This window comes from Falco cherrug, unplaced genomic scaffold, assembly GCF_023634085.1.
Source record: "Falco cherrug isolate bFalChe1 unplaced genomic scaffold, bFalChe1.pri scaffold_101, whole genome shotgun sequence".
Lineage (NCBI taxonomy): Eukaryota > Metazoa > Chordata > Aves > Falconiformes > Falconidae > Falco > Falco cherrug.
The window spans coordinates 76,580-191,143 of NW_026599294.1; the positions used below are offsets into that span (position 1 = coordinate 76,580).

At 53.3% G+C, this 114,564-nt stretch overlaps 1 protein-coding gene across 1 annotated transcript; it reads right to left on the reverse strand.

Annotated features, from left to right (window-relative positions):
- Positions 1-4,850: 4,850 nt before the first annotated feature.
- LOC129735005 (hydrocephalus-inducing protein homolog) lies at positions 4,851-102,453 on the reverse strand. The gene is made up of 64 exons (XM_055700393.1): positions 102,448-102,453; positions 101,410-101,535; positions 99,661-99,780; positions 96,163-96,297; positions 89,293-89,492; positions 83,732-83,856; positions 80,942-81,143; positions 77,552-77,735; positions 72,810-72,909; positions 71,162-71,280; positions 68,886-69,109; positions 68,560-68,627; positions 66,365-66,600; positions 65,484-65,584; positions 64,101-64,236; positions 63,454-63,618; positions 59,998-60,150; positions 51,513-51,751; positions 48,895-49,150; positions 47,647-47,790; positions 45,751-45,894; positions 44,610-44,923; positions 38,606-38,798; positions 36,555-36,659; positions 35,677-35,886; positions 34,667-34,804; positions 32,811-32,988; positions 32,160-32,290; positions 31,308-31,441; positions 30,168-30,304; positions 29,201-29,328; positions 28,927-29,115; positions 28,376-28,525; positions 27,062-27,301; positions 26,602-26,786; positions 25,919-26,109; positions 25,298-25,465; positions 24,500-24,673; positions 23,142-23,350; positions 22,569-22,721; positions 22,069-22,252; positions 21,440-21,581; positions 20,415-20,574; positions 19,035-19,664; positions 18,373-18,543; positions 17,845-18,047; positions 17,484-17,666; positions 17,120-17,239; positions 15,618-15,777; positions 15,341-15,513; positions 14,630-14,828; positions 13,667-13,766; positions 12,694-12,793; positions 12,029-12,197; positions 11,511-11,749; positions 11,074-11,188; positions 10,165-10,369; positions 9,573-9,808; positions 8,812-8,963; positions 7,661-7,853; positions 7,013-7,121; positions 6,164-6,427; positions 5,437-5,579; positions 4,851-5,099 (listed from the first exon to the last, which is right to left on the reverse strand). The coding sequence occupies exons 1-64, from the start codon at positions 102,451-102,453 to the stop codon at positions 4,851-4,853; spliced, it is 11,109 nt and encodes a 3,702-aa protein (XP_055556368.1).
- Between the last annotated feature and the right edge of the window lie 12,111 nt (positions 102,454-114,564).

Consider the following 114,564-nt stretch of genomic DNA (forward strand, 5'->3'; position numbering starts at 1 on the left):
TGCTTGTGTCTCCACAGAAAAAGGACCCAGATGGATCCCAGCAAAGAATGTACGACCTTTCCGTGAACCTTTACCGCAGACAACTGATACCGACACCGACCCTACAGAATGAAATAAAAACTGCGTGAGGATTTCTGTTTTGCATTAATGTCAGGTAACCAAATTCAGGATATAGCATCTAGATTTCGCTTTTTACAGCGCTTGGAACGGACAATATCACCCTGGATTAAACCACTTAACAAAGGTAATACATTTGGACCAGACCAGATCCCCAGCGCACTGACGGCACCACTAGCAGATATTATCTCCCCTTACATCGACTTTCAACGACACCGTCATGAACCAGATTGGACAGCGTCTCGATTTCTACAGTTATGTTGCTATGAACACGGACCATCTTGTCGACCGTGGATCAAGATCCATTGTGAACTCTGTGATCACGATCGCTGGCGAGTTGTAAGACTAAGGGACAGATGGGGTCATTGGATGTGTTCTGAGTGTAATAATCAAATATTAAGGTTTAATCAGATACAGTGGGCTGAATGTTTTATGGGAAAACCTCTTTTGGAATTAGAGGGAGTTACAGGGTTAGGTTCTGAGATTTTGCCAAACTTAGTTTTTGCAAATTTTTTATCATTGATTGAAAGCCTAGAAGTACGGGCTATTGCACGGTTGTTGTTTCAATATATTGCATTAACAAGCAGAATTTATATTATTAACAAGAACATTATTGTAGGATTAGAGTGTGGACAATCAATTGCAGTGCCTCGGTCGTGGACAGTACGACCAGAAGAATGGCTGGTTGTAAAACGACAATGGAAAAAGAAAAAGAGAAACAAGCATTGTCAGTAATATGGATAATGATGTTCATACCTGGACCTTGGCCTATTGAAGGTAGCTCTTATCCCCCTTTTCTACCAAAGGTAAATGTTTGGGTCACGTTGGCGAACTTGACTGGACAGGATACTCTGTGTCTTGCTATGGCCTCTCCGGATCAGCCTTTTTCCACCTGTCTTGTGGGCTTACCATTAGATGAATGGCCTATACTAGGGACCTTCAAAGTCTTTTTCCACCCAAAAACGTATCAAAAAATGTGACAGACAATTAGGATGTATGGATACCCCATCTCCCACTGGCCACTTTGGAACCACAAGAAATTGAACTCCTTGGTTCTGTAAAAATGGATTTTTGCATAAAATTTAACTACATGGGAAAGAATCAATCTAGGGAATGGGACGTTTCCTCTATTCATCCTGTTTTTAGAAATGCAAGTATCTGGTGTAATTACACTGCTAACAACTTGTCTAAATCTAGCAATGCTCCGCTCTTACTACCTACTGGAGTATTTTTTACTTGTGGTGATCGAGCATGGCCTGTCATTCCTTCTCATATAAAAGGAGGTCCGTGTAGCTTAGGGTGACTTTCCGTCCTGACTCCTAACACATCTATGATTTTACAACATCGCTACTCTCGAAGGACAAAGCGTGGCGTTCGTGCATTTGCCTCCGATTGTGATGATAACATGCAATTTTGGTCCTTTGGCCAACGCTTTATTGCATCTCTTCTGTTGCCTGGAGCTGCTGCAGGAAAGGCTCTAGCGACATTAGATAAGCTTGGCTGTTGGCTTGCCAAACAAACTAATGCCACAAGCAGTGCCCTGTCTGGTCTTTTATTAGATGTTGATAGTGTTCGCCACGCGACATTACAAAATAGAGCTGCAACAGATTTTTTGCTTCTGGCACAAGGTCACGGTTGTGAAGAGTTTGAAGGGATGTGTTGCATGAACCTTTCAGATCATTCGGAATCAATTCATGCAAGCATCCAAAGATTGAAGGATGGAGTTTCTCATCTTCAACAAAGTGATACTGGGGATTGGTTAGATATTAGTGGTTGGGGCATTTCAGAATGGTTAAGTTTAGTGAAGATGATTATATATGCTTTAGTTGCTTTTTTGTTTGTTTTATTACTTACACCTTGTCTTTTACAATGCTTACAAAAATTAATAACTCATTCGATTTCAGGGTTCTTTTTGTGCAACAGGAAGGGGGAGATGTAGGACAAGGCCTCAAGGACAAGAGTCCAAGTACTGATAGCCTGATGAGTAGAGACTTGTTAGAACTTGCAGGGCACAAGCCCTGGGAACCAAGGAACAAGCTAACTGCAGACCCCTGAGCCGTCACAGTTGAGGAGGCAACCAGACGGACAGAGAAACAAGTAGCCAGATAAGGGAACGGATGGCGCCGATATGTAACTTTGTTAATCAAGAAAGCCGCGTAGAAAGAAACCCCCTAATTTGGGAATAGAAATTGTTGCTATGTCAAGGTAAACTAATAAGTTCCTATTGTTCTAACGGTGTGCCTTAAATATCAACCCATCAGTGTTTTTACGCTTAAGATTTAACCAATCAGTGTGTAATATGTAGAAGGTAAAAACATATGTTATTGTAAGAAAATCACTAATAAATGGACAACTTGCTTGCATCAAGCTGTGTCCCGTCTCTTCATTTGCTGCAGCACCTTACCATCCAGACTGGGTGGAAGCAGCTCCCCAGTGTGGCTCAGTGCCCTTTCGTCCTCCACAGCCGCCATCCGGTTGTATTCCAGGGCCACATTGCCCGTGTTGGACAGCATGGAACTGAAAAGCAAGAAGGAGGAGTGAAAAGACAATGACCAATAAATACAAAGCAAGTAGAAAAGTAACACTGTATGGTGAGCTTCTGGTACCCCTTCCTTGATGCTCAGGAGTATCTTTGTCCCCAGGCAACTCTGCCACGTCTAGACCACTGCCCTGGGCTGCCCCGAGACAAAGTGTTTCAAAGTTTGGAGGTTAAAGAGGAAAGGGCAGGCATGGTGCCCAGGAGACTTAATCCAAGGGTCTTATTCTGGTCTTTACATCTCAGTTTGACATTATTTTGACTGCAAACTTGTCCTCGAGCAGATGAGGACAGGCAACATGCAATGGAAGCAAACCCATGGTTGTTGTCAGCAGAAAGGCATGGCAGAATCGAACCTTTCCTGGCACGTCTTGGCAGGATGGTGGCCACCATCTCCTGCTTGGCTTTACGTGCAGATACGCAGGCCCCAGCACCCTGCCAGGACTTGGACAGGATGAAACAATACATGACTTGTTTAAAGAGAAGAACAGCAGGTGAGACTGAACACAAAGCCCTAGAAGGGACTCGAGTCCACATGTGAGGCATCTCCAGGCGCCCAGGATGTGTGGAAGCTGAAACCTCAGAACCAGCAGGCAGCAGCACACACACCCCTGCCCCCACCCCCCGCCAGGCCTAATCACCCAGTTAGAAATTAGAAGAGGTTTATTAAGTGGCCAAGCAATAAACACGTCAGTGGGGGTTTTTTTGCCTTTATTGGCACTTTATTGCCTTTATTTTCGCCAGACCACGAGTAGAAGGAGAAGCAGAGGCCACCAGAGAGCACGGCACGGCTCCGGCGAAGCAGGCACCAGGTCAGCCCTGGGCAAAGGCAGCTCCCACGCACGGGTCCCTGCCTGGCCTCTGGCTCTCACGTGAATGTCCTCATCTGGAAGAGCAAGGTCTCCTTGAACTTCCTTGAATCGTGTCCGTATCCAGCTTGAGCTCAGCGTAGTCGACAACAGCACTGAGGCAAAGCTCCACCTCACGGCTGCTCTCCTCCAGGACAGTGTGAGCTGGTTCTGGGTCTGTCTCAATCACCTCCAAACAGGAAAGGGAAGAATCACTGAGCAGAGCCTAGAAAGCCCGGCTGAGCAAGAGGAGGCTTTTGGCCTCCAAGATCAGCCACGTACAGGGGCTAGAAAGGACCATTCCCATTTATTTCCCCGGGAAGGTGATAAAATTTAACCCTTCCATTACAGTGTTTGTTTCTACCGACTGAACACCATAATCACCACCACGACTGAGAGTACACCCATGGGGACAATGACCGGGTCATAGGTACCTCTCCCTGTGTTTCAACCCTGTAGAGTGTCAGACCTTTTTCATGGCCCGCTACAGATCCAGCAGGCCTCTAAATTAGGATTAAGTTCCCCTGTGGGAGGTCTGTGGATGGAGAACCCCAAGACTGAACAAAACCAGAAAGCACCTTTTCCCTCTTGTCTTAGCGGGAGGTGCTTTCCAGACACCATGTGTGGGGCAACAGCCACGCTGGTGAGGGCTGGGGACGGGCATTTTGGAATGGGGACGAACTCACTAGGAAAGCCTCCGAGTGCTGCTGCTGACGGGGAAGAAGTGTGGTTTACAGGTCTTAAAAAGGCTCAGAAACTAGGGAGGAACCGTCACTCCAGGTACGTGTGTGTGGCAGTTTCTGGAGCGATGCTTCTCCAGACTGCTGCACGACTGCCACGCAGCGCCCGGGCTGCTCCACAATGAGACATCCCACACAACATGGGCACCACCACCAAAATCTCTGCTATCGGTGTAGACAGAGCTGACAGCTCACCCACCATGTGCCGGTGGGCTGGCCAGCGCACACACAAGAGCACTAGTGTGGCTCTCCACTCCAAAACAAGAGTCAGAGTGCAGCGCCTTAAACTCCCTGTTGGTGAAAAGGCACTGAATTTGATGAAGAAATTTTAACACCACAAAACGTGATAAAATCGTAAAATGTGCCCTCCCGTTCAAACAGGTTGCAACACTTCAGCTTTTGGCAGAGACCGGTAGTTTGCATGTGGCTAAACGTGTCTTGTCAAAAGACCTCCCCATTTTGTGTTGGTGTCACAGGTCACTGCATCTGCCTCTCCCCCAAAACGCACTGCGGGTGAACCTCACGGATGGATTAAATGTCAGGAGGATGCAGGAGCTGCTCAGCCAGCAGAGATGGTGGCCTGCCAGGGGTTTTTTTGTAGCAGCTCCGTTAACTTTTCCTGTTTGCATTTCTTACCTTCTTCTTCACAGGCCACGTGGCTCCTGGGCCCCTCATGGTGGTATCCACCCACTTGATGGTGCGCAGGCAGTCATCCCAGTCTTTAATCTGCTCCGGCGGCAGCGCGAAGGTGATCCTAGCCACCTTGCACTTCACAGGGTGCATTTTGAAGGTGACCGCGACATCCGATTTCAAGGTCACTGTGATGGCCTTAGCACAGCCAGCATGGAGGTGTCCCACCTAGGGAGAACCAGAGAGCCAAGACCTAACTGGAATCACTAGCAAGGGCAGGACTGACAGCAAAGAGATCGATGTGGTGAGCAGCTGTGCCAGGAATCTGCCTCTTACCGTGTATTCATCTGAGGTTTGACAGAGGAAAATACAAAAGATGCCACCTCCCGTAACACTGAGCCTTTTCTGTGGGGTTGACAGCCCCGCGCCAGCTAAGCCAGGGATTGCAGCTCCTTTGTGGCACTGAAACAGGCTCTCACCAGTACGTGGTGACTCCCTGCCAGCTCCTGGGAACCCGCCGGGCAGGGCTGGAGCAATGGGAAAAGGCAGAGCCATCCAAACTCACCTTGGGGGAGAAGTGAAATGGGGTGTCTGCCAGCCACTCAAACCGCATCGCCTCCGTCCTGCTGCGGTTGGTGATGGTGAAGGTCACGCTGTAGGGTTTCCCAATGTGACAGTCCCCAAACGGGATGTGATTCACTCTGGCAGCTGCTAGGAATGAGAGCAGGAGGTCTCAGTGTGCCTGAGGTCCATCCACCCCCCTCACATCCACAGAGACAGGCGTGGCCAACTCTTCCTTGCTCCGAGCCTTCCTCCCTGGGGAGACGCAGTTCCCCATCCTCCCGCTTCCATGGAAGCGCCCTGCCACATGCCTAAACCCGTGGCTGTGGCTGTGCAGAGCCACGCAGCACAGCATGCACTGCCCCTCTGCACAGAGCCAGCACGCTCCCAGACCGCCAGGTCAGGGGGTGACAGCACAGGCTGCGTATATCGAGGGCACAAATCATTAGGCACAGGCTTCATCTCCATAGCATACCATGGGCTGGCAGCCCTCCTTTTGGAGATACCCAGCTGAACGTGGGTATCTCTGACCCTTCCCTGCTAGCCTGCAAGCTTCTCCCTTGACAGAAGATCTTCTCTTCTGCTCTCAAGCTGCCTCTTAAGCCTCTGCAGGCTACAAAAGGCAGCAGGATCTGGCTGCTGAAGCTGGACCGCAGGTGCGCGGCACAGGGTGAGCAGAAACGTCTGTTTTCCTGTTCCTTGATCCACCTGGGCAGCCTTTCCTCTCTTACCCTCAATTACGTCTTCCTCTAGATTGCCCTCAGCATTCTCCTCCTCCTCACTGTCTGCCACCAGTCCGTGGATGTTATCTAGCGTGAAGTCATCCTCGTAGCCTTCGCCCACCAGCTGAATGTCGGTCTCCTCATACGGGTTGTTCACCACTGACAGGTGGATCCTGCCTTCCACACGTTGGGCCAGGGTGGGTTTGAAAAGCACGTCAAACTCTGCTAATTCCCCACGGAGCAGGACCAGGAGAGCGGTGTGAGGCTTTCTCTCTGCACAGCAATGGAATCAGCGACAAGTGATACAGCTGTACCGCTGAAATATTTCCGTGGGGCGTAAGGGGCTGAAACCCAGCTGCCTCCAAGCACAGGTTCTCCCACCAATGGTGCCAGACCCTCCTCCTATGTTCACAAGGCTACGACAGCACCACGCGTATCACTGCTGAAGTGTCTTAAACACAGGTTAACACCCAGCGCTCACTCAAACTGCAGTCAGTCAGCTCCTGGCACACGTAAAGCTGAGCCAAAGAATGGGTTTGGCTTCTGTTGGCTGGCTGTGGGCTCAGGGGCTGCCTCCATTCAGGCTGCTACTCTCACACGCAGCAAAGACCTCAGATAGTCCGCTGAAGTGGTGATAGCCCCCCGCAACTCAACCCACCATGTCCAGAGGAACAGAAAAAACTTCCAACCACTTTCTAGGAGGAAGCCCTGCGCAGAGTCCACATGAGAAGCTGGGGGTACAGAGAGCCCCAGCAAAGAAACAACATCTAACATTTGGCGGCTGCTTGGCCAAGCCAAGAGCAGGGCACACATTTCTCCCCTGTGTGGATGACCGCGCTTCACGCTTACTGGATTTACGTCCTGCAGGAGAGTCCTCCTTCACGCCCCCAGCTTGGTAGACGCACTGTGTGGTGGGCCTGGCTTTCAAGAAGAAAACTCCCGCTTCATCCAACAGGTCTATCGTCAACTGAGAAAAAGGAACACAGAGCACAACCACACTGGTGTGGGTACAGGGTGACAGGTGGGTTGGCACCGTACTGGTGCTGGTCCAGCACGGGGCATCCAGCATGCTTCTCCGCTTCAAACACAGCTCGTAGCTAAACTTACAAAGTTCAAGTAAAACTAGACAGAAAAAAGAAGTGTTCAGAGGCGCTGGGATACAAAAGTAATGAACAGAATTTTTCATTAAAGTGTAGTAAAATGGGATCAAATACAATCTAATGCAACTAGGACATCACACGTGCCCACCCGAGAATCAAAGCGTGAGAAGAGAGATGGGGGGAAAACACCCCACCAACTTTCTTGCGTTGCATTTAACTGAAAAGGATAGGCTAGTCAGAAAAATCGCATTTCCAAGAGGAACTCTCTTCCTGGAAATTACAAGTCATTCATTTGCTTAAAAAGAATTTGAGAGCTGTTTCCAGGTCTGCCATGCTTCCTGGGACCTCTTCTCCACGAGACAAGCACTTGTTCCCAGACCAGAGCATTTCCTGAGCAGGTCCTCACCTGGACAGGTAGGGTGCCACCATTACGAAGGACCAGAGGGAGTTTTTGTGAATCACCCAGCAACAGCTTCTTAAAGACCAGCAGAGGGTTCCCTCTCTTACTGTGAAGTACCGGGCGCAGGACTGTCACCCGAGGCAGAGTCCCATCTCCACTGACACGGAAGGTCAGGCTTTGCGCTTTAATTGCTGCAGGGCTGCAGGAAAGGCAGAGGAGAAATCATGACGGCTGGCACTAACCAATTTCCCACCTGGCAAGCAACAAAGCAGGGGCCACCCACTGCATTTCCCCTGGCTGGTGCTCCTGTACCCCACGACACAGGTCTCCTCCACCCCCCTCCTCCCAGTCCGATCAGGGCCATTCACAAGAGCTCTGAAGAGCCAGAGCCTTCCAGAGTAGCAGTTAAAGAACATGTCACTGAATCGAATCGTGCAGCACAGCAGGTAAATAATGAGGCGACAGGTGAGACATGGCAAATTCACTGGCTGCGATGATATGAGACACATGCAAAAAGCACGAGCGCAGCATGGAAATAGTATAAAAGCAAGAAGGGAAAAATAAATAGCACCATCAGTAATGATTATTTCCAAGGACGCTAAAAAAGGAATTGCGTACTAGAGCAGAAAGCTGACTTGTCCTGACTCAGCCACTAAACGGCTGGGGAAGAGCCGGTCAGGGCCCTGGTACACACGTCCCAGGACAGGGGAACTGGGCTCCTCTTTTAGAAGGGCTCCAGTCGCTCCTTTGACAGAGAATAGCTTAACATACCCCAGGTAATCACATACAATCATCTCATTTTAACAGAAACAAGGAGGAAATAACGCACGCTGGCTGGCTGGCACAGAAACGGCTTCATCTAAACCTTTGTCCTTGGAAAGCCCCAGCTCAACTGTTGCACATCTCCATTTCTTTCGGATTCACTAACTCCCAGTTGGCTGCCAAATGCTGCACTGTCTTCACAGTCACTCGAGGCTAAGCTATAACCCCTTCTCCTTCTACTCTGTCTAGTAGTTACCGCCTCCTCTATTCTCTAATGCTAAGCACTCTGCCTAAGGCTACTGAGAGCATCAGGGTTAACAAGAGGTCGGGGTCCTCCCAGAGGAGGGGCAGCCATCAGGCAGGTCCCCCCGCCCAGATTTCACAGGGGGAGTTACCTCGCCAGGACATCGAGGGAAGCCTCAAAAGTGCACTGGTAGCTCCGCATCATCTGTGGAGTGAAGGTCACCGTAGCAAAGGCGTGGGAGCAGCTGGGCACGCACATCCGAACGGGATCCACCTTGAAAATGTCCCTGATGGGGCTGTGAAACTTGGGGGAACCCACAGAGCCCTGTTAGGAGGAAACATCCTTCGGTGTTTCTTACGCAGTCTTATTCTTATATGCGTCACCGGGAACAGCCCCAGACAGCGTGTCTCCCTTCCTGCTTGCCCTGGGCAGGCTCCTTCCATCGCAGGGGGTGACTCCAAAGCGGTGCTGACCTTGCACAGGGAGCCCAGGAGCGCAAAAGCTGGCTTTGAGCACTGGGCAGCCACCCCAGCACACAAGGGAGGGGGGCACTGCACGGAAACCCCGCGACTAACCTCAAACTGGCCTTTAAAGAGAAGGAAAAGGCCAGGGAGCCTGAGGGAATGGTCTGCTTTGAGCCCAGGCACGTCAGGCCAGTAAAGGCCCCCTCCGAGCGGGCTTCCAAGAGATGTGCAGAAGGGTTTGGGTCTCCCACCAAAGACCCAGAGCGGCGAGCCAAAGCCTTGCTCGAGACGTGCCAAATTCAGAACTGCCACCCTGGCACTGCTGCTCCCCCCTGCAGCCTGACCTGCACGGAGCTGGACTAGTGCGGGCAAGAGGAAGCAGCGAGTCTGGAGAACAAGGCAGCGCAGCCTGTAAAGAGCAACGGTCACCCTGGCCTCTTGTTCTTACCTCACCGGCGATGGGTTTGATGGAAAGGACCACATTGCAGGGGACTTTGTTGACATTGTGGATCTTGAAGCGAGCTGTGGCCCGGTGCCCAACCCGAACATCGGTGAAGATAAACTTGTTCTCATCTCTGACATACACACCCTTGTCTCGCACCGTCTGCGGGGTCTGGCAGAGGTTGACGTTGCTGCAGATTCGGTGCTCCTCAAAGATGGACTCGATGTCATCAACCACAAATGCTGCGAGCAGAGCAGAGGGAGGGCTGAATGCTGAATTCCTGATGAATTTCTCGGGACCCTGCTGGCCTCTCGGAAGGCTTGATAAACCCTTTTTGCCCAGGTCACTGCAAAACCCAGCCTTGGGCAGGGAGTCGGCTGCGAGGATGGAGCTCAGTCCCAGTCAAGGAGTATTGCTTTCCTTTTATCCTTCCATGCATCCCTCCCAGCCTCTCCCCGCTGGCTGACTTGAAAAGAACTGGAACCTCTGAGGATTTTAGGGTTTAGCTTCAAGGTCAGGGCGCCTCTCTAACCAAGCAGTAAGTTCAGGTGCTGACCAGCAGCAGGTCTGGCTGCGGGAACCTGTGGACGGGGCGTACCTGGGAGGCAGGACTCAGCCAGCAGGGTATAGGGGATGCCGAGGGGATTGTCCTGGGGGTCTCTGTCACTGATATCGATGCGCAGGTGCTCCTCGCACGTCCCCAGTGATTCCGCAGAGCAATCCACCGTGATCATCTGCTGGCCCCCAGGAGGGATGGAACCAAAGCCAGGGTACACCGTGAACATGCCTAGAGTGATGCGAGCCTGCAGAAAGAGTCCCAGGAGAAGGCTGATGTCCAGCAGCCCAGCCTTGAGCATCCCCAGCAAGGAGTACGCCACTCCTCAACCTCCAGCCAGGCCGAGCCCCCAGTCCCAGGGCAGGGAGGGATGACTCCACGGCCCAGAGGCAGCCCCAGGACGAGAGGGACAAGCCAGGAGGAGAGGAACAAGCAAGCCAGGAGGAGAGGGACAAGCCAGGAGGAGAGGGACAAGCCAGGAGGAGCTGCAGGCCTGTCCTGGCTGGCACACAGGAAGGAGTTTGGGTGTAAAAGGTGAAGGTGCTAGCTGGGATCCTCCAGCCTCAGGGGTAAAACAGGAGAGCAGAAATAACTGTGAGAAGTGACGGGAGGGAAGAGAGGGGACTGGGAAGACGAAAACACAAGGTCAGCTGGTATCTATGGAGTGGGACTTCAAACAGGAACGTGCCCACATCTGTGGTATTCACAGACCTATTTTGGCTAGCAGCCACCAAACACGGGACCTGCTCCTCTCTCTTGACCCCACAACTCCAAGTCTGAGCCGGAGCACGGGACTGTCAGTGCAACTGAACAGCTCCTGCCTCTGCTTGTGGCTGGGAGATGACGGACCTCCATCGTGCAGACCATGTCCCATCCCACGGTGATGAGTCCCCATCAGCGTCCTCCCACAGCACCCGCAGCAGTGTGTCTTGGGGAGCGGGAGCCACCCACCTGCATGAAGGGGCTGGCAACCTTCTGCAGCGAGCGCTTGCTTTTCTTGGCTGAGGAAGTCCTTTGGTGTAAGTTCTCACTCTTGCCAGAGTGGGCAGATTTCATTTGACATCCACTAAGAGGAGAAAGCAGAAACGTCCATCATGCTGAGCCCCCACCCCGTCTTCTCTGAAGCCAAAGCTGACCTTCCCCTCCCCACCGAGGAAAGCCTCCCTGCCCCTCGCAGCCCCCGGCGGCACCTCCTGCAGCTTACGGACAGCTCAGCTGTATTACCAGCTTTGCCCGACACACGGGGACACTGAGGCATTTTTCCACTCCCTGTTCACAAGCAGGTGACGTGAACTGGACAATAACCCAGGTGTCTGGGCTGCCTGTCACACACCAGCCATGCTGTCGTGCCTCCTCAGGCAGGGCAGGTGGTGCAGGTCTTCTCTCACCTTTTCTCTTGCAATCGGGATGCGTCCTGGTCTGCTCGGTAGATGAGGAATTTAAAGTCAAGGCTGCCTTTGTTCTCCAGCATGAAGGTGCAGGTTTTCCTGCTGCCCTTCACCATGGCACCGAAGTTGATGAGCGAGGCGGGGTGAATGCTGTACTTGCTGAACACAGCTTTCGCCGACACCCTCACTGGGATGACGGCGACGGTCTCGCCTCCTCCGCAGATGCTGGGCTCCATCACCTGCAGCCAGAGGAGGGCTTGGTAAAACCAGCAAAGAGGCCAGCCTCTGACTCTGTTCCCTGATCCCACCCCAGGTCCCCACCAGCTCATCCTCCCTGTTTCAACGCCTCCTCCGGAGCCAGACTTTCAGCTCCGCTTAGGAAGCATCACAAATGTTTTCTGAGACATTGCTGTCACCTACGAGAATTACCCAGCTAAAGCCCTCCTTCCAGAAGGCACCTGTCCTGCTCACGCTCCCAAGACGTGCTGTGCCACCACTGCCTGGCTGGGGCAGCTCACCTGGTAGTGCAGGATGGGTTTGTCCTCGATATTCACTTCCGTCTTGGGGTGGAAGAACACCTGGACCTGCACAGGGCGCCCGGAGGCAGCCAGCAGGCCCTTCTGCGGCTGGATAGTGAAGTGGCTTGCCAGGTCTGGTATGGTGGTGCCTGCAGCTTTCAGCTGGAAACTGGGGAGAAAGGGAAGGAACAAAGACCTCTGCAGTTAAAAGTACAAGTGCCACCAGCACAGCCAGGACTTGACATAAGACCATAAAAAAATTAAAAGGGAATGAGTCCAGCTCTGCTTGGGGAATCTCAGATCTTGACAGAGTGCAGACCATCATGAGTGTTGCAAACTAACCTCGACACCCAATTTTCTCATCCCCTCCTTTAAAGAGTCATAAAGAGAAAGGAGCTGCCCCTCAGAGGAAGGCAATGGATCTCAGCAGTGAGTGGCTTCAATTTCAGGGTCTCTCCTTCTGGTTCCTGCTCAGCTGTGAAGGACTGCTGGTGTGGGGCTGCATTCTCCCTTAAAGTCTTTGAGATTAGGGAGCCCGGGCTTTTTATTTAACCAGACCACGAGGCAGCCAGCACGGGAAGCGGTTCTAGCCATGGGCAGGAGGAGAAGGCAGGCCTGGGCAGATGGTGGCACCACGCGTTCACAGACCAGGCAGCTGGACCCACCTGTACGCAATCTCGTACTTCCCCTTGTTCCTCAGAGTCAGCACTTGCTTTGCATCATCCAGGACTTTCAGGACTCCAAAATCCACGGTGCCACCTGCACCTGCAGAAAACCCGCAGAGCCAGGCAAGAAACGGGGAGTATTAGTGAGCTGCTACAGACCACACCAAGTGACAAGACAGATATTTCAACACTTCCAGGCCAATTTCAATTGGCCTCTCAATACTGAAATGGGGCTTATAAGAAAGGTGGGGACAGGTGTTTCCGGGGGGGCTGTAGTGACAGGACAGGGGGCAATGGCTTTGAACTGGAGGGGAGAATTACATTAGCTGTTGGGAAGAAATTCTTCACTGTGAGGGTGGCGAGGCACTGGCAGAGGCTGCCCGAGCAGCTGTGGCTGCCCCATTCAAGGCCAGGTTGGACGGGGCTTGGGGCAACCTGGACTAGTGGAAGGTGTTCCTGCCCATGGCAGGGGGGTTGGGACAAGACAATCTTTGAGGTCCTTTCCAACCCAAACTGTTCTATGACACCTGGAGTTCTCAGGCAGCCCAAAACCCTTCTCAGCAAGTCTCCATTCTTGGAAATTTTCTTTAGCTACTTTGCTGCCCTTGCTCTTCTTACTCGGAGGGTATCTGCAGGGTTTAGCAGGTGAGGAGCTGCGTTTCTGTCTTCTTGCTTCCAAGCACTGATCCGACAACTTTGTGTGCCCTGCTGAGCCCTCAGGAGCTGCCAATTGCTCGCTCACATCGCTGTTGTTTCTAAGCCCCCAGACCAACCTGCACACTGCAAAGCTCAGGGGCGAGAGACTCGAGGCTGGCTGTGCCCTGACAGCCCTTCACTCCACTCAACTTGCAGGATACGCGCTTTATGTGACTGGGCCACGCTTGCATGCTACCCCATCCCAAGCGCTTTGGTTGCTCACCTGCCAAGGCAAGGCAACACACCCAGACTGCTTTGTTTTGGGGCATCCACTGACCTTTAGGAATGCTGATGATTGGAGCAACATCATAGCCCTCTGCAGAAATGAGGATATTTTCAGTCTGGACAATCCCCAGGATGTTTTCTGCATCTGAAACCTGAGGCAGCGAGAAACGAACACTGCTTAGACCGTTCTCTTAAATTCTTTTGGTAGACAACGTACGAGTCCTTGTCTCTGCTGGCTGCTTCCACCATGGCCTCCCCTGCTTGACAAGCACTTGTGGATTCCCAAACTCTCCCAACCTGCTCATCTCACGGGCTGACCCAGCGAGATGCTGCTGCAGTAAGAAGCCCTACCAGCCCAGCTCGGCACTCCTTCAGCAGGGAGTGCTGCCGCGGAAGCACCCGGGGAGACACAGCGATGGAAAAACAACCTCAAGAATTGTGAGGTGTCCCAGAGCAGGTGGCATTGACCGTCAACCCTCTCCTCTTCAATCACCCAGCATCCTCACTGAAGTGCAGCCCCCAAACCACGGGGAACAAAACCCCAGGGTGACAGCTTGTTGCTCTCCGTTAAGAGCTCCGGACAGGCTCCAGCATGGGCGCAGGGAGCACGCCGAGGTCTGGACAACCAAACAACAGCATTCAACCACGCACAGCGGCAAGGTGGCTGTAACGTGCGCTCAGGACACAGCGCCTGGTTGTCTGGGCTGACGCAGATGCTCAGGGATGCACCATGTGCTCTGGTGAACCCAGGCTGAGGCAGCAGAAGTTGGGGTCACAGCAGCCTTGTGTCCCTCAGGTGCAGCTCTTCCTGGCCCAGCAGCACACATGCCCCCTGAAGCTCAGCTATAAGAGCAAGTTCCTTGCTGCTAAGGGCCTGCCCCCCCGGCGATGCGGGTAGAAAGGAACCTCAGGAAGGCTCATCCTTTGTCCCCCTCTTTGCAGGGAACCCTTCAAGCACAGCCTCCACCCCGAAGATCTCGTTGCCCTGCCAGGGAGGGCACAGTCCCCCCCTCACCTCCAGTCGGATCTTCTTCTCAATGTTGAGAGCCTTTGTGGGCTTGAAATACAGATGCACGTCAAACTCCGTGCACGGAGCCACGATGCCCTCGCGTTGTGACACGGAGAAGTCCTCGCCCAGGTTTTCCAGCCCACAGAGCTGCCAGGCCACAGGCAGCAGGGTGCTGTTTTGCAGGACCAGGGTCTTGCTGTCCTCCCTGCAGAGGCAGAAAGACACCCTGCACCAGCTGCTCGATGGTCAGGATAGGCCTTGCAACTGAATGCATCTTGGAGCAGCCCTATGCATTAGTTTATATATCTATCTTTATCTATACACATCCAGTATTTATAGTATCCATAACATTAGTTAAATGTTTTCTCTGTGTCACAAGTCTCAGAGGTGAGGTCCTGGGGAAGGGCTGGGTGCTAACGGTGTATCCAACAGAAGGGACATAAGGAGGAGCAACTGCACTGCTCTCCGAACCAGCAGACGAGATACAAATGAATCAAGATGCCCATTGCACCACATTGCTGGGGGCTACAGAGCTTGCGGCTGTCCTGGGAGAACCAAGCCAGCAAGGAACGGTGAGCAAGAGACCAGGAACTGCTGGCAGAAAGAGGGACGCCAGCCCAACATCCAGCCTGAAGGGCCATGCAGCCAGCCAGAGAGGCTGAAGGGGAGCTCACCGACAGCACCCGTCCCCAGCAGAGGGGCCGTGAGATGACTGACCTGTGCAGAAGCAGCCTGTTGAAATGCACGTGCTTGGGGCTGACCCTCAGCTCCACCTTCACCCCCTGGCAGCACAGGGGGAAGACCACCGGCTCTGGGTTCTCCTTAACGCGGCAGACGAGCTTGTCTTCCACCAGACCAGCTGAAGTGGGGTACGCCCAAATGCTCAGCTTCTAGCCCCGTCCCCGAAACAAGAAATACAGAAGAGCACTCAGTGAGCAGGAGGAATGGCTCCTGGGCACTTACACCAGTGCCTGCCCTACCTGCTGTCCCCTACCTGCTTCTCGTTCGGTTTCAGCCTCAGGCTGGGAGGTTCTACAAGGAACGTGTCCGCCTTGAGATCGCGCTCAAAGGAGAAACGCGCCTCTACTTCCAAGGGGGTGACGTTGAGGATGGTTATCGTCTCACAGTTGCTGGGACAGTCCAGTGCCTTGTACCTGTCCACAAAAGGGGAAAAGGCTGCAGAGGAGACCGTCGCCTTCATCCCACACCAAGGAAAGCGCCATGTCCTGGCAGCGGGAGGCTGCACTGCAAGACCATGTACCAACAAGCAGGCCAAGAAAAAGCATCATTTTCAGGGGCACACTGGATGCTATGTGTGTCCATCCTTGCGTTACTTTGATGTCCACCCCTGTACTTGGTGCCTCCAGCCCAGACGCGTGATGATGCACAGGCCACTTAAAGAGCATTTTACAAATTAGAAATTCAAAGATGCCTGGAAAAACAGAGGTACTGCAGGCACGTGGGTTCTCCCCCTTTCTTTGTTGGGTTTCCTTCCCTGCAGGGTACAAAGAAATGCTCTTGGAAAGAGCTTTTAAAAATAGTTTAGCTTTTGTCTTCCAAAACAGTCACGAGATTACCTTGTATTTCACAGGTTAGCTCAAAGTCTGAGGGAAGGAAATAGAGAGGATTCATTCCCAAGAGGAATGCTGAATTTAAAAAACGTCCCTTCCCTCGGGTATGGAGCAGATTTGGGAGTTAAAGGGTTAAAAAGCACAAACAGAAACCCAAGGCCATGCAGCAGCCTGGCTAAAGATCCTCTTTTGGGTTTTGAACTGTTTTGATTTCATTTGCTTGGGTTGTCAAAATACCACTGGCTCTCCAGAGCTCCCATGAAGAGGAGAACTTAATTTCTAATATTTAAAAAAAAAGCTAAGTTAAAAATAGAAATGCGCCAGCAGCTACAATGGCAACTTTTTCCGGCAGACTTTGTCCAGCATTGAGGACGGGGAAACAGAATTTCCATTTTCATTCCTCTGCAGATCCCCCACGCCCCCATATCGGCAGGTCGAATCATAAGGCCTTACTAATATTACAAACGGATGAATGTTTTATAAAACCATCAGCAAAATAATTGCTTGTTCAGTCCACCTGTAGAGCTCAAAGCACTTTTAAAAAACACCATAAAGTTCATTTCTTAGGTGGCGAAGCTGAGATGTGGCGGGGAGACACAAGCTGCTCCAAGTGACCTTCAGGCTGGAAGCAGCACATGGCTCTGGCCACCAAGGCACCCACCGGGGAGGAAGATCAGCTCCGTCTCTCCCCTGCTCCTCCAGGACTCACTTGCCCATCATCTGCTCAAGTTCACACATCTGTGGCCCTTCAGCCCCCTGCATCTCCCAGGCAGGTCTCCACCTGGGCCTGCCCTGAATTGTGCCTCTGGGACGGCTCGTCCCCAGACGTGTCCGTGGCAGCACGAGGCCCTGGAGGTGCCATCCCAACGTCCCATGCTGCGCAGGCAGCGCATCAGGATGCTCGCTCAGGGCGGGGAGCACGTACCAGTCTCTTGACTTCCCACACAGCAGCGGTCCAAAGTGGAAGACACCCATCTCCGTGACATACTGCTTGAAGACAATGTCGTCGTCTGCCTTGCTCTTCCTTCGGTGGGGAAACACCAGCCTGGGCAGAGAAAACAGGGAATGAAGAGCTGTGAGATGCTCCAAGTAGAAAACCTGGTCAGAAAGCCGTAACCCTTACTGGTGGCTGCGGTACCAGTACTCCCAGCTCCAGGCATGGGACAAGATGCTGGGCGGCTCAGGCAGCACGCTCTGCCCGAGCCAGAAGGTCACCGGGGTACAAGGGGCAGCCCTGGCTCTGAGCCCAGGGGGGAGCAGCGTGGGAGGCTCCCAGGGGCAAGCCTTACCGTGGGTCTTGGCTGATGGTGGGGTACAGGCAGGTGCCCCTGCAGGGCAGCTGGTACAGTCGCTTTGTCCCCAGGATCTCGAAACGCAGCGTCTGCTCAAACTGGCCCAGCACCGTGGAGCTGAAGTGGACCTTCAGTTCCACCTCACCGCGGGCAGGCACTATCCACCGGCAGCTGCTCAGCCTGGCAGTTAAAGAGAGGGCTTCAGACACGGCTAATGAGCAAACAAGACGAGGAGGAGGGCTGTGGACTCGCCATCCCACGGAGGCACCAACAGAGCGGCCCTGAGGAGCTGGGGATGACAGACCTCACTTGACAGGGTGGCCATGAAGCAGAGCGATCTCCTCAGCCCTCAGCTCACCTGACATGTCTCGGCGGGGATGGGACCATGTCCTCGCCGCTTTGGTGCGCCCCAGGAGAAGATACGGGTGCTTCCCTGTCCAGCCCCTGGAGACATCTCCTGCCCTGACCGGAGCTCTGCTTCTCCCTCGCAGCCTCCCAGCTGCCCGCAGCTTTCTCCTCACTCGACTGGCTCCTCACAGGGGCGACCTGCTCCTCTGGGGTCTGAGCCACAAGGGGAGGGAGAAAACAGAGAGGTGAGACCTGCCCCGAGACATCCCCCTCCTGGAAAGCAAGCTGTGGGTTTGTTAACAATTAGGGGAAGCACTAAATAAACAACCACATCTGCCCAGGGACTTGGTCTTCCTCATCAGGTCTAGTTTTGCCTACAACACTCTCCTTGCCCAGGACCTCAAGGCAAGGCGAGGGTTTGAGGTGTTTTTTTAAACCGTTATTCTCATCTTACAGACATCACAGTGATCCTTCCCCACCCACCCCCCTGCCCTGGCACCTTCACTTCGGGCACAACGGGGGCATCCACGAGACTTACGGCAGCATTCTTGTCTTCTTCTGCAGTGGCGCCTTCTGGCACAACAAAGACAAAGTGCTTGAGGGCTTCTGCTGCAGGGGCCATCCGCTCTGCCGGGTAGTGGATCACGGAGTAGAAAGCAGTAGGGGGGATGGGAAGCCCGGAGGGACCCAGTCCAAGGCTATCCAGGACCTAAAGCGTAAGAGAAAACCCTGTTTGTACTCCTGTCACCTTCATCCTCACACTCACTCCTTAAAGGCACGGAGCTTTCGGCAATGTGGTGGGGGTTTATTTATATCGGGCACCGTGCTTCTTCATGCCCAGCGGAGTGGGCAGGCTCCAGAGCAGTGCCAGGACCTACAAGTGGGACCTAGAGAGAAACCTCTCCCTGCAGTGACTCAGCTGAAGGAAACCTGAGCTGCCCTGCCCTGGGACCATTTGCAATGATTTCCAGGCTGGGAAATTCTCTCAACAGACGGGATGCTTGTACAGAGAGCACTCCTGATTCCCACCCACCTGAGGGATGGTGAGAACCTCCCGCAGCCATGGGGCTGCTGCGGAGCCATTGTAGAACATCATCGGTGGCCCGGACAAGGCTCTGTGCCATTGTCACCTGGTGGGACATGATGTACCGGGGCCCAGGAGCACAGCAGGCTCAGCCTCCGAGCCTCACAGGGCTTTACCTGCTCTGCCGCTGGCAGCTCGCTGCTCTCCAGGATCTTCCTAGTCACATCTTCTGAGCCCAGCACCTGGATGTCCAAGCAGGGCACTCCGACACCCTGGCCTCTGGCTGACCCTTTTGCACCTTCCCCTTCCAGCTGAGGTATTCTGGCATCCTCAAGAGCCTTCAGTTCTGCCAGATGCTCTTTCTCCAGCCTCCCCTGATGCTCCTTCTCTCTGTCCCTCCGGCTCCTGGGGCTGGATGTGTGCTGGGGCTGCTCTTCTGCTGGGTGCCGTGCGTCCTCGTGGTTCAGGGGGAACAGCAGGATACCCTGAACCCTGTCCCAGGATGACAAAATATGCGCAACATCCTTCTGCGACGTCTCGTAGATATTAAACCTCAGGGCTAAGTTCTCGCTGTCACTCTGGGCCTCATTTTTGGTTTCCCCCTCTTCCAGGTCTGTGGGGTGTGCAGCCGCTGCCAGGTGGGCATCCATCAGGGTGACCTTGCTCTGCTTTTGCTCATCTTCCTTTGTGCAACGTGCAACAGAGCCCGGGTGCTTCCTTACAGATCGTGTCTTGACCACCCCCTTGGCGACCTCCGACCTCCGGCTGTTGGATGTGTTGGTGTTGCTGGTGGGACTGTTCATGCCCTGGGCAGGAAGAGCAAAAAAAGCAGTGAGCATTTCAAAGCACTGACTCAGGTGCTGTAGGGCAGCAATGATCTTTACAATAGCACCCCAAACCTCGCTCGAGACCTGTGCTAGGCACCCTACAAATCCCAGTTCAGAACATAGCTGGTACCCAGTTTAGCTCAACAAACCAAACTCTTCAGTGTCAGACTGATGAGGAGTCCTGCAAACCAGCTGAGGAACAGAACAGGTTCCCAACCCAAGCAGAGAACTTAAGACACCTCCTTACTCCCGTGCAGTCCTCTGGGTTCATTTCTGGTGCGCTGAGCATCCCTGTGGCTGGCTGATCCTTTGCAAAGTCTGCCTGCTAATGAATACCTAAGGCCTGGGGGCATCTCCTGCCAGACATGTAGGAAAAGACCCCACATCCCAGACAGATCATGGCTCACAGGTGTAAGTCACAGGCAGAGTGGGAAGAAACGCTGGACTAAAACTACCTAGGGCTTCAGTAGTCAGTATGTGGAGTTACATGAAGCCAGGACTCAAAGGCGGCATGATCTTAGTAGAGCAGCTCTAGCAGCAAACCCATGGGAAGACACCCCGGTGCAGCAGCAGCACGATCAGACCCCGGTGGTTGTTTCCCAGCACAGCCCCACATGTTGCTCCTGCCAGGTGCTCGTCCCCAGCACTGCGTGGGGCTCCCTGGGGCACGGCGCAGCTCCGTAGGAAGGTCCCCAGGGCTTTCAGTCATTTCTGTAAACAACCACGCACCTGCTTGCCACCAGGCCGGCTTTTCCTCCTCAAAGCATTCTCTTGGTCTTTTCCAGCCTTTCTCTTCCCCTGCTCAGAATTCTTCAGCTCTTCCTCCTTCAAGCGTTCCAGCTCCTGCCGACGCTTTTCCTCCAGCTCTCGAGCTAGCTGCTCCATCTCCCTTCAGCAAGCCAAACAGAAAACATGCCCGAGAGTCACCACCAGAAGCCTGGGCTTGCCGCCATCCCAGCTGGTCCTGCACTTCGTTCCCTGACCCTGAGGCCAGGCAGAACCGTTAGGCCATCTCTGTGGACCTCCCTCAGCCTGGGGAGGCTGGGAATATCCCATGTGAGGAGAGGTGGGAGGGGACCTCCAGGGCCAGCCAAACCTCAGCCTTGCTTCGTAAGGTCAGCCTGGGCTGAACGAAGTGCGGAAACACACGCTCGCTTTAAACAGGTCCCCCTCCCAGTTTCAGACTTAGCCTGTGCATCCTCCTCAACCCCTGCGGCCTCCCCTCCTGGGCTGCTTTGCTGGATCAGAGCTTCTCCCAGGCTGACCTGCTGCTGCAGCTGAGGGTGAGCCCAAGAGCCACCGGCTTCTATGGCCAGTGTCGCTCAGGAAGGAAAAACCTAGGAGATCAGCAAGGACTTCCCCTACGGCAGGACTGGCATCTAAACCAAGCCAGCACAGCTGCGCCTCACACCAAGCCACACCACAACCCCTCTGGTGTGGGGAAGAAGGGGGGTGAAGATGAGAACCAACGTAATTAACTTAGAGACACTTCTAAGAGCAGCGGTCAGGCAAGCCCAGAGCCCAGGTCCCGGCAGCCACCGTCTAAACCCGCGGGCTCTCCGCTCAGCTGGAGAGAAGATGTTCTCTCCCGGGAGGAAGGGCCTTCCTCTGCTGGGAACCTGGGGGGTGGAACTGCCCGCTTGGAACAGACACTTTCGGGCCTTCGCCCCGTGACCCCTCTGAGCTCAACCGAGGTCTCCGGAGCAGGAAAACCCTGCAGGGGCACCCTCCTGGGGAGTTACAGGCGCACAGACCTCTGCCTCCTCTCGCGCTGGACTTGGCGTATCTTGTTATGAAGCTGAATTTTCTGCTCCGCACTGAGGGCATCATACTCATCCTCGTCCATCTCCCAGAGACGTTCTCTCTCCCTGCGGGCAGCTTCTTCCTGCTCCCGCCCTTCAGCCAAGGCCAGAGGAGAAACCATTAGCAGAGCTTGCTGTTGGGGGTGAGCTGCCAGGATTCACAGCTGTGTCCCGAGCCAGCCGATCATCCTGCCAGGAGATGCTGGGGAGCTCACAGCCCTGCTCCAAAATTCAGATCAGCCCCTGAACTGTCAACAGTTCACAGCGAGTTCCCGCGCCTTGCCTGGCTCCTGCGCACCAGCGTGGCAGGCAGCTGCTGCTGCTGCTTCGGTACTGAGCCACAACAGCTGGCACTTGTGCCCAGGCTTTCACGGTAGAGACCAAGGGAAGTCTTCCCAGCCTCAGCTCTGCTCTGCTGCATTTTAAGCGACTGTGAGCTGAGCGCTGGCTACACCCAGGCAGAAGGTGGAAGGATTAATAAGACCACTTCTTACAAGCTCTGCTGGTAACCCAGATACACACAGATAAGGCTGAGTGCTTGACAGGGAAGATTTGAGAGGTGCGGAGATGAAAAGTCTCACCTTCCTGCTCTTTTGCAGCTGTCTCCCTGGCTTTAAAGGACACATAATCCTGGAACAGGTTCACGACGTAGATGTGAGGCCGATTTCCAACAGCTTTGAGCAGGCAGAGGAGAGCAGATGCCATGTTGTGCGCAAAGAGGGTTTCCAGGCCATCAAACACCACGCCCTGGTAGCAGTCACTCAGCTGCGAATAAAGTTGAAAAGGAACAGCTTTTCTAGTCAGCTGTGGCACACACGGGGCTCTCAGCCAGTCAGTAAATGTCCACTGTCAGCAGATGTCAAAGGACACCAGCCATCGTTGTGTCCAGCGCATCAGCCCAGACGAGCTCTGATCTTTCCCCACGTTCTGCCACCTTGGGGCATCTGCAGCTTCCCCCAAGGATCCCTGCGTGCAGCTCGGGGCTCCTCTGAGAGCAGATACAGACCTCCTCTCCAAACTGCCTCGCTGCCTGTCTCTCTGGAGCAGGAACGCAGCATCTGCCCCCACCCCACCCACGTACCTGGAGCCTTTCGGAGAGGATGGCCACCAGCAAGTCCTCGGGCAGCACGCAGCTCAGACAGCCCAGCCCTCCCTCTGTGCTGCCACCGATGCTCAGCCGTTGCTGCGCAGGGACGCAGGGAAGGGGAGGGTGGAGATGAGAAATGGAGGAGCCCTGCAATGTTGAACGCCACAAGAAAAGTAAACCACTTGGGTAACCCCTGAACAGTTCCAACTGCTGGGCTTGCAGCCAGGGTTTTCCACTAGCGGGAGGCTCGAACCAACCCTGCAGGCCAGCAGCTCCAGGGGACAACCCTGGAGGACACATCCCGTGGCTTGCAAGCCCCCAGCGCAGCATCCCGCAGCTTTGCCCACTGCCTGCGGCCACATTAGCCAGGACTGCACTTTGCCAACAAACTGTTGAGGCCCAGTCGAGATTTCTGCCAGAGCACAGGGGTTTGTTCCCACCCCAAGCATGCCCAGCTGGCGCTCTGCACCACACACCCACACACCAGCCCCCACTCTAAGCAGCCCCTTCGCTTCTCAGAGGCAACAGAAAGGACCCAGGCATTAACCAGCGCAGATCACGCTTCACCTGGCAGCTTGTCGAATCCCTTCGATGCTGTTCCCGGGATTGGGATGCACGGCCATCCGCCTTCCTCTTGCTTGCTGCAGTGCTCACCGGCCTTTGGGAACTCGGGGACTGCAGGCTGCCGTCCTCCCCAGAGCTGGACTGGCGCAGCACTGAGCTGTGCCCGGCCTTGGCGTGGCACTGCACGCTGAGAGAGACATCTGCATTGTGACCTGCAGAGGGGACAGATGGCTCAGCGGGGCTGGCGATGGGTGCTGCGGGGAGCAAGCGGGCACCTTCCACCCCTGGCAGGGACACAGCACTTGTCCCCCAGCCTGCTGGGCACTAGCAGCGCTGCTCTCCAGAAGCAGCTCCTGCCCTGCTTCCCTTACTAGCACGATAAAGCTGAGAGAGGACGGAAAAGCCAGAGAGTTTGTCGTGCACAGCCCCGTGTCCCTCCTTAATAAACATGCACACAGGTGACACTTTGCACAGCAGCTCCCCTATGGATCAAGCCAAAGATTCGTCCCCCAGCACCATCATTTTCCTACCTTGCACCCATCCTGCCTTCTCCCGTGGAGACTGTAACAGGCAGCCCTGCCCCAGCGGCATCACCCATCTCCACGGAAGCTAAACCCTCTGCCTGGGATAACCCCACCCGGCACCCAGAGCCTTTTCCCTTCCACCAGCTCCCAACCACCCAGGTTCAAAGCTGAGCAATGTAAAACGTCCCCCGCCAAGGCCAGCGTCTGGCCTCACCCTGCAGAGCTCAGGGCAACAACTGCCCAAGAAAGTTTCCCCAAAGTCTCCAGTCTCACATGGAGCACAGCACAGCACGCGCCAGCTCCGCAACCTGGCAGTGTCAGTATAGGGGGAAAAAAAATACATTTCCAGAGAAAAAGAGCTCATCTGCAGTGAGTCTCATCCAAAATTCCTCCAGGAGGTTATTCTTCCCTTCCTCTCATGTCTGTGAAGCTACACTCACAGTCAGTCACCTAGAGCTTAATGAGCCACTTCAGAGGGTTATTCCTTGTTCAAGTGGGCAGCAGTTCTGCCTGATGGCCACAGGGAGCAAGCTGGATTCAGCTCTGAGAAAATGTTTTTATAAAGCTCTGAGAAAGGTACGGGTGTGCTTCACCACTCCCAGAAAAAGGGACGTGTGTCAACAAGCCCAGAGGCAGTAAAAATGCCTTTGTCTGACCCCTCAAAACAGAGCTGCTTAATCACCCGAGCTGTGTTATGAAATGGCTCTGCATTTCTACACGCTTGCACCCGTGCTCCCCAAGAGACCCAAGGGCTGCCAAACTCCTCTGGAGCAAGCAGAAGCAGGTGGCCGTGGTGGGTTTCCAAAGCGCCGCTCTGCGCCCAGTGTTCCTCCTTACCCTCATCCTCTGTCTCCTTGTGGCTCTGCTCAGCGGCAGCCCTGACGCACAGCTCCCGGGCACGGAGCCCTGCCGCGCTGCTCCCGTCAGAGATGGCTTCTGTCACCACGGCGTCGATGGACAAGCAGGCAGCGCCGTAATATTTGGACAGGGCGACCGCTGCCGCTGTCTTTCCTTGAGAGAGAGAGGAAGGCGGCTTGGTGACATTTGCAGGTGAAGCATTCTCAGGGACAGGCTCTGGAAAGCCCCCCCAGAGGCTTTGCAGGTTTCAAGGACAGTCAGAAAGCACATGTCCCTTTAGGGGACACCACGAGGGAGGCAGCTTCAGCACGGTCAGAAGCGCTGAACTCCAGAGGCAGGTGGATCGCCTCCACCTCCGGTTCAGCCCAGGACTCTGTCCCTTCTGGTGTGACCTCAGCCCTGGGCCAGGACATTGTTTCGAGCCCTGTCCCACCACCACCGTTCGCTACCCTGTGCTGGTGGGTGCCAGCTGGGCACAGTCTGGGGGTCAGCACGGGCTAGGGGCTGCTCCCATGAGGAAACACGGGCACTAGGCAATGTGGTCCCATGCAGCAAGAGGGACATGGCCACCCCGTCTGGGGGGACAAGAGCCTAGCTATATGGACACAAGATGAGCCACACCACTAGCACCAGCTAGGCAAAGGCCTGGGACTGCTTCACGGACCAGCAGAGCTGTGGCTTGCCTTGCTTCGCTTCAACTGGCCGACCAAGCACCACGGCCCACCAGGATAAGTCTCTCCTGCTTCCCGCTCTCCTTGCAGCCAACAGCTCACGTGCCTGTCCGAGGTGCCCCATGGACGATGATGACGATCCCTCTGCGGTTTCCGCCTGTGCGCCCTTCTGCAGGGATATCGATGCCCAGGTGGCGGGCGATGGCCCTATGGACAGGGCTGTCGGCCAGCTCTCCCGCAGCCTCCTTGCTGCTGCTGGTGCTCTGCTGGTGCTCTGCTGTGTAGAACCAGGTAGAAAAGTCAGCCTCCTGCCTCCCTGTGACCCTGATCGCCCTCCCCATCCCCTCAGATCCTGCGAGAGGAGACTGCTGAAACCAATGTCACAGCCCAGATCTCATCGTGCCTGTCCTCGAGGCTCGCGCAGATCCAGCTGCTGGTGAAGGGGCCTGTTCAGAGCACAGTAAGTGGGGTGGCAGGAGGAGGAAAGAGCATCTGGCAACACCCAAGAGGCCCGGGCCACATCTTCCATGAACCCTCCCCACGGTCCTCATGGGAGTTTGGTCCCGGGTCCTGGTGCCTAAGGGGGGTGACAGGTGCAACTGGGCATTGGGAACAGTCCCGAGGGAGATGGCACCAGGCTGCAGTGAAGCAATGGAGGTGGCACTGAAGTCCACCGCTGGGGCTCTTTTGCTACAATGGACAAAATAGGTGAAGAGCTTCGGGTTACCAGCCGTCCCGCGTCTTTCCTTAACACCTTCCTCCTCCTCTTCCCCACATTCGGATTCTGAATTCACCCTGTTGGACTGGCTTTCATCGAAAAGGGAGGGGGGAACGACCGAGCTACGGGGTGAGGTGCTGCAAACAACCCCAGCGGAGTGCTTTCTGCCCCCATCTGACAGGTGCCAGGCACCTTCAGAGCTGGCCGAGGAGGAAGAACGTGGGGAAGGAATGGCAACCTGCTCTTGGCCATTCCCACTTTGCAGGGCCACAAGCAAAAGCAAAAATCTCCTAAGGAGGGAGACTCCCAAGGCACCGAGGAGCCTGTCCAGGGGTATTCTGAGCTTGTGCTTGTGTTGCCGCGACGGAACAAATCTAAACCAGCTCGTTATATTAGACTTGGTCCTACAGGCTGAAGAACTCATCTGAGCCTGCTCTTTGCGGCTGAGGGACACAAGGGGACACCCTGATGATTTCCCCAGTGTGTGGCAGTAAGATATGAGCTTGCTTTAGCTGCACTCAGGGCTGCGAGAGGATGCGTCTCACAAGCCACAGGTTTTCACCTGGCAATTCCTCCACCAAGCTGGGGAACAGGCGGCTGCTAAAAGCACGGGCTTTCCGTGGAGAATGAGGTCATGGAGAACTCAGGGTACGCAGCCTGGACTCCCTGCTGTGTCCACACTCAGGACAGACCATGCCAAACCCTCACCCTTGTCCTGGTCCGCTGGGTCCCCGGTCTTGGGCTTTGCTTGATCATCCTGCAGCCTCTTCTGGTCTTGAGAGTACTCCAGCACCTCTGGGGGCAGCTTCTCACCCGGGCCACGCAGAGGCAGCAACAAGGTGTTGCGGCTGTCGTAGTCCTTCAGCATGCGCAGGACCTGTGCGCGGAGGGAAGAGAAACCACGTACAGGAGGGGTTTCTTGACCACACGAACACACTGCCCAGCCAACCAGTCTTCTCCCTCATGCCTTCCTCCCAACACGGACTACCCAAGCACCCCCCTCAGCCTGCCAGCAGAGCTGGCTGCCCCTCAAGTGCCGCCAGGCTGTGCCCTGGGGACTGCCTCCATCTCCCTGGCGCAAGCCCGGGAATGCCACCACAGCGCTGTGAAGCTACGGCAGCACGCACACGGGGACCAGACCTTCCCGCTCACCTGCTCCTCCTCAAGGTACTGCTGGTCAAACTCCAGCGAGTAAAACTCGATGGGAAACTCGCACGGGTTCTTCACCACCACTGTCCCCTCCGCCCCACGGCTGTATGGCAGCACCGGTCCCAGCTCAAGCACTGGGGGGCTGAACTCCAGCTGCGGCTCCAGACCTTGTCCCGAGACCTGCAGCTGGAGGTGCTGGCTGCTCTGGCAAATGTTAATCTTCAGCCTCCTTCTGTAGGACTTCTGAAAAGAGAGAAGCACAGAAAGGTCCTGCACTAAGTCCCAGGTGACAAGGGCCTGGAATTCAACCCTTGCCCCAAGGTCAGCGGTGTCATCAGTACCTCTAAGGTGAATGGAAAACAGGTATTTAATTATAGCAGAGGCTGCAGCACCTGCATGCTGGCTCCGGGTAACTGGGATGGATCCTGGGTGAGGTGTAACTGGCTGTTTGGTGTCAGATCTGAAACAGTCTGTCACACGTTTTCACCCAGTCACGAGGGAGCGCAGTGCTCGTGAGAAAGGTCCTCGGGGTTACGCTGCCCAGACACAGCTGCGGCACTGCTGCATCAGGCAAACACCAGCCACGCAAGAGGCAGATGAGCTCCCGCTGGCTAGAAATAAGGGTCATCTTCTCTGCTCAGCGTTTGGCTCTGGCCAAAGCCCAACACAAGCTGGTTGCATCCCTACTAGCAATTCTACCGTCCCTGGGACTGTTCCCAGGCATGGAAGCACTTGTGTCCATGCTGTCACACACTGCCAGCTTCCAAGTCACTGTGGCCACATGCAAACTGCCTTTGGGAATGCTCCATCGCTTAAGCTGACTCCCAGACCGCGTGGGAACACGCAGGCAGGTTGGGCCAGAGCCACAGGGACTGCTGGCAGCGTACCGCTACAGGTGACAGTCCCGCCGTGCCCAGGAAGGTGTCTGGCGGCTGTTTTGTCTGCTGGTACCGGCAGCAGGATTAGCCCAGGTTGGCCCTTCCAGGGTTGTCCCCTGCGAGCATGCCAGCTGCTCTGCGCCGGGGCGTTGCAGCCTGCAGATATGCCCACACCAGGTGGAAGATGAGGGGAAACAGGTGGATCTCCTCCACGTGCCGAGAGGGAGCCACACCGCCGAGCCTGGATGCTCCCTGTGCAACTCCCCGTGGGGATTCCAAAGCGCTTCTCAGAAGTGCGCGCTACAGGGGAAACTGGGGCACAGTGGGTACGGGGCTGGCAGAAAGCTCCATGCGGAGGCCAGACCTCATCCCCTGCGCTGGGCTCTCATTTCCACACTGCCCTGCCAGACCTCCGCGGGGTGACACCTGCCAATCTCACCTCTTCCACGGGTGAAAACCTGACTCGCATGTTGCATCGCTGTCCGGGAGCGAGGGTTCCGGCCGAGGGCAGTGCCTCAAAGACACGGGGCTTGGCTTCCAACTCCTGCAGCAGCTTCCGACGCATGCTCGCTGACAAGCATTTGTCCACCTGGGCACAGAAACCAGGCGTGTGAGGTGGCCTTTGTGGGGACAGACTCTTGGTTCCTGCCGTGCTCTGAGATACTGTTACGGTGCGGAGAGCACCCACGTCCAAACCAGACGTGGCCACCATAACCTGGTGGCACCATAAATGGGAGCAAAGATGTGTAGGCAGGGCAGGCAGATGGGGAGGCACTGTCCTCAGAGGAGGAGGAATGGGTGAAGATGGCAGAGAAGTGAAGCATCAGCTAACGAACAGGTCCAGGCGAAGCAGCCTTGCTCCGTACCCTCAGAAGCTTCCTCAGCCCAGCTGTAGCCCAAGCGCCCAGGCAGCCACGGGGGCAGAAAGGGCAAGAGAGGCAAAGAAAACCCAACCAAGAAGTTACGTGTCACACGTTGTCTGTGCTTTACCTTAACAGGCTCGTGCACAGTGACGAACCATTGACAGGGGACCTGGAGCTGATTGTGGAGCTGGACAGTTTCTTCCCGGCACTGCCCACACTGGACAGCGGAGAACTCCAGCCTGTCCCTGGAGAGGCAGAGGGACGGCACAGTCACGTCGGCACGGAGGCGGACATGGAACGTGGGGCCACCTGCTACCTAGTGAAGGACAGAACATCCAGCTGAGAGACCAGGTGACATCTGCGGCTGTGTCCAGCCTGCTGCCTGCCCCAAAAGGTGGTACCTTGATGGGCAGGAGCACATCCACCTCTCCCAGTGGCAGGTTGGCGCTTTGTGGGTCAAAGCGCACTCTGAATGTCTTAGTCCTGCAGCAGGGCAGGCACTTCACATGGTCCAGATCCACGCTGAAACCTTGAACAGATGAAAATAAAGCAGCTGAGATACATCTCATGCCGCTTGTGTGTCACAAGCACGTTAAGGCCACGCGGGTGTCCTGGCTGGCAGCTCTGCGAAAGACCCCCTTGTATCCCCGGAGAAGCCTGCTGCTCTTTCTCCCTTGTCACCGCCCAAGGAGAAAGCGTTTTTGCAGCCAGAATCCAAGGTCCACATGGTAAAAATGAAACCCATCAGCTGAGCTTCAGCAATTCCTTCCTTGGGCATCTCAGGGAAGGAGGCACAGACCTCCCCAAAGGAGAATTTCCAACGAAGGTTCCCCCATGCTGCGGTGTTCCCTGGACAACAACTTAGAGAAGACACCTGACCACCCCTCAGACACAGCAAGTCACCGTTTGATGGGACACAGCCTTGCCTCAGGGCCTGTCGTGGAAGCCTGTTTTGATACACCAGAGGATCTCACAGGCTCTTTTCTCAATAAAGGCTCAACTGAAGGGCTATGACATCATGAAGTCTAAACAAAGCACTTCCAAACCACAAAGGGTCCCGTCCGTTTGCAACACGAGCCCACAGAGAGCACAAAACCTTGGCTGTCACTCATGGTAGCCAAGAGCAGAAGATGATGAGAGGTGACCAAGGTGATCAGCCCACCTAGTCCCTGAAATGAGGTGTCAGGGCAGTCCCAGGCAGACCAGGTCTCTGGGCACTGCTGGCCAGGAGAATTCAGGCTATAAAGCACCGAGCAGGGGGCAGTCAGGAAGAAAAAAGCTGTACAAACAGGCACTCAACCCCCCCACACACCCAGTGACTTAAGCTCATCTGTCAAGCCCACGGGAAGTCCCTCCAGCACTGGTTACCTGTGCCACACAAGACACGTCTATCGGCGAGGAAGGACACAGGCAACCGCCCGGGGTTGGTGATCTTCACAAGGTGTGTGCGGACGGTACCAGGAATGACACAGCCAAAGTCCAGGATGTACTCAGGCAGCTGAACTCTGAAAGGAATAGAGACATTCCTTAAACCACAGCTCGGCTACATTTCCAGGTGGACAGAAGACACAAATAAAGTGGGTATTTGCTGCTGTAAAAACCCAGCTCAAGCCTGTGAAAGCCAAGGCCTGACCACCTGGTAGTAACACTTTGGTAAGTCACGGAGGGTGCAGGTCCTAGGTTTTATCAGCTACCAACGGGACCTCAACATAAAATTGTGTTTAACTGGTCGCAGCTCCTCGGCTACAAAGAGCCACTGTGGCTAAGTCCACCAGACCTCCACTGGCCTCAGTGGAACTGCTAACCTGGTGTACAGCCCAAGCCTGAAATCGCTTCAGGACCTTGCAATGAGATTTGCCTGCACAGGCAATCTTCCCTGCTCTGCAGCCAGGTCTGTCCCCAGAGCAGCCCCGGGAAAGGCAGGAATCGACACCTACAGCGTTCAAGGGCAGCTCCTTTTCCAGAGCAATCCCACTCGGGAAAGCGCATAAGTGGTCTGTTTTGCAGAGCATTTTCTTCCTGAACCGGAGCCTACCGTGCCCCTGCCTCATCAGGAAGGAGCAGAGGGAAGGACCAAGGCACCCAGGCAAGCCCTACGGTCCCACCAGCATCTACACCCCCTGCTTTAGGGTTTCTCAGCCCGTGCGATTCCCTGCTGGCTTTGCTTAGCGTGGCCTGTCAGTTGGAACAAAGATGCCAGCTTTGAGCTGCCTCTTTCAGAGCTGGTCAGCAGGGACGGTGTCTGTGCTGTCTGGAGGGGCTGGATGGTCTGCACTGCACCCCCTCAGCACTAAGAGCAGAACCCAGCATCTGTGGGGAGCTGAGCACCCCAGGGTGGCACTATGAAGTGAGGACACTCGGCTGCTCACAGGGAGCACGTCAGAGCTACCAGGGTCAGACCCTTTCTGCAGTGCCCAGCTACTGCCAGCTCTGCAGACACCAGGAGCTCTCGGGAGCAGGGGTGCACTGCTGGGTGTCACCCTTGGGGCACCTGGAGTCTCTACTAACTTGAGAAGCCTCCGACGAGCACGCTGGTCAAAGGCCGCTTCCTCTGGGGGACCGGAGCTGAGAGCTTTCTGCTGCTCCAGGGCATGTTCCTCTATCAGCAACTGCTCCATCTGCAGCTGCAGCTGCGTGTCCCACTGAGGAAAGGAAAGAGAGCGGCTGGTTAGCAAAGGTCCTGCCCAAGGCACAGGCTTGTCTCTGAGAGAGGATCCCACCCTGATCTTGTTGAGAGGGGCGATGGAGTCCCTCTGCCTCGCTGCTCAGCGTCTGTGACACCTCCTGCTCCCTTAGTCAAGACCTGATCTCAAGGGAAACGAACTCCAGCACCTTCGCCTGCCCAGTCACTGTCACAAAAGCTGATCTGGCCAGACAGCCAGCCAGACAAGCCAGGAACCTTCCAGAGCTCCGAGTATTTGCCTGCCCCCAACCAGTGCCAGAGCAGCTTGGACAGCAGCTCTCTTGGAAAGGGAACCACGAGAAAGCTGACGCCTCTTGGAGATGACCGCTGACAGCGCAGCCCCAGGGCGCAGTCAGGCTGCTGCTGGTAAGCTGGGTCGTGAGCAACAAACCCCTCAGCCACGACCCGCAGCTCCTTCAAAGTGCCAGGAACTCAGTCACTTGAGCACGGCCTTCAGGAGCTCTCCCTGAGGCAGTCGGGGAGCTGGTGCATCTGCTGGAGGGACAACAGCCAGAGCTGGGCAGCCCCTGGGGCAACGCTGAGCTGACACATGGTCGTGGCCAGGTGCGGGCAGGGAGGTCCCAAGTGCCAGCAGGGCCCCAGGAAGCCTGCTGCGGGGTGCCCAGGGCTCGAGTGACACAGGGGCAGGGTGGCACATGCCAAATGGGGCTTCTCACCGCGGTGTCCGCATCGTCCCTGGGTGGCTCCGCGGCCGCAGCCTCCCCCAAAGCAACTGCTTCAGCTCGCTGGCTGTCCTTTGCCATCTTTTCTTTGGCCTCTTTGAGGACCTTCTCATATTTTGCATTTCCTGGAGGAAGAAGAGATCCACAAATAGAAGCGTGGACGCCGTGCCAATCCCACTTAAGCTGGGAAGCCCCACTCCCCTGATGCTGGCCTCTCCCAGAAACAAACTCCTTGAGCAATCTATGGGAAGTGGATGCTGCTGCTCCTCTCTGAATCCTGACGTTCACTACCACCCACCTTCCCCTCTACAGAGGAGCATCCCATCCCCTGCAACGCCATGGCAAATCCAACCCTGCCAACATCCCTGCCAGCCCGCGTTACAGCTTCCCCAAGCTTTTCTGCCCAGCCGCCACCTTCCCAGGCCTCCGACAGATATGCTGGCAAGCTCTGCAGGGTGGTTCCTGGGGCAAAGCCCACATGGGCTCACCTACTAGAGACTCAGGAAGCAACCCGAGGGTTGAGTGTTGCTCTGACAGCCCTGAAACCTCCAGGCTCAGTGGGGGTGGGGGTGAGCTGCCCTGTGGGCATATGACATGGGGAAAAAGCCAGGGGACCTTCCTGCGGAGCAGAGAGGCAGTGCTCACCGCTGATGTTCCTGGGCAGGTCCAAGCAGATCCTGGGAAGGGTCCCTTCTCCTCTCAGGGTGATGCTTGCTGGTTCCAGGTGACCCACTTGAATCTGCAAAGCCCTGCAGAAGACTCCAGGCACTCCTGGCAGGTAACAGACTTTGAGCACTTGCTCCTTGCCAGGTCCAATGTAACCCTGCAGGGCACGGGAGACAAGAGAGGGAATGCACCAAAGAGCGTTTGGTGGGGGGACGGCTCAGGCGACAGACACACTGAGAAGAGAAAACAGCTTCTCCTATGGAAGAAAACGTCAGACAACATGGCCTTCTGGCTTTCTCGTATCCTAAAAGCTCGAGTCTCCTACACCAGGGTGCAGTACGTCCTTCAGAGGGCTCGCAAGGCTGCATTCCCACAGCACAGACCGCCCTTTGCTCAGCAGGAGCGCAGCTCTGCTGCTCACAGCGCTTACCCTCTGCTAGCAAGAGCCAGACTGAATAAAGAAAAGCTCTTTTACCAGCTGCTGTGGAAGACGAGCTAAAGCCCATGCCCTCAGCAGGGCCAGCAGCTCCTCACACTGCACGTCAGTGGTTCCCAGGCTGCTGCTGAAGGGCCTGACTCATTCATCATCCCAACCAAACATCTCCTGCCTGCGTGGTTACACCAGGGGTGCGTGAGCCCATCCAGACTCACAGCGACCTGCAAACATACATCTCTGGAAATGCAGGAGCAGACTAGGACAAATTCTAGGGAAGAAGGTGTTGCTGGGAAGGACATCTCCTCTCTGGGCTTCCAGAAAGGCTCTCCAAGCCTCAGGCTGGGCTCACGCCAGCCACATCGAGAGCAAATGGAAGCAGACAGCAGCATGGCTCTGGGTGACCGGGCACAGACGCAGACGCCTTTGGCTCGCCCTCTGCACGCTGGGCTGGACCCTCGGCTCCCCTTCACGCTGCAGGGGAAGCCGCTGAGTGGGACAGCTCCTGCCACTTGGTCCCCTGAGCCCGTACTCCAGCGCACAGCGCAGCTGCAGCAAAGGTGAGCCCTGCCAAGCTGCCAGCACCCACGCTGCTGCTGCAGCAGCTGGCTGCACGGGTCCAAGCAGAGCTGCGTCTTCGGCAGCCCGCGGGAAGAGGGCATCAGTGTGTCATCCCTTGTAGGAGACGGGCACGAAAACAATGTGAAAGCCATTTGGCTTCCTCTTCCCCTTGCAAAAAGAGACAAAGGTAAGAACGCTGCTTCAGCTCAAAGACATCCACGCGGGACTAAGAAGCTGGGGTGCCGGGATGCTGCAAACTCCTCTCCTGGCTGTTCCAGCCCCGATCCTCCCTGACCCCCTCGCTGCCCCACAAAACTGCTGCAAAGCAGCAAAGCTGGAGGAGGGACCAATACAGGGGCTGCTAAAATTTCTGGCAAAGCAGCTTCATGCCCAGGCAAGACAGTATTTCAGTCCTGCTTAGTGCTGGCAGGGGGCAGGTGGGGTTTCTTACAGGCAGGGACAGGGAGTACGCCCTGCTTGACCACACAACCTGGGGAAGGTGACCCTCACAAGAGCCTGCACCATCTGGCTCCAGTGTCGGCACAACCACAGAGCTCAGCACTCGGGGTCCAAAGAGCTACCGAAGCCCTCGTGCCTCCCGCCGGCGGCTGCTGCAGGATGCCAGAGCCACCCACCAGCAAAGGCCATGAAGGGGCTCTAGTAGGACCGCGCTTGCTCGACCTTCTCTGCCACCCAGCAGCAGCTGCTTACAGCCCTGGCTCTCCGTGCTGGTTTTGTGGCTCTGTCTTCCTTTTCTTTTTTTCCACCCACCCCACCACCTTTTTTCCCTATAACCCTCTCCTGGGCAGCCTGGCCAGGGTGAATCACTCGTGCTACTCACCGTGCTGGGCACGGCCAGGGGCACGCCGAGCGGAGGGCTGTCCGCAGCGGCTGCGCTGGAGCCGAGCACCACGTAGGTGAATCCCATCTTCCCTCTGTTCTGCAGGGTGACCTCCGCTTCCCTGACTTTGTTAAACAGCTGGAGAGAAGACAGAGGAGCGGGAAGTTACAGACGCAGGTCTGCTGCTGGGAGTCTCCTTCCCTTTTCCCTGGCTTGAAAGCACATGAACACAGCGCAGAAGCAGGGAGCGCAGAGGAGGTACAGGCACTGCGGTGTCCTGGGTTAACCTGGGCAACCCCCAGCCACAGGGTACCTCTTAGCCCTACGCAGGAACACTATCGACGGCAGCACGTAGAGGTGCAGTAATAAATAAACCAGGGGATACAAGCCCTCTGCTCTTTAAGGTGTCACCTAACAGCCAGCTGAAACAAAAGAGGAGGCATCGAGGCATTTCAGAACAAGAGGCACCTGCATACAAGTATTTGCAGGCAAAACAGAAGCAAAAGTAGAGACAGACAGGGCAACAGCCAAACAGGGCCAACAGCTGGAAGGGTCTGTGGGGATTTTAACTGAAAAGGAGTGCCAACTGTTCTGGGACATTCTCTCCAGCTGCAGTGACTGGAAGCCCAAGTTAACTTCCTCCCTGGTTTATTTTGTTGATTAATCAAGAGCATTAAAAGAAAGCATCTCCTTGGACCTCAGGCTTTAGGAACGGATGGGCGGATGAGGGTCCTGGGGACATGTCCCTTTGGAGATCACCACGGGGTCCCTGCCTGTCCCGGGAGGCAGCGCTCGTTACCTTGAAGAGGAGGAAATCCCAAATATGGGGGGGTAGAGATGGCCATTAAAAAACAACTCTGATGCAGAATGTATCACCCAAAGGCAGTACTTCCAAGCGACAGAGCCAACAGAGTAGCTGGGAAGGGAAGAGCGCCCTAGACCTCGGTGGGCAGCAACGCGCCGGCGACAGTTCCAAGACAAGGACCTCTGCCAAGAGAAGCGTGCGGTACCTGCAGCCCGCAGTCGATCTCCGTCACGTCAAGGAAGTAGTTGATGAGCGAAGCCTCCCCACTCAGCGCAATCTCGTAGGTCGGGCCTCCCTCCACACTGCACAGCGCCGTGACACGGGCAGCAATGTTTGTGCGGCCAACGAAGGTGAATGTGACGCGCTGGCTCTTGCCCGGCGGCAGCACGCCGTACAGTGGCAGGACATCAAAAACCTGGAGGCAGGGGAGGAGAGACAGAGATGTCGAGCGTGGAAATTGATGCAGAAGAGCAGCCGTGGCTTGGAGCAAAGTACAGATGTGGCTGGAGGGGCCTCTTCATCACAAGCGAGATCACCCTAATCTCATTCTGCATCCATTCCACTTACCGGTGGGAGAGACCCTGGGAAAAATCTTCTCCCATACTAATTAATGTATTAATACACTAAATTAATTTGGGATGTCTCCTGGCAGCAAGACATTCTCTCAGCTGAAGAACTTGCCTTTAAAAACACTTTTTACTGCCTTCAGAAACACACGAGACTTGGAGATGAGAGCCCTTGGAGCTGGGGGTGGACTCCAGCCCAGCTTGTCTGATTCCTGACACTTTTCACTCTCTCTCCGACCCACACACTGCTCTCGCAAAAGCTACTGCAAAAGCTACTGCAAAAATTTCCTACCGAGCACCTGATGAGCAACAAGACGAACAACACCCTCCACAGGCGCTGCACAGGCAGGACCCTCGGTCAGCCCTACATGGCCGGTTGCTTCAGCAGCGCTGCGCAACGTGCTGGGAGGGATGCGAGGCCACTCCGTGAGCAGCACCGAGGGCCACCAGTGGCAGCAGGGGCTACGTAACTGTTTGCCACGCTGGGAACGGGGAAGTGAGACAGATGCCCACTTACCTCCTCCGCTCCCGAGGGGAGGGGCTCCACCTCCACAAACCGCATCCTTTCCTGGGTCCTCACCGGCCTCCGACTTTCCAGATCCACAGCAGCGGACGGCAGCAGCTGGAAAACAAGCACCATGGGCTACAGGAGGCAGCTGGCTGGGCTGAGGGGGATCACTGTGCTGCAGGCTCCACCGCCTCATCGAGCCAAGAGCAGCTAAGATGGGACACAGGCACACACCAAGTACGGGGACGCCTGTGCCATTAGCCGAGTGTGGGTCCAAGACCCGTGCGGATGAGACACGAGGTGCAGGTGGAGCCCGTGTCACACCGGCAGGTGGGCTCGGACCCACCGGCTTGCACGAGGAAGCGGGGTGCTCCCAGCACCCTGTCCTGGCAGGGACCTCGAGGGCACGTTGCACCCTCATGACACCCCAGCTTTGCTCACTCCTGCCCAAGAAACGCACCAAACACCCCACCCCTGGACAGCTCAGGCTCTCCATGACAACAATAGGAATGCAGCTGCAAGCGAGAAGTGTCAAAAAGGGGAAATAAGGACTTCAGAAGTCCTTGGCACAGCTGTCCCATTTCAGGTGGTGCTTAGCTTTCCCCTTGTGCACTCGTCAGTGCCGGAGGGCTGAGGATCGCCATTTCTCTTGAATAACACCATCCTGGAAAAGGCAGCTGAGATGTTTTTCTGCCTTGCAGCAGCTGAGGGCTGGTGTTTAACCTCAGAGGTGCCATCCTTTAAATGGAACCTCGTCCCTGGGCTTCTGACCCCTATTTATAAGCAAGGGCTTTGTGATTGCTCTTGAAGTTTAAGAATACCTGCTGCTTCGGTAACATGAAGGAGGGCTTTGCGCTGGGGCTCTGACATGGGCAGGGTATGTACAGCACATCCTCAGGCCTAACCAGAGGCTACATCTCTCCAAGGAGATATAAAGCACTGGGGAGGCTGAGCCTTCTCACATCTCAGTGCTCTTTCTGTTGTCTCCACATCTTCCAGCCTGCAAAGCTTTGCCAAGGGCATATTCCCAAAGACGCTAACCCACATCTTTCCCAGGCTTATGGTCTCCCACCTCCCCAGGAAGGCTACATGGACATTGCCTTGATACAGTGACACAAGCAGAAGACAACGCTGCAACCCAGATGTATCCTTTGAAGCAATTTTGGATCCTACCTAGCCATATCCCCTTGAATTTCCCTGCTTTATCTGCGCATACATGGCAACAAAGCAGGGCACAAAAATGATTTCATGCTTCTATCTGAAAACATTCAGCCGCGCTGTTCTTTATGCCTACCAGGTATCCTTTTTCCTGATTCAGAAAACACGTGCAGAGCTACAACATTAAAACCACTGATATTTAGATGTCAGCAGGTGCGACCCCCCTCCTTGAACCTGACACCAACTCCGGCACTTTCAGAACCTCCTGTGCTCTCCTATATCCTTTTTTATTGCCCCAGGAGCAGCCTCTGTCCCACGCGAAGCAAAAGGTGCCATCAGCTCCCACTAGCACCGAGGCCAAGCCCCAAAGCACCGAGGCTCACCAGGAAGGTCAGCAGACCAAAGGCTGTTTCCCATACTAAGAGGAAAAGACAGCAACTTTGTCAAGTCTCCATTTATAAAAAGGCAGCTCTGTGGCCATCGCTGCAATACCGGGGCTCGGGCGAAGGCAGAGACGTGACAACGGGTGGCTCTAGCTGGGGCTGAGAAGGTGGTACATGGAGACCAGTACTGGGCAGGGCTTGACAGAGGAAGGGAACTGGAAGCCTCCACATCACGGTGCAGGTAAAACCCCTCCTTTCACAGTGCAAAAAAAACCCAGCCAAAAAACCCCAACCTCACCACAGGTCAGGAGGACCTGAATGGGCTTCTCCAAACAACACTACCCTACTTGTCCCTCCCCATAAGCCCCGTGTCCAGCTGCTGGCCCTGCTGCCCAGCCCACTCTCAGGGCACATGGCAGCAGGGCAGCAAAAAAGGGACGCTACGCTGGCACCAGCACGGCTTTTTGGTGGCAAGCTGGGGGAGGCAACGCAAAACAGTGAGCGTACAAGAAAATCTACCTTTGCTTCCAGGGAGTCCTCTGCATCTGCTGGCTCTTGGGCAGGATCCCCCACTGCTCCCAGGGCTTCAGCTGGCTCCTCTACGCATCCATCACTGACACTGCTCTCTGCAGATGCCGAGTGCTCCGAGCAGGCTCCCTCCTCCTTCGGTGGCTGGGGTTTGATGAACAGTTTAGGTGCTGGAGGGCTGAACCTGGAAGAAACCGTAACTTCCATCATGAAGCTGCAGTAGGAGGGAGGAAGACCTGGACAAGCAGCTCCTTGGCAGGACGTGGCCCCTGGGTGGGCACTGGTGCCGCCAGCCCAGGAATGGATCCGACCTGGCAGCTCCAGAACCAGGATGCAGCAGGTCAATGCTGGGGGCTGCCCAGGGACAACGCTGGTCCAGCAGTGGCAACTGCTTGCCATGAGGAACTGCAGATATCAGAGGTGAACACCTTGCAGGGAGACAAAAGGACAAACTGCACAAAAAGGTGGGACTGAGACACAAAGGGGCAGATCTGGATGGCGATGCGCCAGCACAGACCCAGCGCCGCAAGGAGGTTTTCAGCTCTTCTAGGTATTTACCCTGAATTCTCCCCTGGGCGGTTACGCACAGCTGCGGGTCAGGACCAGCAGCGGCGATGGCAGGAGCAGGGACGGAGCCCGCCGCCTGCTGTGCCTGAACCCCGACAGAGCCAGCACGAGCCCAGCACGGGACACCTTCGCACACGCAAGGAACACGGGAAGACACGTCAAGCGGCTCCAGGCAGAGACTCACAATTAAACAGCCCATTGATCCCCGATGAGCACCAAAGCAGCCGCGATTAGTACTTTGGGGAAGGAAACGCTGGTCATTTTTAATCAATCTATTCCAATCGCGACACCGAGATTCAGCTCCCTGCCGTGCCACAGGTACTCCTTGGCTGCAAAACAGCAGCTCGAACCGCACCTCGCGCCACAAAGGCTGCAGCTCTGCTGAAACGAGCTTATAACCGGTGTGGCACGTCCTGATGCCATCATTACCTCCCCAGCAGTTTCTAAACACAAACTGTTGGAGGACAAATTTGGCAAATGGTTCAGCAAAGCAGTTCAACCGCTCGTTTTGCAAACAGAGCCGAGTTTACCCTTTGAGCAACAGCAGCCAGTAAAAAGCATATGAGTTAACGTTTTCAGAATTCCCAAGTGACTCTGACTATGGTCCCTGTATGAAATTGCAGCAGGTGCTCACAGTAGCTCTGCTTGGATTTCCAACGCCACGTGGAGGGACGCGCTCAGGCCATGCCTACCTGCCGCTGTGCCTAGTCGTAAGCGTTCCCCCCGCCGTCAAACACGGCACATTTTTTACAGCTGGGAATTCAGTGCCTTGAACCACGGGCTCCAAACAAAGATTTGTCTTTAGTATCTAAGGCTGGTTTTCATTTCTGGATTACAGGCTCTGCTCTTCATAACCCGGAAGAGATCCCGCCTGACTTGCCCTCCCTACAGCGACATGCAAGAACACGGCTTGGCCCAGGTGAGCCCCTGACAGCCCTCCCTCCGCCTGCTGCTGGGACGCCACGGGGACCCCGAGCAACAGCTCGGCACCGTCCGTGGGGAAGAACAAACCAGGGCTGGAGGGGATGAAGGTGCTCGCTCAGCCCTGCAGCGCATCGCCCACCTACGGTCCCACCCACGCAACCTCTGCTCCTCTCAGCCCAGGCACCCGGGTGCATGTTGGGGGGCCCTGATGGGCGACCAAACTGCCCGACACCTCCAGCGGCCGCTGACTTGGGCAGCTCTGTAAGGATGAGATAAATCCAGCTCAGCTGGGACAGTGGTGCTTTTGGGCAGCCTGCAGCTGCACGCTACCTTTCCCTGGTGGCAGGGGAGATGCCCACAGTGTCAGGCCACCAAGAGGAGCACCTCAACACCCTCCAGCCACGCACCAGCCCACGCACCCGTTGGGCGCCTGGGTCCGGCCGTCATCGCAGCAGCTGTCCCAGAACCGCTCGCTACGATGCACATGGTGAGGAAATGAAACCGCAGCTCTTAGAGTGGCTCGTGATAAATACTGCGGCTGAGTAACAGCTCCCGAGGAGAGGGAAACCCCCGAGATGGAAAATCCATAATCATTTATTAAGGTACCTCTAGTTCTACAGAACGGTTTGAGGCAACTTCACCAGACCGTGGTGCCTAGACAACAACAGTATTTTTCCCTCTAAAGTAGAAGCCCTCTGGGACCCAGCGCTGGGAGATGATGCGATTAGCAAGTCCTGCTGCGGCGAAGCGTGAAGCAGCACAGCCAGGGACTCTTTCCAGTGGGGGAAAGTCAAAACGAACAACAATGAGCATCACATGAAAAGGAAGGGAGTGAGGAACCCGAGGTGTCAACAGAAAGCTGATCTCTATGACACGACATCTTCCTGGCACTGAAGGAAAGGGGGTTGGTCCTGGGAAAGAAGGGCAAGATGATGAGATGTTTGGCATCAGCCCAGGCTTGAGGTAACCCTTTCTCAGAATCAGGACCTTCTGGGCAGCCTCCAGCACTTTCAGAGCAAGGCTGTGAACGCAGGGATGAAGGCAAGGAGCAGAGAGCGGCTCCTCCACCTGCAGAAGGGACCAGCCCCAAAGCAGAGGGGCCAGAGGGCTGCGGAAGTGCCTCCACCAGCACGCTGGAGCAGAGATGAGGAGCCTCCTGACATAAGCAGGTCAGCCTGGGGCTGGAGGGGCTGACAGCAAGGTGTTAACCCCCCTGTGTCCATCTCACCCAACCTGACCACCCGTCAGATGAGACAAAATGGATACAGGTATTAACAGGGGGGATTCAATGGCAGCACAGGCACACTGACAGCAGGGAGAGAAGAGTCCTTCCTGCTAGGGCCAGGACAGCCTTGTGCCACCCACCATCCGAACCGCTGAGACATTAGGAAAAAAATCATCTCAGCCTGTCTCTTGGTTTCTGAGCCTCCTAAGGACACAGCTTCACACCACTTCCCACACCCACCTCCCAAAATAGAGGAGCTAGAAATCACACCGCTTCTGCAAACTGCGCGTGAAGATTCAGGCAGGATGACGTGACCTTGCCAGCTCAGGCTGTGTGAGAGCCACCACCAGCAGGACAGACACCCCAGAACGGTGATCTGAAGACCCGAGGTCCCTGCAGGTCCTGCCAGCACCAAGGACACGTGCCAGGAGCCACCACCCCTTTGCATTAAATGCAGGAGTTTTAACAGCGCTGAGGCTGCTGCCCTGGTGCGTGGCACCCACACGCCCGGCATCCTTGCCCAGGCCCCCAGGGACCACACGCTGGTGCATCCCTTCGGCACAGCCAAAGCACCGGGGGAAAACAAGCCCCCCAACAAAGCCCGAGCTCTGTCACAGGGCAAAGCACCAGAGACCACGCGCCCCTGAGGCATCTAAACAGGCTTACGGACCCCGACGATGCACTTTGATTTGTCCTGCAGGCCAACAGACGCAGATTAAAAAGGGACTTTGGAACAAGCAAGACAGCTCAAGGGTGTTTGCAACTGAAAACAAAACAATGTGATACAGAAGTAAACTCAAAACCTGCCCAGTGCACCCTGTGGGAACACGCGGCTTGAGCTGGGCCACATGGCCAGCAGCTGGGGAAGGTGGTGGTGATGGTCTGCCCTCGCCAAGAGCAAAAACTAGAAACTGCATTTTGTCCCAATGCCCTGATGACTATTTCTTTGCTAGGATAAATTCCTCTGCTGAGCTAACATTTGTGCATTTACTGAGCCACCCGTTGACATATAGACCAGGCAGCGCGGAGACAGAGAAGCAACATCACTACAGTGAGATCCGACAGCTCCAACTGTCACTGTGCGCGCCCTGGAAATGACTAACCGCACAGCAATGGCTGGACTGTGTTGCTGATACGATTGCTCAAAGTAGCAGCAGTGACTAAAGAGTAAGGAGGAAAAAATGGGTTGAACAATTAGAAGAAACAAAAAAACCAAACCCACTTTAAGCACAAATAGTCTTGTCCAGGCAGAGAAACAACATTTTTCTCTCCTGGCCAAAATAAATGTGTGTGTCTGATTGATGCTGGGAGTCTCTGGCGATCAGCTCCAGCAAGGTTAGAAGTGTGGACGCTTCAATTCTATCGATCTCGCCTTCACGAGACCCGATGTTTGATTCCCTTGATGTCAGACCAAGTTAGTTTGATCTGATAATTTAGAATAGCAACAGTGCTTAATGTAGACCAGAAATAATATCTGACATGCTGCCCTTCTGCTGGGCTCTTAATGAGCCATCTGAGGTGTTAATAGCCTGGAGACCATCTTCATTTCCAGCCCTGACATGGAGAATCACATGGTGTCTGCCGAGGGACCCAGAGCGAGCACATTACTGCTGAATTAACATGCAGAGCAGAAAAGGGAGCTGTCCTAACGTCCACAGCACTAACGAGCCAGCAAAGGGGCTATGCCAAACCCTCTGGAGCAGGGGCTGCTATCCTGCCAGATGCTCAGCTATCCTGCCAGATGCTCAGGACCCTCAGCTGCTACCAACTCAGAGCTGGGTAACTCAGCGTCTGCCGGAAGAACCTGCAGGCTCAGGTCCAGCAAAGCTAGTTTAAGTGGAGATGGGGGAATTAAAAGCTGAAAACTGATTCAGCAGTCACATTTCCAAAACCCTAAAAAAAAAAAAACAAACCAAAAACCAAACCAAACAGGCAACTGGCCAATAAGTGGCCCCAGAGGAAATTAATTCCACACAGGCTTTGCTCCAATGTGTGTGTTTCTCTGTTATCATAAAATATATGCATTGTTCTACCATCAACATTAGATTTTTCCCTTAGCTTGTAATTAAACCCTAATCTAATTTACCAGGAGATGACAGGGGCTTCCGAGCAAAGCTTACAGCCCTGTTACTCTTTCCCTGTCCACCTCCTTGCACCTGCTTTTGCAGACTTTCCCCTGCATTTTAGGGTCTGTTCTTGAAGGTGCCGCGCATGAAGGGCCACACCAGACTGGCCGTTCCCTGGTAAGACCCCGCTGTGAACGGGCTACCCCAGTGTCCACAGCTTCTCCCCCAAGCCCTCCTCACCGCCATAGCTAATGCCAGTGCCCAGTCTCCTCTAAGCCAAATTCCAACTCCCTAAACAAAACTGATCTCTGTTATTTGCAATAGCAGCACTTCAACGCGCAGTGGTTAACTTTGCTTGGTTTCCCAGGGCATTATGGAAAAACCAGTTGCTACTGCCATTAAAACCGCCCAGACTAGACTTCTGTACTACGCAGAGAGGCCACAGCGGGAGGAACTGCTAGAAATGTGTTTATAGACGTGCTGCAGCACCACTGCAAGAGTGCTCTTGGGCTTGGAAACCACTGACCAGGGCTGGATGCCCTGCCTCCCAGGGATGCTCAGACAAGCGCTCCCACTGACACCTGCAGCTGGACCTACAGCCCCAGCAGAACCTGCCGTTTTGGTGAAAAATGCTGAATCAACTGCACATCGCATTCACAAAACAGCTAACAGACAAAAACTCCCTTCTCCAGGGTGGTGTTTGCCTCAGGCCACCAGGGTCTGCGAGCACAGCTCTCCACAGCAGCTTTCCTTCCCGGGGAACCAGTACGGGGGCTACAGCAAAGCAGCAGCAAGGGACCGGGGCAGCAGCAGGTCCTTCTGGTGGCAGCGCCTATGTAGGCTCTTAGGATGAAATGACAACGTACAGGGTCGGCAGGGATGGAAAACCGGTGATGTTACCGTCCACGTGCCTAAGCGTGGCTTTGTAGCTCCAGAGGCACAGCAGGACTCCAGGGTATGGGCTAAGCAAAAAGCGTTAGTAGTGTCATACAGCCCCAGCTTGGCTGGAGAACATGGTCTCCCCTGCAGCGTCCAACCGGCAGAGATCACCTTTTCCCTGAGCACTAGCCTGACCACGGCTGGCAGGTGTTATTCCCACCAGGGAGAGTTGAAAGCTGCTTGCCAGATCCCAGGCAAACAGCCTGGGTCTTTGCCAGGTACAGACAGGACACTAGGAAGAGGAGCTTCAAGGAGAGGGCAACGGTGCACATACCTCAGCTGGCTCGCGTGGCCGCCCGTCAGGAATGACCAGTGGTACCGGACGAGAAGCGGGCTGCAGTTGGTCATCTCAATGTAACGCTCCACCTCAGTGTCATTCAAGATGCACCCAAAGTCCACGGCCATGGTCTGGAACTGGAGATTTGGGAAGAAGACTTCTCCCCGAACAGTGACCTGCTCCTCGTGAGGATGCTCGAGCAGCTGTATCTTCAGAGCCTTCTCTGCCACCCAGCTATTCAGACGCTCCTCGTGAGCAGGGTTAAATCCGATGAAGAAATGACGTTCCTCCCCTACCTCCAGCTTCATTGGCTGCAAGGAGATTAAAAAGATCAAACACCAGCGTAATGAAGTCCAAGGCTGGATAGCATGGAACACGTCAATGTCTTAAAGCATGACCTCAGCGTGGGCTTCTCAGCCCACCCTGCACGTTCTTTACAGCGAGTGCCTGACTGCAAGCACCACGCTCTCGTCAGACTATTGCAGGCTCACGTTTCTGCGCTTTGCATCGATACCAGGGGGAAATAAATATTGTCCTACTGAATTCTGGACCCACAGAGGCTCTGTGCTAAACACACAGCCGAACCAGCACTCCGGCAAGCCAGGGCTGCTGCCCTGACTCCAGAGAAACTCCTTTATCCTCACAGCACAAGTGCACCGGCACGGCAGCCTCAGCCTCGCAGGGGCCAGTCACCGGCGCGGCACAGGAACGGTGCCCGCACCTCCACCAGCGCGTGTCCAGCAGAGCCCATGTCCAGCGCCTTCCACCACCGACAGGGCAGGTGCCAGGCGACAGTGGGAGGAGCATCCTCAGCCTTCCCGAAGGCAGAGCTGCCCTCACAGAGAGCAAGCTGCTCTTGAGGTTGGCTGAGGACGGCTGCTGCAAGTCCCAGGAGATACCTCTACTCCATGGCTTGCCCAGCCCTAGGTGCCTGCTCCCTTCTCCTCATGGCTTTGAGCCACGAAGTATCTTCCCAACTCGGGTATTTTTGTTTCTTCCAGCAGCTCGCTTCAGATCTGATTGAGTTGGGGCCAGGCTACTGCTGACTCTACAGGAGACCCTGCCAGAGGACCTCCCAACAGGAACGCACCGCCACATCCCTCCTCCTCAAAGCCCACCGCGGGAAGGTCCTGCTCACCTGGACATCTGCAGGGAGGGGCTGCCGGGCCGCATCACAGACTCGGAAGGGTTGGTCTAAGGCCAGGACGACGCCCAGCGGCAGGGAGGACATGTTTTTTAAAGAAAGAGGCTTATGCTGTAGGCTGAGGACGTCACTGGGTAGCTACAGAAAGAGGAGACAAGAAAAAAACAACCTGAAGTGGCCACGCACCTCCCTTCCCTTCCGACGCATTTCAGAGTTTTCAACCCCAAAATTGCACACATCTCTTATTCACTGTCTGTATTAGTTTCTACCCTTCTACAAGGTTTTTCTTTCAGAACGTCAGGTGCTTTTCACGTTTAGAAACCACAGCATCCCCCAGGGGGCCGGGAAACAGTCTCACATACAGACGAGGGAACAGCACCTCGAGAGGAGGCAGCTGCTTGACCAAGGTCAAAAGCAGAAAGTGAACGCAGAGCGCTTGTCTCCAGTTTACCCTCTCTTGGGCAGAATGGCACAAGACGATTTTCACCCCCAGTCATTTCGTACAGCCTTAGTGGCTCCAGGAGCCTCATAAAAGCAGGGATGGCTAGTCAGAAGAGAAAAGCAAGCAGGATTTGGCCTGGAGGAGAGAGCCTGCAGTAGCCTAAGGTTAGCTTGGAACATTTACACGCACAAACAGCCAGCTAGAAACCTCAACGGTCTGGTTGCAACGTGTGTCCTGCTGTCCCTGCTCCAGTGACAAAGTGTCTGTAGCCTCACAGTCAAGCTCAGCCTAAGCTATTTCTTCCTGCTTATGCATCGCTCTGGCCTTCCTGCAGGGTTCACATCAACTAGGCAGCGGTTGGGAAACTAGTTCTGGATGTATCGATATCCAACAGCTGCAGTGTCATAGCACTCGATAAACCAGAGCACGGGGCATCAAGCAGAACACAGGCAGACATCAGGAACAGCTGAAAAGCTTCTCATTAAGTGAACCGCCCGCTCACAGGATTTTGTGCTTCTCTGGAAGCCTGGGAACCAGAGGAGAGGCCTGAAAATACAGAAACTAAATAATGGACAATCTTCTCTGTTTCAGACACCGCATTGGAGAGGGAAAGATGATGGAGGAGTCAGGACCCAGAGACTAAAGGGCTCCTGTTTTGCATCGGTGTTGTCATCACTGCAGCTGAGGGATGACTGCAGGTCCTTTGAAGGAGGTGAGGCTGAGGGAAACGCAAAGAGCATCCATGCCAAGAGCAGGGAAGGCAGAGAGAGACAAAAGATGACAGTTTTCCTTCACCAGCCTGAGGAATTGGCAGGAAGCTCCATTTTTCTCAGCTTCCCTGCAGGATCGGCGTTCAGACATCCCCATGCCTTGGAGGAGCCTCAAAAACCTCCCTTCATCTTGACTACACAAATGCGTGTCTCTCTACAAGTGGCTACGATCCCCCCTCAGCGCAGCAGCTGCAATCTCAGCTTTACTTTGCTGAAGTCAGAAAACCATCTCATCACTAAGAATACCCTCACTTACTTCACAAAGCACCTCAGGAAGGGTGAGGAGGGGTTTAGCATCGCTCAGCTGCAGCGATCGGCTCTTCCCCCAGCAGCCCCAGCGCACAAGGCAGCTGTGCAACGGCCACGCTGCGCTCGCGGGTCCCACTGCCTCACCTGTGCCCTTGGCGCAGCAGCTCGATCCTGCCTCCACCTCGAGAAGGGCAGAGCTGTGACTGTCCCCGACCCCAGGGCAGCAAAATCACCATCTCTGTGGTAGAACCATCTCGTGGTAACGGCCAAAGCTTGCTCTGGCTCGAATCGATAGCCGAAGCCCCGTGGACCTGGGGAAGCGGTTTAACAATCCCCGTCCCCCCCCCGTGTTTAACAGGCACACACACCCTGCAGGCTTTCGGCCATCAGCCACGCTCTTCAATGCCAGGATGCAATCCTGAGACTTACCTTCTCCACCCGGAATGCGATTTCTCTGGTAGACACTTGCAGAACGGGATCAACGAACTCACACGTGACGTCCATCTGCATTATCTGTGCCTTCCCCGCCTTGCTCCCCACCACGGCGTGACACAGCAGCCGCTCCTTCACCACCTGCATGCAAGAGTCACGCGTCACCCAAGCAGGTGCTGGCAGGGCATCCACAAAACACGCTGCAGTTGCTAGCCACCCAACCACGGACCCTATTCCTGCCGCAACTTACAGCCACTGCTCTCCTCAATAGCCCCCTCCTCTTGTTATGCTGCATCCTATTTATGAGGGCACTCAGCTAGGCGAGCAATCAAGCCTTCTGCAAGCTGCCACTGAGGCAACCCTTGCAAGCACCTTTCAGATCATTAGGAACAGCAGGAGCTTCATGAAGATTCATTCCACATTTGCTTAAACACCTGGGCCCAGCGGTCCCAGAGCCAAGGAATGTACACCAGGGTTAGCTGGCAGCTCCTCTGCAGAGTTGGATTTCCCCTGGCCTGGAAAGAAGGGCCCGGGGGGGAAGAACACCCCGTGACCCTGCTGAGCTGCCACCCAAGGGTGCTGCCAGACCCGGCTGCCCTTGGGACACCAAGGCTGGCTGAGAGTCTGGGGTGAGCTGGTATGGAAATACCGACAACAAGTCAAGCTGTCAATTATAACGGTCCCTGGGAACACTTTCCCACGTGGATGAACGTCACTCTGACCATCAGGGCTGGCACACACTGTTTTTTCTCCTCCAGGACTCGGCGCTAGACAAGCCTCTGCCCATGTTTGTCTACAGAGGAAAAATGATGCTGCTCTCAGACTCTCCCTCTCTTCACAGGTTTGGTGCTTGGGTTTTTTTAACTCACTCTTTTCACCAGATCTATGACCTCACATGTTTTCATTTATTTACAGCCTCTGCTCCTAGCCTAAGCGTAACTTATTTTCTCCGCCCTTCCTTTCTGCCTCAGCACACGACACCCTGTAACCTGCCCTCTGCTTCTGAAGCAGCAACATTCCCTTCAGCCCGCATTTTGGTACCAGCGAGCTGGGTTTATGGTGGCTATGGAAACACTGATGGCGGCCAGCAAGGAAAGCAGCCGGTGCTGCCATGGCAACTTGTGGCATTAAAACAGTTTCTGGAAAGCGCTTGCTCCTCTTCCCAAGGCAAATGTCAAGGGGTCGGAAGAAGCCCCAGCGGAGGTGACCTGGTGGGGAGGGCGCAGCCCTCGTGGGGCACCTCACCTGGGGAGTGCTGGAGGAGCCTTCCAGCACCATCTCCACAGTCTTGCCCGGCATCAGCTCTGTCCTCAGCGGTTGAAGCTTAAACACAGGGCAGGCAGGTTTGGGGCTCTGGGAGGAATCTGTGCCCTTGGTGTTACTGATGGCACGGAGACGGTCACGATGGCTGAACGTGGGGAAGCCTTCTGTTGACCAATACAGCTGGTGGGTGCGTCGTCCTCTGTTTGTCATCTTGAAACGGTAACAGCAGCGATCAAAGCTAGAAGACAAGCAGAGATGGAAAACGTTATGGGAGCTGCTATTTCCCAGCGGTCACCCAGCTTCAGCACCCCGATGGCGTTATCTGACCACACGCCCAGCAACAAAACCACCTCTGAAAAGGCTGACCTAGCTCAAAGCTTCAGCCAAAGCCAGACCTCGGCTGGCCCGAAGTTCAGCATCCAGCAGCTGGTCAGTTTGTGTACAGCAAGGAAAAGCTTCGCAAAGATCCATCACCTCAGGTACTCGCGAGCAGAGCATCACCCTTTGGTGCTCAGCACTCAGAGGGTTTTCCCAAGGTGCGTCCTGCAGGTCTCCCTGCACCAGGCACGAAGCTGGTCTGCCCTGGCTGCAGGTGGGTGGACGAACAGCTCTGCTGCCATTTCACCTGCCCCTGGGGAGCTGCTGCCTCAGGTGGCTTCCTCTGAAGATGCTACTGGGGAGCTGGCAGGGTGCAGAGACTCATCTGGAGATCTGGGCACCAGTTATCCCACCGTCGGGGCCCATCTTACCCCCCTCACTCCCCCATCTCTTAGGGAGCATCCAACTCTCCCTGCCCCCAACGCATCAGCTGAACAGGGCAGATGGTTTTGTGTCTTCGGAAGGTAAACGCACTGTGAGAACGCAGGATCAGCATAAGCTTCGCCCAAGACAAACACAGCAACAAGACCCGGTCTACCAGCTGAGGGAATGGAGTGACAACAAGAGATTGACCACTACAGCTAGATATAAACCAAAACGAATATTCCATGGAAATTGGTTCCATTATGTAAAGAAACACTAACTGCAGGCCAGCGTGGAATAATTATTCTACCCTCTATAAATCTGAGCACCACCAGGAACAGAATTGTTCCTACAACAGTTATTGGGTTTTTGAAAGGTACAGAACACGTGGCTTGCAAAATGCACGTCTGCCACAAGCAGCTAAACACCAACACAGAAGTGACAGATTAGAACAAACGAGTCTTTGAAACACACTTTACAAATGATGTGTACAAGGCTTAGTATGAACCGGTTTTCTGTTGTGGACAGCGGCAGATGAAGGCTAGGGGAAGCTCTGGGTAGATGCCTGATTTGTGGCTCTGGGAAAGCCCACCTCATCTGGGATGTCACCTGGGTCCCCCCAGCTCACCTGGTGGCAGCTCTGCACCCGCTGCCAACGGCGGCTCCCAACTAGCTTGCGGGCAAAGACACGAAGGGGGGCAGAGGACGATGACAGCAATCCCACCCACACTCTCCCCTCCGCTGTGCAGCCCATCTGTGGCTGCACAGAGCACAGGGCACGCTGGCCAAGTGCCAATCTCCCTGTAATGTCCCTGCTTACCTGGGGGGCTTGTGGGTGCACATTTAACACACCCCAACACCCCACCCCACCCCACTAATCTAGCCTAAATGCTTAAGGCAGCATCAACCTCCTCTTTCTAGCCCAAAATTTAGGTATCAGAGCACTGTGGAGCCTCTTTGCAGCCAGCAAAAGGAACAGGCACTTGGAGAAGAGTATTATTCTCGTCTCAAGAGGACTCCGACAGCAACAGCGCTTTGAAAAGGCTTATTTTCTCTCCCATTTATAAGAATGTAGCCAGTTTCAGACACACGCACTAGGATCCGCGAATGCCCCCTCCCGAGCTAAGCTCTTTCAGGTAGCACACGCAATTTATCCCACCCAACCTCAGCCAACCTCTCCTCCTCTCCCGCTCAGAGCTGCTCCTGCAGGCACCCTCGCTCGCTTCTGCCTCGGGCTGCCGCCGCCGCAGTGCTGGCAGACCGCAAGGAAAGCGGGCGGGGGAAACGAGGGAAGAGCAAGCGCCTCTAAAGAGCGGCCCAGCCGGGGAACCGGGGAAGACGAGCAAACTGATGGATGATACAGGGCAAAGAAACTCGGCAGCTCCTGCAGGACTCCCAGGCAGAAGGGAAATAAACCAGCACCATTAATTCAGTCGAGGAGTTGCTAACAAGCTACCACCAAGGTTTTCCACTCTTGCGAGAGAATAGACCATAGCGACTGGAAAGGTAAGCAACGTTACTGCAAACAGAAATATGTTTATACTTGTAATGTAGCATTTTCCAGCAGGAGGCTTCTGGGACCTGCTGTTTTCCTCCAGCTCATTCTTTGATAAAGTATGGAAATAAACATATTCCAACTAAAGACAAGTCAGGGACAACCTAGCAACTGGTTTCCATTTTGGTAGCTTCTGAGGGTATCTAACGACTTTGAAATGGCCATAGAACATTCCTAAAGGAGTTCCTGTGGCTTCGGTGAAGCAGAGCCAGGACCTCGAGCACTGAAGAACAACTAGCCTGAAGGACTACAGCAAAACTCCTTGCCGAGCCCATGTGGGAAGTGGGAGCCGAGAGATCCCTACCTGAAGCGGAGGCCCAAGTTGAGCTCCGGAGCAATGGGTTTGTCGGTGACAATCGTTGTGCCCGTGCCGACAGCCTGGACGGGGATGACGTAGGTGTGGCTGTTCTCTATGGACACCTTCACCTCATCCTCAAATCTCTCGGTGTCGTCCAAGTTTGCTATGATGGCCACAGACACCTCGCTCTCGGGGGGGATCACTCCTTTACTGGGTTCAATCCTCCAGCGCGAGCGTTTGCCAGCCTGTAAGATGAGCCAAACAGTAACTTAGGATGGAAACCATGGACCCTGGTCTCCTGCGGGATGCAGAAAAGGATTAAAGACATGAGGGTAAAAACCATGAAGGCTTCGTTTCCCCAACTCTGAGCTACAGTGCCTGGAAACAGCACCCGTGCAGGAGCTCATACAACCTCTGTTTTACCCTCCCTTAACAGACTCACTTTGTTAACCCAGCTTTGTCTGACCCAAGGGATGCTCACCCTCAGGAGAATGCTACTGTCCCTCCAGCCTCCCTCTTGGAGGGCACACCCAGGGAAGCCACTTGATATCTCCTGGCTTCCCGACAACGGTGGCCAGCTCTGCCATAAAGGCTCCAGGCCAGAGGAAGCCAGGACTGCTCCAGTCCCCCCGCCGCAGCCACACGGCTGGGGGATACTGCTGAGACCCCAAAGAATAACTTTGCAAAAGCGGTTGATGAAACCCCAAAGTCTTCTTTCCCAAGAGTCAGGCTTCTCAACAGCCCCTCAAGGGCTGCAGCCCTCTGTTCCCATGAATCATCACCTGCAGTGAGGTGCCCCAAGGCCCTCTGCTTTGGCAAAGTCAGCTCTAAGTGTTTATAGCAGGGCAGCGAAACAAGAAGCAGAAAGAAAACCACAAGACATGTGCCCTGTGGGCATGGCCTGGGCTTCCCAAGCACTCTTTTCCTCTGGGTCCTCACGGGCCTCCCTCTACGGATGGGGCAACAGAGGCGCTGGACCCCTCCAGCCCACCTAAAGCCACATTCACAAGGAGCAAGCTCGCAGAAGAGAAATGCACGCAGTGCTCCCGGGCCAGCAGGAAATGCACTGGGATGCAGACACGTGGCTTTCAAGTGTCCGTCACAGCATCAGTGCTACATGCATCACAGTTCAGCGCTGTGTTTGGGATGACAGGCACCACTCATCCAAAACTCTACAGTATTGTCGAGGAGAGGGTTACTTTCCTTTTCTTTTTTTTTTTTTTTTCCTTTAAATAGAAAACAACGGTGTGCTCAGAGGCCTGACATGATAAAAGCAAGTGCTCGATCCAGGTGAAGTTAGCTCGAGTTTCTGTCCGGCGGGCTGGCAGCTCTGAGCTCTAACAGGACACCAGCCAGCCCAAGGGAGAAGAGCAGCAGAAAACCAAGCAGCACTTTGAAGTCACAGAAACATTTAAAATAACACCCCAAAATGACCTCTGCTGACAAGGTGAAGGCTAGCTGGAGGCCAGGGAAGCGGTAACTTGCTGAGCATTCAGGGTCCCAGCAGCAAGCGTAGGTGCTCCCGCTACGCTAACTCCTTAGGCTGGCTGTGCCCTCCACGTAGAGCAGGTCAGGGCTGCATGCCTGCATCCCATAACGGAGCGTGCCAAAGGCATCAAAACGATTCCAGGCACCAGCAACATTTATACACTCAGCTCCATTTAATTTGTCCTCTAGGGCTTCAAAAAAAGAGTCTTGAAAAAAATTTTTAAAAAAGCAAGACGAGACTGGGATGGAGGCAGGTGGCTGCCACGGGGTAAACACTGGGACCTCACTGACCACGGAGGATTCCCACCAACCCTCCCCTGTGGTCCCTGCAGCTGGTCGCCGGCCTCGGAGGCATCGGCTGCGCTGCCGCCAGCCAAGGGCTACCCAGCCAGCTCATTCACACCGAGCCAGTGGGCGTTAGGTTTTCACTGACGTTAATGTACAACTTCTCCTCCGATTCACGCTGACACCGAGCAGCTTGCTTGAAAAGGAGACCCGATAGCTCTGCTCCAGAGGTGAATCTGCAAGTCTGCTATCTGACAAAGCTCATTTATCACAGCTTGGCAACAAGCCGCGCAGTAAGTTGTACCCAAGGAACTATTACTGAGGAACAATGACAGGCTGTCTCGATGGAGCCAGACTCGCAGTGTCCCAGGGTGACCCAGCGCAGACCCACCGTGCCCTGCCAGGCCAACAGCCCACTCCGGAGGAGCACGATTTGCATCGCATCCTCATCCTTTCCGTTAGCATCTGGTGTGGGTCCCAGGGGCAGCACAGTGCACCGCTGAACAGGAGACCTGCCAGGACCAAAAGGCTCTGCCGGACCAGCTCCGCTCAGGTTTTTAGGTCAGCTTCTGCCTACACCGGTCCAGGTTGTGTCCCAGAGACAAGAAATCCCTTGGGAACACGCTAAAAGCATCCATCCCCCTGCTCTGAAGGCAAAAATCTAACTTCTGACAAGATCCCTGCTCCTTGCTTAGGCGTGAATGCTCCAGGACACGATGCAATAGCTGCACGTGCTGGGCAGACAAAGACAGCAGCTATTTCTGTCCCTGCAGGAGCCTGCACCACTGGACGCCAGAGTCAGAGTGCCAGGCAAGGGCTGGCATCAACCGCTTCGAGAAGCTCAGCGCTGAGATCGTTAGCTTCTCCTGGGACAGATTTCATTGGGAATAAGAGCTGCCAACGTTTGCTTCTAGCGGGCATCAGCGCGCATCAGAGATGGACGGCTGGATGGCTGCCCCAAGGGATGGCCGAGGACCCACCACGCTGCCCTCTGCAAGTTACTTTGAGCCCGTTAATTGAAGCCATCTGGTCATTCCAGCCTTGCACGAGTGGAAGAAGCAGCAGAACTCAACACGAAAAATGCAGCTGTACTTTACCAAGCCATAGCTCTGGCGAGAGAGCGCTCACACCTCGTCAGGCGGATCCACCGCCCCCAGTGGGGGTCACGCACGAAGGGGAAATAACCCCCCACCACATCAGCTGCGCACGGAGCCTTGTCCCAGGGGCTTTAGCTGTCCTAAGGGGCGGGAGCCTGTGCTCTTCATAGCAGAGTGACTCCTCACCCGCACAAACTGCCAGTGGCAGAAAGAGCCCAGAAGCACCCTAAGGCCCACAGGGTGGGGATCAGAGCACAAGGCTGGCCGGATGCTCCCACCAGCCACCAGCCTCCTCCTGGCACCTCGGCACCAGCATCTCCTCGGCAAAAGCAGGGGGACCGCTTTGGTTGAGCCTCTGCCCCAGAGCACCAGCAAGGAGAAGTTTTGTGAAATCGAGGCAGAGCTTCTAAAGCCAGTGGAAAAAAAAAAAAGAAAAGAAAAAAGAATTAAAGTGTGGCACTCACTGCCACCGACAACGGAGCCCAATTTGTCACACTTGCTTCAGCTAACAGCAGCTGCTGAGTGAGCCAGCAAAGCTTGTCTCCATTTGTGTCCCCTGGCCATTGCTCAGCCCTCCAGGTCCCATCTGCCCTCCCCGCTGGGCTGGGGAGACCAGTGCCACCACTCTGCACATTGGGGCTCTCCAGCCAGGACATGGACACGGCTTGGCCAGCTGCTGCCAAGCACAGGATTGAACAACCAAAATCCTCCGGCTTTTCCCTTGGGAAGAGAGCTCAGCTGAGTCACTCTGGCCTGTAGCAGCGTAACTGCCTTGAAGACTTCTACCCTTCTTGAACCCTGTTGGCCAGCGGGTGCAGCACAATGCGACAAGTTCCCTTCTCCTAGATGAGCAGAGTAACAATTTCTTCCATTACTGAAACACAGCAATTTTGAAAGACCATGAACCCATAGAAGATAGCGGATGCCATAAAATCCAAACTCTTCCCTGAGGCCAGGTTTCAGGCACCTTTTCCAAGGTCTCCTCCAAACCTTTGCTCCCCCTTTTAAGGCCCACGTGCCCTGGACCTAAGCCTGAGTGACACTGGGAGGGAAACAGCCTTCTACCTTCCTCAGCTTTTGGTACAACCCCTCACCAGCATGAGACTGGACGCTCCTGGCCACGAGCCCTGTTCACAACTGATGCTGTGTGTTTCCAGGCCCTGTCAGCTACAACAAAGGGCTCCGGCAAAACCAAACTGGGTGGAAATGCACAAACTGGTACCGCTGTGTATAAGCAAAACACAGCCTTTAAAGCCAAACCAAGGGTTTCACTCTAAAGGTGAGCTTTTGGAGCACCATGAGGCTCTGGTGGGACAGCTCAGGAAAGAGTTAAGCCTATCCATCTTCAAAACTTCTGCTCACCTTGGAAGAGGCCACATATGCAGGGCTAGTGCTGCCCGTACCCTGGAAAGTTAATTTAACCCTAATTTCTAAACAGCACTGCAGATATCATGAGAAGGGCGCAGCACTGTCTGCCTCTGTCTCACTATGAGCAAACACTGACAGGCTGGCCAATTATTCAGCTGCTTTGGGGGCAGGGGGAGTGATTTACAGTAGATTTGAAAACCATCCTCTTGCTGATTGAAGTCTGCTCCGACTTCAGCGAGAGTAGCTGGGGAGAACTGCAGACAATGCTGATGTGCTCTTCAAAGCCTTCACTGCCCGCAACCTGCACGGTTTGCTCAGAGAGCAACAGAATCGCCCGTCAGCCAGACCCAGAAACAGAGTCACTAAAGCAGCATCAGCACTGTTTGGAAGTTTATCTCCGTGTTTTGCAGTCTTTCCATATGGCCATTTCATTAATAAAAGCAATGTCATCAAAAGCTTGAGGGAATAAGCAATGAAATTAGTAAATGAAACAAATCCTGCACTACAGGGGAGCAGAGAGTATGGGAACTGCGTGTTCTGCCCTTGCTTACACCGCACCTGACCAAGAGCCTTTATACGCTGCCTGAAAAATCCATGGAGTTATCCACAGCGAATCCCAGTGACAAGATAACCAGGTACAGCTTCTTTTTTTTTTTTTTTTTTTAAAAAAAAACCAACCAACCAACGAAATCTTGGTCTATGCTGCAAGGTCAGCTCCAGTTGAATGTGGCAGCAGCTCATCCCCGGGAACGCAGACGGGGATCTGCACTGAGCCACCAGGCACCCTCCTGAAGACAACCCAGCTGGCTGTACAAGCACTGCTGGAAACCAGGCAGCAGCGAGCTTCACCTGGAGCACAGGGCTCTGGATCCGGGAGCTCAGGGCTCAGGCTGAAGGAGACAGGACCCCGCATTACGACTGTCATGAGAAGAGGAAACCCCAAGGAAGCTTTTCTGTCTCCTCCTCGTTACAAGGCACTGGGAAACCATTTGCCACCCTGCGGTAGCACATAACAGACCCAGCACGGGGGTTATGCAGGCAGAAGAAAGCTGCCACTGATTAAGAAAAATTACACCCTAGGCCTGTCTTTTCTTTCCTGATCACAGAGACGTGATACGCAGCTGCCTTCTGTGATGCCAAGAGATGTCAACCTTAGCAGTCACACAAAAGATCCCTGAGAAGACAGCATGACAAAGAACAAGTAGGAAATGATCTAAGAACGATGCTTTTTCCTTTCTGCAGGGAGAGCAAACACTTCCATCAATCCATAACAAGCCTTTGGCACTTGTCAATATGGCAAAAATCAGGCACTTAGGGAGGCAGGAAAAGAAGATGACAGCGGAGCAAGGAGGAGAAACAGCCACTTTTATCAGCAGGTTACATCAGCCCCCAGCTAAGCTGCAACAGCTCCTTCATGTTGACCCATTGCTCCAGTCTTTTTTTACCCAAGACAGACACAAATCCCCCCCTCGCTGGATCCAGAGGATTCCCTAGCAGGCTGGGCTGCCTGGCAGCTGGGAAAGCAATCTGACAGGGAAAAGCACACCCGACAGACACAGGATTCACTGGGTGAGCACAGGATGACACACTGGTCCCAAGGGTCGCAGATCTGCAGACACCCTGGCAAGCAGGGATAAGCCAACCGAGGACGCAGGTATGCAGTCCCTACAACCCTCTTCCCACCCAAAAAGCCCCATCTCAACACACAGATTTGGCGGGGGTTTATTTATTTTCTTCTGGTGGCAGAGATGCTCCCTGCTGCTCCCTGCAACTGAGAACAGAACAGACACAACTCACCCAGCAGAGAGGAGAGGGGTACAGGGAAGCTGGTGCCTGAGGGGAACTGCAAGTAATTCCTGAAGTCACTGTCCCAAAGTGAAGTTCACCACAAATCATCCTGGCTTGCTCAGGTAATGATCTTGTCTCCCCCAAAGCGAGCAGCAAGCTTGCCTTAACAGGAAGAGCAATTATCACTCGACGGTTAAGAGTACCATCGGGGTGGCAGCACGGCCATCTGCATTACAGCATCTTCCTTTTCTGTTTCAAACAAGACACCAGCCTTTCGTTTGCCCTGTTGCTGCCCCTCAAATTAACCTCATTCAGTTCGTCAAGCTGCCGGTCAGTGCGCATAACATTCCCGATGCAACGCTCCTGTGAAAATTTCAGTCAATAACTCGCTCTTTCAAGTGGAGACCATGATCTCTGAGCCTCACAGCCACCGTTTGCAGATTGGCCAACAAATGGGAGACAGGGAAATCACGGCTCACCCCCCTGCAGCAACCTCCAAGCAGGAATCAAAGCAGTGGCTTTGACGCTTTACAGGACACAAGGCTTGGGTTCAGGGACACGGGGGAATGAAGGATGCCCGTGTCACCCATCAGCTGGGCTAAGGCACAGCCCAGCCTGCTCCGCTCTCAGGTGGACACGTGCGCGTCACCCTGACGCCCGACTGCATCCCAGGCTTTATCTCCACAATTATTCAGTCCCCTCTGCTTCCCGTCAAGGAGCTGCCAGGCAGCGTAAGGCAGCCAAGGGCAAAACCTCAACTGGGGCAGCAAAAGAGCAGCAGAGCAGGCAGCTGCTGAGGGCCAGGGCGCAGCTCGGGCACATCTCGCCCACGCCCGCGCTGCTCCCATCAGGCAGCCTCAGCAGCACCGTGCCCGGAGTCTGTCTGAAGAGCCCTTGGTGAAGCGGCTGATGGAGCAGGTTCCCAGGACCTGCCTCCTGGCACGTCTCCATGAGAGCAGCAGCTGCCCTGAAAAGCAGAGATGCTCACCATGGGGGAACTCGGCCCCGTGGAGTCAGCAGGGGGGATCATCACACACACAGAGTCACAGCGCGGCTGGGGCTGGCGAGACCTCTGGAGATCATCTGGTCCAAGCCACTGCTCAAGCAGAGCCCGTCTTTATTGCAGGGAAAGAAACCGTCCCTGAGCCGCCTCGTATTACTGCTCTAGTGACTGATCAGCCCCAGGACTGGCAGAGACGGCGGTGAAGCATGACAGGCTTTATTGCCCAGTCCCATGGGTTAGGGCCCTGAGGCAACGGAGGGGCAGATGTACCCTGCAAGCCCCCCGGCTACACCGCGAGCTGCCCGGGGAGGAGGGAGGCATTGCACCGGGGCAGCAGGACCCGAACAGCTCTGCGGGTCACTGCCTGCGACAGGCATGCAAACCCATCATTTCAACACCAGTACCAGCCATCCCTGGTGGCTTGCTCTCACCACAGATGGAAAGTGGGTTTTCATGGTGGATTCAAAGAAAGCTGCCCTGGGAATCCCTCCCCCACTTGGAGGTTACCTTTGTCCCCCAAACAGCTGGAAAAGCAGCAAGGAGGAAATTCGTCCCCCTCCTCCTTGGCCCAGGAGGCTGAGCCTGGCCTCTCGCACGCTGCCTGATGCTTTACCCGCAGACCCAACCAAGCCCACAGAGCCAGGCCTGGGTGAACCAGCTCCACAAATCCAACCCACCTAGCGTGGAGCAGAACAAACCTCCCCCCAACCCTGTTTTTAAGCCCCTCACAGATCCCACCTCCAGTGAGCGGCACATCCCACCCAGCCTCCACACGGAGCCCTCCCTGGCTGCACCAGCCCTGCCCCCCCCGCCAGGGCAGCAACCCAACCGCCTCCTGCCACCTGCCACGCAGCTTGTCAGCTGCGGCCTCCATCAGTTCAACGGCCTTTCCCTGCGGCTGGCCCCTGGAGATGCTCTGCAACGCGACAGAGCCCACAGACCCTGTAGCTACACAACCCTTACCGTTACATGTTTGTGCAACACCACAGCTGGTTGGGCCCCCAGCAGGTGTGAAACTCACCTCACCACAAGCAGGCTGAGGACAAACTTCACACCCCAGACTCTGTCACAAACAGCAGTCTGACACAAAGCAAACGCAGACCTAATGGGGAAAGTGTCGGGAAATCCATGCCCTTCCAGGAGCAAAGGGCCACAGGGGCCTCTTGATCTCAGAGTTCCAAAGACACGACTCTCCGTTAAATACCCTCCAGAAAACAAAGGGAAAACTTGTAAAGATGATCCAGACTCCTTTCTGCACAAGCGTCTATGCAAGCTGTCTACTTTACTGAGGGGTGCCCCAGCTAAAACTGCCCCCAGAGCCAGGCTTCTCTCGCTGCGTTGGGACGGAATGCCTTGCTTTCTCTCCGAGACAGCAATATGGAAACGGTGCATGTAAAAATCAAGCCACAGGCTGCTACAGACCAGTCAATTTTCATTGGGAAACAGCCCCACAGATACTTACCATCTCTACACAGAAGGATGCAGGGATGACAGCCTGATTGGAGAGGTGGAGACTTTTGGACGCATCTTGTAGAACTTGAATACTGCCGAAATTTATCTCCCTCGGATGCACATAGACAACCGGTCCTTCTCCAACGCTCACTAAAGACACATTCTGCTCCAGGAAGCAGGTAGGAAAGAAAAAAGAAAAGCAGGGGAAGTTAAAAAATATGAGACAGCTCTAAGGTTCCTCCTCGACGGGGCGATAAGTATGGCTGTTGGAAGTTTTCAGTGTTGCAAGGCTGAAACAGAAGGCCTGGGGCAAGTGCAGGCTCGGGAGCGATCCCATCTGAAAGCCACAAGCTCCCGTTCTCAGGGGACAGAGAAACCCTGGGTCCCACGCTCTCCTTTCCAGACCTCCTCCACAGTTAGCTCTCCTTTCTCTGCCTTGTGCCTGCTCCCGCTCCTTCTGCTGCTCAGCCGAGCCCCAAACCTCCCTGACCACTGCTGCTGTACAGTGACACTTGGACGGTTACTTCTTTGACATTCCCAAAAATGCACCTCTGAAAACCAGCACAAGCCAGAAGCGAAGCAGGCTCTTCAGAGCAGAGATCGTGCAAGTTACTTGCCTCTGATGTGTGCCTAGGTGCATTGCCGGTATGACATGAATAACAGGCATTAATTATTCATTACATCGTTCAAGCGGTGTTTTTCCTCTTGACAGTCAGACCCAAAAAGCTTTCTCCTTGCAGAACTGGCACAGACTACTGGAGGAGGAACACGGATCCCTTTGCTAAACCACCTTCCCACATCATTAAAAACAAGGAGAATTTGTCCAGTCTTGCTGTGGATTTTACTGGTTCCAAACACCTCAACACTTCAACAGGATCTGAATGCATAAAACTCCCAATGCTGACCAGATGCTGTATGATTCACTGGAGGGCACAGAGTACGATTTAACCGAAAAAGAAACCAGCCTCCACCGTGTACAACCTTAAATGATGTCTGGCTCAAGGAAGTGGCATTGACAGCTGTCAGAATCACCAGCCCAACTCAGCCAGAAGCAGCAGCATCCAGAAATGCTCATCCCTTGACAGGCCACTGATGCATGCAACTAAGCACCAAAAAAAATCACCTACCAAGGCTGGGGCCTCAAAAATAAGGAACTGAAGCCACGCACGACGATGCATGTCTGGGTGATGCTGCCCAAAGCTCCCAGGAAGGAGGAGCTGCAGGGAAGAGCTGCGCCTCGCCAGCCAGCTCAGCTTCCTGGTGACAGCAGGACAGCAGCAGCAAAGGCAGGGCAGAGCTCTTTGGGAATGAGCAGAACAACATCTGGAGGATGCCCAGGCAAGCTGGCTTCTGTCAGCCTGTGTACTAACACGACGCATCCTCACCACCAAGGAGAGGGCTTCAAAAACCCCAACCCCTTCGTCTACAGGGTTCTTAAAAGGGACAAGAAAAATGCCATGCAACAGCGTTACAGGCAACATGGCACAGGGAAAGGCAGCAAGAAGAGATGGCAGCTCTGCCATCAGCAATATTGCCACAGCTACAGAAACAGCCACCAGCCACCGCCCCACCCCACTCCACCCCCCAGCACCTCTGGCTTTGTCAACAGGTAGGTCATGTCACATTTGATCACTTAGGAACGAAGAGCATCTGACCCTGGCGGACAGCTGTGCTCGAGTGCCCGCTTATTCCGACAGCAGCCAGCTGCCAAACCCCCTGCCCGCGGCACACGAGGCTGCCTTGCCACCAGTAACGCCAGGGCTGGGATTTACCAGCTCCTTCATGCAGATGACACACACCAGACTGAAGCTGGCACGCGGTCACCTGCAAACAAAATACCCGACAACAGAGCTGTGGAGGGACTCTGCACAACCTGGATGAAAGATCTGTACCACGTTCCGCCTGAAATGGCGGTAAAGACCAGGCATCGACACTGGGCACCCCAGCCGAAGGCAAGAACAAGCTTTGAAGTTCTATTGGAACACGCTGCAGCGATTCCCAAGGTCAGACTTGCAGCCGTACGGGTAGGATCTGCCACCAGCGCAGGACATGTAACAAGACAGCCAGCTCTTCTGCCAGCCCAGAAAGCTTTGGGTGCGTCAGCTACCAGGGAACTACTGGAACTGCACTGCAACCAGAAGACAGACCTATAGAAAACGCAATGCATCTAGTCCTTTCTTTAGGGACAGCTACGATTCTCCAGCTGAAATGCTCGCCCTTTGGGCAAAACATCGACACGTTCACGGCCAAATAGAAAAGATTAAGGTAAGGTCAACTTTCAATTTATAAATTGTTAGCCCAAGGGTAAAAGCTTTTCAAGGGACCTGCAGCTCAAAAACCAGGTGACATTTAAACAACTGGCTATTCCAGTGGGGAGAAACCCTCCTCTTCCAGGGAAGCATGCCTTCTGTTTGCAAGCAACTGTTTTGTCAAACGTGAGACTTCCCTGCAAAGCCTGCATTGCCTGGCCTTGCTGTTGACTGGTTTACATGCACATCCCCAGCAGCCGGGGTTGAGATGATCAGTGGCATCCAGGGGATTTGGCATCATCGTTTCAATTCATTTTATAAAAAGTTTATAGCCCTGCATTTGCTTTCAAAATGCCAGCCTTCCTTTCCGTTACAGAAAGCTTCAGGTTCTCAGGAATCCTCTGATATCCCCTTCTGTGCTCAGAGAGAGGACAAGACATTTTAAAACAGCTGCTTCAAAAGTTAATCTCCTTTTAAATTAAAAAGGTTCTAAAATTAAATTATTAACTAAATTTGTTCTCTGTTTCAGCCAGTGGAAGCCAGGACACCACATACAACATTCTCTTGCCTACACTTTGTTGTTGCTGCTGTACATGCCTGAATGCCAATGTCTTGTAGGAGGCTTTAGTCAAGGAATGCTTTGCCTCACCCCTTTCCAAGCTTGGTAGGGAAAAAAAAAACCAAACACACAACAGTCTGTGCTCCAGATGCAAGCAGCGTGGAGTCTCATGCATCTTTGGATGGGGCTTTTGGCAAAGAGATATGATGGGTATTTCTCAGGCGGGATGGACCTGACTTTCACGAAAGCTTAAATCCAGCTTTACAGAAATCATCATTTCAGCACGGCCTCCTACACCGCCCTTGCTTTAGCGGCATGCAGCAATGTCCCTGTGTGCTCCTGAACAAAAGTTCTAATGAAGCAGCAGTTGCTGCTCATCTAATAATGCAGGAGAGCGAGAGACCCAGGAATTGTTCTGGGTTTCAGGCTGGGCTTGTTATCCCGCTTCACACGCCCATAATTAAACACCATCTCAGACGCCTACGAGGACACCACCCTTCTCTAGGCATTAGCTGTTACTTATGCCACGAATCCCTTCTTTCCTTGTCCACACCAGCCACATATTATGACCTTCTCCTTTTCCCTGGCAGAACCCCAGTACACTTTATGCCCCACCAAGATGAGTCACACAAAGGCACGCATCTCGCCTAGCACTCACCAGCGGGGATCTTTCATTCCCAAACACTGAGACACTAGCAATAGTGTCCTGCCTTCCCATCGCCTGGGCTTCCAGCGTAAACGGGATCTCCACCGAGCTGTGAGGCTGGATAATCCCACACGGCACAGGGCTGGAGTACCACACAGCAGCATCCTCCTTGTGCTCCTATAAGGGACAGAATCAAAGACAACAATTGTCAGAATTTGACAGAACCTCAGAGTCTGAGGAAACTTCAAGCTCCTTAACATCTACCACAACAGCAATTCACCCACATTTTTAAAAATCCCTAGGAGAAAGCAGAAAAGCGCAACACAAGGTGCAAGATTTATATGGGGCTAAGTAGCATCCTCACAGGGTCCAAAAGCTGCTGCACCCACAAACACCCACTCCAGTGCTGGCGGCCTCCTTGCAGCTGCTTTTCACAACCCTCAAAGTTCTCCTGCATGAAAGCACCCCAAAGACTAGAACCAAAACTGCTTCCTAAAGAGTTCAAACCGCTCCTGAAGTTCATATTCAGGTAGCTTCCCGTTCTCTGCAAAACTTTAGGTTTGAACACTAAACAGCAAGGTCTTCTCCAAACCCCCTTTTTTCCTAATAAACCCCTCGATAACGACGTTGGAGGGCAGGAGGCGAACGCAATGCCAAACCTGAGGAAGGACTCCATAGCAGCCTGGAAGATCACTGTCATTCACAAGGGTCAGTGTCCGCTCGTAAGGGAATTTCAGAAAGCACCGTCCGAATCTCAGAACAGGGCTGAGCACGTGCAGCGGAGGAACCACACATCTGGGTGAAGAGATGACCAAAAGGAATTAGAGACACAGAGAATGTAGAAGTTGTTCACTCCCCAAACAGCATGAAATAGACACAAGGCATTTGTCTCTGCCAGATAGACGTTTCCTACCTCTACAGCAATCACTCACCTCTAACTTCTTTTTTATCAACAGACTCTTGTAAAGGAGGGGCAGCCCCAGACTCCCGTGGCAGAGGCTGCCCAGTGCCCTGCCCCAGTGCTCTCTCATCAAGCTTTGCCCCTCCTTTGCCCCAGGAGGCCGGCAAGGACCCTCCCACAGTCCCAGCAAGGCACGAGCTCTGCGGGAGCCTTCCCGCTGAGGACCAGCGCTCCCCAAAGCTCAAGAAAAACAAGACTCCAGCATCTCAGTAAAAGCAACTCCCTCCTCTCCCGTACCGCTCTCGCCCTGCCTGAAACCTCAGCCGCTTGCCCCCGCGATGGAGGGCACCAGCACCGCCTGCCTCTCGCAGTGGGTGACCAGCCTCTCCCAGCTCCTGCAGCTGCCTGGGTCCTCCACACACCAGCCCACACACTGACTTTTCCCATTCCCACTCGTTTTACAAAATTGCAGCCCAGGCACCGCCTGGCTGACTGCCTGGGAGAGGGAACAGCACCAGAGAACTGCGTCCCTCTCGTCATTAAACTGGCACCCGCTGCGGCGCAACGCCATTGAGCGTGGCTGCAGCAAGAGCAGCTTTTGGCTTAAGTCTGGGAACGTTCATGCTCAAGAGAACCAGAGAGAGCTGAGCTCACCTGCCACACCAAGGACGAGTTTCCCCTTTAGTTTCCCCCCACCAGTCCTGCCGTAAGCCCCTTTCCCATTTGCACACGCCTTCATTAACTGAGCCAGACCCCAGCTTTCAGCAGGCTGCTCGCCGCCTTCCAAACAAATGCTGCATTTTGGGCCAACCCAACACAAGCCCACCGCTTGCAGGGAGAAGCAGGGGCAGCCCTTTGCAGATTCGTTACTCCTCAAGTCCCAGACGATGGGCCAACAAGGAATATAAGCACTGTTGCCTTCAAAACAGAACAAGAAAGGCATGGCCCTGAGCACGGAGCACAGGTGCTTCTCAACAGGGCCGCTGGCAAAGCACGGCTGTGCTCACAGCGAGCTGGGCAGAACCAGCTCATGAAGCACCATTTCTCCTTTGGGGCGGCAGCCAGCACACCACACGCCAGGCAGCGTGCTGGGCCTGGCTACGCGGGGAAAGGTGGCCAGCTGCAAGGAAAGCGCCGGTACCTGGCTGTGAGAGGCAGCGCCAACACCTCCTCGCCAACACCATCCACGTCCAGCACCAGCGCCAGCTCGTATTGCCTCACCGTGTTGGAACACAGGGTGACCTGGTAGAGGAGAAGAGCGGCGTCAAATACTTCAGCACTCCCAGAAGCCATCAGCCACGCACGTGTGGTGTCCTGCCCTTCTCCTTCCACGCTAAGGAAAGGGAGTGTTTTGCCTTGCTTCTGCTGCTGCTCCACGTGTGGACCACTGCCTTTCCCAGTAACAAAACTCTGCTGACAAACCCCACCTGTGAAATACACCTTGCACACCAGGGCACGTGTAAGCTAAATCAAAGCACAACTCATGGTCTACTCACCACTGTATTAAGGGACCAATTTTTCATCTCAACTACAATAGCGGGAACCCAGGGGAGATCTGTTGACTTTCCCAGAACGAGTTCAGCTTTACACTGGGAAGCTGAGGGCAAAACGTGGCCCAGCAAAAGCTGTGCAGTTTGTTCATGGCTGCTGGAGCTTTCTCAGCCCCCGCTGCAGTGAATGCAACTCATCCTGCTCAACAGGAGAGGAAAAATAAGACCGGGAAGAAAAGCAAACTGCTTTAGGCAATGGCATCTCTCTTTTCAACAGCCACCTTCCGTCCTCACCCTTCCTCGGCCCCCTTCAAATCAAACAAATCGCTCTAAGCAGCTCAGAAACACACGCACGGCTTCTGTGCTTGACCACACGATACGTGATCCTTGGCTTACGACTCTGGAAACAAAACGCTGCTCCATCCCAGAGTCCCCCAGCTAACAAAAGCCCATCTCTTACTCGGTTATGCCCAAAGCCAGCAGCGCTGCAGCTCCACCTGTTGAAGCACGTATGGCCGGGCTCATCCCATACCTGGATATCCAGGGCTCCTTGGGAGCGGATGGTGCCTTTGCAAGGCATTATGGTAAATTCCATTGGCTCGACGCGATGTTGGGCTCCCTTCCTCCAGGACAGGCAAGCGTTGTCTGAAATCTGAGTAAAACTGGTGATGCTGCGCTGTCCTGAGCCATCGCCAGGAATGCGAAGGTTGAAAGTCACAGGCACCAAGGAGGTGTTAGTGAGGCGACACGACAGGGTGTGAGGAAAGCCTGGAAAGGTGAGACAAATACCAGTTAAGTCCCCAGTTACGCTGCGATTCCTGCTGCGACTCTCCTGTTAGGATAAAACCCTGCTTGGAGTTGAGCTCTTGTCAATGTGCACGGCAGGTAACTGAGAAGCTCGGGGAGGAGCGAGTTGTGACTGAAGTTGCCTTTTCTCTCGACGGCCGAGCTTGCTTCCTTGGCAATGGGCAGCGGTGTTGGTGCTGAAGAGCAGAAGTCTCCCTCTAACTGTGAGGAGCCCTCTCACCTGCCCCCAAACCAGCCCCAACTCTTTCTCACTGACGAGCGTGCATCCAGACAGACCATTTATCCTGAAAATTCAGCCTGTAAAATTCCCCATTAACTCCATGAACATTCCCCTGGTTTTCAATATATGAAAGTAGCAGATTTTCCTTACTGTAGCTTCTCTTCAATAACAAGGAAGGACGAAACTGGGCACTACAACATGATGCACAGCACTCTGATGCAGCTTCCCTAGGCAGGATCCCTAAGGCAGCTCCCGTTTCGGGGCAACCAGACTGAGCACAGGACGACTGAGCACAGGACAACTCAGCCCACCCCACTGCAGGAAACCTGACGCTTCCTTAGAAACGAGCAGGAACGTGTCTCGCCTTACCTAACAAATGGGGACATCACATCCTCGCTGCCTTTGATTACTGCCCGCAACACCTGACATCACTTTAGCTCTGACACTTGCTTTCCCTAATGGAAAACCAGTGATACAACCACACTGGGTGGCAGGGGATGTGCTGCAGAGGCAGGACACCAGCCCGCAGCTTGCTCTGGAGCGGACACCAGCTCTGCCAGAAGGAGACACCTCCCATGCCCTGCTTACCAAGCGCTATTTGCATACAGACAGGGAGGAAAACCACCTGCAGGCACAGCAGATGTTTCTCCGTGTCCATCAGCAGTGAGCATTGCCCACCGTCAGCAATTACTCCGGCCGGGGGGTGGGGGGGGCACAGAAAGGACACACACAGACTGCACAGCCCCAAATGGGACCGAAGTCGCCAGAGGCAGACAACAGTCAGCAGCACAGTTACAAGAAGCAAAAATACAATAGCTGCCTTCAGCTGAAAAGGCCTTGTTAACGAAATCAGATTAAGTAGGATGAATCTCCTATTACACAACCGTATTCCTGCCTGGTGCGTTTCTTGTGGGTTTATTTATTCAAAAGGTAACACAGCAGTGGCAGAGCGGTGATGCAGGGAGAGGGGGAAGCGGCTCGGGGAAGGTAATGAGTTTACTTTAAAAAGCCCACAAACATCATGAAAACACAGAGGCATCCAGGGTGCAGAATGGTAATGGCCCTTCAATCAATCCACAATTGATTTCACATTTAAACTTTAGATCATCTCAGTAAAAAGCCTTTTGTGAGGAGAATCAGAATCTGCATTTCAATGGAGACACTGGGGCTCAGCCACCCGCTCCGTCAGCGCTTCAGCTGGGGAAGGAGAAGGAGCCCACATCTCTGGGGACATCAGTGCCCAACACAGAGCTACTGCCTGGGCTTAGATAACCAGGAGCCCTCATGGCACAAATCAACATCTCACACTAAAGGTCAAGTGGGTAAGTGGTGTCCTCGCCTTGCAGCAGGAGCGTTCGCCCTGAGCAGCCACAGGCTAGCGTGTGGCTCCAACGCCCTTCTCCTGCAGCCCCAACCCCTGGGCCCTTCTGGGACAAAGGCTTTCACCATCATTCTGTCGCCAAGGTATGGGAGGCTGGGGCTGAGCAGGCTCTGAGGGCACCAGAAAAATACTGGCTTGCTATTCCTTTGGCCCTGTTTGCTCTCACGACAGTAAAACACCACCTGAGCAAGCGGCAGCCCTGCTTTTAACACCCTGAAGGCTGCTGTGGAGGAACACAAGCGACAGACGCTCTTCAAGTGCTTCATTTCAGTAAGGCACAGACCTCCCGACCTGCGGTCCAAGCCCAGGGCACACTCACCAAAGGAGACATCACCGAAGTGGAGGGAAGGTACATTGAAATGGAGAGTTGGTCCAATGACACAGCCCCTGTAAGGACAAAGGCAGAGGAGGAACTGGCTTGGTTAAAAAGAACTGCAAAGCATTCAGCTTTTGTTACCACCGGGACAGGGAAAAGCTGGTCTCAGCACCACAGTGGGTTTCAAACCAACCCGTCACCCTCGTGCTCGACTAAGACATTAGACGACACCCTTTTTTCTCTGCTCCATCACCAAATGAGGTAGGTGGGAGATGATTACCCAGAGATGGCTACAGATGTGCCCACCAGGCTCCTAGAACCCTCCTCACCTGACAGTCAAGGTCACAGGCTCAGGGGACCCACCCACACTGAACCGGAATTCTTCTGTGAATGGCCCCAGGATGGTGGAACTGAAGGAGATCCGGAGCATTTGGAGGCCATCTGGTGAAATGATGCCCTCCTGGGGGTGGAAGGAGAAGCAGGAGCCCAGAGCCGTCCCTGGAGGGACCAAGCTGAAGGGGGCATCGATGACTCCTTTGTTAAACAGGATCGCCTGCAGCAGCAAGAAATCAAAATGGAAATACATGAGGAATCTTCCTTCCTTACAGAAGGCTGATTTCTTCTCTAATTAGACATCTATAAAAGGCAGAAGATGCCACGTGTTGCTGCTTGGCTGAAGCTAAAGAACACACAACGGGACAGGTTCTGCCTTTGGGCTTTTGCATGCAGAACAGCGATAACTTCACAGAAACTGAGTCACCCTGGGCTTATTCCACTGACACAGAGCAGTCCGCTTGGACTTGCATCACCAAGGCGATGCAGACCTGCCCCAAAGAGCAGCAAAGGGCGGTCACAGCATTACTAGCGCATCGCCACCTAACTGCTTCTGCTCCAGACGAGCCCAGTCCCGCCAAGGGCAAACACATTCAGCTCCCATTGCCGCCAACAAGCTCATCTGATGTGGAAAATACCTCGGGACAGCCCTATAACCAGCTTCAGCAGCACTCCCCGACTCTGCTAGGGTATGTCAGTGAGGCTCATTTTATTCTTTTCTTTCATCCGAGAGTCTCTCTGTCTTTGCTCAACCAGACACGTCAAGAAAGGGCGAGAGTGAGGTGCATAGCAGCTCCTCCTAGTCTAAAGAATTTCTCTTTCACAAATATTCACAGCCATCATCTGCTAATTTACCATTATTTACTGTTCCAACAAGCGACGCAATCCTGCGGCGCTTGGTGAGATTCAGCTCTCTTCACGTTCAGCAAGGAGCGCCCACACCTGCCTGTGAGTACCAGCACGCTGTTGGTCACCAGACCTACCCAAAAGCAAAGCTCTACAGTTTCCGATGGCTGCAGGTGACATCCTGCCATTTCTGCGCTCCCAACTACCTGCTCTGGAGGTTTTTTCCCTAATTTCTGTCCCCGCAAAACCTGTCAGAAAAACTGAGACAGAAGCAGACATACAGCCCTTATTTTCCAGTTTTGCAGCTGCTGTTGAAAACATTCACCTATTCCAACTCTGCACTGGTAACTGGAAAACTACTCATGTGTTTTACACCTTAGTTACAAATTGCACTTAGGGATCCTGCGCTGAGGTTCACCTCCAGTCTGGCTGCTCAATACAGCACCTACAGTATCATCTACTCATTCACATTTTCTCAAGTAATGAAAAAAAATAATTTATATAAATAGACTCCATAAAGTATCAGCATTAAAAATGCATAGAGCGCACAAGATTTTGGTAAGAAAACCCCTTAACATGTCCTTCCCTGCCACAGTCAAGCTTTTGAAAGCATCTGGCACGACGTATTGCCTCATTTTCTACCTCTTTCAGTTGCTGTATTTTTTTGGGGGGGTTAGATTTTTGGGGTTTTGGGGGTTTGTTTTTTGGGGGGGGTTTTGGTTTTTTTGGGTTGGTTTTTTTTCTTTGTGTGGGTTTTGGTGGTTTGTTTTTTTTGACAGAAAACTTGCCATCATGGGTGGGGGGAGGGAAACATGTAGAAAGCTCCTCTGCTTCATTTCCAGAACTGCTCTGCTCTGTTCACAGAGCCAGAGGTGCACCAGGTCTGAAGGGTGGCAGGAGGCTGGTCAGCAGGGAAAGCGCTCCCGGTGCCTGCGCGGGCAGCTCTGCGCGGGGAGGCTGGCCGGCTTCCCTCCGGCGCCAGGAGCCAGGAGGATGCGCTTCACTGAAAGGTGTTTGCAACGGACTCGAGTTGGAACACAACACGTTTGTTCCAGCTGCTTTTTAACCGCCAGGGTACCAGGGTGCAGTGATTCTAGGGCTGAAACAAAAGCCTCTGGATCCTGACCTTTTTGACCCGGTGGTGCTTTCATGTGTCAAGGGCTGGTTTTTCTGCATGAAGCCTCCCAGCTGGTCTCAAAGGGAGGTTGCCAAAAAGCAGGGATCGGGGCTTTGGGAACAACAGACACACCCTTCAGACCCCATCAAAACTATCCAGATTCTGCAAAACCTCCCACATTTCACTCACGTCAAATATTCCGTGCTCACAACTGCCAGCGTTGCCAGAAATCCCGCAGGCCCACAAAGCTCACCGCTGCCCCAGGAGCCATCAGGATCCACCCCAACCCCAGAAAACCCCACTGCTCACCTCATAGCTCTGGGCTGATCCAACAAAAACCTTCCCGATGTCCAGCTGGTCAAAGCTGAAGCGCAGCTGGGGCCCTATGCCGCTCCCTTTGATGCGCAGGGGCAGCCTGGTCTCACGGCCTGGGGAGAGATTGCCATGTCAGTACAGAATTCCTTCGGTTCGCCTGGATTTTCCAGGCAGCCTCGGAGCCAGTCCCTGACTCCGGGCTGGGTGGCACCAGCACTAGGTGCTCCGCGAGAAGATACAGGACCCCTCTCTTCCCTCAGGAGATATACTTCGGGGCTGGCTTCTCATTTCTAACTGAGCCCTCGGGCTGCTTTATAACTTAGCAATCACTTTGCACCCTGAAGAAGATATGCTGCGCATAAAAGACAATTTCGGAATTCCTTCCCATGCACTTAGACAAGCTTTGAAATCCGTTCAGTGAAGGCACAAAGCTCACAAAACAGAACCAAAGATAAAAACCTGCTGTCTGTATCGCTGCCATCAGAGATGACCGCACAGGAGCTGAGAAGGAAGAGCCCAAGCAAGGCCCAGCAGCCGGCTGACAGCCGCACCCCAGCAGCCTGCTGAACCCTGCGCAGTTACCGTATCAATAAAAAGCTGTTTCATGGCCTTTGCATCCGTCAGCTTGGAGCAGTAAGGATGGGATCAAAGCAGCTGGGTTAGTGATCTCAGCACCCTCCAGAACGGGAGCCTGGCTGCTGGGGACCACTGGCCTCGCACCTCCTTCCTCTTAGATGGGGAAAATCATTTCCCTGGATGGAAATCTGACAGGGACCTCCCGCTCTTGAAAACCACCTCAAGCAGCACCACACAGACGGAGAGGAAGGACAAGGTAACCTGAACCACGGAGCTTGCTGCAAGCATTCCCTGCCCCGTGCCAGCACAGCAAAGCCGTCACACCTCTGTAAGGGCAAAGGCAGCGTAACGCGGTGGGTCAGTGATAACCGCTCCCAGCAAAAGCCGTGACAGCACTTCTGTCAGCCAGGAGGAGCATAAAGCTTGTCTAGCAGGCTGCTCGCACTGTGCTTCCTGGGCAGGGAGCTCACCCTGCTGAGGGCAGCGAGCCCTGTACAACACTACGCAGATGCAGCACGGACTTCGAGCCACGAGGTGACTGGTCCCACGCAGGGAGAGCGGCACACGCCTGGTACTTTCACAGACACCCTGCGCTCAGCGGGGCTCAGCCACCTACGGTCTGGCAGCGCCTGGAGAGCGGGAGGTGACCCAGGGGCAGGGGGCACGTTTCACTCAGCTCCTACCGCCTCAGGAGCCTGACAGTGCATCCATGGATCCAAGGCTCATCTTGCAGGTCTACAGGGGCTCAGTGCTCGTCCACCAAAGCTCTTCTGCGGTGTAGCTCTCTGGCCTTTACAAACACCTTGCAGCAGAGCAAATGCCTGGTAGGAAGGCTTATCCCCTCGCTGCTTTGGCTGCTCTAGAGCCATCAGTGGTCAGAGCCAGGCATCCTAAGCCCTGGCTCTGCACAGACCAGCTGGAAGCCACAGGGACAGCAGGAAGGTGCCGGCGCTGCCCTGCTGACCACCGGCCCTTCCTAGCAAGTCCACGGGGACCAAGGGGGCTGGAAGAGTATTTGTGCCCTGCCTTTGCGGTGGGTGGCAGGAGGAGGAGAAAGGAGCCGTACCTGAGATGTCGCAGTAGGCTGTTTGTTGATAGACTCGGGCTTCTCGGGGTTTGAAGATCACCTTAATTTCAATTGAAGAATTTGGCCAGACATCTCCCTCCTAAAACAGAAGCAGACAACAAACCATTTATCCTCAAACACTACATTTCTTGTTTTCAACCACAGCCCTGTAAGCCTTTATTTAGAGCACCAATGAAGAGCAAGAAGCAAACAGCACTTATCCAGGTTTGTAAGACTTTGGAAGCAGCTGCAAAAAATGTCAGTCCCTTACCTTTACTAGCACCTGGTAAAGGCTTTTTTTTTTTTTCTTAATTAGGGTTCTAATAAAGGAACCCAACTGGCTGGCTTCAGCAAATCAAGCATTTCTTCAGAAGTACCAGCTGATCTAAGCACAAGGCACCTTTTCCTCCAACCCTTCCCTTGCATCCCTGTCTCCCTATGGCCATGGGAATGTTTTACCCAGATCAGAAGAGAGTCAGCAAGTCAAAGGGATTTTTCCACTCTTCGTTACAAACGTGCTGCCTCTTATACCCTCAACCTGTACGTGCATGTAACTCTTTTTAATGGATTCTGGTGAGTCAGGGCACTCGGCACCAAGCAGAACAAGCCCTCCTGGGGAGCAGTGAAGACCAGGCTCCTCCTACCCTGTGCCGCCAGCACTGAGCCAGCTCGCAGGCTCTTCCAGCTGATGGATGACCCGAGAAGGGAGCTGAGAGTCACATGCAGCCCAGTCCTCTCTGCAAGGTGCGTACATCCCTGTTTCCCTGAACACAGGCTCAAACAAGAAGAGATGGCATTTGCTTACAGCTCCACACCTACTGCAACCAGCAAGCTCTTTTCCTTGCCAGGCTCTTGCTCCGGGATTTAACTCCGGCCCATGGTACCAGTGTGTGCGCAACCGCTGCTTCCTCAGGGTCTTCATTCTCTCCCCCTCTCTCAGAGTCCTGGCACTGGTGCTCAGTCCCAGGGAGCCTCGTCATGTGTTTTCAGAGACATCCCTGGCTTCTAAAGGCTCTTGCTTCTTGCGACCGGTTTCAACAAAGGCACCACTGATATTCCCCTCAGTCCCCAGCACTACAAATGCTTCTTCATCCATTTGTTGGCATAAATATATGCATCTCTGACAACCGTAATAATATTTTAAAGCAATGAAAAAAATTGGGAAGACCACAAGAAGAACAGTTATTTTTCTATGCACAAAGCTTGATTCTGCTTGCTGCTGGGTATTCTCCGTGCTTTGTCCAGGGGAATCTTGAACTGAGTGGAGCCTCCAGCACTGCCACAGCATAAATATTAAACAACTATAATACTTCCCATCAACTTAGCACATAGAGCTCAGAGGCCAGCCCCCACAAAAATTAAAGAGCTATGACATGCTGAGTTACTGGGCTGCAGCTACAATGATTCCCTAATGCACAGCCTGCTCAGAGGGAAGAACAGGTAGAGAGAACCGTTTCCAACTCCAACAAACCAAGCGTAAGAACACAGAAGAAACAATAAAGTCACCTGGATTTTTCTCAAAACCTAGAGAAAACACTTTGCCAGATCAAACGGACTTTGTGTTTCTACCCAGCAAGCAACTGGAGGAAGATGAAGCATTACTAGATGATAACACACTCGCTTGAGGAAGCAAACTGGGGACACCAGCCTGCAACCCACAGTCAGCGTACGAGATAGCAGATCCCTCGGGTCCTGCTGGGATGCTGCACAGACTCAAAAGCGTCCAGAGAGTAATCTTGAATTTACAGGAATAAAAGCCTTTGGGGTGCTGCTCCGAACAACATAAGCCCTGCTACGACACCTGGAGCTTGCCTAAGCCGAGCCACTGAGAAGAAACACTCAGATGACGGATTTCCCTGGCTTGGCTAATTAGAGTCTAATAACTCACCAGCGCTCCTCACCCAGCTGCTCGCTGTATGTTTAACAGACTGAATTCAGTGGTCTCACCCTGGGCAGGCAGTCCCTGGGGGGGCGGGGGGGGGGGGGCGTGCATTAGGCAGCTGCTTGCATTTGCTTCCAGCCTGACAGCTGTAGCTGAACACACACCCCGGCTCACCGGCGTTCTGCGCTCCTCCTTAAAGGGCGCTGCGTGGGCTGAGCTGCCCAGTGGTGCCCTTAGATCCTCCAGCTGCTGGGGCCCTCTGCCCAGAGAGCTGCTGACAGCCCTCGCTCGGCTCCTGCGCGACAAACTGTGCCTTGCCAGGCTTACCAGCACCACCCGCCACACAAACCATCGCTGCTGCTGTGCTGAGGAAGGACGTTAATGAAATGCTGAGAGTAGTGACGATGCTTGAGGTCTTCATCTTAGAGGGGCACCAAGCGGGGAAGGAGAGCGCATCCTGAGCCTTCAAACCAAATCTCTCCTTCCACTGAGGCCAGAAAACAAGCTTCTGGCAGCCTAAGGCAGCAGTATCAGTCTTTCAGGTCAACTATCTAACAAAATACTCTTTTGCTGCTCGTCTCTGCTGGATCACAAGCCAGTGGTACTCACTGGTCTATTTTATGTGCCGCCATCAGATATATTGGCCCTGTGGACGCTTCGGGGCAGTTTGGTTATTACTCAGAGGCTGACAGAGGCAATACATCTCCCGTTAATGGAAGCAAGTGTAACACAATTCATAAGCAAAAACGAAGCTAAGCGGGAAAGGAAGAAAATTAAAAAGAACCGTTGGCCTGGTGAATATGTATCTGCTAACAACAGCGCGCTTTTCCAGCTGAGTGAGTTTAGCTGACTTTGGGATTCGATGAACTCCAAGGCCAGCACATCTGTGACAGAAATACAGCCGACATCTCCGATAAATCAAATCGGAGACACGCTCAGAAAGCCAGACTTACACAACAGCTTGTCTCCCACAGGCTTGGATGGCTGCTCAGAATGTTCATGGTCACATGCTAATTCCAAAATCACTGCCTCCTTTTTTGTTATTATTTTCATCCACAAGTTAACCCCATACAGGCTGAAATAACCCGCTGCAGCTTCCACAGAGAGCAACACCTGGCAGCTACCGGCCCGCTTACACAGCAAAGCTGCTGCACAAACCCTGCAAAGCCACCCTGCCCAGAGAGCCTTTCCAAGGCTATCGTCCCTCCAGCGACCTCCTAACCTCTGGGAACCTCCAGCCGCTTCTTCCAAGGGTTTGATTCTTTCTATAGGGTGCTCCCAGGGTGATAGGTGGGAAGAGCAGCAGCCGCTTTTGGCCAGAAGGTCCGAGGCAGCAAGGTCCAGGCTCTGGCGGGGCCCCTCCAGCAGATTTACACGGCACTGCCAGAAGGGGCCTGCCCAAGCTAAAAGTTACGGGGCTGTCACCGGGGAGAAGGTTGTGGAAGTCGGCGGCAGTGCATTCTTAGATTTTACACTTGATAAAGAGGAAAAAATACTAACATTTGATGTGAAGACACCCATATGCCGGGGGGGAAGACAGACACGAGCAAAACTCTGAATGTGAAACTCATTGTTCCATAGATCATGGAATTAATGGGAATCACAAGATTGATAATGCTGGACAGGACAGAAGGGGAGAGGCTCCTGCAGCAGCCCACTTACGCTCAGTCCTAGAGCAAACTATAACATCAACACAGCCATTTAGGAAAGGTTTCCACTCAAGGCGTGAGGCCAGGCTACACTCTGGGTCCGTACAGCGCTACAGGGAGCACCAGGACTCAGTGGGCAGCCAGGCTGCTGGACCTCACCCTAATGCACTTCAGGAGCCCAAGAGCAGGTTAAGCTCGTTATGGAGGTATAGTCGGCTGTACCGCAGCAGGAGCCCTGGGACACGCTCCAAAACCAGCTGACACACTGCAGGATGCTCTTCATGTTCAGCTGATCAGCTCCCACTCCCTGCTACAGCCCTGCTGCTCCGACACAGGCTCTTGGTCACATCACGCTGCTCTCAGCTGCGGCGGTGTGAAACTGCAGCTGTGCTGACATGGGGGGCTCTCAGCCTTGTACGGGCTATAGGAGCAACCAAGAAGAGAACACGATCCCCTTCCTTAAAAATAAATAATAAAACAATAGTTTCACCTATTTTACAAGAAAGAAGAGGCTAAGATTGTTCTAGGGTTTGCTCCAAGATGAGAAGGGATTTTACACTGCTCAGACAGCAGGCACTCGTCATCTCAGACCACACAAATACTCAGAATCAGGGCTCTAGTTAATTGAAGGACATGAGGTTTTGTTTGCATAAATACAAAAGCAAAAAGTTTTCTCTAAGCGTGCAATAGAACTCAAAAAAGTCTGTTTAAACCCGCCAGCCTTGCGTGCAGGTCACAGACGATGCTGGGAGGGAGATTCAGGCACGGTCTAAGTCCAGATTATATGAAGGGATTGGTCTTGCCGCAATTAAACTTGGGCTGAACTTGCCCTCCTTTCCATAGAGGACCTTTTCATTCTTCAGTATGTGAACTAATACTCATGGTTAATCCCCATACGCTACGTGTAAGGAGTGCCCTTATATATAATCATCGATACCTCGGAACACTGTCAGGACACTTAGGAAGTGCCCTTAATTTACAGCCCTTGCAGCAGAGCTCAGCTTTAGGCAGGCTCTCAGCGCCTGCCCGGAGCTCGCAGTTTAGAAATGCTTTTTGCAACAATCTCTCCCAGCCTCACTACAAACCTCATGTCTTCCCTCTCGGCACATCAAGACACTGATGTGGGGATCTGCCAAGCAACCTCATTCAGGGAGGAGGAAGAGGAGGAGGAGGAGGAGGAGGAGGAAGGGAGGTTCCCAGCTATCACTTACCACTGGCTCAATGGCAAAAATATCATCAGAGAAAAGCATAGAGTCTTCCTGCACCTTTGCCCTCTGGTTCTGGAAGGCACGGGAGAGAAGGGCAAGGCGTTCTTGGAGCGTGGGGTCCACCGCGCGCTGCTTGAGAAAAGAATTCCTCTCATTCTCCTCCTGCTTCTGCAGCTTGCGACAGCGCCTGCAGCCATGGGGAGACACAAACCAAGCAGATCATTTAACAAACAACATATTTGCAGAGACTGTCATGTAAGTGCAGGAGCAGCAACGCACTGGGGGAGGAAGAGCAGCAGCAGCTCAGCAAGGGGCTGACCCCAAGCCACGGGGTCCCAAGCAGATCAGGTTATCACTCCTGCACTGGCACGGCAGGTACTTTTACGCCACACTCACAAGCTAAGAAGAGGGGTTTGAAAGCTAGCAGCCCTCAGGGGAGCCTCCTGGCTCAAGGCTACAGCCACGACTAATGGACAACCCCACCAACACCCTCAGATGGCTTTGTTGCCCGTAGAGGTGCTCGGGGGAGACGGATGGAGATGAAGGAGCACCCACTGCAGTGCTTCGCTGGGAAGCGGAGAAGCAGCTGGGCTTCAGCTGCAGGTTACCAGCATCACTTGTTTATCTTCCCTTTTGCACCGGCAGGGATAAGCAAACTGGCTGCTCCGTTGCCTACACTGCCATCCAGCAGAGGATCCCAGAGCACTTGCAAAGCAAGCTAATGCATTCGGGCATCGCATCACTTCAGTGAAATTAATGGGTTTAGGTGCATGAAGACAGAGGCCCTGAGAGCTTTGCCTGGCATTGAAACAGAGCAAGGTCTTAAAAAGATTAGTCAGGATGTGTTTGGTACTGTGCTCTGGGTGATGCTCTCTTTGTGTTGAGGTAAGAGAGAGATGGCAGGGCCTATTCCCTCCCACTGACCACGTTAAAGTAGAGGAATGTGCTCTGAATGATTAGAAAAGGTAAAGGCATGTACTCTGAATAATTAGGAAAGGTTCCACTGAGGATGTTAAAGGAAAACCATGAGTCAGAAGATCATTGAACAAAGAAAGTTGAAAGGTTTACTCCACCTAGATCCCACCTATTATGAATAGAATGATTAGATGTCAAAATCAAATGAATATGTATGTAAAGATGTTGTAACCTCTCACAAAAACTGTATAAATTACCCGACTTTTCACCGAAAACTTCGGAGCTAGTTTGTCCGGTGCAAATCGGTAGCTCCCCAGTGTTGCACGAAATAAATACCTTTGCTGCTTAAAGACAAAATTAGTCTCTGAGCTGTTACTCTGTGCCGTTTTGGCATCAGCATTAGCCAATAAAGAAGTCAGCACCAGCACCTCTGAATCCAAACCCTTACATCCAGCCTTGAACCACTTCACCTTTTTCCTCTTTTGGGCCTTCTCCACAGAGCTTTGACACAGGTCACCTCTCCCTTACTTGGTAGTTGTAGCAGCGATCATTGCAGCATTGAAAGCTCACAACCGAGAGGTGAGAAGGGAGCACTGCTGCAGAGCACTTGCTTCCCAGCTGGCACGTTGCTGTGCCCCCTTCACGCTCCAGTCCCCTGGCCACCAAGAACCAGCAGGTGACTACTCGAGGGGGATGAGGGGAAGGCTCCATACACAGAAAATCGAGGCAACACGCTATAAACAGGACAGCAGTCACCACCCAGCTGAATTCCAATGCAATCAGCAAGGAAACACAGTCACAGACGTTACTAGCGGCACACAGACAGAGCCTCGGGCAGATGCTGTCACCGGTGCCAAAAATACTTTCTTTGGCTCGCTCCCAGTGGAGTGTCGTGGGAAATGTTTCTCCATGGCTGACCTACAGCGCTGTGCATGAGGAGGGCTTCCAGCCACCGACATGAGCAACCCTCAACTCAGCCTTCAGCAACGGACAAGAATCCCACCGCTACATCCCAGAAAGTCCTGCAGGAGGGAGACAGAGCAAACCCCTGGGTAGACCTTGTGAGAGCCAGGTCTTTCTGGGTGACAGCCAAGCACAGGCTGCTGCACTGCCTCCTCCCATTGTCAAAGTCCTCTCTGCTCTCAAAAGATCTCAAAAGCTGCTCCGACAGCAGCACAGTGGCCTCGGAGCCATGACCACCCCTAAGACTGCAAGTAAGGAAGAACAAAGCGCCCTGGTCACAGTAAAGAACACAGGCTGGCACGAGATCAAGCGTCACTGCAAAAAAATTGGGGAAACACGTTAACTGTGGCGAAAGCTGGTCGCTTCTGAGGGGAGAGAGGATCGCTCAGGGTCCCATCTGTGACGGGCAGCTGGGGAGAGATGCGAAAAGAATGGTGCAGGGAAGTACCAAGACAAGGTCATGAGATTTTTTCCTTTAGCACACTGCGCTTGCACCAAAGTCACACACTGTGTAATTAAAAACAGAGAACACTGGAAAACTAGTTTTGGCCTTCAAGGCTTTTCTGACCTAATTACATTGAACTTTATTTGCTCAGAAGCCCTTAAAAAGTGCTCCAGTTGAAGGCAGTTTCCTGATCAGCTCTGGGTTCAGACTAACTCCTATACACCTACAGCCGTCCAAGTCTGAAAAGTCACACAAGGACCCCCTACATCACCCCAGCTTTGAAGTGTCACTTCCAGTGCCTCCCCCTGGGCTAGAAGCGTTTCCTTCCTGCCCCAAACGGAATTTCAAAGCTTCAGAGACACCCTTTGGAGAGCCTGCCCCACCTCTCAGCACCGTGAAGACACAGGTGCTGACGCCCAAAGGCACTTCCAAGTCCTGTCCCTGCCTTCCCCGCAGAACCCTCCACCTCCGAACTCTCCCCAGCCCCGGAGAAGGGGCAGGGATACCTCATTGTGCTGGAAGCCGGGACAGCGCGAGGCAATTCAGCATCCTACAGCCGGATGGCCTCAACGTTCGGGGCCAGCAAAGCACCCTGCCCTGCGCACTACTGCAAAAGCAGGCTGAAGAAGGTTGCCATCCTACCAGAGCTGGAGGGGAAGAAACTGCAGTGAATACCACAGCAGGTACGCTGCCTGCAGCTGTTAGGTGCTACCGCTCAACGCCGTCCCAGGTAAGGAGTGCCGACACTTTCCTCAGCCTCACAGACCCCCTGCGAGCCCAGGGACCTGGCCTCACTGATTTAGGGCTCCCACAGACGGGAATTTGCTCTCCGAGGAAATGCAGTCATTGCAATCAACCTTTCCTCCCCAAAACATCAGCTGGAACATGGATGGAACCAGAATGGGAAGCACCGAGCTCCATTACCCTGAAGCCCATGGACACAGACCCGGATGCGGTGGATGCTTTATTTCTCCTACACCATCCAAAAAAGCACCAACATCCCTCTGAGGCCGTATGGTAGTTTCACTCCTGGGCAGTGTGTCTTACTGAAAGGAATCTTTCCAACGAACCTCAGCTTCTCCTGATCCTCCTCCTCTTGAGTAAGAAAAGCCTTCCACTGGAAGTGGGCTATGATTTTACTCCGGTTGTGGATGACCACACATCTGTGATTTGACAGCGTGATGTAGGTCTTCCCAACTGCCAAGGAGTTTCTGTCCAGCCTGATGTTGACATCTTCAGCGGCTCCATGAAGGCTTGTGTGCGTATCTTCACCTAGAACAAAGCAAAAGGCAGACATTGCTCATCGCCCTTGCTGATGGGAGTACAAGGAACGGAGGAAACCACAGGGAACAGAAGTGTCACAGCTTTTAGCTGTGTGAGCAGTTCCACAGATCAATATATTTATTGCACCCCAAGAGCTGCAGGTGTACAGCATGAGGATGTCCTGGGCACCACCTTAAGCACCTTATTTCTGGGTGGGCTTGTAGACATTTATCCCCAAGGCAACACTATCTACAGGGAGACGTTTTCAGTGTGCCCAGGTGGCCTTTGGGTTGCCATCCCACCTGGGTCACAGGGAATTCTGCATCCAAAGTCATTCAGGTGACTCTGAGGAGGCCCCACCTCGGTCACGGCTCGCCCAGAGTCTCCTGCAAGCACGCCACCAGGGTTGTGTCTCTCCTGATCCCTTGTTGCCAACATGACAAGATGCCTGGGGCATGCAGGCAGAAGAGGGAGGTGAAGAGAAACAGGCAAAGTGACAGCCCACGGCAGGATGGGACGCGGATGAGAACTTCACCGTGTTGGAGCAGCAGTGCCCTCACTTGCTGTGGGTCTGTGAAGATATGTCAGAATGAGACCGGTGGGGCACGGCCCACACCAACCTGCCCATCACAGCCCTGCAAGCCCATTTCTTCTGCCTGGAGCCTGCTGGTGCCTATGCCTGAGCGTGCAAGTCTACACCGAGTATTCCCAAGCTGTCCCACAACCCGAGCGAGCACACCTTTGCTTTCCGCCTCAGACCGAGCTGAAGAGGAGAGAGTCCCTGGCTGCGCACAGCAGCCGATTAACGCCTGGAGTCTTGCTGGAGCACCTGCCAGCACTTCACCCTCCAGAAGAGACCCCCACCAAAGCGTCCCTCACTGCCAGAGCTTCCAAACCTTCATTCTTCCTACCAAGCAACTCCCAGGAGTCAACTAAGCACAAACTTGAGCACCGAGCCTACTCTGCCTGTTGCAGGTGAGGGCCTCCCAGGTGAGAAGCAAACCCCAAACACGAGACATTCTCCATCGAAATGGCACTTCTGTGGAGCGTGTTTAAAGCCTCAGAGCCAGCCCCAGCTGAGAAGGGCAGCGACCCGGCCATCCCTGGAGAGCATCCCTCTGCCGAGGCAGAGCCTTCCCCTCGCTGCACGGGTTACAGCAAGGCAGCCAGGGGATGGACCTGCCTTTCCAAGGCTGCCACACAAAAGCACAAGGGGAGAGCTGGCTGCCCACTGGATGGACTCCTTAAACCCTAAGCCAGACACAATCTGGCAGTATCACAGTCGTGCCGGCAAAAAGAGCCCCCCCTCTCTTGGAGGGAGGTTGGAGAACGACTCACCCTTCAAACAGATCTCTGCAGCCATTCATTCATCTCCACACATGGAGAGTTCAGCCTTCGTGCCTGTATAACCTCGACTTCTCTGCTCTTAAGGGAGCCGAGGAGGAGTGGGAGGGATTCGTGGCCAGACACGAGTTATGTTGCGAGAAACAGCAACGTCTCCAGTGACTGGACAGCCTGCTTTCTGTAACAGACAACTCAGCGTACAAAAATAACCGAGGTTCAGAAGCGTTACAGAGGCAGGCGTGCTTTATAAGCTTGCCTTCCCCCTCCGCTGAATCCTCGGCATACGTTGGCAAGCAGAGGAAGCAGGACCCAAGAACTGGGAGACATGCACAGTGCTTCGAGCATGCACAACTCCGGTTCATGGAAACATGACCTCATGCTCTACGAGACAACTAACTACTGCAAAATAAACTCCACGAAAACTATCATGGTCTCACTGTCTAAACCCATGGCCACGTGGGTCTCGAAATAATGGGTATAGTTTTGATCTTCAAAGCCAAGCTGAAGCCTTTGAAATGTAATCATTCTTTCTGCCCTTCTCCAAAGTACAGAGCAGCTTCTATATGAAGACTGAACAGGATTCCTTAACCTAGAAATCACACAAGAGATAGGTAGGTTTGTAAGAGCACAAACGGCCTGGGAAAATCCGAAGGAGGAAAAATTTGTCACCATTTGTCGTAAAACAGGAACCCAAGGGCCTGAAATAGTATTAGTCAGAAATTACAGAAGTGTAGTACCAGCACTTTCCCAAAGAATATTCCTTCCTTTGGAACGTACTGCCATGGGAGCCTACAGATGCTCATAGCTACAAACCCACAAAGCAACTGGACAAAGGCTTGGAAGGTAAAACCATCAGAAGTGATTAAACAAAGATGAGAATAAAGCCTCTAGCACAGAAAAATGCTAACTCCAGGGCCCACGAGGCAGAAAGCACATGCACTGCCTGCTTCTACACGCTTTGCTGAGCATCCCCTACTGCTGCTCTCCTGGAGAGGAGCCGGGGACACAGACACACTTACGCTCCCGGCTGACACCAGCGTCCCCCAGGGAGAGACCAGCACGCAGCCACACAGAACAAGGGCACACTCAGCCTTTGCCCCTTACCTGCTCACTTGAAGCACCAAAACATGCAGAGGTTTTGAAAGAAAAGGGTTTAGAAAGAAAAGGGTTTAGAGGAGTCTGCAAAGCAAGTTTAACAGTCTTCTGCTTTGAAGGACGCAGAGCGTGGGCACCATGCAGTGTCCCGCACTTACCTGTGTCGTAGTGTACTGTCAGGGACCCGGAATAATCACCAGTCTTCTGTGGGTGGAAGTCCACTGTTACTTGCACGGCATCACCAATCCCAAGAGTCCCAGCAGAGGGATCGACAGAGAAAGGGCTGCAACACAGAGGCACATCAGGATTACTGTGGGACATTTGGGGACTATGTGGCTGTCTCGTTCACTCCAGCTCACCTGCGCAAGCAAGAAGCAAACAAACCACAGTCAGCAGAAGAAAAAGAGAACAGACAGTATCAGAAACTGAGCCACCAACTCGACTCCTGAAGAGCTCCAGCCCTCAGAACATCCTATGCTATAAAACGACCTCGTCTCCCCCATACCCTGCATCCAGTTCTCTGCAGCAAGGCTCAAGAGTCTGACTGCTAGCAATACGATCGGAGGAGGGTTTTTGAAGAGCACGGAGATGGTGAGGGTTATTTGCATGCACAGCTTGACACAGACTTCCTCAGGAATCCGTCTTTTCCTGCCACCTATACACCTCAAGAGATACAAATGTCAAGGCAGTGAGATTGCAGCCTGGAAATCAGACAGGGAGAAGAGAATTTCTTCTTGAAGACCAGAGAATAACTGGAGTTTAATTTGCAGAATTCAACTCTTTTTTTTTTTTTTACCTTGAAAGCATCCTGGTTTTGCCTAAGAAAGGGCACATTTTAACAGTGTTTCAGTGAAAGCTGCTCTAAGCAAAGAAAAATCTCTACGAGTGCAAAGGCACATTAGAGTGATACAATAACAAGGGAACAAGACACAAAAGGAGTACCCATTTACAACCTGAACAATTAGATCTCTGGCTAAATGAAGCACCATCAGCAGGAGCATATCGAGGCAAGTTTAACAGGAGCTTTTCGGTGTATTCACAAGCAATGCAATCTGGGGCTCCGGGTTGTAATCCAAGCTTGGTAACTGTTTGCTTGGCCTGCTGGAGGAATTCTGTGCAATGTGTTGGAAATAATTATGAAAACGTGTTGGTGTACTTTAGATTTAACACGAGCAATTATGATTTGTGGCCAGGTAAACAGCTCTCGGCTGACAGACACATAATTCAGTTCTTTAACGCTCAGGGAAAAGTCAGATGCAACATGCTCCTGCACAACAGCAGCTGGGCTTTGTGGCTCCTGTACAGCCCCACTTAGAAAGCAAAAGTTACTGGCTTTAGTGCTTTGCTGGTGGTCAATTTGTCACCTCAAAAACACCTTCCAGAGAGTTTCCCAGTGATTAGGGAATGCAGCACACAAAAATAATGAGAAAATCTGGAGCCATGCACGAGCTGAGCTTCATTCATGGAAGTAGTGACAGCTGATGACATTGCTGGAGTTCCTGCTCATTAAGGAGATATTGCTGCAATTAGGGGCCTGACCTGCTCCCCTGACAACAGCAAGAACATTGGCAGTGACTAATGGGGAAGCACTGGGCCTGCAATGTTCACGTGCTGGACCTGAGACACCTGGGAGGGAGGAGGAAAGCCAAGGCGCCGCCAGCCTCAGAACTGGATTGTTCTACATGGCCCTGCACCTGCACTGGGGGTTGTGCCTGGTTATACTGGGCAGGGCTCTGCTGGTGCTTGGCTAGCATCACTGCCTGCTGGGGGAAAGGCACAGAAAAATTCCCCCAACTTTTTTTTTTTTTTCCCTCCCCCCCCCCCCCCCCCCCGAAACATGGCCAGAACAGAAAAGCTGCTGGTTAAGGGCCACACTTCAGCACCACCTCCCATCCCATCCCCTTGTCTGCATACCCCTGCCCTCAGATAGCTGGGATGGGCATAACACTCCTGAGGATGACTTCAGGGGATGCCCGAGAAAGAAGGTATCTTCCCATCTTCAAATTATCAGAAGAAGAGGATCCCACCAAGGTCAGGACTCATTCTCAGGACTGAGAAACAGAGCACAAGTCAGACACCGCACCTCCTGCCTCCCACCCCACGCTGTACCCACGGGACAACTTTGTTACTGCTGTCGCAGGAGCTTGGTATCCCTCACATAGACCTGGTTCTCCAAGACCCAGAGGGATGCAAGGTCCATGCTTAACCTGAACTCTGAATTTCAGTCCACATCACTAAGCTGTTCGCTGCAGCCTACAGATAAGAGATGCTAAGGAAACGTCCCTGACACACTAATAGCCACATGAAAGCCACTGCCAAGAGATGAAGCTGGCAGGCTAAACTCTGGCCTTCTCTCCATTAATTGTGAGCTGTTCTTTAAGATAATCCTTTTCCTGTTAGATCTACCCTGTTAGTGAATCACTACTGCTCCTGAAAAAACAGGAAACATAAGGTTTGGAGGTTTTTTAACAGCTTCTTTTCTGACATCCTTTTTAACTACGTCCATTTGTACGTTTGCTTTGTTGTACAACATCTAAACTGTCACAGGTCCAGATCTCCCAGCGGTGCCTTGCAATCCCCAGCTTGTATAAACTCCTCTAGCCACACCAGCCTGAGGGAGACCTTCCCGCCAGAACCTGCTGAGATCTTGCCCGTTACTGCCCTGCAGAAAGGGAGCAACACCAGACTAGTAAGCAATTTCATACGGATATGTTCTGGCATCTGTTGTCCTGTCCTTGTACATCCTGTGGTAACTCTCCAATCCCACACCTCGATGTCGTATATGGGTACTACAGGGGGCTCCTAGCACTGCACCTTGTAGCATCATTTCCTGAGCTTTCAGAGCCTGATGGGCCATTCCTTAATGTATCTTCTCAGACGGATCCTCTCTGGCGCCATAGCACAGCGTAGCACAAGGTCTGTAACGTCAGGAAAAGGCAGTGCTGCGCTGAGATCTGTTTCCAGACGCCATTTTCAACTGAAACGTACTGGAATGACATTTATCTCCCTGAATGCCATGGAGAAGAAACTCGTTATCCAGCCTTAACAATGAGAACGACAGGAAGAGACTTTCTATATTTACACTAGTACTGCTCTGACTCTCCAGCCTACTTGTCACGCCAGCTGGGAGGCCACTTCTTTTCTGCTGGGGTTGCTGGAGCCACTGAGCTCACCTGGGACCTCGGGGCAGGTACCTGAGCAACTTCTCACAGCACAAGCAGCAGGGAACCCACTGTCACACAGTGCAGTCCCCAGCACTGGCTGGAAGAACCGCTCCTGGCACACCATGGCCTCATCGCACAGGGAGAAAGAACGTGGGGGTTCTGCTCTCGGGCTGCAAGGGGATGTGCTGACCTGGTCAAGAGGGGGGAACACTTGGATTCTGAGTGGGGGATACAAGCTTGGGGCACTACGGTCCAGATACTGGAGGGCTGGGCTGCCATTCACTGGGACACAGCAGAACTGCATGCAGCCGAGGGATGGGAAATGCAGCCACCTGTATTTGGGGTGGAAGAATCCCTGGCAGTACAGGCTGGAGGGCACAAAAGCCTTTCTACGGAAAGGGAGCTTAGAGGCTGCAGCACAGGACATACAGGGAGATGCTGGGATAAAGGGCTTTGCACAGCCTGGAGGAGGACAGAGCAAGGCTGGTATTACCCGATCTTACTTCTCATGTTGTGTGCACACCCAACTGAACTTTGACACTGGTCTTGCTTTGAGCGCCGTGTTTGGTCAGATGATCTCCAGAGGTCCCTTCCAAAGTTATTCTGAGTTTCTCTTCTCCATCAGCCCAATTCCATTTCACATATAGCCCCCAAATTTCTCATATTTCCTATACATTTGTGCATATATCCAAGCAGATGGTAGACAGACAGGCATTGGAGGAACTCAACCTCTAAGAAAGTTCCCAATGAAGAATCCATTATGACATTTTGCTGAACACTTAAAGCAAAAAAAATAAAAACAGCAGAAACACAGGAACTTCAGAGTATTTAAAAAGAAATCTGAATGAAAGTGGAGGCAACTTCATTAGAATAAAACGCTGCTTATACTCAAAGATTTAAATCATCAGTTTGAAATTTCAAACTGGCTTTCAAAAATTCGTAATGAAATGGAAGAGATGACTGATGCCTTCAGCTGACATGGGAAATCTTACCAGCTTTTGATCTCTGCACACACACAATCCAGTTATTCAGAATTGTACTTTTTTGTGTGTCGTATGAAATAAAGCTTTTGCAACACTTCCCATCTCTCTGTTGCAAATCAGGACTGAAAAATTTAATTGCTGAAGTTCAGCATAAAATCCATATCAAGCAGGATTCAACACACGCTGGATCACTCAACAGAATAGTTGGCAAGGACATTGCCAAGAGATGCCAGACACGACTGGGTATCTGTTTTGGTGGTGACGACTAGATCTGGAAATCCCAGAGGGAAGCTGTACAGGGATTTACAAGGTCCTGCCTACGTATTTCCACAGTGAAAAGCAGCAGCCTGCTTGAATAGCATCCTGGAAGCTTCCATAGCCTTGCCAGGCTTTGGTAGGAGCCTCTTGGACCTTCACGCTTCCCAGGAGAAAGAGCAAAGAGCCTTCTCTTGACCCCTGTTTTCCTGGGGAAGAAACTGAAGCAACTCAGGTGCACTAAGGCAGATGGCAGGTCTTTGCTGCGTTCTGGACCTCAGCTCCTGCACCAAGACCTCTGGGACCAAGCAACTCGGAGCTAACTACCAGCCAGCTGAACTGGTTTCCTTGCAGGTGCAGTTCAGCAAACTGGAAAAACAGTGACTGTCTTCTCAGACCAACAGGAACAGTACAGGCTGTCCACGACACAGCACACATCGGGCGCTTGACCAGGAGACTGCCCAAATACCACGTGCTTGTGGCCTCCCAAGGAACGCGTATATTTGGCCAACAGGGCCACATAACCATTTCAGAAGGTACTGAGGATCAAGGAGGTTGGTGGTGGCTACTACAGCATGCTAGAGCACTTTCCAGGAGATCCGAGAGAGACAAAGCTCTAGAAAAGGCTCCCAACCCACGCACCAGGTATTTGCTGCATCTTTGGCCTGTGGCCCCGCTGTAAGGCATTCCTCTTTGGGGCTGTAGTGCAGCTTTGAAGCCACTGCCAGCTCGTCTCCACTTACAAGCTCATTCTGCTGAAGAATATTGGATCCCAGGGACCAGATCAAACCTACTGGAAAACCAGGTTCTGGACCACACCCTGTTTTTCTCAGGGTCTCGATACCAATTGCTTTGATCTGCAATCTCCAATTGCACTTGCTACTCTAGACAAACTGCTGATAAATTCTTAAATGTCTCTTCCACCAGCTCAGAGCTTGCCCATTTCTTAACACTGCCCTTGGTCTGCAGGAACTGAGCTCCTAGAGCTGTCGTCTGCCCCGCAGGATCTTCCACAGCCCGAGGGCAGTCCAGCTGCCTTCTTACAATTGCTCCTTCAGTCTAACAGAATCAGTCTTGCACGACTGTGCTCTGAAGACACCGTTGCACTATAAAACTCCACTCTGCAGCTTGCAGGGTTTTAGCAGAGGTTGCGCCATGCTTCAAACACTATAATCAACAGCAAAACCCACGTGCCCTGCCCATCTCCAGCCACGACAGCAGCATGGCAGCTCAGGTGCTCCGGTTCCTTTTTGTTGCTGTTTTCCAACTATATTATCACGCCACAGTGTTTTGCACAAAAAAAGATGAGCTCCCTACCTCTGCGTGCTGATGCAGTAGCGGGCCTCCCGGTTACCAACGTTGCGAACCAGCAGCGTTTTCTGGGTGCTGTACTTGACTGGACAGGCTGAGAAGTTCACCTGGTCGGGGAAGTCCAGGATAGCTCGGGCACCTATAGCTCGGATTGGCACAACAAACTTCTCCCTTTCTGTGATGCAGATGAGCTCGTGGAAATAATCCTGCAGGGAAAGAAACAATCTCAGCACAATGCATTTAGCACCATTCCCACGGCAGAAGAAAAACTGCTGTTTTCTAGGACTGTTGCAGTAGCGTTCAATAACGGAATAATAGTACCTTTTACCTTCATGACCTTTCATTCCAGCATGACTTGCACACAGTTGTTAACTTGCAAAGAAGAAACAAGCCCACTGATTCACCCACTTTCGCAGCAAGCTGGCAGCACCACAATTATCTGATGCTTTGATTCCGAGGCACCAAAACAGAGTCGCTTCACGCAAGGGATCACAGCACTAATGGAACCTGCTTCAATCGCCACCGCAGACTGTTGGAAGCACCACTGAGAACCCAGCTGTGCCACAGCACTAACTTCAAAGCCAGCAACGTGGAGACCTTGTTGAAGCTTGGCAGGGGATGCTCAGGTACGTTTTCAAAAGGACTTCAGCACATACGTGATCAACGGTCAGTCGCTGGGGAAATGCTTCACAAGCTGGACACGGTAATTGCTGCGATGCCAGCTGAGTGTAGGGTACAGCTGTATTTCTCACCCGCTCCCACAGCCTTACAGGGCCAAGGCTGGGGACACGCACCCTTCAAAAGCCATCTGACCCATCTCCCCACACCAGAGCCGGCTCAGCTCCAGACCCAAACTGTTTTTGCAAGAGGTTTCACAAGTACTTAAAAGCACTAACAGTTCCACCCCTGCCCTCAGCAGCCTACGCCAGCTCTGCGCTAGAGTTAAAGGGTGTTAGCTGTGTCTGAACTCAGTTTCCCTTTACATCTCACCCAGCCCCAGGGGACACAGAGACAGCTTTGGCTGATGCCTTAATCGAACCCCTCTGTAAGGTCTGTTCTAGAGGAGTAAGTGACGGCGTGCCTGGTTAGCACACCCACCCCAGGCAGGCGGCATCGGGAGCTGCACACGGGGGACACTCAGACACCCCACCAGAGCAAAGCCGGCTGTGCAGTCCCAGCCACTGGCTCGTTCAGAACAGAGCCAGGCAATCCCCCCCGCGCCCCGGCTGCCTGGCGTTTAGCAGCAGGAAGGCAAATCAAATTACCAAAAGCATTTTACTGTAGGGATGAGCAGAGCAGTCTCCAGATGTATGGCATGGCATCGCTGCGCTGGAACTATCACCTTGCCCCCACTGAAACCAGTGGTAAAGCTGCTGCCATAGGGCCAGGAGCCATTACCCCCAGCAGCGCTCTTGTTGATGAGCTGATCAAAGCTCTGCTTCTCATCAGTCACTCGCTGCCCTGATTTTTGCCCCAGTGCTTTTAATTCATTTGATATTCTTGTAATTGTTGAAGCAGCAAGCACTTTGATTTAGGAACCGCACACAGCAGCAAACTCCCTTCAGCAGAACTGATCCGGATTCCTCCGCGGTTGGGATTTCCTGCTCCCATCCCCATCCCCTCCTGGAAGGGCCCTAAGGCAGCCAGCCGTGGCACAGACACGTACCCAGTGCTCCAACACAACAGCTGACACCCAGCGCCTCACCCACCACCCAGCGCCTCACCCACCACTAAGGTTGACAAAACAGATGCTGCCCCATCCAAGGCACAAAGAATAAAGAAGGATCTCTTCTTCTAGACATCTCAAACAGTCACCCTACAAACTGCACAAGGGCTTTTGCTTTTCCTATTTGGAAGGTAAAATACTAGCAAGGGAACTGCAGCAAGCAACCTGCAGGATTTAACATCATATTCCAGGCAAGGGTTTCATCTTCAGCAAGTCTTTCTGAATTAGCAAGTTTGTACTCAATCTTGCAGCCCAAGCCCTCTAAAATAAAAGCTACGGGCAGCCCATATGACTTTAAAGCACCCATTACCTCCTGGGTACTTCACCTCCCAGACTGTTCAGATGCTCAGAAACTGCATTAGCAAATGGAGAGTGCCATTTGCTTTTGCTGTTGTTGTTATTTCGGCCACATTACTGTAACAAAGGCAAATCCAATTGAAAGCTACCTGCCTTAGTCTTGGCATGCCATATTTACTTATCTCTCTCTTCCAGATGCCAGGTAGACAGAGGAGGATGCAAGTTCAGATCAGCAGGGAGATAAAAAAAAAGGAACTTAAAACAACTGGAGGTATTTGAGGGAAGTAAAAGGAAGTAATTGTCAAGTCGTTGTCATTGCTAAGGAGCAAATGGATGACAGCAAGGTAATTAAGAGCCCAAGAAATAAATCCCCCCCTCCCCCAAAAGCAAGCACAGGCAACCTTCCCAGCTCCATTGCTGGTGAGGGGCACCGGGACAACCTGCACAGCAACGCACAAGGAAAGGGAATTCTTTCTCCAGGGACCTGAGGGCAAGGCTAAAGCAGCAAGGATTTGGTTTCACAGAGACAACCACGACCTTGGGAGAGAAAGCTGCCTCTCACCATTCATGCAGATGCACATCATGTCCCAAGCCCCCTCTCCAGGGACACCGTGGAACATGGCATCCCGTGCAAGGCTTGACTCAGCACTTCAGAGCAGGCTGACCCTTCAGCCACGCTCTACCACCCCACCAAAGTGGGACCTTGCACCAGGCTGAATGCAGCGTCAGCCCAAACAGGGCGAAACCCAAGGCAGGAGGGGTGCTAGGCAGAAGCTGGCTGTTTGTGTCGCTGTGGACCCATGGTCCCTTAAGCTTTTGAAAGCTGAATTGCCCCCCTGGGTGGGGAACGGGTTGCAGTCTCCACTGCAGCACTGCCTCGTGCTACCTGGACACTAACTCTGCTACACACTTGCTTACAGCCTGGGCAACTGTTGAGACCAGTTCAAAATCTTGTTCTGCTTCGCAACTACAAACCCTTAGCAGACTGTTTAAGACCACGTTTCTAAATAAACGTGCCTGGATGACAGAGGGGTTGCATCCCATCTATGCTCTAAAGTTTGTTGTGTTTAGACACAGCTTCAGGCTACAGATTTTCATGAAAACATGACTACATCCTTCATACAACTCCCCTCTCCATTGCAAGGATGGCAGACAGTTGTACGATGGTTCCCCTTCTCTCACACCCCTTTGACAAGCAGTAAATTACAAGCTCTGGCCTTCCAGGTATCGCCACTGGCATCTGAACTGGCACCCACTGGAACTGAAGCAGCTGCTCGTCTCTGATGCTGTTTCAGGCTCTCTGCAAACTCAGGGGCTAACGGTAATACTGCCACAGTGATATCAACCTTAGCTGCCCACAACACCACACTCGGATGTCAGATTTCCTGCATAACCCATCCTAAATCCTGCACTGAATTCCTTGCAGCAGACGACTTGCACAGAAAAGATCCTTGTAGCATGAGGTCACACGGCAAGCCAAGCAGGGAAAGCTCCCGCTGAAACCCTGATATCAAAGGCTGGAAAATAAGGGCCATGACCAGAGAGGAGGGACCGGAGGATGAAGATACAGTCGCAGGAGAAGGGGGTGCCCCTGCACCTGCCCCCCTCAGCTGCCGGTTCGCAGCACTCTGAAATGAGTCGCTTAGCTCCAGGTTCATTTATCACCGGGCCATTTGCCTTGGTCTTCTGCCCCTTTCCTCCCCACACGAGCCATCTTGAAAGTATACTTGGAATAGCTTCTGGGCGCTACAAAGCATCTAACAGGGCTGCGCTGAATTTTAAAGGACTTCATTTCAGTAATGCAGTAACTCGCTGTCCTGTCGTATTTCATAGTAATCAATGTGCATTAATTCAGTCTCCACCGAGCATCAGTAATGAATTTCACAAACCTCACAGACTGAACTTGCATTGCCTGAAAACAGTGCACTGCTACAGTGAAAAGAGCAAGACGACAACACGGAATAAGCTGTGCTATGTTTTTATGTGCTTCTTACTTCCTTCTTCCTTTACAATAAACTATTAATAAGCCTGTAGGACGCACAAATGGAAGTATTTCTGTCTGTTGTTTATCTGCCAGTCAGTGCCACAATGGTTTCCAATTCAGCAGAGGCCGTCAGACCATAACGCAAGAACATGTGGGAACAGGGGCTGGCACGAGAACACCCACGCTGTACAACTGGAGCCATAAAACAGAAACGTGCAAATCAGAAGCAGCAAGAGTAACAAATTGGAAATGTTGCCCAGCAGAAAAATTAGCAGTTCATTTATAACACAAGTGCCAATAAACCAAGAGGCACACCAGCTGTTTATTTATTTTCTGACAGTCCAATCACGTGGCACATTCCCAAATGACTGCCAGACAGTAGGAAACTGCTCATTTTCCAAGAAAGGGCTACGTGGCACACAGCATTTCAGCCACCAACAGCTCACATGGCCCTAGTACTTAAGGCTTGGCCACAACTGTACTCCTTTGATTCAGGAGTGACTTCACTGAAGTCAGACTTACCCCAGGGAAGAACAGATTCAAAGCAAGAGAATTATACAAACCAACTCCCCATCAGGAAGACCCGCATCCCAGTTCACTGGGTTACCCACAGTCCCTGTGGATCGTGCAGCATCAGGGATGTAGAGGTTGTTCAAAGGCAGCACTCCTGAGCCTTCCACAATTAACACACAGATACTCTGCAGGCAAGCAACTGCAAGCCCAGCGCAGGTGGCTTTACGGAACCATTTCCCAAAGCCTGCCTCTTGGCTAAGGGCTTTGCAAGGTGCTCTGCACCTCCTGACCATGCTACTGATGCATTTCTAGCTCAGCTACAGCACTCTGGCACTCCGCTGACTCACGCTCCATCAAGTATGAGCCAAAACATTCCGTTTGTACAACATTCTGGTTCTGCTGTACAATCCCCTTGTGCTCCTCACCAAGCAGCCCACATCCCTCCCCCAATGCCCTGCAAGGAGCACAAAACCCAGGTCAGCAGAAACCGCCAGGGTGTCGCTGAAGCTGTGCAGAGGACCTCGCTGGCACAGCTCCCTAATGCCACACACTCACCAGTTCAAGGGCAAGACAAGGGACAAAGTACTGGACATGAGTGCTCCTGGGGGTTCTCTCACCCTACTTCTATTTGGGGTGATGTTCATCTGTTGCTCTGCTGCTTCTCTATAGTTGAAGAGCAGCAATTTGCCCTTCATGGGAACCAATTTACTTCCATCCCAAAAATGAATGCTCATGAATACTAATAAATCACATTTTAAAGGAAGCAGCGTCCTCTGCAAAGCCTACCTCGGTGAGGTTAAGCTCTTATGTCACTTGGGCAGTATGGAGAACTGCCCTAGGCCAAGGTCATTTTAACCTTCCATACGAATGATGTAAAACCATTTCTCAGTCCCTCCCCAAAGCAACAGATCATTTCACAAGCTCAGGGAGCCAGGGGCCGCAGGGCATTTCCTCTTTAGTTTGCTACAGCCACGCTGTTTGATGATAGGACAGGGCATTAAACTAAATCTAAGCAGCAAACAGAAGATGAGAGAACAGCTGTGCCCAAAGGGATCCTGCGCCTCTGGCCTGGCGCAGAAGCATCAGCTGGCTCAGAGCTATCCCCTAACCTCGCCTCGCCCACACAGCCACACAAAGAACCCTGCCAAGAGGCAGCAGGGTGCTGCTGGGAAGAGTCAGCCTGGCTGTATGCCCCTGCAATGCTTCTTCCCTTCCATGCTATGTGCTAAACCCTTCTGCATTAAGAAGCCTCCAGACAACACTGTCACCCCTTCACATCACGGCACCGTGCCAGGCTTGCCAGAGCCACAGCACCGATGTTCCAACCTCCAAGCAAAAGCATGGCACATGGGGCAGGGAATAGGTGCCAGCTGACACAGCAGCCACAGCCACATGCACACAGCCACAGCCACACCAGCGTGACTGCCCAAAGGCTCCGGGGTAAGTGTCTGCCTGCAGATTCTACCTGCCCCTTCAATGCCTGGGTGTGCTCCAGATGTCTCTGTCATCTGCAGCACACCGGCCCCCTGCTGATTAAAGACATCTAGAGCTCAGTGCGGCTGTGCCAGGCTGGCTCCCCGCCACGAGCACATCTTCTCCCCTAGAATCACAGCTGGAGCACAGGCAGGCAAGTATCCTCAGGGGCAGCACAGCGGCAAGGCTGGAACACAGAGGGTATGAAAAAGCATCACCTTCGCTCCAGCCCAGGGTGAGGCAGGGAACTGGTTGCCAGATGGGAAAGAGGAAAGCTCTCTGCATCTATTCACTCCTCTAGTATTTTCTATCATAATTAAGCCCCTAACACTGAGTAGAGAGGTGGGATGGCTAAACATCAACACTCCTCCCGGCCATCTTCCTACTGTCCCACGTGCACCTTCCCCTGCAAACGCCCAGGAAAGCACGGGGAGGGAATGCACAGCCCGTCAGTCCCTGCTGCGGTGGCATCGCATGGTGCTGCCAGCCAGGATGTGACCAGCCGCAGGCTGCCTGACCACAGCCTAGAGCAAACCTTGCAGCACGGCACGGGCTATAACCGGTGTGCAAGGAAAGTGCCGGCTTCAGACAGAACGTTCCACTGTCTCACTGCTGTGTCCAACGTGATACACATCCCAGTGACTCCAGTTTTCAAAAGTGGCGGTCCTCACTCTGATCAGGCTCAACTTCGCGTCCTCCAAACAACAGGTCAATTTTAAATAGGCTTTTGTATTTATAATTATCAGAGCAAACCCATAACCATACAGCAACGGACAGATATTAGCAGTGCCGCAAACCCCACAGCAGACGCCCTGTTCTGAACCCAGCCCCGCAGGTTCGCCTCCCGCTGAAGGCACCTGTCTCTTGGGACCTCCAGTCTCACCTTGTTCTCATTGGGGGTGAAAACGATGTGGAAAGTCACAAGCATGCCAGGCGGTACTTTGCGGCACACGGCATGGTGGCTGATCAACTTGAAATAAGGTGACCTCTCCAAGGTGACCTTCAGCAGCTGAGGAACCTGCAGAAAAGGTAAGAAAGTATGATTTTGCAGCTTGTGGAAACAGGAGCAGAAGAGACCTGCCAATAGCCTTCCTTAACCACCTTTCCAAAGCACTTTTAGCTCTGGAGGTACGTGCACATAATACACAAGAGTCAACATTAATCCCTTCTGCCTGGGCAAAATAGCTCAAGGCCAGAGGCAGCAGGGCAATGAAGGAAGGGCCAAGCAGGGAAGACACCAGCAGCACCGAGATATAATATCTGAATCAAGCCACCCGTGTATTCAACAGGCCCAAAGAACCTGCCGGCTTCTGCCTGTACACACCCAGGCAGTCATGCCCCTAGAAGGGAACTGTGTTATCTGAAAGCCAAACAGTACGTGTTAATCCTGGGGGAAGGAAGAAATGCACTTTAACATGCTAGGTTTGAGCAGGGCTAGAGTCATGCATGCAGACCAGCAAGAGGAGGAGACCACACATACTGTGGCCTCACTGGGAATAAAAGCAGGCCTGAAGAGCAAAAGGAGGAACATGGGAAGACAAAGCGACAACCCCACAAACAGAGGATGGCTAGGAAAATTCACAGGGAGCTGTAAAGAAGCAAGGGAGAAGCACAATACGCTACAAGGAAAGGCTGATGCAGAGGATGAGAGCCAGCAACTTGGCAAAGTGATGGAAAGCCAGGCGACCCCCCCCAGGCTGTGGCTATCAACTATGGGCTCCAAAGGCATCTTCTGCCTCGAGATACATGACCGGCACTGACTGCCGCTGGAGTCTCAGTTTTAAAAGCCAACCTCTGCTCTCCGGAGGCTCCTGCTGCCTGTGACCGTAGCCAGGCAGCTGCCAGCGCAGGCAAGCCAGATCCCTGGGGATCCCTGCCCACCCCCAGCAGTCCCTGCAGGCACCCTGCTGCACGGTTCTGCCCTCTGGGACACCACCAGCACACAGACAGCACGCAGGCATTTCTCGACCCCTGAGCACCAAATCTCAAAGTCTAAAGCAGGTGATTTGGATTGACGGGAAGCTTCACTGACAAACAACAACCCCACAGGAGGCTTGGAAAAAATGGAGGCTTGTTCTGCACCACCCACCCGAGCCTGGTAACCCATGGCCCAGGCAGTCCTGAACTCTCCAAACGCCCTTGGAACCCAGCAATGTCCTGGGGCAGCGGGTTCCAGGAGCCAGTTTCACAGCGCACACAAGCAGTTTGGTCACCAAGTCCCTTAGGAGAGGAGCACGTGTGGCTAAGACCTTCAGCAAAAGCCACCCAGAACACCTGAGGGTGCTGAGGAACAGCCTGAAGACAGAAAAGCAATTGTACAACACCGGTGAGAGCAGTAAGTATATAGCAAAGCACTTCTGTAGTTGCACGATTACAGAGCCTCTGTTTGGAATACATTTTGCTGTCAGCTGGATTTTTAGGGGGCAAACAACTTCAGGCTGCCATGCAGTATAAGATTCAGAAGAATCTGGGAAACCAGCGCGAAAACTCTGAGACAGAGCACAACACTGCTCTTCTCCAGGACATTGCCAAAAGCCAACAAAATTAGAATAGAACACCCTCTCAGGATTATCATCTCTACCTTTCTGTATTTAGAACATACCAAGGATTTTCCTTAGAGCTAATCCTACTTTTACACCCACGCTCTCCAATGGCTGAGGTCTTACCGGCTTCAAAACTAGTTCGGTTTGGAAAAATCCCACATTCACACACTGCCTCCCCCTTTACAGGGCACGTAAACCCCAAGGTGCAGCTGGACAAGTTTATTATTCCTTACTGGGAAGGGCAGAAATGTTATGCAGATGTTCTTTTCCACCTGAGGAAGCATGAACAGAGCAAATCAACTGTTTGCCTGTTGGCTGGTACTTGGCAAAGATAACCATTTTGAGGTGCTGCATGGATAATGGAGCAGCTGAAGCCAAAAGACTCAGTGGGAACGAAGCAGAGAGTAGGAAGAGAGAAACTGAGGCACATTTTAATTGGGAAGAAGATACCTACAGCAAGGGGTGCCCAAACCCCAGTGTAGACCACACCAGTGGCATTCCCTGGGTGCAGGCACCCATGCCACACCTTATCCACGTTCCCAAGTTAAATGCCAGACCAGGAATGGTGCAGTACTCTCCAGGAATAACTGAGGGACCACACACGCATCCTTCCCAGCCAAAGGGTCTTCCCTTTTCACCCACATCCCTGTCAAAACCTGTTCTCTCAGGAAATACTTGGACTTCTCCCGCTGTCCTTCCACTCGCTGCCTTGGCAGCTTTTTTTTGTTGTCCACCTGTTTGTCCCCCCCAGCAGGTAAATCTGGAAATCTGGGCGGAATTCACTGGCTCTTGCGCACACTTCCGTCTTCCCATCCCACCCTCCCCTCACACATACCTCTTATTCCTCATTACAAAAGAGTATCCTTAATTACACCTCTCTTCCTGACCTTTCTCTGCTGCCAGTGCACTTACTGCTACAGATCAAGAGAAACCCTTGCGTGTAGGAAAGTGCGCAGTGAGAGAACACCGAGCTCAGCTCCTTTCCTCCCTCTGCCTTTTCCCACCAGCTTGCTCTTGGCACATGCCTCATTCCAGCAAATGTTTCCCCAACTGAAATTCAAAAGGTCTCAATTTCCCTCTTTACAGTGGAACAAAACTGCTGACATTTTCCAACTTTTCCATTTGCAGCTTTCTTCGGAAATCTCAAAATGATCAGGTTTTTCAAGCAAAGGTGGAGACCTCCGAGGGCACTTGACTCTGAACGTGCTGTGGCTCTCCAAAGGGGAAGCAGAGCGTCACATTGCCTCAGAAAAACCTGAGCAGAACCCAATTAAGCTTAGCAGGAGCCTGAAGCGGCACCTAAAGGCCTCCCACTGCTTCTGCTACATCAGTCTGTTTCCACTGCTGTTTCAAACCACCTTTCCTGAAGCGCTGTTACCACTAATTATAACTTACTCCAGCATAAAGCGGAGAAGACTCAACCCCTGCGCTCTGACAGCCCGTTCAGCTCTCTGTGCAGCTCACCCAGAGGCAGAGCTGCCCTGTGGAAACCAAGATTAACCACGGAGCCACCAGGACGCGGTGCACACTCGAGGGAAAGCACGAGGGCGGGGAAGAACTGTACAGCCCTCAACATTCCCAGCCATCCAGGGCTTTCAGGGGGAAGGATGCTGACTAGAAAAGCTCCTTTCGGTTAGGGACTACCAACACACAGCCAAAACCAGGGCGAGAAACCTCAGCATGGCAAGATTTCCACCATCTTGCAAAATAAAGGTGGCGAGACATTTTACTCCGGATGTGCTGTGCTGCAGCAGGTGACTGGCTGTGCTGTGCACCGCGCGGATGACACTGCTCTCCAGTTCCAGCACAGGGTTAAACTTCCACATCCCAGCACTTACCTTGTCCTCGTTCCTCAGAGTCAGTGGCACTTCATAGACCTCGTAGGGGACGTAGCTCTGGAATACCACCTCTGACGGGAAAGGCTGGAACGAGCGCTGTCTCGGGGAAGGTGCCGAGAACTGCAGATGCAAAACAGAGTTTCAGCCGCTGGGAGAAAGATTCATCAATCAGAGAATACTACATCGGTCCCCAGTGAAGTACAGTCTCCCGGTGAGTACGCCTGCCCAGCTCACGCCAGGGGAACGGCAGCTCACCCACCTGTGCTCTGAGCAGATCAAATGTTTCTGGGCCACACTGAGCAGGCTCAAGCGAGCAGTTCTTTTGCTGGCCGTTTCTCCAGGTTTCCTGCTCCAAAAGGCAAGGCAGCGCTTACCTCCGGCAGAGCCCTGGGCTAACACGGTCACACCGCTCCAGAGCACTTACTGCGAGAGCCGTAAGCACTCGTGCAGCAAGTGAAAGCCAAGCATTTACAGGAGACTCCACGGGAAACAGTTTGGGGATTATCTTTACCCTGAGACAGTCACCAAGTCCAACCCATCCTCAAATCTCTTTTTTGATACACAGCCTAGAAACCATGAGGAAGAGAAGACAGGCCAAAAAGGAACACCGCCGTTAAGAAAGCAACAGATGAGGTGATAAGGTTCAGCTCCTTCCCCAGCACTACTGCGCAACTTGAATAGGGCTGGACTTGGCATCTCCTTTTCCCATGAGCTTTCAACGGATGCTTCATTACAGTCCATTATTGCCACGTCAGTTAATACCACTACAGAAGCGTGCCTGACGACACACAGAAACAGCAAACGCTTACGGCGCAGAGGCATTACTTGGAGAAAATCCCTCCCTGCTTTGTCTCCCCCCTTCCAGCTGAACTCTTCGCACTCACAAGACACAGGCACGTCTCCTGCTTCTGCACAGGAGTCAGGGTCGTGCTGAAGCCAGCAGCCACAGCACACGGCCAGTTCTGTGTGCGCTCGTCCGAGGCGTTCCCAACCTCACGTGCTGTCTAAGGCAATCCCCAACCAATTTGTTACAGGTCTCTTGCTGGCACTTTTCCACTCAACAGCCTACCTCAGTCATCTACCCACTTGGAACGTGCGTTCTACTAAGCAGATGTGTAAGAAGAGCAGCTTTCAACATACATGTAAGCAAACACTGATCCAGATAAAGCACACCCGCTCCCCTCTGCCCAGCGCCATTCCCCTGTGTACCTGGCAGCCTGAAAAATCTAACACCCTGTAAGGGTCCCACTCGTCGTTCCAACCCAAAGCATTCATGCAATTGCTTGAGCTACACCTTGAAGAGTTACCGTAGGCCCTCAGCCCTCAAAGACCAACGCTGCCACCATTGAGGCCATCCGATGACCCCAAGCGTTTGACAGAGACTACACCAGACCAAGGGCTGCCTATTTCAGCAGGAGGGTGGGAAATTGCAAGCTTGCATTCTTGTGTCCCCCCCCAGCCTTTCTCCAGGATCATGCTTTAGCCACAGTAGCTCGTCTCCAGCAAAAGCCACCAACTTCAGCAGAGGTGATTTATATGGGCTTAGTGCAGGCCAGGACTTCAACAGCTCACTGGGGGAAAACATTTCACCTTTCCCCCAGCAGAAGGAACGCCACCACCACCAGCAGCAGTTTGAAACGACAAACTGCCACCAAAGTATTTAGATAAGCTGGAGGCAAGCCTGTCACAAGCATAGGCCCACTTCAAATGTCACGTCAAACAGCAAGGAAAAGGGCAAGAAAAGGCTACCTTATGACGGGAGGCTTCGCTCACGTCGAGAAGCTGGGTAATCTGGGGCCGCCGCATCTCCCGAGTGCTGGCCAGCCTCTGCTTGGTGCTAAGAGTCATCTCCTTCAGGAAGGCAGAGGGAGTCAGCTGAAATGCAAAACACCAGCAAGAGCTACAGAAATGCCTTCATTCAGAAAGGCTTTTCTTGTGCAAGAGCCACTGATGAATAATTTGTGATCACAGCCACTAGGATAGTCCTGGAAGTCCCATAATTACCCGCTGAAATATTTAACATCAGTAAATTAATGACAGAGAGCGGAATGCACACGCTCCAACCAAGTGGCTCTGTCCCAGTAGCTTCTCCTTTGTGATTTGATGTGACATGTTGGGGGATTTGGCTCTTCAGGCATTTGTTTCCTCTTCAGATTTGCTGGATTGAGCCAGTGACCTTTGAAGAAGGTCGGGAGGAGTTACCAGCAACCCCCTAACTCCATCCTTGCACAACGCTTACAACCACCACACGTGTGGAGACGTCACTGCTGGGTGAGTCAGAGGAAAGCAGAGAAGCAGTGTTGTGCCAAAACTGAGGTGGAGAGGAATGGCTCCAAGTTTTAGTTATCTCTTTTGAATTAGCACTTGTTTTCTCTGTTCTGGCCTCCGAGACCTCTCCACAGAAGTATGCAGAGAGATCTCCTCGACAGAGCCTCAGCGCCAGGTCGCCTTCAGTCAGGTGAGCTCTGGTCAGCAAAGGACGTCTGAGGATGGGAAGGAGGAACTGCCCTGACTCCGCTGCTGTCTGCAGCGCTGGGTCTGTGCTCCACAGGGGATACGGGACAGAACAACTGTTTTGGAACCTGTTCCATCTGGGACCAGCCATACCTCTCGAAACCTTCAGGCAGAGTTTGAGCAGCCCACCACATGCCCAGCTGCCTGGAGGGCAGGTATGGTCAGAGCAGCGCTGGCAAGCATCCCGACGTGACAAAACATTGCTGCCCACACAAAGGGGACAGAACGAAGCACACGCTCATGCTTCAGCTATTCCGGTGCAATGCCCGGTACGTCCATTTAAATTGGCTCCGGTGGCACATCCAGACAGACTCTGGGCTTGCCCTGAAGCAGCACACAGTCCATCCCCTACTGCACCATGATCGTCACCTCCGACAGAAGCACGGCAGCAGAGAGACGGGGAGGTGGTGTCCAGCTTCACAGTGCGGCCAGACAACAGGAGGGGCAGGTAGAGGAAGGACGTGGGGGCAGTTTCCAGCCTTACACAGCTCCTACCTGGCCGCAGCAGGTACTTACAGCTGCAGGCTTCTCCGTCTCTCTGACTAGCTTCGGATTACGAGGCACTACCACTTGGCTCGGGAATCCACCAGCCATCCTGGAGGACCCCGTGAACCAGCAGGGCTTTCCAGTGGCCATGCCTCAGTTGACCTGCAAGGAACAACAACAGGACTTTGAAAATCCAGAATGCCCTTCATGGCAGACCCAAAGGAGACAGCTGTGTCTCCGGGTTGTGGCATCCTTCATAACTGCGGCCTCCCCACCCTGTCTCATAATTAGACCATGTTGAAGCAGAAGAGTGAAGATTGATAGAAGTAAAACCCCACAACAAACATTCCCTGAGCCAAAACAGCCTTTCACAAGCCACATGCACACATCAGAGCCTGCTGGCATTTCTCACCTTCTCCCTCCAACTTCCATCTATTTTGGAACTATTTACTGGAATTTTTATCCAAATCTCGATTAATACCCAAACTGTCCTTTATTACTCTTCAAAAGTTTTTCGGTGGGAACAAAAGAGAAATGTCACTTCACTGCTTCATTTTGCAAAAGCAGCTGACCCGATGCGACTCTGCGCCTGACCCTACTAAGTGCTCAGAGTATTAGGAACAACCTTAAAGCCGGGGATCGCTGCTGCCCCGAGCATCAAAATCAGACCGCTCTCCTACTTTGCAAACCGAATGCCCACCCTTTGTGCAAGGAGGTTGGTGATGGTTTTAACTAATGGAGCACAGAGCTCAGTACTCTGATTATCAACTATGGTTTCTCAAAGCTAATTTGGTTAACTTGCAAAAATGATCCAGCAAACAGGACTCCTTCCAGGCATGAAATTGCCACAGTGACCAAGAGCCTTTCTCCACGGAGAACGAGGGCCCCTTTTTTCACTTATTAACACCCAAACTCAAGGCTCCCTACAGGCGTTCGAAGCTGTAACAGCAGAAAGAAAAGCATGAAACCATTCAAGCTGCATGAGCAATTAGCTCAAATATAAACGCAACGTTAGTGAAAGCAGGGCCACTTAAGGCTATCCTCACGGCAGCTCTTCTCCAGCATCCTCATCCTGCAGGCCGCATGGGTCAACAGGTCCATGGGCCATTCTTTTTCTACCACCAGCCTGCTGACGACCTCTCCATCTGCATCTCAAAAAGTGCGGGTGCAAGAAAGGGAAAGAGGAGAAAACACCCCCAGAAAGCAGGTCTCAAGCATCGACAAAAATCAAAGAGAGGTATGTACAGCACTTACTAAGCACTACTTTGGACTAGAAATCATTTCCCCTCCCTTTCTGGCTAACTGGACCAAGGGACGGATGGATTTGCCCACTTCTTATTTTATGGGACTTGAAAGACCCAGCTCTACCCTAACACTTTTTGACATCCCGAAATTAAGCAAAAACTCACAGATCCCAGCTTCAGGTAAATTCATCCAGACACTGCAGACAAGCTACTCATTTCTTTAAGGAGTACAGAAAAACCTCCATGCTGACTTACAAAGCAAGAACTTAATTCCTATTTTGCTTGCCTGGGGAGGACCCCAAGCACATCAACGCAAAAGAGAACAGGCAAATCACCGTGTTGCCACAGCTCCAACAATGCCTTTGGGGTGTCCTCTGTTGTTGCACCTGGTGAGTAGCCACCTAATGAGCTTGTTCCAATTAACCGTGCACACATCTACACACACGCCAGCTGAGGACATCCAACTTACAAGGCCATCTCGGCTGCCAGGGAGCTTCACGCATTTTCAGCGCAGCATACGGCATAAACAAACGCTTCCCATGAGACTCACGGCCACAAGCAAACCAAATCAGCACATCTGCTCGGCAGGGAACCAGGAACCCTCCGCTGGAAAACCAGCATACATTATCTGGGGCTTTACAGTCCGGTCAGGGAAGATAAAAGCTGGCTCTCCAGCCAGCTAGCTTGCGGCAACTCACTCCAACACGTCTCCCACATGGTGTCCAGCCACAAATCTGAGCAGGAACTGCAGAGCTCAGATATGACACCCCGGTGCGCTCCAGGCTCCAAGACAGAAGCGCTCTAAAGAAAGGGAACCGGACGCTGGGTGATGCTTCCTGCCTCAGAAGGCAGAACTCCAAGACAGACGTCAAGGTGAGACCCATCAGGGCTCTCATGCTTGGCCTCAGATGCACCCACAGGTCTGCCACCACGTGCTCCTGCCCACCGCTCCCCCACCTCAGAAGCAATGCCAGAGCCTCCCCGGCTCGGCACAGAAGTGACTCCTGCCTGCTGCAGGCAAGCAGCACAGCTGGAGCCAGGCTTCACACTCAGAGGACTTGACAAAGCAGCCACAGGTGCTTAGCAAGGGAAACCACTAGCTGCAAAGTGCCTTCATGGAGCTGCATGGCAGAAGCCACATGGAACCTGTGCAAAGCCTGCAAGCACCGCAGCATCCAACGCTGGCATCTCAGCCTGCTCTCAAACCCAAGCACCCTGCTCCCACACTCAGCTGCGTCCCTGCCATTGAACTCCTCTGGTTTTCCAGCCCAAACCTTTCCGCCCTCCCAGGGAGATGGAGAGGGCCAAATCCATTCCTCAGCCCTGCTCGTCAGCCCAGACAGGATTGTTATCGATTTGTTAATAAGTTAAGATTGATTGATTTTATTTGATTGATTAATTGATTTTATAAAATCATTTAATAAAATTAAAATATAGAAGGATAAGAAAAAAATCTTATAAGAAACTTATAGCTGCACAGTAAAAGTTGTTATGGGATCTTCCGTACGTCCTGTACCAAGGCTAGAAGAAGGGGCTGGAACCATTGTTAAAACTTAGGTAATAACTTTAGGGTTGAAAGGTTTCTTTGTATTTAACCAGTCTTCTGTATGCAGAGGTGTACTGAAATGTCAGAATATGAGATGAATGGGAACTGGGGAGAGTCAACTGGAACAGCTTGTGGTTACCTGCCAAGAAACTGTGAACTTCAGTAAAAGGTAATTCCGGCAGGGGGAGATCGCGACCACCGACTCATACACCACCTACCCAAATTGCACCCCAGACCCATTTCTAGACCTTTCTAAGCTCTACTGCACAGAATCGGATATGGGAGGAGAGTATGTTAATGATTTACGCGAAATGTTATGGTTATGCATGAATATTTAATGAATATGTATGAATAAGTTCTATATATGGAATCTGATTTTGGGACCTGGCGTGCGTTGATCGTGAGAGGACTCGCTCACGCACCCGGCCGTTAATAAAGAAGTGTCTGCTTATCTACATCACATTGGTGTCGATAAGTTCTTCATTCCGAGATTTCGGTAACAAGATCACTTCCAGATCTCCTAGCAATGCTGCCTCCAGAAAGCAAGTGAGAAAAAGCTTGATCTGCAGGCTAGCAGCTAGGATGCTTGAGAGCTAAGGAAAACCCTTGGCTGGGGGGGCTCTGCTCCCTGGGTTACAAAGACTTTTAGCTAATGACTCATGTGCAGCACATAAGGAGCCTCTGGAGAAAAAAATCAAAAAGATCAGGACAATCTTCAAGGTGACAGAAAAGGATCCGTTTCATGATGTGGGCTCACAGCTACTACAGAGATTCCTTGAGTCAGGTTAGGCAGAAAAGAAGGGTCTGCACAGGATCATCCTGCTCCCAGGCGAGTGTTTTGGCCATGAGCTACATTAAGGATAAATAAAAGCACCTCTTCTCCTTAGGGCAGCAGTATTAACCTCTGAACACTGCCTGGCTCACGATACGGGCTAGGGCCGTACAGCCGAAGCGTCTGCAGGCACAAGGCAGGGCTTCACGTCTTGAAAAGTCAGAAAGCTCAACCAACACAGGCACAGAGTGGCCCTTCAGCACCCGTGAGCTTGGCAAAAGCTGTGCTGAGGAACACTTTGATGAGAGCACTTAGATATGGCCCTAAAGCATCCAAATCCCTTTGTGTGCATGTCCAACAGCTTCCCTCTATAAATGAAACTGAACCGCTCTCTGATGGTACTGTGCTCAAACAAGACAGGAAATTAAGAACAAACAGCAAAATCCTTAATGCCCACTAGGAGAAAAAGGGCAGTTTGACGGAAAGGCACAGCTCTGTCCATACAGATCCTGCAGCTGTCACCATGGCATGTGCCAGTGCTCCTGTTTCGAAGGACCCCACGTCACTCGTGCTGCAGCACCAGCACCAGCCTCTGAGCCGGTCTGACACCAGCCGATTGCTCTCCAGGCAGAGGCTGGGGATGGACCCGCACACTGCGCTGCAACACACTACACCCAGCTTTTCTGGTAGGAGCACAGACTGGTGGCTCAGTCTTGCTTTGGCATACACAATAAATCCTCTTCTTGCTTCCGCAAAGATAAACCATCTCTCTCTGGAGCAACTGCTTAATTTGCTTTTCTATTACACTTTGCTGGAAGAGCAAGACAAGGAGATCCGTTAAAAGTGAGAATCAGGATGCTATTGAACAATTTTGTTCAGTTAGACCATCTTGCCCTGTTCAGGCTTCAGTAGCATCATCACATCTCTTGCTTAGAAATCACCTGCTTACCTATAATTACCATATCAACAGCATCTCAAGGAAGCCAGGAAAGGAGAAGCAGATTTTCCCAGACTACTCTTTTGCCCCTCCAGCCCGCTGCTAAGTGGTTGAGTGCTTTCTAAATCAAGCCTTGCTACGCAGGAAGCCTCACCTGTCACCTTTATATTCCAGTCCACCTCTAATTTATCACTTTGATTCTGCCATCCTGCAATTTATTACAAAAGCTCTACCATAGCCGAGATAATTAATAGGAGCCTCATGTTATACCTTCCTGTTAATTTCTTTCAATAAACTTCAGCTGCCAGCTGACAGTGACAGCAACCAAGCTCACTTCCAAGGGTCTGCTTGGAGATTCCCTAGCCTCACGTACCATCATTTACAGTAACTCTGGTTCCTGCCTAAGTATTTACAGTACTATTGTCCCTTTCCAGGCTGCCTCACCCAGCATTTGATCTCGGCTACCCTAGCTTTGCAGATTTGCAACTCCCTCTTTATTTACTCTTTTCCTGGCACCTGGATCGCATTTCATAGAATCATTTAGGTTGGAAAAGACCCTTCGGATTGAGCCCAACTATAAACCTAACATTGCCAAGTCCACCACTAAACCATGTCCCTAAGCACCACGTCTATGTGCCTTTTCAATACTTCCAGGAACAGTGACTCAACCGCTTCCCTGGGCAGCATGAAAAAGCATAAGACCAGTAATCTCCATTCTGATGATCTGCAAGAATTTGTTAATCCACCCTTTAAGTGCACACCAAGATGGAACAAGGGACACTGCCAGCAGCCCTAAACACCACTCACTCCCCTTGTTTCTGCACCATCTCTTAGTTTCTGCACCATCAACTCGCAGCGCACAGCACAGGCTGCACGGTGTTCACGTATACCCACCAGCTGCCTTCACCTGCCAGGACCCTGAGAGCTCGGGCATCAGCCCAGTTGTCCAAAATGCTCCTACGAGCCTTAATCCAACCCAAAGTGTTAGAACCTCAGTCTTCAAAACTTCCTCAGTGAAAAGTTACATATACTCATGCCCAGTTGTCACACAGGAGTTTCTACCTCTGGCAGAGCATAAACATTAACTCAGTTTGAAGACACCAGAGTGGAGGCAGGGAAACGACCAAAAGCAGAAACACAACCCCCCAAGCCGGCCTGGGCTGGCTCCAGCCTTCTGCCTGCTTCTCCAGCACACACACACACATTACTGGCTGCCAGAAGAGTAAATATTCTGCATTTTCTGGATTGCTGCTGTAATACTACAGCACTGGCTGCGACCCCAAGGTGTTACAGAGGAAGCTTTGGCTTCACCACCAAGTTACTGCTCATCCTTCAGTGAAGGGGTGAGGCTGGACAGCCTGTTAAGAATCATCTGCTCCCTCCTGGAGCGCTCTAGCCTCTGCATTTTCTCTAGATGTATACACAAATTGCTTTTTCTCAGAAAGTCACCTATGGATTTAAAATGCAAGGAAAGCAGTGAGCTTTGCAGTCACTTCTACCTGGGCCATCTGTCCGATTTTTCATCGCGAGCCTTCACAGCATTTTGTAGACAGAGCAAGAACAACTCATCTCACCCCTCATTTACAGACGGGGCAACACAGGGAGAAAGCAAGATGAGGAGGGCGAGAGCAGCAGCAGCTAAGCAGGCAGCTTCCACCCCCTCCACGGTTAACCCAGTCCGGATGCAGGCACACCGACACCCCGTGGGAATGGGAAGCAAGGAAGAACCGAGTTTTCTTTCGGGGAGCAAAGCTCGCTCCCTGTCCGGCTCGGGAGGGGAGGAGAAGGGGCTCCAACTGCCGGTGCCTGACAAGGGATGTCTGCAGCCTCCAGGTGCCTCAGGAGCCCCCCCCCCCCCTCCACAGGCAGCCACATCCCCCAAACCCTCCCCCCCACAAGCAGCTTCCTTGCAGGGACACAGACCCCGCCGGAAGATGGGCACAACGTCCTGCCGGGAGGCGTTTGGCAGGAGCCGTGTCACCCCGGCCCAGGCACAGCCCTGCCTCTGTGTCCCCGCTCCGAGCTGCCCCCAGCCCCGCTCCCAAGCCCTCCCACCCGCAGGTGGCCCCGGCACCGAAAGCCACCCGCCACCTCACCGGCAGGGCCGCAGGGACACCCGCGCACTCCGCGCACTCCCGGTCGGCGCTGACAGCCAGCCCCTTGTCCTGGCTGCCACTTCAACGGGGACAGTGGCTAATGCAGGGGCAGTGGCTGATGCCACCGCGGCAACGGCAGGGACAGTGGCCGATGCCACCGTGGCAACGGCAGGGACGCGGAGAGGCACAGCAGAGGGCTGCAGGGATGCTCAGCACCCAGCCGGCTCCCACCCAGCCTCTGCCAGCCCAGGGGGACCCACAAACAGGAGCCCAGCTGTGCCCAGCTACCACACCAGCTCACGGCTTCAGCAGGGAGCTCCCACTTACCCCTGCCCCAGGGCAACTGGAACCAGCCGCGCTTCCCTGCACTTGCTGGGCACAGGCACTGCAGGTGCCTGGCTAGCACAGCCTGCTCTCCAAGCACCAACAGCAGCTCAGGGAACGCGTGCATCGCCCACAGCAAGCATGCAGCCACACTGCCTCCAACACAGCCTCCCAGCTTCAGCACAGCCACAGCCCTGCCCGTCTCAGCACAAAACACGGCGGCAGCCCTTAGAGAAATTCATGGCAGGACCCACAGGGTTTCCCCCGGGGCTAAGAAAGCAAGCCAGCACTCCAGACTCATCATCAAAGAGCCACACGCCATCTGGAAACACCCACTATGACAACAGATCCTAAAAATCAAGCCACACAACCCACAGAGGTGCCAGCACTGCCCTCAGAAGGGACCAGCTGCTCTTCTGGCCTGCTCACTTTGGGATAACTTGGAGCCCAGCTCAAGCAGCTCACCTGCTGCGCTGCCACCGCGCCCCTCGCAGCCTGCCTGCGGCGGGGCTCTCGGCGCAGGCTCACACCCGGGCACAAACCAGCACAACTGACCTGTCCTCGGGGAAGCACCGCAGCCAGCAAACCCTGCTAAGCACAGCATCACACACAGCTCTCAACTCTTGACAGAGCCCACAGGTGCCCTTACGCCCTCGCTGAGGAGCTCGGGCACCAGGCACACCGGTGGTCCATTCAGACAGATGCACTTCACCTGGGCGCCTCTGCCCTGCCCTTGTGCAGGGTCTGACACAGGGCTCGAGGGAGGTCACTGCTTGCTGAGTGTTGTTTGAATCCCTCACGTTCCTTTCAAGGACACAGAGGCTCCTCCAGCTAGGAGGACAGAACTGCTTCTTTGGCTGGTGAGACCACAGGGGAAACATGGAGCTGCGTAAGATGGCAAACGAGAGCACTTCCAAATCAGACAGCTGGAGACTTATTCCCACTTCAGAGTGAGCATCGCTGGTATTTCATCAAGAAGCCAAGCAGGACACCTCAAAGCCTGAGCCTTGGGCATATGCCATGGGATCGCAGAGTGTGAAATAATCATCCAAAAAGAATTTGTGTTGTATATTAGTCTTCCCCATACTTCCTTCTCAAAAAGGCTTCTGCCCAAGTAACTGGACCTCAGAAGGCCCACAGCCATTATCGCACTGCACCTGGGAACACGAGCATTGCAATCCTGGGTAACTGCAGCCCTTCAGGCAAGGCTCAGCCTGGCACAGGAAAGGGACACGGGGCCACGTCTGATCCTCAGCACAGTCTTTTCCAAGGACTGAGCAACAAAACACGAAGGCATGCAATAAAAAGGCACCCCGATGTGCAGCACATCACCCTCCGGTGCCTTGCACAGCCAGGGCTCACCCTCCTCCCTCCGGACTTTGATCTCAGAGTTACACGCTACCGGTGGGCCACTTCACTTTTAGCCTGTGCTCCCTGCACTGCCACCGAGATGAGCCAGTCATTACTTGGCAGAGGCAAACGCAGGGCAGGGAAGCAGGGAAGGCAGGACCCACCATTCTTCCCAGCCAGCGCCTTCCTTCGTCAGCCTCCGATCACAGGTCAGCTTGCTCACCCCCATTTTACCACGTGGACATTGCAATAGGGTTAGTTCACTCTGTTTTCTCGTATAGGTTAAGACCCATCGGGATCTTAGAGTTTTCTGCACAAAGTTTAGCCAGTTTATTTTTTTTTCTTAGACAGGTTCAACCTAAAGTAAAGCAGAGTTCACAGTACAAGAGAAGCCTGGGACAGGGGAGTTCAAGCATGCTGGACAGAGAGAAACATGCTCAGTTTTGGGGGGCTTTTTTTTTTTGTTTGTTTTTTTAATGCATACACCTTGACTTCAAAGCCTTTTTCTCCTTTGCTCCTCTTCCCACATCCCAACTCTCACATGTAATGGAGGCAAATCTATCTGCTGTTGCCAGACCCTGGGCTGGACATACCCACGCCCATCAACTGGAGGGCAACTACACCAGCGCACCCACAGCAGCACAGCTTGTCGCTGTGGAAATCCCAACTTACAGCACTGAAGAGGTCATCGCTCGGCAAGAGCACGCCAAGATGGTCTGCAGGAGCTACTTCCAGCCACCCAGGCTAGAGAAGCACAGCACCCAGAGGGCCCCAGCTCAGACAGGCTCTTCAGCCTCCCTGCAGTGCCTGTCACTGGAGGGAGAGCGTGGGTCCCCCTTGCACAACCCGCTCCCAGCCCCACGGGAGGCAAACTCCCTTTGCCAGGGCCTTTAAACACCCAGACAAAAACCCTGGCAGGCAGCAGGGAAGAGATGATGCAGCCCCGTGCAAGGGGAGCTGCAGAGACCCTGGTGATCCAGCAGAAGGGGACCCACGCTCTCTGCTAAAGGCAGCTTGATTTGATTCGCTCATGTTTTGCACGCAAAGCCCTTGGGGTGCTCCAGCATTTTGCAAAACACGCACGTTCTGCCAAAGCTGCTTCATTTCTGAGGGCAGGGAAGGTGAACAGTGCAGACTATTCTTTTTTTCTAGCTCACGGGGACTTTGAGGGATAGGAATACACTGCATTCCCAGAGAGCAGGCTGGGGAGATGGCACGGCTGGTGTGTGCTGTCAGCCAGCCTGCTGGCAGACGACAAGAGGGAGGCCACAGCCAGCTGGTCTTGCAGCTTTTTCACCAGAGCCACGGCTCCTGATGGCTACAGACACCAGACAGCCCTGCCAAGCTGCCATTTTCGAGCAGCCACGGACCTGAAGTTACAGTCGGTATGGGTGCCCACACTTGGCAAGCCTACACACATGGTTCAGGATGCCCTGCAGGATGTAGAAGACTGCAGCCACCGCTTTCTGACCCAGTTCTGGGCTTCGCCATGCTTGGAGATGGAAATGTAAGGCAGACCACCCCTGTCACAGAGCTGGACGCCCAGACACACAGGCGGAGCTGAGACAGGGAAGGGGAAGGACAACCAAGTCTCTTCCAGGCTTCTTCCCCGGGACAGGGCTTAGCCACCTCCCCTGGGGGAGACGCACACTTTCAGGAAGAGCCCAGAGGCTGAAAATCACAGCACCATCCAAGCTCACGACCATGGACTTGGGGGTACAGGGTTTATATCACTGCCCCCTCTCCGTTCTGTTCCTGGGGTCCTACACAGCCAGCTCTGCTCCCGCAGGGACCAAGCCCCTCCTCCCCTGCCAACACCCCCCCTGCCCCAGCAGCTCACCTCTGCTCTCCTTCACAGCATCCAGCTGCCACCATCCAGTTCAGCTGGGAGCCATCCCTCCCGGTTCACACTTGGCTCCCAGCTGGCTGCCTGCGCTCCTGACAGACACATGCCCAGCAGCACAGGCTGCAGCTAGTCCCAAGGAAGCAGACAGGGGATCACACTCGTGCACAGCGCAGCGCACAAGCGAGCCACCCTGCTCCATCCTAGCGGGGTCTGACCAAACCAGGCTGGTGGCCCTGCTCTCTTTTAGAGGCACAGAGAACTTGGTTCATGCAGGGAGCTGCTCCACCCAGGCTGAAAATCCTTCCCCCCAGCCCCGGGGAAACACTGTTTACACAGCTCTTCTCCTCCTGCAGAAACAAAGGAGCCTACAGCCGCGGGCAAGAGCAGGCACCTTGCATTATTAACCTCTCCTTTGCTGCAGCGTTAGAAGGACACAGAGCACCGTCAGCCAGCACCCCCCAGAAGCCCTGCTGCGGGCTCCGAGGTCAACCCTGACAGCACAGGCACTCTCCAGCTTCTGAACACCAAAACCCCTGCACAGGGTCTGAAACAGGCACATCAGAAGCACCTTTCCTGTCATCATTGCTGCACCCACGCCATCAAACCCACAGAATAACTGGACACGGCTGCTGTCTTGCAGAGGACACAGAGCTGCAGCAAAGGCAAAGAGCTGCAGTGAGGATCCAGGGAGGGGGGGGAAGTGCTGCCACAGGCAGCTTATACGAGGGGGTGCAGAAGGAGCCTTCACTACCCCCATTTTAACCCATGGAGGAAGAACTCCAGCGCTCGGTTCAAGAAAGGACTGACTGCAACACTCAATCATTTTAGATGCTATCAAAACATCCTCTAACAAATAACTGCAGTCAGATCACTTACCCACTGACACCTGATGAAGTCCCAAATAGGCAGCTCAGTCTTCTTGAGCCAGAACAGGCTTCGTATTTGTTTCCCGATGAGAAAGAAGGAAAATCAAGGTGGCTCCTTTTGTCCGTGTTTCCCCTGCCGCGTTCTGAGCAATGCAGCCCCACACTGTAGGGGAGAACAACGATTTCATTTTGGTTTTGGTAGCACAGACCTGAACGCACAACCCTGGCTTTGCTGTCCCCCTTTTTATACCCATGCTGGGAACCCATTTCGTTTTCTCACTTTGTTTAGTTTACATCTCACTTCCAAACTCTGAACTGCTTCTCTACTTCTTCTCTGAAGCAAGACAGCATTTCAAATGCCTGCATTTTTGAGACATTAACTGTGCAGTTACTTGCAGAGTAAGTTGTTCTCCTCCCATTGCTTTTTTAAAACAAAGCAAAATCTTTGGCCCTAACAAGTGTGATGCCTCCTAGCTTTTCTTTTTCCTTAATACTATGACACCCTTTAATGCAGACAGCTGTCTCTGTGTACATGCAGAAGAAAATTTACAAGCCTCAAGAAGTTAATCACAGTTCAAGGGGAATCTCTGACATGGAAGTCAACAAGGCAGTATCCAAGGCTGCGACTGCCAGAAGACAGTGCCACAGAAGGATGGATAGATTCCGGATAGAGGTTCAGACCTGACTCTGCAAGGTATCGGCACAACATCTCAACCTAGACAAGAAAGGGTACAGCTGTCAAGGACACCCATATCTATGCAGTTACAGGATCGGTCAAGTAGTTGTTCCTGGGGCTGACGCTGCCTTAACCCCAGCCCTCTTGGCCTCCTGTTTCCTCTGGCAGCTAAGAGCCATCTAAGCCCCCACGACACCGAGGACAGAACCATGCTGCAGTACCACCACGCTGTAGGAGCGGGGCTTAG

What these genes read in the sequence shown, in the direction of transcription:
- LOC129735005 (XM_055700393.1), bottom strand. An exon ending in TTTTTGCCATTGAGCCAGTG is followed by an intron (nt 72,910 to 77,551) that starts GTAAGTGATAGC and finishes CTTCTGTTTTAG; the next exon opens with GAGGGAGATGTCTGGCCAAA. An exon ending in CATTTCACTTCTCCCCCAAG is followed by an intron (nt 5,100 to 5,436) that starts GTGAGTTTGGAT and finishes GGTTCTCCCTAG; the next exon opens with GTGGGACACCTCCATGCTGG.